The 144,179-nt window shown below is 43.2% G+C and overlaps 5 protein-coding genes, 1 non-coding gene and 1 pseudogene across 7 annotated transcripts; 4 read left to right on the plus strand and 3 right to left on the minus strand.

The window, feature by feature from the left end:
- The first annotated feature begins 15,253 nt into the window (after positions 1 to 15,253).
- On the plus strand, positions 15,254 to 29,231 carry LOC133905031 (DNA repair protein RAD51 homolog B-like; annotated as a pseudogene).
- Positions 24,311 to 27,789, minus strand: LOC133905030 (uncharacterized). Its single transcript, XM_062346722.1, has 5 exons — positions 27,321 to 27,789; positions 26,256 to 26,408; positions 26,037 to 26,178; positions 25,144 to 25,385; positions 24,311 to 24,778 (listed from the first exon to the last, which is right to left on the minus strand). Exons 1-5 carry the CDS (start codon positions 27,720 to 27,722, stop codon positions 24,572 to 24,574), a joined length of 1,146 nt encoding a protein of 381 aa, XP_062202706.1. The 5' UTR covers positions 27,723 to 27,789; the 3' UTR covers positions 24,311 to 24,571.
- Positions 29,232 to 47,439: 18,208 nt separating the features above from the next.
- Positions 47,440 to 47,511, plus strand: TRNAP-AGG (transfer RNA proline (anticodon AGG)). The gene has a single exon. It is a non-coding gene; the product is annotated as a tRNA-Pro (tRNA).
- Positions 47,512 to 59,716: 12,205 nt separating this feature from the next.
- On the plus strand, positions 59,717 to 63,781 carry LOC133905063 (uncharacterized). Its single transcript, XM_062346766.1, has 8 exons — positions 59,717 to 60,174; positions 61,521 to 61,668; positions 61,759 to 61,909; positions 62,141 to 62,266; positions 62,347 to 62,427; positions 62,511 to 62,703; positions 62,790 to 63,054; positions 63,354 to 63,781. The coding sequence occupies exons 1-8, from the start codon at positions 59,914 to 59,916 to the stop codon at positions 63,593 to 63,595; spliced, it is 1,467 nt and encodes a 488-aa protein (XP_062202750.1). The 5' UTR covers positions 59,717 to 59,913; the 3' UTR covers positions 63,596 to 63,781.
- Positions 63,782 to 64,331: 550 nt separating this feature from the next.
- Positions 64,332 to 67,022, minus strand: LOC133904806 (cell division topological specificity factor homolog, chloroplastic-like). Of its 2 annotated transcripts, none has more exons than XM_062346364.1 (2): positions 66,867 to 67,022; positions 64,332 to 65,188 (listed from the first exon to the last, which is right to left on the minus strand). In XM_062346364.1, the coding sequence occupies exons 1-2, from the start codon at positions 66,969 to 66,971 to the stop codon at positions 64,595 to 64,597; spliced, it is 699 nt and encodes a 232-aa protein (XP_062202348.1). In that variant the 5' UTR covers positions 66,972 to 67,022; the 3' UTR covers positions 64,332 to 64,594. The 2 variants fall into 2 exon arrangements, with proteins under 2 accessions (XP_062202348.1, XP_062202349.1); XM_062346365.1 differs by lacking the exon at positions 66,867 to 67,022 and adding an exon at positions 66,676 to 66,846.
- Positions 67,023 to 67,584: 562 nt separating this feature from the next.
- On the minus strand, positions 67,585 to 70,724 carry LOC133904807 (NAD(P)H-quinone oxidoreductase subunit U, chloroplastic-like). Its single transcript, XM_062346366.1, has 5 exons — positions 70,316 to 70,724; positions 69,608 to 69,669; positions 68,600 to 68,689; positions 68,379 to 68,513; positions 67,585 to 67,845 (listed from the first exon to the last, which is right to left on the minus strand). The coding sequence occupies exons 1-5, from the start codon at positions 70,638 to 70,640 to the stop codon at positions 67,750 to 67,752; spliced, it is 708 nt and encodes a 235-aa protein (XP_062202350.1). The 5' UTR covers positions 70,641 to 70,724; the 3' UTR covers positions 67,585 to 67,749.
- A 45,184-nt stretch (positions 70,725 to 115,908) lies between these two features.
- On the plus strand, positions 115,909 to 116,909 carry LOC133905225 (uncharacterized). Its single transcript, XM_062346960.1, has one exon. The coding sequence runs from the start codon at positions 116,120 to 116,122 to the stop codon at positions 116,720 to 116,722; it is 603 nt and encodes a 200-aa protein (XP_062202944.1). The 5' UTR covers positions 115,909 to 116,119; the 3' UTR covers positions 116,723 to 116,909.
- The last annotated feature ends 27,270 nt before the right edge of the window (positions 116,910 to 144,179 follow it).

The following is a 144,179-nucleotide window of genomic DNA, read 5'->3' on the forward strand; positions in this document are numbered from 1 at the left end:
ACCGCCAAGTGCTCCCACATAGTCAACTCCAGTAGGGATGGCAACGGGGCCAATCCTTGTCGGGAAATGCTTCCCCATCCACATTTAGCTATCGGGGGAAAGTTTTCTCGCATCCCCATCCCCGCGAGGAATTTTGCACGGATCGGGTCCCCAGTAGGGATGTAAAATTAAATCATAGTTGATTATTTCTATATATTAACAATGTGTACATAGTATAAATAAGTAATTTATTGATGCATATGAGGGTAATTAATACAAGATGGGTTAAATATCATAGGTTAGACAAAAATAAATATAAGAGTAATCTATTATTTCCCCTACATAATGTTATGTTTGTATATTTATATACTAAAAAAATATGTATATGTGTGATATCAAGAATATAGCAGGGAGCGGGGACGAGGAGTACCTTCCCATCCCCGCCCCATATAAGTTCTCAGGGATCAAATTTATCCATACGCATCCCCTAATAGAGAAATTCCCCATGGGTTACCGTGGAATGGAGCCCCATTGCCATCCCCAACCCCTACAACATTTTCAGCACCAGTAGACTTTTGAGGATCTCAAGAATATGAAGCCAAGAGTATTGATAAGAAGACCGAAGAACAACAAGTGCATCAAGAAGATGTCCATCAACCGAATGTGCAGCAAGACGATGTCAAGCAACAGGGTGTCCAATAGAAAGAGGTGGCCCAGAAAGAGCCTTGTGAGCTAGCCAAGGAATATTGTATGAACCACAAATTCATGTATGACCAACCAATCCTTACCTCTTATGAACTCTCAGAAGCAGGTACTTCATGTACTGATCTCCATAATTTTTACATCAACCAATGCAAGAATAAAAGGGTAGAAATCTTCATCAAAATTGACGGGAACCATTTCTACCATAGATAAGGCTACTTTCTTGTCGACTTCAATGATTTGTTTGACCTCTTTACCCATGATGCATTGGACATGTCACTCCTGAGGGCCTTCACATTGTAAGGACTTCCAAACGCACCTTTTAATCATTCATACTACTATATATATATGGCATATAACTTGTTTGTTATGTGTATATAGGCACATGATACAAGAAAGCAGGGTGAGGAAACAACCTATTTCATATCTTGACCCCAATATTCTCGCCATACAAAGCATTGACTCAGATGAAAAAATGGTCGATAAACACCTTGTACATTAATTATCACATTCCAAAGCCAAGGAATACTTAATGTTTCCCTATAACCAGGGTAATCATTGGGTTGTAGTGGTTATAATTTCTAAAGTCAACAAGGTGTGGTACATGGATTCCATAAAGGCGCATCCACGTAACTATGCTACACTGCAAAATGTTATCAACACGTTAGTTCTGTCAGACTATACTCAATTCATTTGAGATTCTTTTCTAATTATAGCACTTAAATTTATATTAGTGTTGCATGAATGTAGAGATTTTGATGCATACGCCCACCTCAAAGGAGGTGCACATATGAAAGGATTAACCAAACTGTACCATTTCTTCAAATTTTTGATATATTAAAATCTTTTAAATACATTCTTCTTGTTAATGTATCTCCGACCCACTTTATACAAATATATTTCTATGCTTTCCAATGCTACTAACACCCACTGGGCAACTCATGTGGCTTCTACGTTGCCCACAACATGCAATTCATCATAAAATGAGTAGCCGTGAAGATCCAAAGGTTGGTACAACATCACTTTTAGTTCAAACTTTATTTACACATGCTCATTACTTACATTTTTTTTCCTACCGATAGACTTTCAAACTGCCAACAACTCAACTGCCAACTGAAAAACTTAGTGAAATCCGAGGACGGCTCGATCTTTTCTTACTTTCTCAAGTAATATCCAAGAAAGGGGAGTTTCATTCAAATTGGTGATGCATGCCTCAGTTTGATCAATACTATATATGATGTGTATGCTACATTGTGTAACTTTGGTAATGAGTTATGTACATATGGTCATGTGTTGTTATATATTGTATGACTTTGATAATGAGTTCTGTTTAATTTTATGCTTTGTGATTGTCATATGTTCATGTGTGATATTAATTTCTTATATGTTTCATAATGTTCTAACATTCTAGTATGTCCAGATGGCTATATGAGAGCAAAATTGGTGCTCAGAGGGATTAGGAACACACAGACAATTTTTAAACAAATACGTCTGAAATATATACACACAGATAGTTCTTAAAGTAACACGTCTATGAAATTTGACCTGAAAGGCAGTCTATGTCACAAGACACGGACGGTTTCTTAAGAACTTCATCTGAAACCACCAGAAGGTCATATACAGTTTCTAAAATCTCCATCTGAAACCATCAAGAGGTATAGATGGTTTTGCACAAAAAAAAACCCATCTGTGACACTACATATACATAGATGGTTACTAAAATAAATCCATCTGTGAGACTTATGAAACTAACATTTGTGTAGCCATATTACATACACAATTGTTAATCAGACCCATCTATAATAAGTGTGAAAACACAGACACTTTTGCACAAACGGCAACCAAACCCGTCTGTCATAGGGTTTAACAATCGTATGTGATAACTCATTCTGAGGTAGTGTCCCCTTTTGCTGGCTTTGGTTTCTTGGGTGGGGTTTGGGCTTTTGGCGTGTTTGGAGGATTTGAGGATTAGGGGACTGGAGCTAGAATGAAGCGTGTGCTACCGACCTACCCCAAGCAAGTGAATTGCAAATCAGCTATCACACGGGGTGCCCCTAACTTTGCTGCAACTAAATTTAGGAAAAGTGTGACTGCCATAAAAGGTATGGTGAACAGAATGGCTACTGCACTTGTGGTAAAGTTTGGCAAGAAAACAAGTCTATGACATGTGTGGCAGAGGGCTAAGAAAGTCTGGCATGCCATAGTTGTAATGTTGAACCAAACACATGTCTCAGAATATGTGGCACGCCTAAGGTGTGTCTAGCAACCTAACAAGCCCTTAGGCTTGCAAATTTGAGCCTCAACTAATGACCAAAGTTTTGTTGTGACTGAAGTTAGTCAATAAGAAATATCAAATTGTTATAGTTGTGGATATGTCATGTGGACCTCATATAGGGATGGTAATTTTACCTGATTGCCCATCTACCCACGGATAATACCCTAATGGAGTCAGGTATGTTCCATGTTCTCTTCCCATAGGCATATTGTGGGTGAGCATGCCTGCCCGACAGACAGACGGACACATGTATGGGTAAGGCTTACCTGTGCCCATATCACCTGTTTATCTATCAATTCCTATGATATATGGGATCCACTTAACTCTAGTCTCAAAAACAAATCTGACTCCATAACCCATCGGACCACCCCTCTCCCCGCAGCCTCACCCTCAAACCTCAGTCACCCTGTCCGCCACCACCAACAGGGAAACACCACAACAAGCAAGTCTCTCAATATCTTTCACTCTCTCATATCTATGCCCTTGCCGTTGGCCCGCCACCCTTTAAATCGATCCGGGCCACCCTTATTCGTTTGATTCCAACATAAATACGTATCAGGGATGGCGCCAGGAACAAATGGGCCAAGGGCCACTACATCGAGGGTGTTGAACTCATCGAGATCAACACTACAGAGGCGGTGGGGGCGGAGCCTGAGATCTAAGGCGGAGGGTAAGATCTGAGGCCCTTGACTCCAATCATGTCATGGCATTCGACGCTTGCTGTCTTGAGGACAGGTACTGCTACTCTAGAGCTCACGCCTTGCTCCTCTCCTATTCCCTTAGTAGACAGTTCAACGCCACAAGGGCTGTGAGAGAAGAGATAGATGGTGAATTGAGGTAGGTGGTAGGGACTGGGTGTGGGGATGTTTGGGAGGCAATGAATCCCTTTGCTGCAGTGCCGGGATCGGATGGTTGATGCCAAGAGCATGGGAATTTTGTTGCCATCTTGTTATCAATAACTAGATAGATGGAGTATTACATTAGTTTGATTCAATCAGTTGTCATTAATTCTCAATTGTACATGCTAGACTTTGTTTTTCACATGTCTCACGTTTGATCTGGAACTTTATTGAGTTATTGACATGAGTTGCAAATCTCATTTAATTGCCCAACACTATAAGTCCAAAAATGAAAAGGAGAGAGTGCCAAGCTTTTGATAATTGTCCTACCACGCTTGATTGCCATCCCTAGCCTCATATGGTACCTAATCTTTTTTTTTGGAAAATTTAGGTTCATGCTATCATGTTGATTCCACTTTCGAAATCTGTTACTGATGTTTGAATTATTAAATTCATGCCACTAGTTCTAAATTTTATTAGGTTTATGCCACTCTGACAAACTAGAGCCCAAACGGTATTCGGTCAAACTGTTTGATCATGTCAAATGACCAAGGTGCCCTCTTGTTATCTCTCTTTCTCTCTCCCTTCATCTGAGCTCCCACCCCCACTTCTCTCTTTTCCTTTCCTTCTCTTCTTCCTTCCGCAGCACACGGCCAACTAGAAATCTCCCTGTTTATTAGATAGCAATAAATGCAATGGTTCAGACGGATTGTAGATTAGATTTACGGTTTATAAAATATAATTTGGAACTTACCAAACAAAAAAGTGAAAGAATCTAGTGCAACTAACAAATTTTGATACCTTACCAAAAAATTGGACAATAGTGCAGCCCAAACATTCCAACCTTGTTTCACCAATAAAATCTTATTATTGTATAGGCACTACAACCTGAGGCCCTTTGGTTCAGGCCACTCGCAAATTTGTTGTGCCTATACCTTTCACACCAATTAACTCCATGACATAGGCTACCTAACAATGGACCTAATCAATAAATGCATACAACACTCTTCCCTAGTGCATAAAGGATCTTTAATACGTAGTGAACCTCATAAATATGTAGTAGACACAACTCTTCTCTTGGTGGATCATATAAGTGTAACAGACACATCCTTTCTTAGTGAACCACATTCATTTGAATTACATGTGTGTGATGATATGATTAGGGCATGTATGGAAAACCTGATCAAACTTTAGCTGCCCACGAGATTTGGCCACCTAGGTCCATTTCTAATTTTTTGGCTTGCCCATGGAAATTTGGCGTTGCCAATGCACAGTGAACAGCCAAGGCTGGATGAGCCATGGGCAAGCAAAATGCTCGCCCCGATTTTGGTTGGGAAGCTCAACAGGATTTTAGCTTGGCAGTGCTGAGGTGGTGGCTGCACAATGGCTGCACGCAGTCCAAGTGTTTTAGATTAAGTATTTTTAATGACAATATATCTTAAACCATGTATCCAATTTGCAAACTGTTTGCACCAAAATATTACTTGCATTTAAATCTAAAAAACCTGATCTCAGTTAACTATATTTCAAAGAGAGACAAAACTAATGTTACATGAGCCCCACATGTCAAACTTACAGTTTTGGCGACCGTTAGCATGGCTGCAATCCAAACACCATTGTTAATAGGTAAGGCTGCAAACCAAACAACATTTTCTTGCCCCCATTTTGACATCGTCCGAGGTTTGGTCACACCAAAACTTGGCATGGCTCACAAAGACAAACCAAACAGCCCCTTAGTTCAAATTTGTGCTATTTATAGAATATTTTTGGGGATCTACATTCAAATAGTCAAAAGACAATTCATTATATGCTACTAAAAGGGTCCGTATTCAAATAGTTACGAGAGAATTTATCATATGCTACTAAATCTTAGGCTTCACACTATTGTTATATCTCTTTATCTCTCCCTTCACATCGGACCCCACCCACTTCTCTCTTGTCCCTTCATTCTCTTCTTCCTCCCGCAGCACACAGCGGCCCATAAACCTCCCGAACTGGTGCTTGGATCTAGGCCGTTAGTCCGCTAGGGAATGTCACAACCTTCGCACTCTGCATCACTGAATATAGTAAAAATAGGTCTTGTTTTGTTTATTAGATAACAATGAATAGAATGCTTCAAAGGGATCATAGATTAGATTTACGATTTAGAAAATACTAATTAAAACATGCCGCTCAAAAAGTGAAATATCTAGTGCAACTAACCAAGTGTTGATACCTCACCAAAAATATGGACAACATTGCAGCCCAAACATTCGAGAGTGTTTTGCTCACTATGTTTTGTCTATAAAATTTAATTATTGTATAGACACGACAACTAATGCATATGTAAAATGTCTATAGAAGTTTTGTTTTGCCATAGCCCTGAGCCCCTTTGGTTTAGGCCACTCGTAATACAAAAATATTTGCTATGCCTATACCTTTCACACCAATTAACTCTGTAGCATCTATACCCTCAAGTAAGTGGTAAGTGTTTCGGTGACTAATGACAACCGTATCATTGTGACTAATAAATTTGTTTTAAATGGTATAAAAAATTTAAATCACAATGATGATTGGGTATTCTTGATCCTTAAAATTGATTCTATGAATGATCAAAGGATATGAGCATCAAGATTAAGATTGTTCTAGTTTTAAGTGTCATAAGAAGATGAAGGACACTTAGAGTAGTATATGTCTCTTTTCTTAGGTTTTTGACCGTACTATAAAGAGGGGCTAAGAGTAATAGCTTAAACTGATTGAGTCTAGACTTGGTTGGATGCACACTTGTGAAATTCTAACACTAGGTAGCTTAGAGAATCCTATGAATAAGATGTCGAGAAGTTAGAGCTCAAGAAAGTTTGAATTGCATGAGCTCGAAGAAAATTGCTCTTACCGGATGGTCCGGTGATCAATAGAGAAAATACATCGGAGTGCTTTTTGACTAAGAGAGAAAGTTGATGACTAGACCGTATGGTCTAGTGTTATGGCCCGAGTGTACATCAGAGTATTTTATAGAACTTGTGCAAATTCTTAGAAGATGGAGTTTAATTCACCAGATGGTCCGGTGATCACTAGGCATGCGTCACCGGAGCATTTTTCAGAAGTTTTTCTTTCGACTCAGGGGAGATGTTACTCACCGGATGGTCTGGTGTGTAAACAGAAAACGTTGAAGCATTTTTCAGCAGCAACGGCTAATGACATCTGGTAGTGGGCAGTCGTTGGGAAAAGGTATACACCAGATGGTCCGGTGTGTATGAGAAGGTGTACACCGGATCATCCGGCGTTCACAGAAATCGTGGGTGGTTAGGCAACGACTAGATTTGGACCTTGAGCCTATATATATCCCCTCACTTTGTCTCACTTCTATCTCTTGCAAAACCAGAAGAGCATATATGATGTGTGTGTCATCAAGAAGTAAGAGAGTACAGTAGAGTGATTTGCAAAGTTCTTAATTGAAGATTAAGGACATCATTAGTGCATAGAGAGTAGCAAATATGCATCTACCTGTAGTTTAGACTTTATCTTGGTCAAGTGAAGCTATTGACTTGTTACTCTTGGTGCTTGGCAACACCTAGCCGGTCTTGGTGATTGGAGGTGTCCTGGTGAGCTCTTGGAGATCTTGTGGGAGCCCCAAAAGAAGCTTTGCACTTGGTTTGATGCCCACCAATCCGGAGATGAAGAAGTGGCAATCATGAGGGAGCACTTGAGTTTTGTAGGCTCAAGGGGGGTGGTATCCTTAGTAGATGCTCTAACAAGGACTAACGAGAGTGTCAACTCCTCGATATCTCAGGAAAAAAAATCGGTGTCTTCTTATCCATCTCTTTACTTTCTTGCATTACTAACAAAGATTTATGTTGATGATATAATATTTGGTTCAACTAACAAAGATTTTTTGCAAAGAATTTGGTGACATGATGTCTAGGGAGTTCGAGATGTCAATGATTGGCGAGCTCAACTACTTTCTTGGATTTCAAATCAAGCAATTGAATGAAGGACGTTCATCTATCAAGAGAAGTACACGAATGACACTCTTAAAAAATTCAAGATGGATGATAGCAAGCCAATCAAGACCCCCATACCTACCAATGGACATCTCTACATGGATGAAACTAATAAACCGGTTGACCAAAAGTTTTATCATTCTATGATTAGGTTACTTCTTTACCTTACTGCATCTAGGACCGATATTATATTTAGTGTATACATGTGCGCTAATTTTCAAGCTAATCCTAAGGAGTCACATCTTAGCATGGTTAAAAGAATCCTTAGATACTTAAAGAATACACCTAATATAGACTTGTGTCTTAGCGCGGTTAAAAGAATTCTTAGATACTTAAAGCATACACCTAGCATAGACTTGTGGTACCCCAAAGGTGCTAGTTTCTTACTCTTGGGATACTCAGATTCAGACTTGAACGGATTCCGTGTGGATCGTAAGAGTGCATCGGGTGGGTGCCACTTGCTAGGGCAGTCCAAGTTTCATGGTGTTCTAAGAAGCAAAACTCAGTAGCCATATCCACCACGGAAGCGAAATACATAGCCACCAGAGCATGTTGTGCTCAAATCCTTTATATGAAGTAAAACTTGTTAGACTTTGGTGTTTGTCTAGAGAAGGTTCCACTACTTTGTGACAACGAGAGTGCCGTAAAACTTCCAAACAATCCCTATCAATATTCTCGCACAAAGCACATTGATATCCATCATCACTTCCTTAGAGATCATGTGGTTAAAAATGATATTTCTCTTAGTAGTGTATGGTCAGAAGATCAATTGATGGATATCTACACAAAACCTCTAGATGAAGCCACTTTTTTAGATTATGAAGTGAGCTAAACGTGATAGATGCTTCAAATATCATGTGATGCCTTGTCATATAGATGCATTCATAATAGTTACTTTTCTAACCTTCTCAAGATAGTGATGAACATAGGTTTTGCTTAAGTTGGTAGCCCCCTAGTTTCACTTAAGGTATGTTGTTGGGTTCACTACGAAGAAGCTTGAGAAGGGAAGTAATATGACAAGATAGATTTATTTTATGCTATGCATTATATGTCATATAGCTTGCACTCAAAGGAGAATATCACTCTTTGAGATTGTTGTTCACTCTCAATGTGGACATGCACCTTTATAAGTGTGATTAAAAAGATGTTTGTGCTTAATGCCTATTGAGTCGTGTCCTAGTGAATTTAAAGTCTTGATCTTTAAGTTCATAGGAAATATGGCTCATACATTTTCTTGGAGTTTTCTCCCTCCTTTCTTTATTGGTTCTTATTGCGTATTGCAAAAATTATGTATGGTATAGCCTTGTTGGGCAAATATTTGCAAAATGAGTGTTTGAGAGGGTAAGATTTTCACTCAAAACTGGTCCAAACATGTGTTTTTGTTGTGTGCTTATTTGAAGTTTGGACTTAGTGAGAGATTTTAGTTCAGCAGAGAGTTTTTCTTCTCGCTGAATGGTCCAGTGTTCCTTTCTCTGTTTTCAACGGACCATCCGGTGTTCAGTCCTCTGTCAGCTCTGCAATTTCCATGGAAAAAGGTCTAGTGCATGCTGAGTGTTCTTCACTGGACCTTCCGGTGTTCAAGTCAGTGGCAGAATCTTAGAAGTTCTTGAATTATGTCCGATGCATACAATATTGTCATCACCAGACCTTCCGACGTTCAGAATTGAATTTTTCCTCAGAAAAGATCTGGTGATCTATGCTGTGTTCAGTGGATACTCTGGTGTTTGAAAATCGATTTCGGCTCAGTTTTGGCAAGTCTCCTAGAATTTGGTCTGATGCATCTATCCGGTGCTCAAGTATGTGTTTCACTGGACCTCCTGGTGTTCACGATTTTTGTGGGACCCACCTATCATATAAGCTTTTAGTTTTGGTCATTCCCTTCTCTTTCGCATATGTTCCACCACCGCCCAAGCTCGATCCGTTGACTCTCCATCGCCGTTGTGTTCCCGCGTCGCCTAGTCCACCAGAGCACCCTCTCCACCACTAGCCACCACTGCCAGTAGCCTTTGCTCCGCCCTAGCACCGCCCTGTGCCCAACACCATCACCGCTGCTCTCTATGTTGTCGCCAATGTCCCTCTGGCCATCATGTCATACTCTCCGCTAGTTTCACCACCTTGATTTGCTTCGTGGTGAGGATCTCTTGGTTGGATTGCAAATTTTTTATTCCCTAGATGATCGATTCAAGAATTTTCATGCAAATTTACCTCAAATTGATCAAAACTATGCTAAAATTGATCAATTGTTTCAAATTCGAGTAAAATCTCTTGCAATTGATCAATATCTAGTGTCGTGATCCTAAATCCGTAGCATGTTCATCTTAATTCATATCCAATTCATGCTTAGGGTTTGAATTTGAGTCAAATTCATATCTATTTCTTAAACCCGAAGCGCTTGCTCATCTTGTGTTATCTATTCTATCTATTAGATGGGCTGTGAGCACCGTGATAAGGGCAAAGCAGTTGAGCAACCAAAGAAGAAGAATACAAAGGGACAGAAAGAATGGGATAGATCCATAGCATCTGCAGATGCTCTAGTCACCCCGAGTGGACGCAGTCTTCATATCAAAGGCAACACTTCTCTGTTGTGTTGGTCCACCAGCACTCATTCTGCCACAGGGTTGGGCTCATAGCCTTCCAACCAGTCAGGCAGCCAAAAGAGGGCTCATCAGGAGCCAGAGCCAGAGGAGGAGGAGCAATCTGAGCAGCCTCCAGCACAGGCAGAGATTCGCTTGCTTGGCTTGACATCATTCAAGTCACCGAGGATTAAGAAGCTGAGGTACATGCCAGTTAGTGAGTGGTTTACCCCATAGAGAGATGAGGGGGGGGGGGGTAAATCACATGTTTTGGATGATACTGCAGGAGTAGCTTCCATGTTTCATATCTGAGGAGGAAGGTCAGCTTGAGCACGCATAAGACACTCAATTGGCATTATATGTAGTTGGCTGCAGGGGGAGTGGATATGAGACAAAATTTTGATGTCTTCCCAGGATTATCAGCTCTGCTCACAGATGTGAACAAATATGTCGAGAAGTGGGTCAGAGTGTTCCACGTCACAGTGTGGATTACACCAGAAAGGAACTATATTTAGTTTATGTTCCAGGGATAGCAGATTAGAATATATCGAAACAACATTCTTGGGGTGTTAGAGGTTCAGGCGAGTGCTAGGTACATTCACAAGGTTGTTCATTCGAATGCCACCCCCTCCCCCTCGCTGCCCTCTGGTTGTGATGTGAGTTTGCCCGATCTTCTAAAGTTAATATGATAAGTTGATTTGGTGAAATTTCGATGTTGATGATCCAAATACTCCGATCAGAATAGATCGAGAACCATTGTAACCACTACACCATTGAGCGAAAGACAATTACATTGGACCTTCCAGCTCAAGGCGTCGACAACAACATTCGCCTTGCCAGAGTGATAATGAATTTCTAACTCATAGTCTTAGATCAATTCAAGCCATCTTCTTTGCCTCATGTCGAGATCGGCTTGCGTAAAGATATATTTGAGACTTTTGTGGTTGGTGTAGATGTTGCAAGGACTTTCGAGGAGGTAGTGGCACTAAATTTTTAGAGCATGCACAACGGCTGCAAGCTCTAGATCATGAGTAGAATAATTCTCTTCATGACGCTTTAATTGACGGGAGGCATAGGCAACAACTCGGCCCTCTTTCATGAGAACACAATTGAGGCCTATGCGGGAAGCATCACAATAGACGTCAAAGCTATTATTCATTTCTGGTTGAGCAAGGACGGGAGCGGTAGTGAGAAGATTTTTTAAAGGTTTGGAAAGCTTGTTCACAATCCTCGGACCATTTAAATACCACACCCTTCTTCAAGAGTTCGGTCATGGGCTTAACAATTTTAGAGAAACTCTTAATGAACCGACGGTAGTATCCTGCAAGTCCAAGAAAACTCCAGATATCGGTGACGCTTCGAGGTTGCACCCAATTGAGCACGTCTTGCACCGTGCTTGGGTCAACTGTGACACCATTTTCGAAGAGGACATGACCAAGAAAAGCGACTTCTTTTAGCCAAAATTTGCATTTGCTAAATTTGGCATAGAGGCGATGTTCTCAGAGTCTTTCAAGAATGATCCGAAGATGTTGGGTATGCACATCTTTGGTCTTGGAATAAATGAGGATATCATCGATGAATATTACGATGAAGGAATAAATCTCTTCCATGAATATGGTGTTCATCAAATACATAAAGTAGACTGGTACATTGGTTAGGCCGAAAGACACGACGGTGTACTCATAGAGCCCATAGCGAGTAGAGAAAGTTGTTTTAGGAACGTCCTCCACTCGGATTCTTATTTAGTGATAGCCCAACCTTAGATCAATTTTGGAAAAGAAACGAGCATCGGTCAATTGGTCTTACAAGATATCGATGCGAGGAAGAGGATATTTATTTTTTATGGTGACCGCATTGAGAGGAGGATAATCTACACACATTCTCAAGGTGTCGTCCTTCTTCTTGACAAAGAGGACCGGGCATCCCCATGGTGAAAAGCTCAGCCGAATAAAACCCTTCTCAAGCAACTCCTTTAATTGCTTCTTCAACTCCACTAATTCATTTTAGAGGCATACGATAGGGTCGCTTAGATACTGGGGCCGTTCCGGGTAAGAGCTCGGTGACAAACTCAATGTCCCGGTCGGGAGGCATTCCCAGTAATTCCTCCGAAAAGACATCCATTCACTTGCTCAAATGCATACAAGTTATATAAATTGCAATATCACATAGCATATTGCCTAATACTTTGCAAACAATATCATGTGATAATCTTATAGATTTATTCACAAAGCCTTTACTAGTATATTTATTCCATTCCTGAAATTAGTATGAGATGACTTTAAAAGTTGTATAGTTCAAGAGAAGTAAACTCCTAAAATATAATCTATTAGCAACCATCATATCATAAATATTACACTTTTTTTCTTTATCGGTTTTTCCTATTAAGATTTCTCATATAAGATTTTTAATGAAACAATATCAATACAAGCACATATGTCATATCATTTTCTTCTAATTTTTTCTACTTGGTTTTAAAAGAGTTTTTATGACATATTACGAATATATATCTCCTGGTATTTTCCCCCATAGGATTTTTAGAGGAGTGTTTAACTTGATAAATATATATGATGACTTTGATTAAGGGGAAGTGTTACGAATCAGATGGTTGCACCCGTCAATTGAGAAGAGATGCTTCCCAACAAACAGGATGTCTATTCACTTTATATATATGTACATTAATATTAATGAATGAGAATGAGAATACAAGAGTTCACTCTCTACTGTCTCTGTTCCATTGTGATTACAATCTGTTATGCGATATTAGTAATTAGTCCAAGTTTTAGGTGGGGCATACAGTAGGCTTGGGCTGATGTAACTTGGTTTCTAAGTTGAGCGAGGCCTTTTTTATGTAGAGGCATTCCTGCCTAATCAAGTTTTTTTAGGCCCGTGGACAGCGGCGTTTGGTATCAGGCCTGCTTTGTTTTTGTTGCTACCCCGCTTTTAAATATCTGATAATTTTAACTGTAATTTTTTAACAAATACATATGCAAATAGTTTCAGACACACAATATTTATAGCACTTTTAATGATAAATCTAACATCATCATTTATATTTTACTTTACTACATGTTTTTTAAATGATTGTTAGTCAAAGTGTGAGTACAAAAGTCAAAATTGTCGTGGAGTTCAACATCTGTTTTGTTAAAAGGAAACAGACAGCCACCAGAATCTACGTCTGGCCTCTCTCCCTCTTCTCTGGTCCTATCAACGTCATTGAGTGTGAATCAGAGGATTCTCTAAAAGAAGGTTTGAGAACTCGATTTTTCTCAAAATTACAACGAACATATAGGTCACAGACTTACAGTCTCACAGAGATCTCACTATTTAGTATCCAACAAAATTCGGGCATCCTGTACAACAAGTTAGCAACAGGTTACAGGGACCACGGCAATACCGAGTCTACTACACGCCCACACCTGGCTTAATTTCAACAATATGATATCAAAAGTAGCAAACTATGTCAAGATTTTAATATTTCATGGTGATCATCCTATTGGAATTGGAGATAATTAGGGAGGATAGAAATGCCAATGAGTTTTGTGTGTTCCAACCACAAAGTAGTTTTGCCACCTTCATTGATTGCATGGTGAGCTAGCTACGTGTGACAATTACCAACAGCGATGGATCCAGGGCCGTGCCGAGGGTGCTGCAGCACGAGTCCAACCTAGAAAGCCCATGAGGAAGAAAGAGGAAATCCAAAAAAAGTATTATTTTAGCCTATAAAATATGAACTTAGTACATTAGCGAGAGGTCTAGCACCCCAGTATAGACCTAGATTCGCCCATTGTTACCAATTTAAAATTTCCTTATTTTGGTGGGTTCCGTTTGTTCGACGCAAGTGAAGCCACAATGACTTCTAGATAGATCGCCTCTTGAACCTTCCCATGAGGTTGTTTGTTTTCGTTTTATGAATTCATTAGGATTTTAGGCAATATTTGGTAGACCTAAGCATTGGCTGGGCTGGGCCAAAGAAAAGCCCGATTTGTTGTGGATTGGAAATGGCTACCTAGGCCTGGGTCCAAAAATCCACTTAAGCAGCAAAGTCAGGCCATAGTTGGCCCAGGTTCATATCGCCGGTGATTTTTTATGTAAAACTAATTAAAATTAATGTAAAAATAATTAAAAAATTCCAGCTCATAAACTGCTTCCTAGGCCCGCCCAGAGATGCCAACGGCCAGTCTGGGCGAGCCAAAATGAGGCCATGTTCGAGCTTTTATCAGGGCTGCTCGGGTTTACTCTATAGGCAGAGATAGGTTTAGCAGGAAAAACACCATTCATAGGGTAGGCTCAAGATTTCTACTTGTTTTCCTTTTTTTTATCTCTTTTGAGTGATACTTCTTTTCCGGTGGGAAAACGAATGCTGCGATGATTGAGCCCTGAAGAGGAAGCCCAATAAAGTTTGGCGCCATGACTGTCAAAGCAGCCTTCGTTTTATTTTTTACTAGCTAAGTATTCATATATTGTAAGAAAAATATAAATATTAAATATGGTAATTATATAAACTCAAAGTATGAAGATGTGGATGTGTTATAAGAGCGTCGTCAAACGAATATATTGAGAGTAATGTTGTAGTTTGATTTCATATGGTATCGAAAAAAGAAGAGATTATCTGCTAATTTTCTTTCTAATTTTTTTTATTTTCATTAGTAAAATAAGTCTCATATTCGTAGCTGATAACGAGACTAGGAGGCTGACGGTGGATGTTAAAAGTGAGTAAATTATTTAAATTTAGAAGGTTTTATTAGATAGAAGAAGAGTAAAAAAAGATGTGATACACAATTGACTAGTGTTTTACACCGTAGAGAAAAGAAAAAAAAACTGTCGGGAGAAAGGAATGTGCCCCTCGAGAGGAAGCAGAATAAATTTTGGCGCCTTCGCCCCTCTTTGAGCCCAAACCAACCCACCTCGTCGCTGCCAGTGGACCCATGTTGTCATCCGCGGCGCACCAGAAGGCGGCGGCCGAGGAGGAGGCGGCGGAGCACGAGCCCTTCCCCATCGAGCAGCTCCAGGTATGGCTCCCTCCGTGCCCCATCACCCCCGCTCCGAGGTCTTGGTACGCTCCCCTCCCCGCGTGTGGCGTCAAGAACGGCGTTTCTTGGATGGTTCCATCGTCTCTTCGTTGATGGATTCTTGGCCGTGAAACCCTAGATTCTTGATGCTTTTGCGCTCACCCAGACCGCGTGAATTCGATGGTTTAATCGATGATGTGGTCCCAATTTTGGGTGCACTGAAGCGGGTTTCTCCCAATTTCGCGGTTCCTTTTCTTGGGGAATTCTTGGCTCCACCCAATCCCCAAGTTCTTTATTATTTTCTGCTCACAAATTCCATAAATGGTAAGCGAATGTAGATTCTCCCCTCTGATTTTGGTGTCGACACCCCCACCAAATCCTAACTTCTTGGGCCTCTTCTCAAGTTGGTATGCGATTACGCAATTCGAGTTCTTTGTTTCTTTTTTTTCGCGGGTTCAGATCGAGATGTAGTGTAGCTATCACCAGTATGTGCTTCTGCTGGCTTAATTTCTCTCTGCAGATATATCATTCAGTAATCTGTTGCGTCAGTTCTTTGGAATCTGAGATGCTGCAGATATTGTTTTGCCTTGTATGAATTGAATGCAGAAAGGAGGTACCAGTACTACATTATTTGAACTGTTATGATCTGTTGACAACTAAATGTTATGCATTACAGATGCACATAGGCAAATCATGTCCATAGGCTCTGCAAATCTGCTTTCCATGATTCAATTGCTTAGCTTTATAATTTCTGTTATAAGCACATCAGCCAGAGCTGCAATCTCTTTTCGCCTCCTACCAAGGACTTCTTTATCTATATTAGCCAACTTGATGTCGGAAATTATAGTGTTAAACTGCTACTTCCCAGAGAAAAGTGACATTGTGACAGTGGGGTGCACTACCTTTCTTTGCAGAATGCCTTGAGTAGACTGTTGAACTGGATGTAATCTGTTATCTCAATGGGAATGGGGGATCTTCTTGTTAGGAAAAAAAGAGTTACTTATCTGAATTATCTCTAAAAGTATTGTGAAATATGCTGTGCAGGCATCTGGAAGTAGCTGCACTTGATGTGAAAAAGCTCAAAGATGCTGGTCTCTGCACAGTGGAATCTGTAGCGTACTCTCCAAGGAAAGATCTTTTGCAAATTAAAGGTATTAGTGAAGCCAAAGTCGATAAGATAATTGAAGCAGGCAAGCAATTGTGTGCTTCCATTATAGAGCACATTGTTGCATTTCTTTTTGTATAAAAACAAAATTTCTGCGTGTAAATCATAAATGTTCACTCATCTGACAGCTTCCAAGTTGGTTCCACTGGGATTTACTAGCGCTAGCCAACTTCATGCTCAGAGGCTTGAGATCATCCAAGTTACAACTTGATCAAAAGAGCTTGATCAAATTTTGGAGGGTAATGTATTGCTGCCTATTGTTATTTTATAAATGCCTTAAGGCCATAGTTGCGGTATAGGATATTAGGATGTATAGTAACAAAACAGTGTAATTATATTTTCATTCTTTAATAGGAGGAATAGAAACAGGGTCTATCACAGAGATTTATGGTGAATTTCGCTCTGGGAAGACTCAGCTGTGCCACACTCTCTGTATCACATGTCAGGTATTGCGTTGAAAGGTCAATTTTAATATACCACATTACCATGACCCTAATACTAGCATAATCTCTAGAATGATATGCTCAAGTAATCTCTTTGTTTGCAAATTGAAATAATGCCACAGTTTTTACTAAGGGTGTGCAGAAAATATCTCAGTCCGCCGTTCGCATTTGTTTTGTAACTGTTTTTAAGATTGGCAAATGTGGTAGTGATTTTGCAGCTCCCATTGGACCAAGGTGGCGGCGAAGGAAAGGCTCTGTATATTGATGCAGAGGGCACGTTCAGGCCACGAAGAGTCCTCCAGATAGCAGACAGGTGATATGGCAATTGAAACTATTATTTGTTTCTCTACTGTTTTATCCTCGAACTGTTACATAAGATTTTTTTATTATTTAGATTTGGCTTGAATGGTGCTAATGTACTGGAAAATGTAGCTTATGCCAGAGCATATAACACTGATCATCAATCAAAACTGTTGTTGGAAGCAGCTTCCATGATGGTGGAGACCAGGCAAGTTCATCCATTTACAATTTAGCGACCTTTATTTGACATATATGATCTAACAGTGAGAAACTAAGATTTGCTAAAAACATTGTACCTGATTTTAAGGAGTATGTAATTCCACTTGCTTCCTTTGGTTTTGCTTGGTGTTTGGGAGGTGGTAATAATAAGATAGGAATAATATTCAAAATGGTTACTGGATGCTTAGTTTTGTCATGTGGGGCTGCACCTACAGCCGCCAGCGCCACCAGAAAAGTGCGGCAACCCCTTGATCTCAGGGGATCGATTCCCATATTCAGCCCATGCAGAATTATCTATTTCCTTATGCTTAGAATATTAGTTTCCTTTCAAACAAATATATGTTTCCTTGCAGCAAGGCTATTATTTCCCCAATTAGAGTTTCCTTTCAAACACTTTCTTATTGTAAGGGGCCTCTCCTATTTAAAAGAAGCCAACCGATGAATACAGGCAAGCAAGAACAATTCTTATCTCTCTCTCTATTCTCTCTTTCTCCGATCCTTTACGCTCTGATCAACCACCACGGCTATTGGACGTCGGGCAGCCAGCCGCCCTCGGCCACCACTCCGCCATACCTATGCTCTCCGATCATCACCGGAGAACCCCCTGATTGAGGCCTGTGACATCCTGGTATCAGAGACCAAGTTCCTCCACCCTTCCCGCACCATGTCCACCTCAAACGAGCCTCAATCCGTCGAGGAGATGCTACGCGACCTACTGGCTAGCCAGCAGGTGCTTTGCTCCGCCATGGATCACATCGATCGACGCATCCACGACATCGACCAGCAGCAGCAAGCCCATACAACCGCCATCAACTGGCTGGAGCACACACACGTAGCCGATCGTTGGCGGAGATGACTGGTACTTCCCTCGACTCCAGTGCCTCGGGGGGGGGGGGGGGGGGCAACAACCACCGCTGCTGCCCCTACGCGCCCTTCCTGACATCAGGGGACCTTCGCGGGGCAGTGCGCCCCGCTTCAACATCTCAACTTTCCCACCTTCGATAGCGAGGGCGACTCATTGCCATGGCTAAACCGCTGCGAGCAGTTCTTCTACGGCCAACAAACATTGGAGAACGAGAAGGTCTGGTTTGCCTCCTACCACCTGACCGTCGGTGGCTAGCTATGGTTCCACCGCTATGAACGTGACAACAGCACTCCGACATGGTCACGTTTCGTTGAGCTCGTTGACAACCGCTTTGGACCTTCCATCTGCAGCAACCCCCTCGGCGAGTTGGCGCATATCCGGCGACTAGGATCGGTGGCGGATTACTGCACACAATTCATGGGTCTACTGTGCCACGCCGACCCCTCTCCGAATGGCAACAAGACCAGTTGTTCACGGCTGGACTATAGGAGCCCCCACACGGACTAACGTCGAGCTCTAGGGTGCCACTTCTCTGGAAGATGCCACGAATTTTGCTCGAGCATACGAGCATTGTGCTACCGTCCCTCCTCGTCCTGAGACCCGAGCGCCCACGTTCAGCCAGCCCGCGCCCACTCATGGCAGCCCAAGCGCGGGGGCTGAGCTGAGCACCACTTCCTGACCCCCCATCCTCCTGGAGCACTCTCACACCTGGCAAGATGCAGTCACAGCGCGATCAAGGCCTCTGCTTCAACTGCGATGAGAAGTTCGTTCCCGGCCACAACCACTAGTTCAAGTGCCTCTTCATCATGGAGCTCGCACCCTACGACCCTAACCCCGACGGTTCTAACAACAATGACACCAACAATCTCACTTGCGGCCCTGACCGGGATCAAGCCGCGTGTCGGACAGACCATGAAGGTCGCGTCACGATCAGCACAGAACGCTTCACCGCCCTCATCGACTCCGGTACCACGCACAACTTCATCGGGACGATGCCGTGTGGCGCACGGGCGTCACGCTCCATCACCGCTCAGGCTTGCGTGTCATCGTCGCCAACGGGGACAGGGTGTCGAGCATAGGGGTCTGTCGCGCCCTGCCCATCATCATCGACGCTGAGCATTTTGTCATTCCCTGCTACGCAATTCCGCTCGAGGGCTACGACTTCATCTTGGGTGTTCAATGGCTGGGCTCGTTGGGGCCGATTGTGTGGGACTTTAACGCCCTCACCATGATGTTCACCCGCGAAGCCCGCAACGTGTTGTGGCACGGCCTTTCTGGCCGGCCATCGCGTCTCCACACTATCGCTGATGTCGACACCGACTTGATGCTGACACTGCTAGACGACTATGCTGACTTGTCCCAGGAGCCAACCAGCCGGCCTCCTACCTGCACATGCAGCCACCGCATTTATCTCAAGGCAAGAATCGACACGGTGCCCGTCCGGCCCTACATTCACGCCTAGCTACAGAAGGATGAACTGGAACACCAGTGCCGTGACATGCTCCGCCAAGGCCTCATCTGCCGCAGCGAGTCGGCGTTTTCGGCCCTCATCCTCCTCGTCAAGAAACGGGATGGGACATGGCGTTTCTGCATTGACTACCGCGCCTTGAACGACGCCACGATCAAGGACAAGTTCCTGATCCCGGTGATGGACGAGCTGCTCGACAAACTCTGCGGCACCAAGTTCTTCACCAAGCTCGACCTCTGATCCGAGTACCACCAGGTGCTCATGCACGTCGCCGACATCAAGAAGACGGCATTTCGGACACACGAGGGGTTGTTTGAGTTCCTGGTGATGCCTTTCGGCTTAACCAATGCTCCAGCCACCTTCCAGGCCTTGATGAATGAGACGCTCGATGACTTCCTTCGTCGGTTCATCCTCGTCTTCTTCGACGGCATCCTCATCTACAACGCCTCCTGGTCCGAGCATCTCTGCCACGTTCGTCAAGTGTTCGCCGCTTTACGTCAGCATCACCTCTTCCTCAAGCGCTCCAAATGCTCTTTCGTGAGTAGTCAACTGGCTACCTAGGACACTTGACGAAAGAGGTGATGCTGACGTCATCTTAGCAGCCCGTGTAGCAATGGACGAGCAGAAGGTGCACGTGGTGCTAGACTAGCCAACCCCACGCTCCGCGCGCATTGTCCACGCCTTCCTCTGTTTGGCGGGCTACTACCACAGGTACATATGGAGCTTCAGCAAGCTCGCAGCGCCCCTCACTAGCCTACTCAAAAAGGAGGCCTTCGCGCAGTCACCGCGCCTTCAGCACCCTCAAGTGTACGTCACCCTTTCACGTGGTGTACGGGCGCGATCCCCCATCGCTGCGCGGCCGCCAAGAAGGCACGACCCAGCTCCCGACGGTCGACCAGCTCCTTCGGGACCGTGATGAATTCCTGGCCGAGATTCGAGACCAGCTGGAACAGGCTCAACAACACCACAAGCGCCACTACAACACCAACCACCGCGACGTGGTCTTCGATGTCGGGGATTGGGTGTGGCTGCGCCTTCTTCACCAAACATGCAACATCCATCTCTACCCACAGCCGCAGCAAGCTTGGTCCACGCTTTTACGGGCCATTCTAGATTACACAGCGCATCGGCCAAGTCGCCTACAAGTTGCAGCTTCCCCCCTCGGCGCGCATCCATGATGTCTTTCATGTCGGCCTTCTCAAGAAGTGCCACAGCTTGGCTCCTCGGACCAACATTCCACTCTTGCCACCCACCATTCACGTATCCCCGTGTATCCCTTATTTTCGATTTAAAATAAATACAAAATAAATGGGATACTTCGGGGATACTCCATGGATACTTCGGGGATACTCCGTCGGCTTCAGGAGATCATGGCGCAGCTCTCCGCAATGGGTGTAGAAGAGCTCTAGACGTGCTGTGCAATGGCACTGCCCTGTTCGTGCTCTCTGGCGACGAGCGGCCGCGGGGCTCAGTCAGAGGAGGGGCGGGGAAGATGCAGCACATCCCAGGGAACCGATTTGAGGTGGTCGTGGCAATAGTGGTGGATGGAGGAAGAGCCACCATGAGCAGCTATGCTCAGGCCGACAGCAAGAATGGGGAAGAAAGGAGCAGCTGCTGCTCCTTCATTCCTCCTTCTCGATCTTCTGAATTTGAGGAGGAGATATTAGGAGGGGAAAATTGAGTTCTTGTCACTTCTTGATGAGCTTAGCATGTTTCTTTATCCTATATTTCTATGATATTATTATGTTATATTGTTATGTAATGCACAATTCGGCTATGGTTATAGTATTGGATTTGGGGTTTACCGTATCCCTGTATTGCTGTTTTTTGAAAATGTCGTATCCTCGTATCCGTATCCCCGTATCCGTATCCCCGTACCGTGCAACATAGACGGCAGGGCCTGCCCCCAGCCGGCCAAGGTGCTCAAAGCCCATCGCGCTTGGGACGGCCTTCAACTCCTCGTCCAGTGGACCAACAGTCCAACACTACAGCCGCAGATGCATCCTGGATGGACCATGCCGACTTCATTCGTCGCTTTCTGGCCTTCCAGCTCGAGGACGAGCGGCTTTCAGAGTAGGGATGTCAACGGGACCCCGATCCCGTTCCCCTACGGAGAATTCCCCTATTAGGGGATGGGGATGGGGCCAATTTTCCCCCCGTGGGGGGTTTAATGGGAGAAAAGTCTCCCCTGTCGGGTATGGCGGGGGCGAGGACTGTTCCCTATCTCCCGTCCCTGTTTCCACGCGGGGCCTATTCCCCGAAATTCTTAAGCTCCCCATAGCCCATATATGCAAGAAACAGCCCAACTAAAGCCCAACCCAGCAAAGCCCGTCAGCCAGCGGGCCCTTCACCGTGCTAACGTAGCGGGGACGGGGAACCCATCGGGTATACATTCCCCGCGCGGGGACAGGGATGGGAGAATTTTCTCGCGGGGACAGAGACGGGGACGGGGACGAGGGAAATTCCCGCAATCGGGGCGGGGATGGTTACCCATTCCCCGCGGGAAATTTCTCCGTTGACATCCCTATTTCAGAGGCGGGAGAGATGTCATGTGGGGCCGCACCTACAGCCACCAATGCCACCAGGAAAGTGCGGCAACCCCCTGATCTCAAGGGATCGATTCCCATATTCAGCCCATGCAGAATTATCTATTTCCTTATGTTTAGAATATTAATTTCCTTTCAAACAGATATATGTTTCCTTGCAGCAAGGTTATTATTTCCCCAATTAGACTTTCCTTTCAAACACTCTCTTATTGTAAGGGGCCTCTCCTATTTAAAGGAAGCCAACCGATGAATAGAGGCAAGCAAGAACAATTCTTATCTCTCTCTATTCTCTCTTTCTCCTATCCTTTTCGCTCTGGTCAACCACCACGGCTACTGGACGCCAGGCAGCCAGCTGCCCTTGGCCACCACTCCGCCATACCTATGCTCTCCGATCATCACCGGAGAACCCCCTGATTGAGGCCCGTGACATCCTTGCTATCAATAAGCAGCTATCAACACTAAGTAAGATAACTAAGAAATTTGAGTAATGGTCCCAGTGAACACAAGAAAAAGGATGCTATTCAATTCGTGAACCACATTACCTTCAGGAGTTGACATGTTAGAGGCCGGCCATCCAAATTATCTTCACGTGTATTGGGTTATCTGTGCTTTGCTACTAATTTTAGTTGGGTATCAAATGATGTTTTCCTTACTAAAACCTTTTAACCTTCATGATGGCCAAGATACGACATAGGCACATTGGTTTTGTACTATTCAAATTTCTCTCTCTCAGAGCAAATTTTTTACATTTACTTTAGATAGGAGGATCCTGCTGGAGTAGCCCAATGAGTATTTTTGTATGATAATGCTAGAGTAGCAAGTACCAGGGCATGTATCAGGTTTCTACCTCCTGCCATAAAGCCACTTAGATCCTGATTTGCTTACACCTTGGTTATTTCTCAATCTCAAACATTGGGACTCCATTTGCCTTTTGCCTCAAAAGCATGATCATAATATTGGGTTATAATGTTTTCCATCTCCAGTGTTGCTAAATTGGATCTTACTTCTGCAGGTTTGCTCATATGGTTGTGGATAGTGCCACAGCCCTATACAGAACTGATTTCTCTGGTAGTGGGGAGTTATCAGCAAGACAGATGCATCTGGCTAAGTTTCGTAGGAGCCTCCAGAAGTTAGCGGATGAGGTAATCAGCTTTTTCCTTTGACCACTTATGAATTGTGAAATATTAGTTATTTTGTATTTCTTACATCTGGTCTTACAAACATTATTGCAACCAAATTACAGAAAAACTATTGATGCTTCTACTTTATTTTGCTGCATGCAGCTTGATTAGCCTACTATGTGTAGCAGCAACATATTGTTCTCATGCATATTCGGTACACACTGACAAACACTGAAAATGTTGCATGGATAAATAGAGCAGTATAAACTGGAAATATCTTTGGTTTGTAGGGCTTGGAAGATGCTTACTGTGTTATCTAAAGTGATATTGTTCTTGACATTAAAATGCTTATTGACAGTTAGCAATTTAATACACTCACTGCAGTTTTTTTTAAACCAAGAGCAGAACTTTCATTCATTAAGAGCAAACATTATCCAGGTTTGCTTGCTTGGTATAATGATGAGCAACAAAATTTGTGTATCTTCTTACATAGACTACCACTACTCAGCTCTTGGATTTCACCTAAGAGCACAATGTACGTGTTCCACAAGTGCATTCCACTTCCAGCATGCTGTGCATCATCTTTCTTGCCGCATTCAGCAGAAATATGTAGGTCGTATGCAGTATCAGGAGCCCACAATACTGCCCTCTTGCGTCAATTGCAGTCCCTTCATGCCTTCTACCATTTAGAGATAATGCCGCGATATCTCTAGGACAGATTGTATCATCAATAATGTCCTTGGACCAAGTACCTGGATGCATTATTGCATATTATGTAGAGATGCAATGTAAAAGCTAGTTTAGTGGGGAGGGGGGAGTCAGGATATACAAGGTTAGTTTAAACTCGTTCAAATCCATGACAGCAGGTAAGGACAAAACAAGTCGTCAATCTCACTACCTAGTTACTACCAGAATTATAGCTAACTACAAGGATGGTCCGAAAAAACTGTTATCTTCTCTTACATAGCTGTTATGAGAATTCTTCCAAACATTGGACGAGTACTGTAAAGGCAAAAATGACTGTAAAAACCCTGAATTCAACACGAGTACAATGTACCATCTGAGACAACAGTCTTGGTAGCAAAGATCATAGGTACAATTGGATGAGCTCATCGCTCACAACAGATGGTGTCAGAACACCAAGATCGGTCAGAAGAAGTGTGAGATATTGCGGAGGTGTGTAGTCTCTTGCCGATGTCTCAACTTCCACACCATCAGGTACTGGGACTCCAAAATCTATTGGTCGGTGAGCTGGTGTCATGTCCTTTTGGTCCAAGGGATATAGACGAGCAAACTACAAAAGTAACAAAGCCATAGGCAACACCATCAAAGATTGATTGCATGCAGCAACATCATGTTTGAATGCCGATCAAAATACACCATGGTATATATAAACTTGTCTGTGCATTCTGGAACTGATCACTTATGTGGTTATCAATTAGAATGTTTCAACATCAAGTCATCAACACAATATGTAACAGGCTAATTACTGAAATTATTCTCTAAACATTCTCTGGAAGATTCCATATATTAGGTTCTAGAACACATTTTGTATTTCACTACCAGTTTAATTATATTCCAAAAGTAATGAGGGAAGAGCTTGCAAATCAACATGAGCAAAGTAATATTATTGAAGTACATTATCATAGCACACAATACCTTGTAACTTTCAGCTGCCACGTAAACAGGTTTGTTCATACTATGTGCCACAAGAGCTATCTGATAAGTGCCCATCATATTAATTATTCCTCCGCTCTCAACAACCCCATCAGCACCAACAAATACCATGTCAATTTCATCCATGGAATAAGCAACAGCTGAATCAATTAGCACCTTAACAGGGATGCCTAATGCTGCAAGTTCATTTGACATTCGTAAACCAGTTCTGTCTGGCCTGCCCTCTGCAGTTGAATAAAATAACAAACACACATCAGAAATTACAAGAGTTAGAATTTGTGATTTGCAAAAGTACTAATGGAGTAATAGATGATTCATATTGATCCCAGAAGCAAGAACACCATTAGGCCAGATCATCAAAATAACCATAGCAATTCAAAAACTGATTATGGATGACACAAGTTTTTATTAATAGTTGCAATATAAAGGACTCTTCCTCTCCCCTCATACATGAATATTCAGTGTGGCATACGAGTTTGATCGTTATTCAAGTACCATGAAACTCCTATGAAGTCCAGCAGCAATACACAGGCATCTGCCTAGTGCCTATGTGTAATTGTTATAACTGGCCATGAGGGAAGCAAATAGCAAAACAAGGGCTACTGAAAAGGTTGGCACAAAATTGCAGAGTGCTATGCATCATGATGATTGCATTTCATGCAACTTTAAACTAATCGCATCTAATGATCAGAATAAGCATAAAGAAATAGAAAAGAAATTTGAGTTTGAACCCAATATGATGCACTTTCATGCAATGAATATACTACTTCCCATCACCACCACTATTGATTATTAACACATCATAGAGCACTTCCATGTGCGTCAAGCTATTTGTGTAGGAAAAGGTTATCGCATCTTGCAACTACATACTGTACCTGTGCATAGTACCCGGAAAAGCTTGTGATTTGATGCAGCTAGCTTTAGAACTTCCAATACCACTCTGGAATACCCATGTACCAGTATTGTACATCCATCTGAAATGAAATCCTGACTGAGCATTGCAATTGTCTTACGAGCCTACATAAACATCATCCCACAGCATTAGTAAAAGGCATAAATTTCATACATAAACAAGATGGTAAGTTCTGGATAACCTTTAAGGATATCTCTCCAAATTTTTCTCCTCGCTCTATCAGGCGTGATTTTGCTGCATCAAACTTCTCATGTTCCAAATGTGAGGTTCTTGTTACAAACCGCATGAACAAATCACAAGCAGCAGACAGAGAAATGGAAGTAGCATCCCAGGACTGAAAATAGCGATGTTCTCAGTGTTAGTTCCCTTAAAAACCACATAAGGTTTGCCCAGTCAATAAATCATGGCATGGCATCCACTCTGAATCAATCAAAGCTGAGTCAATATGACTTGAGAAAATATATTGCAGATTTGCAGCAGGAATCAACAAAGCACGAAAGTGAAAAATCCATGGTGAAGGCATGTTTGTGCATGTAACACAAATTAGAAATCAGTAAGGTTCGTGATTTGACAAAAGCACGTCATGCACTCCAAGGTTCAGGTAACCATGAGTAGCAAGAAGACATCACAAAAAAAAAAAAAAGCAGCATAAGAGCTTTTTGTATTGAAAATGATTTAAATATCAAATATTAGCTTTTTCGACACAACAAAGTCAGTGGAATAATTCAAAGCATAGTATCCATTGACACAGTAGAAACTGAATTCCAGCTGATATAAACAAGTATTGGCTTTTCTACACAACAAAGTGGAATAGTTCAGATCATGGAAGTTATTAAGAAACAGTAGAAATTGAAATTCCATAAGTTCCTAGTTCACCATCTAAATGTAAAATCCTATTTGCACATACTAATAGAACTGTAAACTTCCGTTTTAGTAACAGATTTAAGCCATCTAGAATACAGATTCATTTCTTACAAAAATCATGAGATTATGCTGCTAAAACAATACGGCCAGGAAAGCTAAAGCCTAAAGGTCTGAACCACCGGTAAACAGAATTCCAATCTACAGTCCTGCCTAATGACAACGCTAGTAGTTCATCAAGTGATGAGCTAATGGCGCCAAGAAGGAAAGAAATGCTCAAGGAATCATGTTGATCACAACAAATATACAGTTATACACTAGTACATCAATTGGGAGAAGAAACAGAATAGCATCATGGAGCAGGTGGAGTGGCTGGGTTATGGACCTTGAGCTTGTCGGAGGCCTTCTTGAGCTCGATCTCGAGCTCCATAATGGTGGTGGCCCTGCTGGAGCGGATGACGGCGGCGAGCGCCATGATGGCGGCCACCGCCTCAGCGGCCTCGGGCTTGCGGCGCCAGAAGTTGAACTCCTCGATCACGCCGCCGCTCCCGGGGGAGGGGGGAGGAGCTTCGGCGTCCGCCGCCGCTGCGGCAGCATCGGCACCGGGGGAGGCGGCGGCGGCGGCGGCGTGGGCGAGCCAGTCGCTGGACACGACGGCGTGGTGCTCAGCGCGCGTCTGGTAGTAGGCCGAGATGGGCGGCGGACATGGGTTAGAGTTAGGGTTTTGGGCGGCGTCGGACTCCATGGGGGACGAGAGGAGGGGAGGGGAGAGGTCAGAGGAGAGCATTGGAGGGAGAAGAAGTGGACTGTGGAACTCCGTCCGGGATTTGGATCAGTCATAGAACAACAGTAAAAATGTGTCTGGCGTTACATAAAAAACAGTTAAACACTGTACAAAGTTACTATTTATCATAATGCTGATCAGAATAAGCGTGTTTGAAGTCAGTTACAGTGCCCTAACTTCAACTGTGTGAAGTCAGAAAATCACACCAGAATTTCACTGATGAACCGGCGGTGCATTTTTTTATTGAGGCAGCGCCAGAATTTCTTTTACGCTATCACAATCACAAGCCAATAAATAAAACTGTTAAAACAATTGCTTACGTATAAATAATGGGTACCACGATTTTAACCATGAAAAATAAGTTATACCGTCATGCCTCTATCACTGCCTCAAAAGGTGATTCTCGGAGCAGCACTAGAATTTCTTCGGGCTCATTTGGTTGATGGTGGATCGTAACTCACGCCGGGAGTAAATACATGGCAGGTTCGGTTGCTATTTGGGATGAGGATGGAGAGACCGAGAAAATCCAGCCTGTCGAACAATTAAAAAATATCATAAAAAATACAGAAAATATAGAAAACAAAAACTAATTGGAGTAGTTATCTACTCATGTGTTATAACGGGGCTAAAAATTTCCATGAGGTATTGATTGAGTGCCGTAAAACAATAAACCGGTAGCAAGTTCAATCCATCACAAATGATATATGATTAAAAAATATATTCGTAAGTTTATAAATCAACATAATCTTATTATAAAAATTCAAATTCTAACTGAAGCTACAATTAAAAACCACCATATCTTTGCTCTTCCTTTCCAGGGAAACGGTGTCTCTCTTCATCCTGGTAGCAGCTGCTACACATGCTACCTCATTTCTTTGATTCTCTCCTTCCTAACCCGCAAGGAAACTAATTTGATTGAGACAGACTAATTAAAATCAGATAAGACATAGAAGCAACATGAAAAGAAAAGGAGAATAGAGTATACAGGAGAAAGATTGCTTACCGGACAAATAGTTTAGACAAGATCAAAGAAAAAAGACGAAAAACACACACCTCATCTCTACTCTTCCCTTGCAGGGAAATGGTGCCTGGTCATCTCAGCAGCTGCTACAAATGCTACCTCATTTCTCAGCTTGAATGTAGGGGGAAGGGTGAACCAAACCTTGATATTTTTGAATCCAGATATGCAGAAAGGAGTTATATGTTCTTAAAATTACTAAATCGTATGTATTTTTATATTGAAATATTTACATATACTGGATATATATTGGATGTACCTTGTTTAAGGTTCGACGGCGGAGTTGTAAGAACATGTGACTGCTACCATACATCAGTGGTATTAAAAAGAGAGACCCCCACCCCTGACAGTAGGACGTGCAGAATGGCTAATACCCCTAGCTGAATCAGATGCTGCGTACAATTCATACAAATGTAACGACAGCTTACATTAGCTAATTTATCCAAAGCAAACACATTAATTGAAAAGTCTGATGGATTGTACCATACGACAAATTAGAACTCTGCGATCATACATTTGTAATATCTCCTAAAGTGTGCCAAAGAGATTCAGAAGGCAAAGATGCTGCTCCAAATGAAGAGTGATGGGTAAACATTCAGATATATCACTTAATCAGTGGTAGATGTAGAAACATTAACCTCAGATAAAGAACGATGGATGTACCTTGCTTCAAATTAGATAACTGTGAGCTTGCATTTATAATATCTCCTAGAGTAGACAGAACGCGGTCTACAGGTTTTGGGACCAGTTTGGAAACTATATCAGACCTGATGAGCACAATGTAAAGCTTCTTCCCCTTATTTTCGTCAAACCGGACAGTGAGGTCATAGAAGTTCCTCTGGAACTTTTTCTTTGCAATTTCTACTGGTGCCAGCTCGCTGAGGGTGTCCCCCTTCTCGCCTTACAACAGGTCCTCTGCGAGGTCTCCAGTCGCTTCGCGGTGCACCTACTCCTGCTCCTTCCTCCGTGCGGACATCCTCTGGATGCCCTCCAGCTCCAGCTGCTCGCACCAAAAATTCAGAAGCATCAGCAAATGAAGAATTTCAACACAAACAAGCATAATTGTCTGTTCTCACCGGCAAAACCGTGACTTTGGCTAGATGCCTAGGTGCTGTCCAGTCCAATTCAAAAGGAAAAGGGAAAGCAAACTCAACGGCCACTTTTGACACCATGAGTAGATCGTAACTGTCATGGTGCAGGCTACCACGCTACAGAGATCATATTTTTTATATGAATAAAAGTAGACAGGGGAAACACAACTCAAATTTAAGGAAGACTTTTTTATATATATGTGACACCAGTTAAGTACACATTTCTGAATTTCTGAAAGCACAACACATCAATTAAGCAATGTTGTTCGTAGACAAGCGTTCATAAGCAATGATCAGAATCTCTTTCAGATAATTCATTTATGCAGGACGAACTTTAATTACACATGCATCTCCCTCCAGAGACAAGAATACTCCAAACTAAGGGCACAGAGAGGACCACCAAGGCACCAAACAACAGGAAATCAAAAGAGACGCGAGAAAAAAAGATACTTGTAAAGAGACAAAGATTGGGGAGAGAAATACAACAAATTCAGAGACGAGAACTTAAAAAAGCCGTGGTAACTGAGAAATAGTAATTCAGACCTGCTTCTTCGCGAGCGTTGCGGGTGGTGACGACCTTGATCCACGTCCGGTGTAGGTTGCTCTCGTGTTCGTGAACGCCATTCACCACCTCCTCCACGAAGTAGTGTGTCGGGTTGAAGTTCATGTGCGGGTCGTGGGGGCTCGTCGGTGCCTTCGGTGACGCCCCCCCCCCCCCCCACCGGCGACCTTGGGTCCCCGCCGCCCCTCCCCCTCCCCCTCCTCCTCCACCCGCGATCGTGCCATTGTCCAGGATCGCGTTCAGGTACCCATTGATCCCACTCGTCCCCCACCATCCCTGTCTGTTCCCTCTGGCTCTAGTGCTCTCAGATCAGAGGAGCATTAAATGGTTAGATCTGTGGCGGAGGAGTTGCAGTCGGAGACACCGACGGCGGGGAGAGTGGCAGGCCCTCCATCTCCTCTCTAGATGCGGCAACAGGCACTCCTTCTCTGCAAATGCAGCGACAAGCACCCCTTCCCCTCACCAGATGTGGGCATGTGGCGGCCTGAGCAGAACCTAAGAGCGTCATGGTCGAGGAGGCCGAGTGACGATATGGCAGAGAGCGCGGGCGCACGACGACGCGGTGGTCGGGGAACTGAGACAGCGGCGCGACGGCCAGGGAACCGGGACGATGGCACGGTGGTTGGTGAATGAGCGGCAGCGCGGTAGGTGATCTGGTAGCAGACGAAGGAGTAGGAGGTCTGGTGCTAGGGTTTGGGAGCATGCGGGAGTGCGGGAGGACGGACAGGCGATCGACGAATGGACGGATGCGCGATCGAGCGGATAAAGAGCGGGGGCAAAAAAAGCTGACTATACATGGATTAAAAAAAATTAAGTAGGAGAGATTAACTGATCAAGCCATTGATCCACGTTTCTGCTTTGGTGGCAGCAGCTTGTGGCATGGCGCCAAGCAGTAGGCGATCAGACGAGGGGAACGGTGGTCATGTTGACGGGCTCATGTTAAATCTTATCATGGGGTACCTAGTTCTATACAAGTACGAGAGGCTCCTCCTTCCGTAACTATGATAGAAAGAAAAAATATGTTGGTGCCTACATATTTTGTCTCTTGTGTTATTGTTTAAATGTAATATTGAGTGTTGTGATTGTGGGTCTCAGAGTTGAGAGGAGGGATTCAGGTCTGTTGGTTTTCGCTTCGAGGCTACTTCTAAAAAAAAAAGCGAACAGATGACCAAACGACCAGATTCTTAGCTTGTTATGGAAGCGTTTCTCTTTGTTTGTGTAACATCCCAATTTTGGCCAAATCAATTTCAAAATTTGATTCAAATATATTCTTCCAAAACAATTCAAAAACCATTAAGTCTTTCCTTTTTTTTTTCCAAAATCTCAAAACTCTTGTCACCTCTCTTGGGCTCAGACTCTCTCAGCCGGCCCATCACCCTTTTTCTTTCTTCTTTTCCTTTTCCACCTGGCCGGCCCGCTTCTCTTGGCCCGGCCTGCCCTTTTCCTCTTCCCTGGGCCGCCCCTCCTTCCCCGGCCCGTGTAACTCTCTTCTTCCTGGCGACCGCACGCCAGTACGCGCCGTGCTGGAGCTCGTCCGCTGAGCCGCACACTGGTGACCCCCCCCCCCTTCTCTCTGCCGCACAGCGCGCGCCCGCGCCGCCGTGCCGTCCTCTCGTCCCCCCCCCCTGCTCTAGCCCGTCACATCCCCGCGGTACGTTCGGCGACCGAGCCCAGGGAAGCCGGCCACCGGTACACCGCCGTGTCGACCTCTCGCCCTTGACCCCCTCTGCCTCCGCGACAGCGCGCCCGCGCACGCGTGTACGAAGTCTGCCGCGCCAAACCACTCACCTACGGCCGCCATTACGCTGCCTGTACCGAGCTCGGCTAAGCCATCCTTGCCCCGTGCTGTTGCCGGCGAAGCCCACCTCCCCTCTCGCCTATAAATGGCCGCCCGAGCTCCGCCTCTCTCCACCGCGACCTCCCAGGCACCTTGAGGCAAGCCTCTCTTCCTTCCTACCCTCCCTCACTCCCGCTAATCTCTGTCTCTCTCTCTCTCCCACCGAGCCAAGCCTCCTGTCGATCTCCTCGACCGAGCCCTCTACCATCGCCATTGTTGGCCGTCAAGCACCACGTGCCCTACCGCCGCCCTCTAACACACTTCCCTCCCCCTCCCATGCACTCATCGAGCCACCCACCGAGCTACCCGAGCCGCTCACATGGTGGCACGCCACCAACCGCCTCCACTCCTTTCCTCGCCCGGTTCAACGCAAAAATGGATTCCCCTTTCCCTCCTCTCTCTCCCGGTGTTCCCACCGCCGTGAGAGACGGCCGGGAAGGCCAATCCGGCCGTTCTCCGGCAAGACCGCCGCCGTGTCCTGGCAAATAGACGGCGGCGCCACCCGTGAATCACTCGGCCGGGGCGTCGATCGCCCCCAGGCCGGCATTAGGCTGCCATGGCCGAAAGGCCTGCCTCGGCCTGGTGTCACTTCGGCCCAATGGCCAGCCGAGCCAAGCCCAGCAAGCCAAAAGCTAAGCCCAGTAAACAATGCGGCACAGTAACTCTTCCAATTTTCCAGAATACCAGATTTCGGTGGAATATTCCAAGAATATTCCCCTTTTTCTCTTTTTCCCAAACTAAACTCCCGGTGAACTTCCAAAGCCCATAAATTTCTCGTTCCAACTCCGATTTCGACAATTCATCCACCAATATTCTCCTAAATTCGAGTTCTATCTATTCATACCATTTTCATATTTATCCAAAATTTATTTATATATCTTATTTATTTAATTGTGTGCTTGCCTTGTTGTATGTCGCGTTTAGAAGCCGGAGAGTTCGTCGAGGAGGAGGAGGAAGTGCCAGGAACCCAGGAGTTCGAGCAGGACCCCCTCGAGGACTTCAACGAAGGCAAGTCTCAATCCATTTCCCTTTGATCATATTGAACCCAGTTTTATCAATTCCTCCCGTAGCAGCCGTTTACTTCGATAAAATGCATGCAGTATTACTAGTTGGCATATTTTAAACTGTTGATCTAGCTATGACCTAAAGTAGCATAGCCAGCCATTTGTGTCTATCCTGTGAGATTAATCTTGGTAAACCTAGGATCTCGCCATGGATACTTTACTTATGCCTACACGATCACCTTGTAATAGCATGCTTAGGAACGATAACCTCTACCATGACTTCATACTTAATCACATCTAGCTTTTAAAGAGGTGTAAAACTTAGTGTTGGTGTTGTGTGGTTTATGGATGGGTAAAACCTTGTTAGATGATAATAATAAATGCCTGAGTTGGGGTTAGAATCGGGGCAAATCTGAGTTCCTTCGGGAATACCTAGGGAGTCGGAGTGCTGTCGGTATGATAGGCTTCGGGAGGAGTGCTGCCCGTGGAGCAGACTCCATGTGGAGGTGTTTGCCCTGGTTCGTTTAAGGACCGAGTTGATGTGACTTCCTACCTAGTCGATACAGTACAACCACTCGACCCTGTATGGGCAGGGCTTAGTCTAATTCCCCCAGCTAGTCTACTACCGTCTGGAGACAGTTGTGCAGCGGGGAACCATGGAGCAGGTGCAGGCGGTGCAGGCTTGGCGACCCGGTTGGAGGCCTAGCTTAAGGTCATGAACCCCTGGTTAGCTCCCGTAGGCGACTAGTTTGATAATGCTGTTATGGGTAATGGCTTTGTTGAGTCGCGCTTCCACAGCGGTGGATTGTTGTCGAGCTCAGCTTATGGGTAAAGTGTACAACTCTGCAGAGGTAAAACTATTCGAATAGCCGTGTCCGCAGTCATTGACGAACTATGGTTCGCTCACAGCAACTAGCGTGGGTTGCGTGCGTATTCCTTGTGAGTGAGTGGGCTGGGTATGCCCTGTTTTGGAATATAGGTCCGGCCCTGTGCCGTGGGTTGCCGAGGATGGGGTGTCCAGCAACAATAAAATTTGGACAACCATTTTTATTACCGATGTCGTTTACGTAAACTGTTTTACATAAATTGAACCATGCATGTGTACAACTTAGCTTTCTGCAAAATTTAACCATACAGCTTATTCCTTGTCATCTACTTATGCATGTATTCATAACCCTGTCGTAGGGCAAGGGTTAGGACTTGTTGAGTACTCTTGTACTCACCCTTGCGTGTGCTTTTAGAGGACGACCCGGACTTCACCGAGGCAGACGGTGAGGCCAACAAGTAGGCCCGGTCGCGTCCGCACCCGAGTTGCCTGTGGAGTGACGTGTTCGTCATGCTGTCTCTGCTGTGTACTCTGTTGTCATGGACCCTTTCTTTAATGCTCTTAAGCTTAGTATTGTACTTATTGCTGGGATGGTGGATTATGCTCACTGTCCCTCGTGTTGTATGGCATTGATAATACCTGTTGTAAGACTCTTATTTCCAGCGACTGACCCATGGACTGGTATAATAATGGTTTTAAGCATCGGAGATAACCTGGGGCGCTTCAGTTTGTTTGTTCTCGTTGCAATAAAGGTATGTTTAGTTCATATACTAACATTGTTATTATTTGTCATATTTTTTTACCACACTCGTTTAAAGTAGTCGATCAAAATCTTTACCACACTTTAACACTTCTAAGAGAATTTTATCATATTTTGTTGAGTCACTAACGCATGAGACCATAGCAGCAGTAAGAGAATCTTACCATAATTATAACTATGAACCAAACAGATATCTAAACTGTTCAAACCTAACTAACTTTAAGGATAATAAACCATGACAAGTTTTGACTATGAACAAAGACCTTAAAAGCAAAAATCACTCCCACCCACTTAGGGGCGAGCCATGGTTTTGCGGAGCTAAAATATAATAGTGCGCCCATAATTTGAAGTTATGTACCCGCAATTGTCACTGATATACCCCTTCGGTTGCCCCCTTCGTACTCGATCCTCCCGCGCCCCACACGCATAGAGTTCACCCGTCTCCTCTCTGCTGCGGCGGCGATTAGGTTTCACCCCTCGTCTCTCGCTCTGCCTCCTCACGGGAGAGAGGGGATTAGGGTGGCGATCGCTCCCCAAATCGATGGATCCCCCGACGACCTCGTCGATCACCGCTGTCGCGCCACTAACGTGCTCGTCGCCCCCAAGGAAACGAGATCTAGGGAGAGGAATCTTTGGGGAGCACCTGATTTGGATCTGCTGCTTATGGAGGATTAGAGATCTGGTGGCACAAGCTGCTCTAGTGCTCAGGCCCCACGATGTGGCCGCGTTTTCTTCCAGGTTGCCACTGTACCGGGTGGCCAGAGGGCCGGACGTGGCCATGCGGTCACTACAGGTGGCGCTGGGGAGCTACCCGTCGGCCGGAGAAAACCGCGGCCGTGACCAAGGTGAGGTCCATGCTGGACATCGCGTCCGCACAGCTGCACAAGCAGCAACACTAGGTGCAGCAGAGCAGGAAATGAGGTGCTGCTACTTCATCGCTCCAGGATTAGTTTCTTCTGTTTGGATTTCGTTAATTAAACATGTGTACTTGAACATGGAAAATCTCGAACAATCATTTGAGCAAATCTCATCGTCTCTTCTTTATATTCTGTCAGAATTACATATGACTTGTTTGAGCACTGAGATCGTATGGGGAAAAGAGCATCGCTACCAATATACCATATACTAATGTCTGCACATCAATTAAGATACACGGATAGCAAATCGGTAGTAATATGTTTTCAAATGCCAAACTGCGCCAGTTGCAAGACCTATTTTAGACCTAGGAGATGTGCAGAAGACATGTTGTCTGCTATTTTGATTTTTGACATGAATACCTGTTCTTTCACTTCAGAGAGAACTTCAACGACTTGTGGTAGCAAATGAATTTGTAGCAAATCAATGGTGAACATGAATGAACTGCAATTTTGTTCCTATGGCAGAAATAATGAGATGGTGAACATAATCCAAGGGAGATGTGTGACAGAGATACTGAAATTTTATGTTATCTGAATATTCATCGACAAATGTTTCTTGCCAGCACAAAGAAATAGAGGTGGTGTTCTTTTAGCCTGGCATCACAGCTATTTCTCTGTTTCAGACCTGAGGCTATCTTTGCACTCGGTTACAACCAAATTAACGATGAAATCTGATGCCAAATTATCTACACCCTCAAGTTCTCTCCATAGTTGTGTTCATTTGTTTCAATCTTATGTAAAAGAATATAGATTTTGATCTTATGAAGTTCCCTCTAGTATCATTGAAGTGCAATGCTCCTGTTTGTCAAGAACAAATGTCTTGTGTTACTGTCGAACGAAGTATCATGTCCAATTTTATTGAGTGATCATACTATTCAAGGGCATATTAGTCATTACACACTCAGAACAGACATCTCTCTTAAAAAAATCAGGATTACTAAACGACCAGTTTCTTCAGCCAGTGGATTCTTCAGACTGCTGCTTCTAAAAAAGCTCCTTAAAAAAGTTGTCCCAAACAGAGTTTTTTTTATATATTTTTTTAATTAAAATTTAAATAAATAGATTACGGGAAAAAATATTTACAGAACTAGGCACCCGCAGCCCTCTGAGAGGGCGGTAGGCCTACCCGCCCCCTCAGAGGGTGGCTGGGGCCTTCCCGCCCGGCCCTTGTGCTTACCGCCCCCTGAGGGGGCAGGAAGAGCTCCTTACCGCCCTCTCGGGGGGCGGAGGGGGCGGTAAGGGCTCCGCCCACCCCGCCGCGCCGCAGCAGCCCCCGCGCCCTCTCGGCTATAAATAGCCCAAAAAATGGAAAAAAAAACTCATAAAATTCGGAAAAAAATGAAATTTGAGAAGAGAGGGAAGTAGAGAGGAGAGGAGAGGAGAGGAGAGGGGAGGGGAGGAAGAGAGGTCGGCGAAGTCCTGCTGCATTTGGGCTGTGGATTTGAAGAAAAAGTTCAGGTAATTATTTTTTCCTTTTTATTTTTGTTAATTAGTTCAGTAGTAGTATATGACATAGATTTTAGACATTTATGACCTAGGATTTAGAAAATTGTCAAATTTAGTTAGAAAATGGTACGATAGCAGTTAAATATAGAATATTATTTTTAGTATATTATTTTTAGTATATTATTTTCCATATGTTATTTGTAGTATATAGTTTTTAGTATATTATTTGTACCTGTGGACGTATGAGGCAACATTTGATAATAATTTGCGAACAAAGGGTACCATTTAAAAACTATTTTATCCGATATTCAGAAATATAGTTTGTTATCTTAACATGGGTTATATTTGCGGGTGTTTCCAGGGATGGCAGACAAATTAATTTTTCAGATATATTATGGTGAGGGTGATATTAGGTACGGTCCCAACGGGGTAGATCTCTCTGGATTTTGTCATGTCATGAAGGGACTTAGTAAGGCTAATGAGAGGATTATTGTGGGTGTATGCAAATAGCTCATGCGGTTTTTCCAACTGGATCCGCAGCAATATGAGCTGAAGTTGAAATCTGTTTTGAGCCGTGCTAGTCAGGGATACATTGGTGAGCTTGTTCCCATCGAAGCCACATCAACTTGGAGGCAGTATGTAGATATATGCTGCGAACGTGGCCTGCCGCTTGTTTTATTAGCTGAGGCGTACTTGAAAGATCAAAATGAGGTGAACTCTGCAGAAGCAATAGCATGACCAAGTGAGGCAGTGGAAGATGAGTCAGAGGCGGCTAATGTAGGGTCCAGGGAGGAGGATGGTGATGTTCCAGAGCTGTAGCCGATGGGTGTAGCTGATGAAGGGGAGCACATCCCTAGCATCATTGAAGGTATGGATTTGGAGGCTGAAAAGTTGGAGGAAGGCCTTGCCGATGGGGATTCGTCTGATGAGGAGGCTAATGCTCCAGTTCCTGCAGAGTGGCGGGATCAAGAATTTTTGAAGTTGGTGGTTAGCGAGGCTGACCAGACACCGTAGCAGTACCATGAGAATGAGGTGTCACAGGGTACTATGTACCCTACAAAAGAGGCAGTTATTGATGCAGTGAAATTCTGGTCGTTGTCTTTTTGTAGGCAATTCAAGGTTGTTAAATCAAGTAAAAGAGAGTATGATGTGAAGTGCTTGGTTCCTCAGTGCCCTTGGCGGGTGCACGTATTCAGAGGGAAATGGGCAGACTACTGGCAATGCTCAATAGTAAAAGAACATAATTGTCATATTGAGGAAATAGAGTTCGCCCACCGAAACCTGTCTTCTGCTTTCATTGCAAATGTTATGTACGGAGAGATTGTGGGCAACCTAAGGTATGAGCCACGATCAATAATCCATGCTATTGAGCAAAGGTTCCAGTACACAATAAACTATGCGAAGGCATGGAGGGCGAAACAAAAGGCTATTGAGATGAGGTTCGGTACATATGAAGATTCGTATCACAACCTACCTCGTCAATTAGCCACAATTTGTGCAAGAAATCCAGGTAGCTACTATGATATTAAGCATTACCCCTCTACTGATGTGGAGTACAGCAGAAAAAGAGTGTTGCAGCGTGCTTTCTTTGCATTCGGTGCAACTATCAAAGCATTTAGATATTGCCGACCCATCATATGCCTAGATGGAACATTCCTGACTGGAAAGTACAAAGGGCAGATTTTGTCTGCAATAGGGGTCGACGGTAACAACCAAGTCCTGCCACTAGGGTTTGCGTTCGTGGAGAGTGAGAACGGGGACAGCTGGTATTGGTTCTAGAGCGGGTGAAGCATGCAATTGTTCTTGATAGACCAGATGTGTGTCTCATTCATGATAGACATACAGGATTGTTGCAGGCTTTGCTGGATATGCAACACGGTAGCGTGCGACGGGGTGTGCCAGTACAGTGGCCAGATCTCAAAAGCACATGGTGCATGCACCATATGGGTGCGAACTTCTACAAACAGTTTAAAAGCAAAGAATTAATGAAGCTCCTCAAGAAGTTGTGCAGTCAGAACCAGCAACGTAAGTTCAACGCATTATGGGCAAGACTTGATGAACTGACTCTTAAACAAACTGCGGAGGCTGCACCTAATGGTGAGGAACCAATAGCTCTCGGTCCTCTCCCAACCAATACTCCGCAGATTGTAAGGAGATCGGGCTCATCTATTAGTAGCTTTTCACAGTGGATACGCAATGAGCCGAATGAAAAATGGGCTCTGCTGTACGACAGTGTTGGTGCCAGGTATGGATTAATGACTACAAACCTTGCAGAGGTTTATAACTGGGTCATGCAAGGAATGGGGTCCCTACCACTGGTTGGAATTGTAGAAGGCATTTTGCATGGGACCTGCAAGTACTTCATTGATCGGTATGCAGCTGCTAAGGTTGTAATGGAGGACAATCGTATGCTTTCTGGATGTTGTGTGAGTACATGGAGAAGGCAAATAGGAAGGCCCACATGCATCGCGCAAATCAAGAGGGCACTACAGAGCACAGGTTCAGTGTCCTGTGTCGGGATAAGGGTCGCAGGGGGGGGTAGACGGGAGCGGCATGTTCAAGAGTGTGTGCTAAGGAGTGGGACATACATATGTAGTTGTCAAAAGCCACAATTACTCCACAAACCTTGTACACACGTCATAGCTGCGTGCGCGGAGCACCATATGCTTCCGAGGGAATATGTGTCACAATATTTCATGAAAGATCAAGTATTGAACACATGGAACCAGGAGCTGTATGGTTACGGCATTGTTGATACTTTTACAAGTAACTCAGGGGCTGCAAGAATATATGTGCCTGATTTGGGAAAGATGAAGAACGCACCGGGGCGAAGACAAACTCGTCGGATTCGTAACAATATGGATGAATCCGAGGCTGGCCCTAGGATCAAGCGATGCAGTCAGTGCAATGAAATAGGTCACACTTACAAATATTGTCGCAAAACTGCAGGCGGTGATGCACATGTTGTCTAGGTGAGCTTCGTGTGTGTTCAGCTAGTTTTGTACCATTTTAATATGTGCTAATTTCGCATATAGTTAATTTGCATTGAAAGTATATTGTTGTTGTATTTATTTATCAATGTATTAATGTACATGCCTTTCAAATGCAGAGATGGCTCACCCTTCGACCCCGGAGCTTTTGGACCCTATCGTGGACAAGAAGCATCGCAGCTTCTTATCCGTCGAGCACCAGATGGAGCTAGGTGTTTTTCGCCCACGAGGCCCCGGAGAGCTGCTAATGGTAGACGAGCGATGGACCCACATGTACTAACAAAATTTGATACGAAATTGTCATATCACTGCTGTTGTTACATATTATTGATGTACTGCAATACTTATAGGTTGGCAGCGGCCGGACTCCTACCGCTTTGCCGGTTGGTGGAGGCCCGATCGACGGAGAACCCCGAGGTTGCAGCCCGTCGTTTCTACTTCGATCGGTCGCTGATAGCAGCACTGGTCGACCGTTGGAGGCCGGAGACACATACGTTCCACCTACCGTGCGAGAGATGACCCCGACCCTGCAGGACGTGTCCTACCTCTTAGGCCTTCCTTGCGCGGGAGCGGCTGTTGGGGTCATCGATATGCAGTATGACTGGATCAACGACATGCATCAGCGATTTGGGCCGGTGGAGCGAAAGGCGGACGCACCCCCTACATGCCTGAGTTCTTATCCGATGCACGAGGGCCAACGAAGAAGTGGATCCTACAGTTCCAGGTACGGTAACATGGAACCTATGGAGTACTAACAAAGTATGTCATAATGATCCTTTCTGACACCAGTCATTTTTGCAGCCGGCGTACACCCACCCACACGCCAACGCATACGCGGTCTCCAGATATTTGGAGGCCTACCTCCTTTGATTGTTTGGATGGGTGATGTTCACTAGTGGCCAAGGCCACCTGTTTACGCGGACACTTGTCCTGTACGCCCGGTCGATAGCGGACGCTGATGCGGAGGACGTACCGCAGTTCAGCTGGGCATCCGCTGTTCTTGCAGCGACGTATCGGGCGCTCTGCGACGCATGCACAAAGAAGGAGGCACTTGCCACTTTCGTCGGGTGTCCACTTCTTCTTCAGCTGTGGTCATATGAGCATTTCGTCATAGGGAGGCCGGTGGTGGATCGCTCCCCGTACCCTGAGGAATGGTACGGCGAGACGGACGAGGACGCGCCCACAATGGCCTCACTGTGGTGTCATCAACGGGTACGTATTTTACATTAACAGTTCCGTTCGTACTATGTTAGTCGCTTAATATTTGTATTCATGTTTGTCACTCAGCCACACTGGGCCCACGAGCAGCCTCGCAGCGCGTACGAGCATTTTCGTACCCAATTCGACAGGCTACGTCCCAACGATGTGATATGAGAGCCATACAGCGTTCGGTCCGTGCATACACGGGCAGGGTTGGGTTTGTCACCCTTGTGCACCCGCGACGAGGAGTACTAGCTCACCAAGGCGCCACTTGTCTTCGACATCTACGTTGAAGAGTACTCACCGCACCGCGTCATGCGGTAGTTTGGCTGTCACCAGGCATTCCCGGTCATCCCCGTCCGTACCGTCCCCTTGCAAGTCCACAGGTACACTTGCGAAGTTACAGTTTGAGCAACCTTCTGTTCAGTTTCAGTTACATTTGCCGTGGTATGAATGCAGGTACACGCGAAAAGGCCAGCCAGCTGGTAAGCTCTGGGCGGACCGCTTGGCCCCTTACGTGGCAACATGGGCCCAAGCGCTACAGGACGTCGTTGATGAGGCGCGTCCCCACACCGAGGGGAACTTCAGGGAGTACCTACGGTGGTACATGCCACGTACTCGCACACGCATCACGTACACCCCTGAGAATGTCCGGCCCCACGTCGCATCAACAACGGAGACATACCCGGTGCATTGAGACGAGGACGCCGCTTTAGCAGTAAGTAACTTTTCTAAGTCCGTACTCCATATTGAATGAACATAATCGTATAATTCAATTGTTCACTTTTGTTCGTTTCCGCAGACAGATATCATTTATGACGTAAATAGGGATGCAGCTGCTGCCATGGAACGCGTCCGGCAAGGGCATCACCTAAGTGCGTCGGATGTTGCGAGCTTCATTAGACGGGTTTTCGACAAGACGACGCGCGCCTTGAAGCTCACCTCCTGCCGATCTAGCACAGAATTGTGCTCAGGTTACTTCGGTGACGAGGCCGGTCCGTCTTCGACAGCCCCACGCCCCACCCCCCCCCCCACCCCCGCAACGTACTACGGCACGTCAGCGTGGCCTTCTTCTGCTGCACCGTCGTACCACGCAGGTACAATGATACATTTTTTACTGCTTTCAAAACCTTATTGTTCGTATCTAACGTGATTATTTATTCACAGGCCCCTCCAGCCAGTACACATGTACGCCTGCCGAGCCTTCACAGTCCTCGTACCCTAGTCAGGAGGATGAGGCTGGCCCCGACACCGCATACGACATCGTCCGGGACTTCTTCGGGGGCACACCTGACTACGACGTCCTTCAGCGGTCCCAGGTTTCCAGTGCACCGCTTCGGACACAGCCCACGCACGACGAGCCCTCGACACGGGTGGTCCCTACTAGGCCTACCAGAAATGTCGGCCCACCCGACCCCCTCACCTACTCCAGGGGTCACGTGAGGGTTAACCAGCGGCATCGAGACCACGATGGGGCGCACAGGCGACGGCAACGAGGGAGGCATGAGTAGCATTTTACATGTAATGTAACTAACATATGCATATTCGCTTCGTGATGTACTTCTATGTATTAAGACACGTTCACTTTGTATGGTCGACTTAGCATTTCGTAAATGCATTTCATATTCAAACACGTTCAATGAAGAAGTGACCACAGCACTAAACTTTAACCATGACTTGACAACACATGCCTCCTGCAGCAGGCTTTAAACAAGATGTGACAACACTACCCAGCTTTTTACAATCAGTAAATGACAATACGGGTACCAATAAACGTGGAATCTCTGACCATGGGCAACGACAAAACTTTCCCATTCTTCAAGATGGAATCCGATGCTCGTCCCGGCAGCTACGCCCATGCCCTCACTCCTTTCTTCAAGACCGAATCCAATGCTCCTGCCTCCCCCAACTATAAATAGCCGAACCTCCTTACGGTGAAGCATCGCTCGTTTCTCCTATCTCTCAAGGGCAATGTCTTCCTCAGCTCCATCAAGCCTACCAAAGAAATATTGGGGGACTACCATACCTGAAGGTCTCGAACCACCAATGTGCTTCTGTGGTGACCTTTGTAAGCTCCGCGAGTCTCAGGATATCTCATACACCTATGGACTGCGCTTCTTCATGTGTGCCAACTACGAGTATGACAAGCCTCGCCATGCAACAACTGGTTATCGACCGGCACGGTAACAGATATCCGCCTCATCTCTTTCGATTACGCACCCTCTTTTACTAACCGCTCATCTTGTTCCATTTGTTCAGTCCCCTCCACCGCTCTCTGATTTTATTCAGTGGCTTGACAATGAGCAAAATGACTCACAGAAGCTGTGGGTCGACATGAACATGAGGTGGAGAAGGGAAGCCTACGCACGTCGCGAGTACGAACAACAGCAAGAGGAGTTTCGCCTCAAGCGGGAGGAAGAAGAGCGTATGAGGAAGGCGGCCCACGATCGTACCGTGGCTCAGGCTCGAGAAGCTGAGAGGGAAAGGAAGCGGGAGAGAGCCCGCCGTGCTAAGGCGGCAGGTCCCGATGCCCTCCGAAAGGGAAAGTATCCTAGATGCACGCAGTAGAGAGTACCTAATGTAACCGGACATACGTTCCTTCCCTAAGGCATGTTATGATTAGGATTGGCGCACTAATAAGTAGGTCTTAGTGCGAACCGTATATGCCACATTTGTTTCCTCATCGTATCGTCGCGGTTACAGTGTATTGATATGTTTTTACTATGTGTTTAATACTATGTTTGTCCTCGTTCCCACCCCATACCCACGTAAAATGCTGCAACTATTAATTATTGATTTTTTTCTCCCGTTATTACATAACCAACTCCAAATTTAATTTCTTAATTTCCTTAGATCCCTTCCTTTTTAATTTCTTTATTTACAAAAATAATACATTTTTAGAGGATAAAATGGGAAAAAAATTAATTTAACCCTCAGGGCCTAACCGGAGGGCGGTTAGCCCCTCTTGCCGCCCTCTGAGGGCTGCGGGCGCCTAGTTCTGTAAATATTTTCCCCCGTAATCTATTTATTTAAATTTTAACTAAAAAATATATAAAAATAAAAAAAAACTCTCCCAAACAGGGGCCCAATCGCTTGCAACTAGTGATGCCCAACTGGGCTGGGTGGGCTGGCCTTGCACCAGCACGAAAACAGTTTGGCCTGCCAGGCATGGCCCATCGAGCATAATGCTATTGGTGGGCCGACCCACATGAATGGCCATCACGGCCAGCTAAGTGAAAAATTAGAAAAAATTAAAAAAAATCAAAAAATAATAGAATAAAAATAGAAAGGTCTTACGTATGTAATTAATTTGTTTTATTGTTATTTTTCTACCGGTTAAAAACCTTCATAGGAAAAAAAGTACAGCATAGCTCCAAAAGTCAAAAAAGTTCAAGAAAAAAATAGATAAATCATGGGCACATAATTGGAATTAAATATTGAGCTTTATTGATATTTTGGTTGCCACATTAAAAACTTTTCTAGGTAAAAACTCAATATGAGAAAACCTTAGATAGGAAAAAAGAGTACGATCTAGCTCTGAAAATTACATATTTTCATCAACATCTAGAATCGTCGGGGTTGTATTGCAACATCGTCTGCCTCATGCTCACTCCATCTTTTTGTTTGCAAGTTGCAGCGTGCCTATTAAAGTGCACTGTTCCACATGTAGATCTTGTAGATAATTCATCTTTGCATATATTACACTTAGCATATCTTACCTTAACCCCGTTTCCTTCTTTGTAAACCTTTTTAAAATTTTGCCACGTTAGATCTTGAATTTTCAGATTTTTGGCAATAATTACAATGAATTTTGCTAAATTATTGTAAATTCGCAAGAACTTAAGTGAAGAATGAGATGGTCACACAAGAGAGCTAGCAAGATTTCTCGAGACAAAGTTTGGTGATTTTTTTATTTATAGCTCAAACGTTTAAAAAAACGGTTGCATTTTCAAAATAAATTGGCTAAACGGGCCTACCATTAGGCACGATTTCGTCCGGGCCGTTCGTGCCTTGTTAGGCTAGATCGTACCTTGTCGGGCCAGCTAGCTTATTCGTATTGTGCCATGTCGACCCATCATGCCCGGGTGATAGCCCAGGCATGGCTCTATTTCTTATTGTGCCTAGATTATGCCTATAGCGACAGCCTCCTGGCCAACCCAATAGAAATGGCCCAGTTGACCTGATACTTACACCAGCTTTACATCACATCATCGAGCATTTCCAGCATCACACGATCTGCACTGTATCAAGCCGATTTATGATAGCTATGCTACCAACATCCTTTAGAAACCACATATTCTAACTCGATTCAATTTGTGTTATGACAGGTTAGGAAGCATGAGTTTGCACTACACTGGAATTTGATCCATCTTTAAACTGATTCAACAGAAGCTAGCGCGGCACCTTTTGATGAGAAGCAAGAAAGGGAAAAAGAAAGCAATGCGGTCATTGCTCTTCTGCAAGCCATAACGGATGGGAATTCTCTTCAAAAGTTTTAAGACTTGTGCTGAAACAAAATATCTTGTGACTTCGAGGTGTTTGGAACCTCAAATCCATTTTTTTTACTGTAATGTTGAATATTTTGTGTGATTGTAGCCTTAAGTTCATCTTCTTTATCTATGAGATTAAACCTTTATATACTAGCAAATTTTGTATGTTCTATTGATTATGTTAATATTAATCATAAAAATATACTAACCTTAAGCTAAGGTTATTGATCTTTCAAACCTTGAGCAGCCGGTGCTATAACTGTTAGGAGAAGCACTCATAGCTATATCTCAGGAACGTAGACTTCAAGTTGAATTTCATCAACGAGCATCGTGTGTGTTGTCATATGTGATTCTGTATGATTGTCTCGGTAGATCCATATCACTCGCAGGCTAATTCTCTACTCATTCCGTCTTAAAATAGATGATATTTTAGAGTTGTGCATAAGTATTAAAGTGGACGATAAAATATTCATCTTACCCTCTTTTAATATCATTTATTATGTGAGAAATGAGACTGGTATTGAGAAGGAAGTTACTTAATGGAGAAGATAAAATTTAAAAAAATTGGACTAAAGCTAACTAAAAATCGTAGAATGTCATGTATTTAAATATTATAGGAGTGACTAAAATATTATCTATTTTAAAACAAAATAAGTAACAAATTTCCTTCACAACCTCGGTACATAAAGTTAGGCGCAGCCACACCACAAGTTGTCCGCCAGACCGCCACAACCTCGGCGCGCAGCCCACGAGAAATCCGGCGTGAAGCATGGGAAAAGAGAAGTGTCATTCGCAAAGAAATCGCGCGAAACAGCTCCAGCTTCTCGCACGCCTCTTTCAGAAAACCAACCCCCATCCTTTTTTCCGCTCCTCTCCTCTCCTGAAAAACTCTCTCGCTCTTCATCCGCTCCTCAATCTGGGCCAAATCCCTCTCAATCCCGTACCATTAACAAAGTGATCTTGGACTAATGGAACAGAGTAATAAGTTATTTGGTGCTGCTAAGGCTAAAATGTATTTGATGAAAAGGGTAGGTCTGATGTATCATCTTATGCGATTAATCTAGAAACCTAAAAATGAATGCTATAACCATGGCTTTGCTAACTCTTTGCATGATCTTTCATGCCTACCTACCATGCGTTGTTGAACTGCTTGACGAACGCGTTGCTGTTGAACTGCTCGACAAACGTGCTGAACTGCTCCCTGCCAGAGTTGGAGTGGATGACGGAGTGGGAGAACCACGTCCACCGCACCCACGAGTAATACACGTAGGCCCAATAGAATTAAGAGTATGAGAGGGGTTTCCTATTTCTATGTAAGATCAGGATGTGTTTAAAGGATTGTTAAAAATAGAGATCTTGTTTGAGAAGCTGTTGAAGAATGATTTTTAGCCAAAACCTATAGTGTATCTCTTTAAAAAAAAATGCTCTTATGCAATTAATCTAGAAACCTAAAAATGAATGCTATAGCCATTGGATCCCTAAACTTCTGATTCTTTCTTTCTTGGTGTGGTAACCAGGCCTGCGGGACTATTCATTATATGCTAATAAAATGTAAACTCTCTACGCTCCGAACAGAAGAGGGCATTTGGTCTAGTGGTATGATTCTCGCTTAGGGTGCGAGAGGTCCCGAGTTCAATTCTCGGAATGCCCCAAATTTTGCGATTTTTTTGCTCCTGCCTTTGCTTCTTTTGTTTCGAGCAGGTTCAAGAATCTTGTGTTGGATGATTAAACAGAATGCAGTCTGCAGATAACTCAAGTCGTTTCGTAGTAATTTCGAAACGTCAAATTCCTGTGTGAGACTTGGATTCCGCTCCATTTTGGTACTTCCATTCGTATGCTTGATTTTGCTGTGTTTAACGATGGCAATTGCACGGTGTTGAAAGTGAAAAAGGCACCTTTCATCACATACTACATAAGCAAAGTTGGTTTAGGTTGAAACAATGTTGCTTTCTCACACTTTTTTTAAACATAATCCTTTTTTACATCATAATTTTCTTCACACTTTTGGTATATATTGCTGATTGGTTTGTGCCCAAACCAACCGTGCCAGAAGAAAATTGACTACAAAGTAAAATTTGCTTTTGTCTAGCCAACAAGCCCACATATAGAGAGATATGAAAACTACTCTGTACTCCAGAGTGAATAGCTCCTAGTAATACCAGGTTATTATCCTTGCACCTTTCCAAAACAAAAATATTCCTAGGACATGTTTGGTAAAACTCCTCCGGATCCAAATTCTCTGAAGAGAGTAATTCTTTAGAGAAAATAATTATGTGGTCAAAAGTGACTCTCTAAGGTAAAAATTATGAAGGAAGTGTTTCTCTGGGGAAACTTGTTTTTTAGCTCCCAACGTATAGTTTATTTCGAGGAATCATTCCCACAGAATCACTTTAGGAGTTGAAAACTGACTCTCTGGTCAATATGATAATCAAGACAGATTAAAGGGCATAAGCATCGACACATTACTCTCGATCACACGCTCGAGAGCTCTACCTCTGAGCACACGGTTGTGACTATTCCATGGTCATCGAGTGAAGTCGAACCGGCAGGTAGGTGAACACTGAAAACCCACTCCCTCTCGTGCTCATTTTCACCACAACCCTTGATTTGACGTGTTATCACGAATATACACTCATATTTACGGAGATTAGACAAGTCATAATGCCGCAGTGATGCCTTAACGCCAGATGTGCCGTGTGACCGAGATGGCCTCACTATCACACCTAGCGATATCAGATCTTGACGGCTCCGTGTGTACAGTGCGACCTATTCCTGCCTCTATAAATAGAGGAGACTCATGGTCGTTTGTTTTTCACCTTGTCCTCCTCCTTTCTCCCTACACGCCTAGTAGAACTCGTAGAGCTTGAAGCCATGGCCTCCACCACTCCACCGTCATCTCCCAAGCCTGGTCCAGAAAGTGATGAGATAGGGTCTCTCACCCCAAGGCCCCTCCACATGGTTCCTCCAGGAGTCATCATTGTTTCTTCCAATGAGGAGGAATTGATCGAGAGGCCTAAGATGAGAAAGAGCAGAATGTCCTTCATAGGTCGCCGACCCTTCACCCACCACCTCTGGGTCTCCTTGACGTCGACACCACAGAACTATCGACCCAAGAGCTGACGACGCGAGTCGTGCAGGAGGGAGATGAAAATGGTGGTGATCTTGATGAGATCATCGATCATGTAACCAATGAGGTCTTCAGTGATGAAACCCCCAAACCTCCGGTGGTAGAGAGAATGTAGCCGCTTTCTCCGTCGACAACTGCTAGATCATCTTCACGTCCTGCGAAGGACTACTTGACATCGTTTGCGTCGATCAGCAGCTCCCACAGGGTCTTCGCCTCGCCCACTCTCGCTGGCCCTTATGCTGGCCGGCGCCTTGTCCCCGGCGCAATCAGCTACCGTCCGAGGGATGAGTATAGAAGATCCCTTGACTCGTTCAAGGGGAAGTAGAACCTACACTGTTTGCAAGAGCTAGGTGGATCCTTTTTGTCAACTTTGCACTAGCCACACAGGTTAGAAAAAAGTGTGCAGTCAAATCAAATGTAATTGATCTACATGTATTTTACCTTTTCTATGAATGAAACTGTCTGAGTTGGTTGATGTTCCACGAGTGCTCGAGTATCTCACCGTTTGGAGTAGATAATTGTACTGATCTTGCTTGAGTAACTTCTACTACTTTGTAGGGTCCTTCCCACTTAGGTGATAACTTATGGTGTCGGGCCTTTTTCTGTACCTTTCGCAGGACAAGATCCACAACAACGAGTTTTCTGGGCTGGATTTTCTGACTGAGGTATCGACGCAACGCTTGCTGATAATTAGCTATTCGAATAGATGCTCGATCATGATACTCCTCGAGTAAATTAATATCGTCCGCTCGTAACTTCTCTCATCCCTCCTCCGAGTAACTTTCCACTCGCGGTGATCCGAACTACAACTCAGTCAGGAGCACTGCCTCTGCTCAATAAACTAAGAAGATTGGAGTTTCACTGGTAGCCCTGTTAGTCAAAGTACAAACAACCCATAGTACCGAGAGAAGTTCTTTTACCCAGCATTTTGAGTAAGCCTTTATCCTATCAAAGACCCGAGTATTGATACTCTGCAAGACTATATTATTGACTCGCTCAACCTGGCCGTTACTTTGAGGGTGAGCTACTGAGGCGAAACAAGTTCTAATGCCAAATTCTTAGAAGAATGCAGTGAATGTCCCGCTTTTGAATTGGCTACCATTATCCGTAATTATCTGATGCGGAATACGGAATAGAGTAATTATACTCCTTATGAACTTTTTAGCCGTTTATGCGGTTATCTTTTCCATAGGTTCGGCCTCGATCCACTTAGTGAACATGTCGATAGCTAAGAATAAGAATTTATAACCACCTTGGGCCCTCGGAAATGGTCCCAGGATATCCAAGCCCCAGACGAAGAAATGTCAAGAAACAGGAATTATTTGCAGATATTGGGTTGGTCTAGTTGTTTGCCTTTTGAAAAATTGACAGCTCTCACACTCACACTTTTTGACCGGCTCAAAAGCATCCTAGAAGGCAATCAGCCAATAAAATCCTTGGCAAAAAGCTTTTCCGACCATTGTGTGGTAAGACGTGTGATTATCACACATGCCTCTATGGATATCAAGCAATATTTTATTATCCTCTTCCTGCATGATGCACTTCATCAAGATTTTGTTACTACTCTTTCGGTAGAGCTTGTCATTTACCAATACATCATCATCAGGGATGTCTTGACCTTTGAGATAGGCTTGGTATATAGTCATCTAAGTCAGTTCACGTTCGAGTAGTGTAGCATCCATGTCTGTGGGTTCTACCTCGCTGATTGGACCAGGCTGCCGGTCGAGTTGGGTAGCATCCATTCGCCAAACTATTGGGATAGATGGTTTGAGGAGTTTCTCAACGAAGACTCCTATGGGTACCAGAGCTCAGGAAGAAGCAAGTCTAGCAAATTTATCCGTACCAGAGTTTTCACTCCTCCTGATGTGCGTTACTTCTAGCCTTTCAAACTTTTCCTCGAGCTTTTGCACCTCGTTCAAGTAAGTAGTCATGTTGTCATCCGAGCACTAGTACTCTTTTTGAACTTGGTTTACAACTAGCTGTGAGTCCCCTTTCATGAGAAGTCACATGATTCTATGTGATGCAGCTTTATGGAGCCCCCGTTTACCAGTCCTTCGTATTATGCGACATTGTTCAAAGCTTTAAAATCTAATTGAACAACGTACCTGAGTTCATCGCCCGTTGGGGATTTGAGTACAATGACAGCTCCCGAGCCCTGAAGTGTGAGAGATCCATCGAATAAAAGCGTCTAGTGGTCCTCGACCACACATGACTTTGTTTCTTCAACGCTTGTCCATTCGGTGATGAATTGCGCTAGTACTCCCGACTTCACACTTTTGCGTTGCACATATCCGACATCAAATTCATTGAGCTCGACTGCCCATTGTGCGATTCATCTAGTGGCCTCCTTATTGCGTATGACATCCTTTAGTGGGTATGTCGTCATGACGGTGATCCTGTGTGCTTGAAAATAGTGTCGTAGCTTTCGGGAAGACATCAAGATTGCATATGACAACTTCTGCACTTATGGGTATCGTAGCTTGGCGTCGTGTAGGGCTTTGCTCATATAATAAACAAGTCTCTGGACCTTGGCCTTCTTCTCGGGACATTCCTGTTTGACAACCAAGTCCATGCTTACAACTTGTGGGGTAGTTGTAATATACAAAAAGAGCTCCTCTTTTTTCATTAGGCGGTGTAAGAATTAGTGGAAATGATAAATACCTTTTTTAAGTCCTGGAAGGCGCCCCCCGCTTCTTCCATCCACTCAAACCGGTCATGCTTCTTTAGCCACTTGAAGAAATGCATCCCTCGCTCGCCCATCCTGAAAATAAATCGACTAAGAGCTGCAATGCATCATGTTAATTTTTTAACCTCCTTCAGTGTTTGGGGTGACCACATCTGGTCAAGAGTCTTGATTTTGTGTGGATTGGCCTCAATGGCTTGACTCGACACTAGGAAGCCAAGAAGCTTACCGGACGGAACGCCGAACGTGCACTTCTCCAGATTGAGCATCATACGATACTTTCTAAGGCTGTCGAACGTTGCCTTGGGATCATCAATCAATGCATTCCCAGTTCTTGACTTGACCACAATATCATCGATATAAGCTTACATATTGCGCCCAATTTGGGGTGGTAGACAGTTTTGAATACATCGTTGATAAGTAGCACCAACATTGTTTAAACCGAAGGGTATCTTTCAATAGCAAAATACATCGAAAGAAGTAGTAAAAGCATTTTTCTCCTCATCCTCTATTCCCATGCTAATTTGGTGATACCCCAAATAGATATCTAGAAAACACAATAATGTAAAACCCACTATAGAGTCGACGATCTGGTCGATACGTGGAAGAGGACAATGATCTTTTGGACATCTTTTGTTGAGGTCGGCGAAGTTGACACATATTCTCCATCTACCATTAGCTTTCTTGATGAGGACGGGATTTGCGAGCAATGTGGGGTGATGAACTTCTCAAATAAAGCATGCCTTAAGGAGTTTGTCGACTTCCTCCTGGATGGCTTGCTTCCGATCCTTTGCAAATCTTCGCTGCGTCTGCACCACAGGTTTGAAGTCGGGCTTAACAGCTAGTCGATGCTCGATCATTTCCCTAGGGACTCCAAGCATATCGTACGGTTGCCACGTGAACACGTCTTGGTTTGCCTAGAGGAAAGTGATGAGCTTTAATTCCTATTTGGGGTTGAGGTTAACCCCAATCTTAACCGTCTTGGCCGGTTCATACAGGTCGAAGGGGATCGCCTTGACGCTATCATCAGTCTTTTTGTTGCTAGCGCTGTCGTTGGTCTCACCCTTGGTAGTATTGTTGGACTTGGAGGTGTCAGCAAGACGTACAAGCTTGAAGTCCTTGACCTCGACGGTGGCTTTATTTTTCTGACACTTGGAAATCATGCCTTTAGAAGTGGTTGCCGCTCGACTGAGGTGTTCGACCATATCTAGACTCTGCTTGTCACATTTGACCATTGCGTGTTGATCTCCCTTAACAGTTATGACCCCTTTGGGACCCGGGATCTTGAGCGTTTGGTATGCATAGTGCACCACTGCTATAAACTTGTTCAACATTGGGCGGTCCAGGATCACATTATACGTTGTCTTGAAGTCCGCAACATTGAAGGTAAGCTTCTCTATACGAAAGATGTCGGACGTGCCAAACGTGACCGATAACTTGATCTGGCCCAATGGCATGGTTGATGAGTTAGGGGGTTATGCCATGGAAAGGCTTGACTCCTGCCTTAAGCTTCGACCTCTGAACTCCCATCTTGTCCAGGGTCTTGGTAAAGATGAGATTAAGCGAACTATCCTCGTTGATCAAAGTTCGAGAGACTTTGATGTTGAGGATAGTCGGTTGGACCACAACCGGGTATCGACTAGGGTGTGGAACCGTGGCTGGGTGGTCAACTTGATTGAAGATGATCAAAACCTCCGACCACTTGAGGTATCGAGTAGGCCTAGTCAGAGCCAAATTTACCTCTCATTCGATCGCCATGTACTGCTTTTTAGATTCATACGTGGCGGATCCTCCGAAGATATGTGCTAGACTTTGGATGGCCACATGGAATTCGGGCTTGTCACCGTTAACGTTCGGCTTGGCCTGTTTGTTGTTATGCTTAGCAACATCGACCTTCTTTTTAATGACATGGCATTCGTCGAAGTCATGTTGGCTAGTTTGATGAACGGGACACCACTTCCCACCACCTCGACTCCGGCCTTTGTTGTCCCTAGTGTTGCATGACTTGCTCCTATCAACCGCAGCTATGGTCGTATTTGGACCCTTGCGCTTGTCACCGAGTTTGTTCTTCTTTGCCCCGTTCTTTGAGGACTCGGACTTGTCCTTGCTAAATTGAGGATTTTTGGTGCGTACCTGGGCTTTCTCTCGCTTTACACACTTGTCGGCCAACTCAAAGAGCTCTTTGATCGTGTGGATCTTCCGAGTAGCCATCTTTCCCAGCAAATCTGTGTCTCGGACGCCTCACTTGAAGGCGATGATGACTAACTCGTCAGAGATGTCTGGGATCGTGTTACGTCTGTCGCTGAATCGGCGTTTGAAATCTCGAAGTGACTCATCCTCACCCTGGTTCAAATGATGGAGATCGTTTCCATTCATGGGTGCTTGAATGTGCCTTGGAAGTTGGCTATGAGCTAAGCCTTCAACTCAGCCCACGATCGGATTGAGTTAAGAGGCAGGTTCAACAACCAGGACCTGGTAGGTCTGTTGAGCGTGGTCAGAAGATAATTGGCCATTACCTTGTTGTCACCGCCTGCAACTCGAATAATCATGGTATAGATCTGTAACCACTCATTGGGGTTAATCTTCCCATCATACTTCTTTATTGGGCCCACCTTGAACTTCTTAGCCCATCGTATCAACCGAAGCTCGTGTACGAAAACCTCGCAACCTCCATCGAATTCTTCAGGAGGAGGTGGGGGAGGACTATCATGCATGTTCATTCGAGCAGGGGAGTCATGTTGACCATCTTGTCCTGAAGATCTCTGATTATAATGACAGCGGTTTTCCTCTTGGTGTTCCTCACGGTCGTTGTCTATCACTATACGTAGATCATGCTAATTGTGGGGAGTGTGATGCCTCAGGTCTTCCTGGTTCCAGCGCTTATGGATAGGAAGTTATAGTTTGTCTTGTGAAGTAGTGCTCGGACTCAATCACTTGAGCTTCCCACCTGGGATCCCTCGACTTGGGGATACTCATGTCTGTGGCTCCTCGAGCCGACGCCTAGAATTGCTAGGATTGTTTGCTCGAGTGGCTTGGATTTGGGCCGCATCGAGTAAGGTCATGAGCTGGTTAACCATAGGGGTTAAAGGATTCACTGGATCTAACTCCGGAAGATATCTCATAATCAGATGGGCTTCCTGGACATAAGCATCTATAGTGCTGAAAATATTGCTGCCCAGACTTGGCTGGGGTCGAGATGATGCTGCTTCGCGGTTGTTATTCTGGGGGAGCTCGTCCTTTGATGCTGGTGGTGGAGGTGTGCCCACAGGAAGTCATCTTTGAAGACCAGGAGGTATCTGAACTCCTACAGTCCGTCGATGGAGAGTTCTGTCAAGGGCACGTAAGGCTCCAGTTTTAGATGTTTCTAACGGCATATCGCCGGCAATGCTGGTACCATGAGGGGCAGTTACCATTGTTGGATCCTTAGAGATTTCCGTGCCATTGTTTACCATGGCGTTTGGATCTATCATCATTGGGTCAGCAGGTGGGGTATCAACTCCTCTAGCCATGAACACGAATCGATATGTTCGGCTACTCTGGCTGGCGGTGGAGTCGTCGTCGCCACCCTCATCACTGTTGGTGTCCATGCATTGGACAACATTGGACTCATTGGGATCCCACTTGAGATGTCCCACATCGCAATATGCGTTCAATAGTCTAGACTCGATAATACCGGTGCGAATTAGTTCATCTTGATGTCCCAGCGGTAGATCATAGTTCCAAACGTGATCTTCGACCCGGCAAGGGGCGATTCGAGGGTGATCGTATTTGACCCAAAGTGGTCGTAGAAGCCGATGTCAGAGAATCCGATGCCGATGTGCACTGAAGACACAGTCGATCCTGAAAAGCAGAAGACCCCTACCTGGCATGCTAACTATCGAGGATTTGTTCCTAACAATGTGTTCGAAAAATAATGGGGTTACCTTCGTGGATCAGAATCGAACATGAAGTGAGGTACACGCAATGTATACAGATTCAAGCCTCCGGTTAGAGTAATACCCTATGTCCTATATGGATGATTATGTATATGTATTCACCTAAGTACAAACAATGTGGATAACTTATTATAAGGAGTAGATTAGATCTAATCTAACCTAGGGCTAAAGTCGCCGAGTTCCTCTTGCATCAAGGTCCTGATGGTTGTCTCGAGTAGCCGGAAAAAAGAGCCTCTCTTGGGATCTAGGTCTCCCCCTTATATAGGGGTGATGTACCGCTTCTTATCCATCCGTAGTCGATAGGTAGTCCTTGTCATCCAAGTAGATAAATCTACTATGGATACTAATCTTCTCGAGTTGGGTAAGCAATCTAGAACTCGTTAGTATACACCTTCTAGATTTCAGGAGTCTCAGATACCACAGATTCGGTTCATTAATATCAGGAGTTGTTAAGTATACACACGGTATACTCCGTCTGTATATGGTATATTCTCTATACGTATATACTTAGTTAGATATTGGACAAGATTTGTTTCACTGATCTATGAACACGTTCAATTCCTTATTTTTGTTTCATCAGCTGAAGTTACCATAGGTTCTCAAACATTCATAAAAATTTGTTCTATAACATATGTGTGTCAAAGTGCTGGAACGATCGAAGTGTTCAAGTTGTTGTAACGTGTGATTTGATTGTCTTGAAGGCATTGCAAGGTAACTTAATCATAAGAGGATAGGCTAGTTGTTAAGTTTATTGTCATCCTTTTTTTACTTTTGTAATCAAGGGAATGATCACAACGTTTACGATATATGGATGATCAGCTATATACAATACTTAGTTACCTATACATATATATTTTATATAAGGATCATCCTTATCTAGTCTAGCATCATACTTTGCTAATGCATATGCTATCAAATTACAATGACGGGTGCAGTAAAATACCGAATTACAGAAATAGCTTTTGAATCTCTACTGTGACTCCTGCACCAGACAGGATGTCCTGCCTTCACGTCCTGCAGACTACCTCTAAACTTCACAAAAATTACCCACCTCATACTACTCAATAAATACTCGATTCCCTTCCCTCTTCACCCGTTCGGCTTCTCCTCGACTTGGGCATCGCCCTTCTCTTCAGCCCGACCTGCGATTCTATGGTTAGGGATGCCAGTGCCTCCGCTCCTCGTGTTCCTCGCGTCTCACACGTTCCTCTCCCCGGCCTTTTGGCCCCAGTCCTTCGCCGCAACACCGTTCCTCTCCATGCTCCTCCCGCTCTTCGCCATGGCCCCCACCTCCTCGCCATGTCATCAGCGCTCCTCGCCACGCTCGACGTCACTGACCAGGCCTCCATGCAGCTCACCTGCACGTTCCTCTCTGCCGCCGTGGTGGCGGCGGCGTCCCTTCCTCTTCTCCCCGCGGATGCTACACCCATCGCTGTGCGGCTGCTCCTAGAGTTCCTGGGCTCCAAGGAGGCACCAACCAGGGCGAAGGGGAAGGGGAGGACACGGCGTGCGAGGAGAACAGAGGGGTTAGGGAGGTGGTGCAGAGGTTCGAGGAGGAGGTTGAGGTGCTGGAGTGGAAGGAGGTTGCATTTAGGCTGATCGTGCATATGATGAGGGCTAGGGCGGCCTAGAGGCCGAGCAGGTTGGAAAGGTTAGGAATGCCACTGCATGGCCGGTCCGGTCGCTCATGAATTTCCTCAAGGTGAGGTGGTGTCTTTCCTCTGCTTGTGCTTGAGCATGTTTCATTTGCAGATTGCCTTTTGTGTGCCCATATGAGAGTGTCTTCCCTCTGTTTGTACCTGTGAATATTGATGCTTGTTGTGGTTTATTCGTGATTGTGGTAATGGTTGGCAGATTATAAAACTAGACTGGAGGAAGCAGGGTGTGCAGCTGAGGGCTCTAGGAAGTTTTGTGCTCACGAAGTTCGGTCGTGATTAGATTGGGACTCAGGTAAACGTGAGCTCCACCGTCTAATCGTCTATCAATGACTGCTATTAGATCTCCCGTAACTGTTCGCTATGCCCAGTCAGCAATGTTATCATGTGCAAATTATTGGCTCCCGTTGTAACGCACGTGCATTCAACTAGTCAGGATAAAAAAAGAGATAGAACAACTTTTTGCAAACGAAGGAGCTAGCACCCGGACGTCCGGAGCTGGCACTCACTCTGGACGATTCTAGGCTGTCGGATCTAAATAGCTGGACAGTAGTTCTTCTGTTCGATGCAAACTGGAAAATTCTCACCGCAATATATCGTCGTGTTACATGCAAAAAAGGACACGAATATCTCTTCTCTGTTTCATTGTCTGCTAGAAAATTTTCACCGCAACATGCCATTATGTTGCACGCAACAAAAAGTAACTTACTGACGTTCGATTCTAGGAGAGAAAAATCCCACAACAATATCAGTGCCATATTTCATGTAACACGCCACAAGAAAATGATAAAACAATAATCTCAACATCGATAATTTTTTCCAACATTCCAAATCACCTGTTACAACATCCCAATCCTCCTGCTGCAACATCAGTAAAATGAGTTGATCCCACCAAATCACATGTTGCAACATCAAATAAGCTAATGCAACATCCCAAATCATCTGTCAACATCCAAAATCAGCTGCTGCAACGTAGAAAAAAGCTCTTCATCGCTTGATTCAATGCCTTACTGCTTCGTCTCACCCGCGTAGGAGTGGCAGTGAGCTGTGGCCCTCGCCAGGCCCGGCTTAGTGTGCTGCTAGCCATTGACCACGAGGCCACAACTACAGCACCATGGTGGAGACATCTACCAGGGCTCCAGGGGCAGCACCTGCAACACCGTGAGCATGCCCACGAGCGTCGATGACGGCAACAGCCTCTCGGTGTCCTCGAACTCTAGCGTCTTTGGCCGACGCCAACGCCCAACAGCAACTCGACCACCTCCAGGAGCTTGGCTATGACGACATCAGTGAAGGTGGATAGCGCACGCTTCGGAACATAAGAGGCGATCGATGGTCATGGAGTAGCAAGCCTGGACATGATTGGAGCAGGTTGGATGAGACAGAGAACGCAGGACAAAGAGCGGTGCTCTGTTGGAAACAAGAGACAGACACGCTTCTCTTCAAATTCGATTGAATACAATTTTTGGATCTAAGGTTACGCGTGGCGTCGAATGAAGCATCTGGGCGAAACGTAGCCTCAGACATCTTAGGATGAGCATTATCGATATATCAACCACCTTAAACAATTGCAACATTAAAAAATTGCTACTGCAACATCTCAAAACAAATATAGCAACATCTCAAATCACCTGATACAACATCTAAAGAAAATAATCCAATTGCAACATCGCAACACTTAATGTTGCAAAAGTTATTTTCGGTTGCTGCACATATTTAATCAAAATGTTGTAACATAAATTTTATACTGTAAATATTTTAATCGGTCTTGACCTTGATCATGAGAATAATATCAAAGAATAAATGAAAGTAACTCTAACATTTTAATCTTGCAGCAAACAAAAAGAATTATCACAATATCGAAACACACCTGTTGAATACATCTTGTTAAGAGACACACACGACAAACAGAGAAATGTCTGCAACAAATCGAATGAGACCTCATCGGACATGGAGAAAATATGACATAATCAGTAAAGAGGAAAGAGAGGAAACAAAACCGATGGACTCAATACATACTTAGAAGCAAAGTGGTCCATGCAATGCTCCAATTATGACGTAGCAATGCAGGTTGGTGGCTTCCCATGCTCCAATCGTGGTCTCTCAGGCTTCAATCGCAAGCTCGAACCAACCTCACATAGTTCTAATTGTGGCTGCTTACGGCAAGAGTGAGCAAGAGGGTGGGAGCTCGAGGAGCGCAAGATGCTAGCGAGCAAGAGGGTGATTGTGCGACCAACGCGTGCAGCGTGCGAGACTATAGGGAAGGAAGCTGAATGAAGCAAAAGAGAGTTACCAGAGTAAGTTGAGATCGAAATAGTTAGAGCTTGCGTGGAGGAAAACAACCACCTATCTAAAGAGAACGCTTCGCTGGGATGTATGGATCTTAGCATTTCCGTTGAGCAAAACGTGAGCCCAAACAAACATCCTGAATCCAAGGCAAAACCGTTCAAACCGCTGACTCGCTGCCCCTGGGCCCCATCAACGGGCGCGACATCTACGGGCAGCCCCTTTCCCTTCCTCCTCCCACCGATCCCAGCTGCGACTCGACTCGACCCGGTTCCGCTTCCCCAAACCCTAGCCCCACCACCGCCTGCCTCCTCCTCGTGAGACCCCCTAGATCCAGCGCGCGGAGGAGGAGGAGGAGGAAGGGGGGATGGACGGGCCCAAGCGGTCGCAGCTGCGGGTGCGGCTCCGCGTGACGGCGCGCCGGCGGGGCGGCGACGGCTCGGGCGGGGGCGGTTCGGGGGGTGCGGGCGGGGGCGGCGCGGGGGGACGGAAACGGCGGCTGGAGGCCCCTGTCCTCAACTCCGCGGCCAAGCTGCAGCGCCGCGAGATCGGGGGCCGCCAGCTCGCCGCGCGCGGCGGGGGGCCCGCGGCCGCCGTGCCCGAGCGGTTCCGGAACATGCAGCTCCAGGTGAACACCATCGCCGATGCCACATCCGCCTTTTTCCCCCTCTCGCTGTTCTTGGGCTTGGGGGAAGCTAGGGTTCTGGTTGTGGTCCGGTGCCGCGCGTTCTTGGCGCCTGCGAGGGAGGCGGTGAAGCTAGGGTTTTGGCCATCGTGCGTCGCTCGCGGGGAGAAATTAGTAGGGGAGCTTTGCGTAGAGTTATCCTTCTTGCGGGCTCCGTTTGTGCTAGGCGGGAAATTTTGTCCTTGAAAGGTAAAAGTTTCGGTTTTGAGGGATCCTGCAATTGTTAAGAGTTCTTGCGAAAGGTCGGTCTTTTAGGCTAATGATATGCCTCTTAGGGTTCTTTCTTGTGTGTGCAGGCTTGAGTTGTCTATTTTGGCATGTTTGATTGTCTAGACATTACTGTTTCTTTGATTGGCGCGTGCACCATTGCTGGGGTTGGGGCTGTTAGCTGCTGGAATTGAGTAGCAATAGCTGCTGTTCAGAATTGTGCTTCTGGTTATTCGATCATAGAGACCTCGTGGCCGTGGGTTCACATCATTTGAACTAGAGCTTTGGTGTGAAATGGAAAATATGTGAAATGAATTGCAATGTACATTTCTAGATTTTTCTTTTGTTGTTTACCCACGCATCATTTTTTCTATTTTGTCATGTATGATAGGGTAAATACCCCTTTCCACGAATTCTTAGGGTTCCTTGGATTAAGGTGCTCCATAGCCTTTCACTGTTGGGTGTGGGATTGTGGATATTCGAATCGAGTAAGATTGGATCTTGAGGTATAGCAAGGTTTGGACTGAACCTTTGAACTACTTGTAGAGAGTGGTGGTCGTAAATTTGTACTTCTAAGGTGTTTGAGCTATTCTCTCCTCCATTCCCTGTTTATCCTTCCTATTCCTCGGCACCATTTGAGAATTGATATGATTCATGTTGTCCTTTGATACACAATTCCAGTTTAAACTGTGGCGTTTCGGATGTGAGATGGTAAAGATACCTCAGTGGTCGGTGCTGGGTCCTGGTTCTTTGTTTTCATTGTTGCTCAAATTGTGGGCTTAGTAGAAGTGTTGAAGTGGGCGTATTGTTGCTGATATATCTACTGGAATCTCTAGTAGTGTCAAAATGTGTATATTGTTGCTGATATATCTACTTGAACTCTACTAGGTTTTGTGGGTGTAAAATGTGGGTCTGCGCAATGTTTTGACTTTTGATACAACGTACAAATATTTCCAGTATGTAGAATTACTTGAATTAGTGTATTGTGTTCCGAGTTAAATAATGGTGGGTTATTGTTACCTTTTGGCACGAACCATTTCAATATATTTATCATTGACATTATAATTCTTTGTCTGGTGCAGGAAGAGTTTGATACGTATGATGATAACGCACACCTATTTGTGAAGCTACAATTTCTTAAAAGAAGATCCAAAATTATTGAGATTGTTGCAGCAAAGGATATCATATTTGCTCTTGCTCACTCTGGGCTTTGTGCTGCTTTTAACCGAGGTAGGCATTCTGAAGATGAGATCTGTATATGACGATCTGATAAAATTTGGATGTTCTCTGACCTCTGCCACTTTATTTTTGTGTCTGCAGTAACGAACAAGCGCATAGCCTTCTTGAATTTAAGCCCAGATGAAGTGATTCGGAGCTTGTTCTACAACAAAAACAATGATTCGCTTATTACTGTGTCAGTTTATGCATCTGACAATTTCAGCACATTGAAGTGCAGAACAACCCCGATCGAGTAAGAATATATGCTCTAGAAAGTTCCTAATTTCTGTTTGATGCTATGTAACTTGTCAAGAAGCACTCTATGAATGTTAAGTGTTTTCTTTATGTAATTTACTGCTCTCTCTTAGTCCTATATATGAGCTATTCAACTGTTTTTTAATTTTTTTTTGTTGGACACTGCAACATACCAAAGTTCTTGGACTCAACTAATACTTATATTTGTCTTATTTAAATGTTCTTTCAGGTATATAAGAAGGAATCAGTTAGATGCCGGATTTCCTCTTTTTGAATCAGAATCTCTGAAGTGGCCTGGCTTTGTCGAGTTTGATGATGTAAATGGGAAAGTACTGACTTACTCAGCACAGGATGGGTATGCCTTAAACAGTTTATTGCACCACATGGTGCTTTTTTATAACAATATTGATCTAATGGTCATCCTTTTATCTGCAGTATCTATAAGGTCTTTGACTTGAAAAACTACTCCTTTCTATATTCGATACCAGATGAAAATGTGCAGGAGATAAAGATCAGGTTTGCACTCCTTTACCTTGGTTGTATCTATCTCCCTGTATTTTAGTGTGCCAAATGATGACTTATTAAATTTCTTCTTTCAGTCCAGGAATCATGCTCTTGATATATGATAGAACACCGAGTTATGTTCCTTTGAAGATATTATCAATTGAAGATGGAAAGCCACTGAAATCTTTTAAGCACTTGTTGCATCGCCACAAGAAAATTGATTTTATTGAGCAGTTCAATGAGAAGCTCCTTGTCAAGCAAGAGGACGAGAACTTTCAGATACTTGACGTATGAATAGTTCATGAGCTATATATTATTTTTTCCCTATAACACTTACTGCTTGCAGGCTTAATAATTTGATGATCTTTGTGAAGGTGCGGAGTTCTGAGCTAATTGAAGTCAGTGTCACCAAGTTTATGACCCCTTCAGCATTCATTTTTCTGTATGAGAACAATCTCTTCTTGACATTCCGAAACAGAACAGTTGCTGTATGGAACTTCCGAGGAGAGCTTGTGACTTCATTTGAAGACCATTTGCTTTGGCATCACGATTGTAGCACCAACAATATTTACATTACAAGCGACCAGGATCTGATTATCTCGTACTGCAAATCTGAGGCAGTGGCTGAGGATGGTACAGGTGCAGTACTCAAGCCCTGATCATTTCCTCAACAATTAATTTGCATCATTTATGTAGATGCAACTGCTTCCATGTCTCAAGTGGGATTTTTTTACTGGCCTGTTGTACCAGTACGCTAACATATAGACATGTTGTGTGGGTTCCGACATTGAATCTGTAGAGGCTCTGATATATTGACGCTTGCCACCTATACCATAATATCACTATTAATCATAAATGTTAAGCATAGTATAGACTTTCTCGTTTGGTTTTGTAGAACTTTTTGCGGTAATTTAGCTTGACATAAGTGTCATCTGCAGTTACTCCAATTGGATCCATCAACATGAGCGAGATTATGACCGGCAAGTGCATCGCAAAGATTGCTGCCAATGATCCCGTTCTCAATGCCACCCCTCGCAGAACTAGTTGCAGCAAGCGGTCCTCAGTCTGGAGCACCGTTCCAGAAGCTCTGGAGGACGTGACAGCGCTGTTCTATGATGAGGACAGGAACGAGATCTACACTGGCAACAAACACGGGCTGGTGCATGTGTGGTCTAACTAGATAGTAATATGTACATACGCGTCTCCCTTTTGATCTGACTCGAAGATTGGATTAGCTTTACTGCCATTCTGTATCATCCCCGGCTTGGGGCCTACCTAGCTCTTGTCTTTGGCAATAGTGTGTTTCTGATTCCTTGAGCAATTGTGAGAATGCAGTCTTGTAAATATCTTCTGTATTGTCCTGTCATCTACCCATGTTCCACTAGTAACATAGAAAGTATCCTCCCAGTCCAGCAGCCTCGGAGTTGGACTTGGCTGGATACTGCCTAAGCATCGTAAGTACTGACCTTTAAGAGCATTGTCTTCAGAACTTCCAATTCTAGATAGCTGTGGTTCTTTGCCTGTAAGTAGCCGGAATTTGCATGTTCCACTTCATCGAAGCGCAATATTTGATCACTTGCTAAACAAAGGTTTTGCCGTTGCTACTCGTATGTAAACAAGAACAAATTTGGAAGATGCGCATCCTAAATGCGCCATATCTTTTCATTAGCATGGATTCACCAGTACTTTGCTGCGGTACCCGATCTGAAAATCCTGAAACTCATACATTCCTCTCCGACCCAGTATTGCAGTTTCCATGAATTTACACAGTAATTTCGAAGGATCTGGTTCAGTATTAGGCGTAAACAATATTTCCAAACATTATTCTTGAATGCATTGATGACAGCATATATTCACTGATTGATATCTGTAATGCGGCAATGCTTCACCAAAGCACATCATGTATTTTAGTGCAGTTGGCGAAAATAGTGACAGGTTGTTATTATTTCTTCGTAAATGGAACAGATTTTGTTTTCTCAAAGAATCTGGATTTACAGATGTCTGCCAGCTCTACAACTAAATTCCAGAACCAAGTTACAAGACGTGGAATGAAAAGGAATCCTAGATATTTACATCACGCTGGAGAAAATTCTAGCTTTCTACGCAAAGGGTCCACAGATGCAGAAAAATAAAATAAAATGAAACATAGCAGAGCACTTTCTGGTCGAAATACAAGGAATTAGCAGTTTTGGTTGGGTACATAGAAGCCGAAGGTGACGTCAACGCTGCCTGATGACTCTCCAGTGTCCTTAAAGTCGACACCAACGATCTTCCCTCTGTACTGCTCTTCAGATTCCTGGTACTCGGGCTTCACACGGCGCACAGGAACTGTTACAGAGTACACAGTGCCAAGGCCAGCATCGGTTGAGATATCAACTTGGACATTATCCCGTGATTCTATCTCAACAAATTCAGATAGTGCCTCAACGATGTTCTCCACGATCTTTTTCTTCGCTTCATCACTGACTTCACACCTGTCGGAGAACAGAATCATCTTAAGCCTCTGTTTCGCGATGTTTGCATTGGAGTTCTCTTTAATGGTTGGTGCAGGAAAGATTATCTTCCATGCTAATTTCAGACGGTCAAGAAATCCCATGTTAACAACATTGTGAAGGAAGCCTTCCACATCTTGAGTTATCGGAGCAAATTCTTTCCTTGGAAGAGCATAAGTCTGGACAGAGCTCTGTGAAAAGATTTGACGTTCAATGCATAGCCGCCTAGGAGTAAGCAAGAGGTTGCTAGATGCTCCTTGAGGAAAAGTACAGAAGTGAGCCTGCAGTAAGATATGATTAAATCACAACAGATTGAAGCCAACATCTAATAGAATAGTAGACAGATGTTTAACCTATTATTAACAGTACATTAGTAACAATTCCAGTATATTCATTGCCAAAATGCTAGTAGCGCATCGCAATACAGAAGCTAGTGCCAGTCCCTGGCAGGATACCACTGCCAATCCTTATCCCGGCATAACGAAACTTGCAGGAATTTGCACAATAACAGAACCATCAGGGGTATACATAGTACTAGTGCACAATCACTAGTATGTATGACCCAGCAGTACATTAGTCTAATTGGTTAAATATACACATCATGTACATGCTTGAGTCACTACATAATTAAGCGAGCAAGCACACTTCGGGCCTACTGTAACAAATATATACTAAAGAATTGTGCATAGAAAAAAATGAATGCAAAGACCTAACCTAGCAGAGCAGGAATACATCAGGGTGGGAAGAACCACACTTGAATGAACCCATCATATTTGGAAAAGAATAACATCAGGAGTTTTCTTACTCCTAATGAAAAGAAAGGCCTACCCTCATATGCTATATCTCATTTCAGGACAGATAACAAAGTACACCTAGGTTGAGATTTACATAAAAGAAATTAAAAAAGTTCACACACCATGTCGCATATCATGGCGTTCTTCATTCCAACTTCCTTTACAATCAGACAAGCCACATATTATCCAGATCTACTACCAAGTACTGATGTACATTGAAGCACATTTCAAGGGAAACAAAAAATCAGGAACCAACCAGCTAGCGAGCTCCCAGCGCGGTCTGGGAACTACTGTAGTAGCTGGAAATGGGTCTTGCCAGAATATTAATATTAATGCTTACACAGGATGGAAAAAACATGACATGGTGAAAAAGAAAAAGGAAAAACATAAACCAGAAAAGAGCAATAAAACAGAAAAAAATTTGCAAAAAAATTTAGGTGTACATCTGTACACCTATGACCCTTCTTGGGCCCGCCCCTGACCATAACAAATGGGTCGCCATGATCTGATTTTCATATCCTAATGCTTAGCTTATGCATCCAGATATGTAGAACCTAAGAAAGAGCATTTAGAGTTACAAAGCAAAAACAAGAATCTGAATAACAGAATGACGCATCTAGGAGAAATGTAGCTCTCAAACATGAAAATGTATCTAATCATAAAGGTTATTTAGAAAGGCAAAGGGTACCAGTGAGCCTTCCTCACAGCACTCTAACCCAACCACCCTGCATTGTAGTTCGGCTACAACAACACACCACCCATCTCCACCCCAGAGCGTATCATCCCCTCTCAATCCAGATTTCTCAAACTAATTCCTCCACTATAATCACGCCTGTTGTTAACAGGGCGATGAGGAATGCAAGTATCTAGCATACCAATCAATTTGAAAACGTATGGTCACTGTCATCACCACAAACCTAAGGCAACCTCACCAATCGGAGGCACACAAAACCCAAGAGAGTAAAGTGCTCTACATGAGAAGATGTCATCAGGGGGTGGGACCACGAACGCCAGAGCACTAGAGCAGCGCATATCCTCAGCTGATTACCGAGGCATCACCCCGCGAAAATATTGGCATCCCCAGGCAATCGAGCGCTAGCACAAATAGGTAGTATAGAGATTAGGGTTTTGGAGAGGAATGGGGGGTGGGGAGCCGGAGAAGGACCTTGGAAGTGGCGGCGCGACGGAGCGGCGGGGGCAGCGAGGACGCGGACGGCGCGAGGAGCGCGCAGGCGTCGCCGCCGACGCGGCCGGAGATGGACATCGCCATGGGTGCGACTGTGCTAGGGTTCCCTGCTGGAGTGGACTCGATTGGAATTTGGAAGGTAGTTGTAAGACCTGGATGACTAGTGGACCCCACTGTCAGATCTGACAGTGGGGCCCACTGGTCATGGACTGACGAAGAGAGCCGCAGACCTACTTGCAGAGTGCACACTCCGTCTCTAAACATTTGAAAATTTGGACACCTTATACAAAAGTCCAATGGTTTGTCGCAGAAATCAGTTGAATTTATCACATTTTGGTTTGCTTCGTGAGTCCTGAGCAGTAATTTGTTTTTCAAACTCGGCTTGATTCTGAAATATTATTGGAGTTCGTTCTGTCACACTTCATCGATAATTTTTTTTCCTTGATATGCGTAGTTTGATAAAAGAAATAATGGTGCCAAATATTAAGAAGCAGAGGAAGTACATACTTCGAACTGTCACAAAATAAATTCCACCAGTCCACAAACTTCTCTTTTTGAGCATTTAACACCATTGCTTTAGTCAGAAATTAAAACCAGTAACAAGGTCGACAAAGGCTACAAGCGTATGCCCTTTAGAGGAGCCAGTTACTCTGTTAGTACATGAAACCAACATTCAAAATTTTATGAGAATCTAATCTATAAGTGACCGAAGAATTCAAGATTCATAAGTTTGATCTGTACAGAATGTGCAGTTATATACTTCAGCTAGTTACCAAATAACAGTATGCCTGTCATGTACAGCATTCATTCAGTAAAGCAAGATAGTATTGGTTACAATTCATCTTCTTTTCGGAGAAATTCCTCATCTGTTGAGGGTCACTGACAAAACAACAGAAAGTATGAACCACGCCAGGAAGAAGTAGCCGACAAGCTTCGTTGGAAACTCATCTTCTGGTTCCTGTTCCATCAACCATGCAACACCTTCTGGTTAGATTACGCATAAATAAGGGCAAAATGCACATGAATTTAACTTATGTTAGAAGTTGAAGGAAACAATTTCCTTGCAGGTACTCAAAGAAATTTCACGGTTTGAAAAATTCCATTGGATGTCTCACTATCACTAATATCTGGCACTGGGACCAATATGCTCTCCTCACAGCCAATCTTATTTCTCAAAACTGCATCATTTGGAGTGGCATTTATCCAATTTTTAAATCTGAAAACAGCAAATTCCTCTATTGATCTTTGTTATATGGCTGTGAGATACCTAATTCTCAATTTGGGATTTGTAAGCTCTACTAAATCTACTATATAAAACTCTGCTGCTGTTTCCCATATTTTGCTACGAACAGTTCCATTTGTAATACTTTTAGAAGTAACAATTTCAAATAATCATCTTGGAGCATGTTGATGAGTTAGTGTTGTCAAAGTTTTATAAATGACAATTCATCCTCATAAAAACCCTCTCTTTTGCTCTGCGCTGATGCAAACCTTTGGAGGATCTGGTGCCAACTCCAAGGGATCAACTTGAAAAGGCCAGACATATCGATCAGGCTGCCCACTTCTTGACAAGCTCCAATCGTACAATCGTCGCTCTTCCTCAGTTGATAGTATGGTAAACGATTCCTGCAGTGGTGCAGATACGATTGAGAACTACTGGAAATTCAAATGGGTGGAGAGAGGCATTCTGACTCCTAATTTAGGCTGCGTACCTTTAGGAGGTCATGTTCCTTGTTGATTTCCTCTTCTTCCAGTCCTTTGCTATTTAGTTCTTCACACTTTTTCTCGTAGCAAGCTTTAATCTGATTTCAAGGTTAGACTCAGTTATTCTAGGCTCGTAGTACTCCGCAAAAAGGTTGTTACCAATAAGTGATAAAATAAAGGAGGTAAACAAAATAATAAAGTGAAGTCGAGAGTAAAGCACACAGTAAAAGTAACCTAGAAAAATTCCAGCAAGGATCAAAGATACCAGATTGAGTTGAAGTCTAAGTTCCGGATCTGAGACTCTTGATTTTCTGGTCTCTCTGATGGAGCTTGTACGAATGATATTCCATGCACTCTAGTGGAATGGTCACACAAAACTTACTTTATGACAATGATATGTTAGGCTGTTTAACAGGCTACGGAACAAACTTCGTAAGAGGGTAGAATTTGGGCTCTGAAGTCTGAACTTGAATACTTCATTATAACTGTTAATACTGTAAGAGGTGTTTGTCTGCTTGATGGCACTATCAATATTAATTTCATTTCGAATTCAATGGGTCCAAAATACCAAATATCTATGACATAACGCAAAAAAATCTTTAGCACACGTTCTCCTTTATTAGGACTAGTATGCTCCACTAACTGGTTTTCCAAAACATAGTCACTGAGAGCATACCGCCATGGAGTGGCTATGCTAGTACCAACAGTAGCACGGTTGTGAAATGCAAGTACGGCAGCTGGCCGTAATTGAGGCAGTCATGGTTATTGTTAAGTAATGGTGAGGCTTTGCATAATCTTTGCATCTACCAGGTACTTCGCCAATGTCGTTGTAATGAGATGTATTCTATTTTGGGAACAGGCCAATGGCACAAGCGGTGTTGAGGTTGTTTGACCTCCTTGTTCACCTGGGTTCGTGTCCTTAGAACCAACTCAGGTGCCCATTTCTAGTGAAAACTATAGCTCCTGGGAAATTTTAAAAGGAAAAAGATGCATGCTATGTCGGAAACTCAATTCACCTCATCAGTAGAAGCTAGTTTGGTGACTCCAAGCCTCCCATAGTGATCAGCATCTGTAATTGCTGCAAGTATGGGAAAATATACTTCAATATAAAACAGCTTTTCAACCGACAATTTGGCATTTCAATCGGCAAATTGTACTGTTCTATGCTCAACTATCCTGTATAAAAGCAGTAACATCCTCCAGAACCAGATTATGTATCATTGTGGCTACATTGAACAAGCACTTCTTGCAAAGGGAAATTTTAGCAACATATGCCGTTATATATCGGTTCATTATCAGTTTATCAGTTATTAGCACACAGTTGTTCCCAATTAAAAGGGGGCGAAACAAGATATACATCCATGTCTAATCATCCAAAAATTCACAACATGCAAGCCTACAATTAGTGTGAAAGGGAGTTAAAATTACGTGGGTATAAACAAAAAGGAGCAATGCTTCGGCATGCTGGATCAACCAATAATGCAATTATCAGTAATTGTTACATTGACATTTTTCCCCTTTTCTTTTTCTTGAGACTACATTGAAATTTTCCTTGCGGCATAGCATAATTTTATGCATAAAAGCCCCCCCCCCACCCCACCCCAAAAAAACTCACAACTTTCTAAGCTGCTTCACTTCACCCATTTCACATTTCACAAGATACTGGAGATGAGCAATAAACAGTAGCATCAGCAAGACAACCAAATTAATCAAGAAACTCGCACCGAGGCCGCGCATTGCCTTCTGCACGTTGTCCGCGGAGATGAGCGAGTAGGGCGGCCGCGTGGAGGTCGCCGCGCCCCCGGCAACGTCGGTGCCCGAGTCGGGGTCTCCCTCCACCTCTGCCACCGCGGCTGTGCCCTCCGAGGCAGCAGCCCCGCCCTCGGCAGCGGCGGCGCAGCGTGCGCGGAACGACGCCGCGGCGGCGAACCGGACGGGGAGGCGGCGAAGGCGGAGGCCCGGTGTGGAGTATGAGAAGGAGGAGGAAAGAGATGTGGCGGGCGCGAAAGCAGGCGGCGCCGGCGGAGAGGCGATGCCGACGGCAGCCATGGCGAAGGCGATGGTGGGAGAGGAGCGCGGGAGATAAGGGAAGTGGGGACGGAAATAAACGAATTTCAGTTTTCTTTCCTCGCGAAAAAATTCTTCCAAAAAAAATTGACTTCTCTTTCTCTTATTTCACATTTATTTTTCAGAATTATCCTAAAACACGTGACAAGTTTTAAAGTCAAAATAGTGCAATTTTTTTTTTGAAAGGAAGGCACCGGTGATATCGATGTTATTAAAGAAGAAGAGAGTTAGTTCAGTTTACGAGAGAAATTGGGTTTAAATTTTTTAACAATTGCATGGTTGAATTATGGTGTGAGTAACCGTCCAAACAATATTCCAATTAGTTATTAAATGGATCATTTTCTTCATCACGACTCTCATGACAAATCGGAATAACATCCCGATAATCCTGACATGTGTTTTGTGTTCAAGATCAGAACATATGCCTTTTCAATATTTAACATCACAACATAACTTAATAAATAGCGAATAATTAACGTTAGATTATAAGTTCTTAGCATTTACTAAGTTATTACAATGTACAATAAAAAGAGTTAGGAAGAGATAAAAATTGACTCAACTCCTAACCAACAAAAAAAACTACTCAGTGAAAGACTAAAAACTATATAACAAAAGAAGAATGAAGCTATATGTCCTTAGACTCCATCACAAAAGCACGACCTCCGAATAGTTACCTACTCCTACCCGCCACCACTCTTGATAGGCGTGAAGTAGCTAAAAACAAACTCCTCCTCACCGGTAACATCTGAAATAGCAGCGTAAGTACGGAGGTACTCGCAAGACTTAATCCATAATAGACACTTATAAATAGCCCAACTCCAAATATTATGTATTTGGATGTTAGCAAGGATGCGGTCACATGGTTAAGTAAATTTCATATGCGGAAGCAAATTTGACATACATATATGTGAGCATTTATACTTGATCAAAACAACATACTAACCTATAAACATCAACTGAATATAATATAAAAGGAACCATATGACTAATGTCTATAAAGCACATATCAAACCATCAATCACATCAATTCACACTTGTAACTCTACGACTATTGCAAATAGACAAAAACATGCTCTTGACTGAGAGCGTGATATTTTAAAATATTTTTTACACCCTACAGGGGTACAACTTTACACACAAGATTTGAGGACCATATGGCTTGCACGACCACATATGTCCATATAAGGGGTACTTATATCAACCTTTCCCAATAAGCCCTAACCATTTGAATCGTGCATCGCTCGATACGAAGCCCACTTTGGTTAACTCCCAGAGCAATCACAAGTGTCTTTACAAGCCCGCCTGCTCACACCGTCGATGTTCAAACCTAAATAATCACAACTATAGAGGTATTTAGCTTGTCTTACCATTAGATTAATATGTGGTAAGTACGGTAAGTGCTAGAGCCAATTGCAACAACGATCGATGCTTAAGCGATGCAAGCGGTCTATGGTGTTTGGTTCCTCTCCTGACCTACCTAGGGAAACTCTACATCTGAGCAGGAGAAACACCGCTAACACCGTCCATATCTCGTCTCATCTTCACCACTCATCCAACCAACACCATGAACCCATCATTGTGCAGGCAATTAAAACCTATGCTCGCGAACGATGAAATATTTTACCTCTCGACTTCTACTGAGGACCTAAACACTTGCTAAGCATCACGAATAACAATTTAAGTTAGACAACATCATATTAAACCCAGGCTACAAGGATATGGATCAACTATTACTTATAACAGGAGAATTAGTGCATCAACATAGGCTCTACCCATCATAAACCCGACATAGACTCGAACATATGCATAACATATATAAAGCATATTTATCATATTAGACACATATGGTCCAAATGAATGGGAGAAGTATGCTTAGATGCTTCCCTTGCTACTCAGGTGACCACTTAATGCTACCAACGCAACACTCGCAGAATTCGGAGAGATTGGCTTCGTCTTCAACCATGCCTGCATCACCGTCGGTTCTTCGCTCACTAAAAAAGAACGACACAATGATGAGCATGAAAGAAGTGCAATAATGTATGCTACAATATGCATAACAACATGCTAAAAGTGTAAGACATGAGAAGAAATAACAAACTTCATGATCTAACAACGTCAAAAAAGTACAGGAGGTCGAAGACTCTAGACAATTCTTCAGACTCTCCGGTTTGTAGTCTCCAGATAATTATTCGGACTCTCCAAACTATGGAGTCTCCTATAATTCTCCGGACTCTCTGGGGTTCTACAGAGAACATGTTGTTTCGGAGTCTCCAGACTCTCTGGATTTTTGCGGAGAACGTGTTGGTGCCGTTTCGTCGATCGATGCAACTTGCATGTTAAATCTATGCTACATAAATATGCATATACACTATACAAAGGGTTCTAGACTCGAATTGCACCCTAAACCCCAACGATTTCCAAGTATAAAACAAGGGGTTTCCCGTGGGATGTTCGGACTATCCGGACTTCTATCCAGAGTATCCGGATTTCTGCAGAGAGCAATATGAGGGGAAAACTTGACCAATTTGATTTGCAAGCCTCTCCAAACCAAAGAGAAATATGTTTGAGATAGTTTATAGAGTTTAAAAATTCACTCACCAACCTAGCAACTCGATTTCTAACTCAAATCTCACCAAAATCCCTCTAATTCACTTCAAAGCTCAAGAACACGCCAACTTCACAACCTTAGCTCTAAATTCGAGATTCATTCAACAAAAATGTGCATCTATGCCATGGGAGCCTAGAAGACTCACCCAAGATGCTTTGCCGAGCTTGGGGACCATCGGGGAAATATGAAAAAGCTCGGGTAGAGGAAGAACGCTGGTGCTCCTTGTGCTTCACCCAAAGCACCAAAACAAGTCAAGAACGGTTCGAATCCTTCGGGAAAAACGAAGATGAATTGGATGGATGAGAAGCTTATGAGCTAGGGAATGTGTGAGTACCACATGCATACATCGATTTCTTCTCTTGAGGTGGGATTTCGGGGGAGAAGGAGAGAGTGCTTGAGAGAGGGAGAGGGGAGCTGCTGCTTGCCTTGGCCAGTTGGAGAGGGAGGAGCACGGGTGGGGGAGGGAGAGAAAGAGAGAGAGAGAGAGAGGGAGTGGACTGCTGCCCAAGTGGAGAGAAGGAGATAATGGTTGGCCCACTCTGGTTGGACCCACATTCTAGAGAAAGAAGTTCATTTTAACTGCGAATTCTATTCTTTTCTCTCCCGATTTTCTTTCTCTCATCCATTTGACTTAAAATGAAGTGCTTTCAAAAATGAAATTACACAAAATTAAGAATAATGCTTAAGAAGCATGATTATACTTAATTACGTGATTACGATTTGGGACGTGACAAACCTCCCCCCTTAAAAGAATCTTGTCCCGAGATTCGGTACGAGTCGGAGAAGAGTAGATGAATCTAGGAACCTCATTATTGGTGCAGTAACGAAAAGATTCCAAAAATATCAATATGCCACGCTGTGAGGAACAATACTAAAGTAGCACTCATAGGTGGGAGAAGAACTCAAGATAATCGGCACGAAGCCGATCTTCACGTCCCCACGTCACTTCATCTTCGGAGTGATTACTCCATTGAACCTTGAGGAACTTAATAGCTTGATGTCGCGTCTTCCGTTCTGCTTCACCAAGAATGCGAATTGGATGCTCGCAATAAGATAGATCTGGTTGCAATTCTTGAATCGTCACTTCAATGACTTCGGTGGGAAGTCAAAGGCATTTCTTCAATTGTGAGACATGGAAGACGTTGTATACAATGAAGAGGGATGAAGGTACCTCTAACTGATAAGCCACTTCACCATGCTGGCCAATAATCCGAAAAGGGCCCACATAACGGGGCGCTAATTTTCCCTTTATCTAGAAGCCCTGCATTCCTCAGAGAGGAGAAACCTTAAGATAGACAATATCTCTAATTTTGAACATAAGTTCACACCGATGGTGATCTGAGCCATGAGAAGACACTTGAGAATACACAAAACATGCTCTTCTACCTTTTTGAACAAATCTAGGCCTAGAAAAGCTCTTTCACCGGGTTCGAACCAATTCAACGGTGTTCGGCATCTTTGGCCATAGTGAGCCTCAAGTGGAGACAGTCCAAGGCTTGCTTGATGGCTATTGTTATACGAGAATTCCACAAATGGCAAGCAAATCTCTCACTTCTTCCCATACGTGAGAACACAAGCTCGGAGTATGTCCTCTAGAATTTGATTCACCCTCTCAGCATGACCGTCGGTCTAAGGATGATATGCGGTGCTATGGAAGAGCTCGATTCCCATGGCTTCATGAAGGCTCTTCCAAAAATGAGAGGTGAACTGAGTGCCTCTATCTGGAGAAAATCTTCTTCGAAATTCCACGAAAGCAAACAATTTGAGTGAGATACAACTCCGCATATTGCTTGACTGAGTATGTGATCTTGACGGGCAAGAAATGAGCTGACTTGATCAACCGGTCCACAATGATCCAAATTGAGTCATACCCGTGAGATGTTTTAGGCAATCCAGTAATGAAGTCCATACCGATCTCCTCCTACTTTCAGGAGGGAATGGGTAAAGGCTAGAGCATACCGGCTGGCTTAAGGTGCTCAACCTTCACCCTTCGGTAGACATCACACTCAGCAACATATCGAGCGATTTCTCACTTCATGCGAGTCCACTAGAACCTGGGCTTAAGGTCTTAGTACACTTTTGTGCTCCCATGATGAATGGATAGCAAGGAATCATAAGCTTCATCCAGAATCTTCTTCCTCAGCTTTGGAACTTTAGGGACCACTAGCCTCTTCTCGAACCACAAGACACCTTCATCGTCTAAGGTGAAGCATTTGGCTAGTCCCTCCTTGATCTTATCATGTATCTTCTCCATGCCTTTGTCTTGCTTCTGAGCTTCCTTGATTTCATCTAGGAGGGTGGATTTGATCTCCAAATTTGCAAGAAATCCCTCCGGACACATCTCAAGCCTAAGCCTTCTAAAATCATCACAAAGTGTGGCAGTTCCGAGTGAAACCTTAAGACAATTGCACTAAGCCTTCCGGCTCAAGGCATTGGTAACAACGTTTGCCTTGCCCAGGTGATAGTGGACCTCCAACTCATAGTCCTTGATCAACTCAAGCCATCTCGTTTGCCTTATATTGAGGTCAGCTTGGGTGAAAATATACCTGAGGCTCTTGTGGTTAGTATAAATGTTGCACACATTTCTGAGGAGACAGTGATGCTAAATCTTCAGGGCGTGCACTACTGCTGTAAGTTCTAGATCATATGTGGGATATTTTTGTCATGTGGGTTCAATTGGTGTGAATCATTGGCGACCACATGTCCTTTTTTCATGAGAATACAACCGAGTCCAAAGCAAGAGACATCACAATAGACACAAAGCTCTTGTGAACATCCGGTTGTGCTAGAACTAGCGCTGTGGTGATATGGGACTTCAAAGTCTAGAAAGCCGCTTCACACTCCTCAGACCATTCGAACTTGACATTCTTTGACAATTCGGTCATGGGCTTGGTGATCTTGGAGAAATTCTCGATGAACCGGCAGTAATAACCCACAAGTATGAGAAAACTTCGGAAGTCAGTGGCACTTCTAGGCTGCACCCAATTGAGCACATCATGTACCTTGCTTGGGTCAACTCCAACACCGTTCTCGGATAAAACATGCCCCAGAAAAGCAATTTCTTTGATCCATAACTAACACTCGCTGAACTTGGTGTAGAGTTGGTGATCTCGAAGGTGGCCAAGAATAACTCAAAGGTGCTTATAATGCTCTTCTTCGGTCTTAGAGTAGATGAGAATATCATCGATGAAAACCACGATAAACTTCTCAAGTTCCTCCATGAAGAACGTGTTCATCGGATACATGAAGAATGCCAGTGCATAGTCAAGCCGAAAGACATAACAATGAACTCATAAAACCCATAACAGGTAGAGAAAGCTGTCTTTGGAATATCCTTTGGCCGGACCTTCATTTGGTGATAGCCCAATCTCAAGTCAATCTTGGAAAAGACCTGGACACTAGTCAATTGATCAAACAGAATATCAATCCGAGGGAGTGGATACTTGTTCTTGATTGTGACCACATTCAACGGACGATAATCAACACACATCCGCAAAGTACAATGTTTCTTCTTGACAAAGAGCGCCGGGCATTCCCAAGGTGAGGAGCTTGGACGAATAAAACCCTTTGCAAGAAATTCTCAAATTTACTTCTTCGATTCCACTAACTCATTTGGCGGCATCCGATAAGACATCTTTGAGATCGGGGCCGTACCGGGCAATAACTCAATGGAGAACTCTAATGTTCGATCGTGTGGCATTCCTGGCAGTTCTTCTAGGAAGACGTTAGGTAATTCAAAGACAACTGGAATATCTAGGAGGTCCACGGTTGTGACAACCTTCAAGAAATAAAGGCAAGGATCGACGTGCTTAAGCTTCAAATGAATCTGGACATTGGATAGACCAACAAGTGTGATGATCTATTGAGCACAATCAATGACAATCTTATTCTTGGTGAGCCAATTTATTCCCAAAATGACATCTATCCCTTTAGAGTCCATTACCATTAGATTTGCACCGAAGGGTATCTCATTAATAGTAACCAAAGCTTTGGTCACACACTGATTAACAAGAATGTTGGCTCGGGGTGCGTCTATGAGATAAGGTGTAGAGGTGGCGCTAACTTTTCGCTTGTGACGACAAGTATTGCTCATAATTATGAATGAGTGAGAAGCTCCAAAATAAAAAAGGACGACTGTAGGAATGATGGCAGAATTAAAATTGACAAGCAACGTACCCATCAACAAATTTACACCCTCTTGAGCTTCTTCAACGGTGGTGTAGCACACTCGGCCACGCTTGGGACATGCGTAGCCTGGGAGGCTTGTGGAGCAGGTTGGGAGGACCGTGAGGTCCTTGGAGGGGTCACCACGGCTCTGGGCTTCAGGTAAAGGCAATCCCGCACATAATGCTCAATGCGCCCATAGTTGTAGCACGGGCCGCCGGGGCCACCCGTCACACTTCCTTGCGAACCGGCGGGTCTTGGAGGTTGTCCTTGTGGAGCGGAGAAGGATGGACGCCGCACCATCCCCATCGGCTATGGAGCAATCGAGGCTAACACTGAGATGGAGGATGTTGACTCTCCATCCGTTCATGTTGAGAACTCCCACCCATGGAAGGAGACGAGACCCTCTTGCGCTTCTTCTCCTCCTGACGGTTCTTCAACTTGAACTCCACGGTGAGAGAGGTGCTCACTAACTTGTTGAAATTGATGAACTCATGCGTCGATAGCCAGTCTTGCATCTTGGAGTTGAGGCCGTTCACAAAGAGGTATTGCTTCCGCTCATCGGTGTTGACCTCATCCTGAACATACTATGCAAGGTGATTGAACACCAGCACATACTCCATAACTGATCTGCCTCCTTGCTTGAGTTCTATAAACTCCCGCCTCTTGATCTCCATAAGGCCCTTAGGAATATGAAAGTCATAGAATGCCAGGCAGAACTCCGCCCAAGACACCCGGTGATTGGTGGGATGCATGGCCAGAAAGTTGGACCACCACACGTCCGTCGCACCCTGAAGCTGATGGGCGGTGAATAGTACCTTCTTATGGTCCTCACATCGAAGGAGAGAGAGCTTCTACTTGATAATTTGGAGCCAGTGGTCGGCATCTAGAGGATCCTCAGCCCGCGTGAAGGTGGGTAGCGAGTCCGTAGAAAGTCCGAGAAGTCATCTCGGAGCCCAGCCGCACCTCCTCCTTAAGGGGCCATGTTACGCACTAGAGCTTCAAGGAGAGTAGTCTGTGCTTGACAATTTTGCTCGATCTGCATGAGCATGTTCGCCATACTTGGTAGTGGAGGCGGCGGAGGGTTATTTTCGTTGGATCCCTCGGGAAAATCACCTAGGCTTTGATGGGTTCTCATCCTGTTGCAATGACAAGATGAAAAAGGCGCGAAAGGCCAACCTCCAACATGGCAAATTTGCACCAGTCGGATCCAAACATGTGATGCATACCAAGGCATCATATATCAAGGAATATGCATGTTCAAAGGTATGTGCAAAACAACAACAAATATGAAATCATGCTCGACCCTTTACCTACACGGTTCTTTCTTGAGTGCATCTCTCTCCCAAATCATCTCAATCACATACATCACCCTTAGCACGAAAAGAATAAGCATTCATGCAAATGGTGCTTGTGTAACTCGCCGCACAAGTGACGATTCATACTCAGTTACCCACGTATTCACTTCCCGTACCATCGCCTTACGGGACACCCCATGTAATCGCCACATGGGTAGACGACCATATCTACAATCGTACGGTGGATGTTCATACGTTATTACTAACGTATTCAATTCCCATACCATCACCGTACGGGACACACCGGACCTCTACCTCACACCGGTTGAGCCCCCAAAATTTGCCGCTATCGAGATGCATCAATGCAACATGATCAACAAATGCATCATACTAGGAAACAATACAATGCATTAATAAACAATCCAAGTGCATCAACCAAGCATACATTACACTTAGGGGCATAGTATAACAAGTTCATACATATTCATCATGAGGAGGCATAAAGAAAAGTTTAGTGGGTTATTTAGTGGGTTTGACACTCTTGCTAATCTACATCTTAAGCATGTTTAGGCTACTTCATTAAACCACGCTGTGAGGAACCGTCCAAACAGTATTACAATTAGTCATTAAGTCAATTATTTTCTTAATCATGACTCTCATGACTAATTGGAATACCATCCTGGTAGTCCTGACATGTGTTTTGTGTCCAAGATTGGAACACATGTCTTTCCAAAATTTAACATCACAACACAACTTAATAAAGAGCGAGTAATTAATATTAGATTATAAGTTCTTAAGCATTTATCAAATTATTACAATTTACAACAAAAGAGAGCTAGGAGGAGATAAAAACCGACTCAATTTCTAACCAACAAAATAAACTACGCAGTGGAAGACTGAAGAATATACAATAAAAGAAGGATGGAGCCATATGCCCTTAGAATCCATCACAAAAGCACGACCTCCGAGTAGTTGCCTACTCCTGCCCACCACCACTCTCGGCAGACGTGAAGTAACCAAAGACCAAGTCCTCCTCACCGGTAGCACCTGAAGTAGCATTGTGAGTACGAAGGTACTCGCAAGACTTAATCCATAATGGACACTTATAAATAGCTCGACTCCAAGGATAATGCATTTGGATGTTAGCAAGGATGCAACAACATGGTTAAGTAAATTTCATATGAGGAAGCAAATTTGACATACACATATGTGAGCATCTATACTTGACTAAAGTAACATACTAGCCCATAAACATCAACTGAACATAATGTAAAAGGAACCATAGGACTAATATCTGTAAAGCACATCTAAAACCATCAGCCACATCAATCAACACTCGTAACTATACGACTGCTACAAATGGACAAAAGCATGCTCATGATCAATAGCACGACATTTGAAATATTTTTACATCTTGCAGAGGGTACAACTTTACTCACAAGACTTGAGGACCATACAACTTGCACAACCACATAGGTCTATACAAGGGGTACTCATTTCAACATTTCCCAATAAGCCCCAACTATTTGAATCGTGCATCGCTCAGTGCGGAGCCCACTTTGGTTAACTCCCGGAGCAACCACAAGTGTCTCTACAAGTCCACCCGCTCACACCATCGATGTTCAAGCCCAAATGATCACAGCTACAGAGGTACTAGGCTTGTCTTACCATTAGATAAATATGTGGTAAGTACGGTAAGTACTAGAGCCAACTACAACAACGATCGTTGCTTCAGCGACGCAAGCGGTCTATGGTATTCGGTTCCTCTCCCGACCTACCTAGGGGAACTCTACATCTGGGTAGGAGAAAACCCCTAACACCGCCCACATCTCGTCTCATCCTCACCACTCATCCAACCAATACCATCAACTCATCATTGTGATCATTGTGCAAGTAATGAAAGTCTATGCTCGTGAACGATGAAACATTTTACCGCTCAACTTCTACTGAAGACCTAAGCACTTACTAAGCATCACAAATAACATTTTAAGTTAAACAACATCATATTAAACCCATGCTACAAGGATACATATCAACAATTATTCATGATAGGAGAATTAGTGCATCAACATAGGTTCTACCCATCATAAACCCGATGTTGACTCGAACTCATGCATAACGTATATAAAGCATATTTATCACATTAGACATATACGATCCAAATGAATGGGAGAAGTATGCTTAGATGCTTGCCTTACTACTCAGGTTACGGTCTAATGCTACCCGCGTAACACTTGTAGAATTCGGGGGAGATTGGCATCGTCTTCAACCGTGCCCATGTCACGCGCTGGTTCTTCGCTCACTAAAGAAGAATGCATGCAATGATGAGCTTGAAAGAAGTGCAACAATGTATGCTACAATATGTATAGCAACATGCTAAGAGTGTAAGACATACAAAAAATAACAAACTTTGTGATCTAACAGCGTCGAAAAAGTATAGGAGGCCGGAGACTTTGGGCAATTCTCTAAACTCTCCGGTTTGTGGAGTCTTCGGATAATTATCCGGACACTCCGAACTGCAAAGTCTTCGGATAAGTTTTTGGACTCTCCAGGGTTCTGCAGAGAAAATGTTGTTCCAGAGTCTCCGGACTTTTCTCCGAACTCTTCGGATTTTTACAGAGAACATGTTCATGTTGTTTCGTCAATCGATGTGACTTTCATGTTGAATATATGCTATATAGACTTGCATATACACTATACAAAGGGTTCTAGACTCAAATTGCACCCTAAACCCTAACGATTACCGAGTACAAAACAAGGGTTTTTTTCCCTGGGATGTCTGGACTGTCCGGACTTTTATCTGGAGTATCCGGATTTCTGCAAAGAGCAATCTGAGGGGAAAACTTGACCAATTTGATTTGCGAGTCTCTCCAAACCAAAGTGAAATATATTTGAGATAGTTTGTAGAGTTAAGAATTCACTCACCAACCTAGCAACTCGATTTCTAACTCAAATATCAACAAAATCCCTTTAATTCACTTCAAAGCTAAAGAACACGCCAACTTCACAACCTTAGCTCTAAATTCGGGATTCATTCAACCAAAATGTGCATCTATGCTATGGGAGCCTAGGAGACTCACGCAAGTTGCTTTGCCGAGCTTGGGGACTGTCGGGGAAAGGTGAAAAAGATTGGGAAGAGGGAGAACATTGGTGCTCCTTGTGCTTCACCAAGAACAACAAAACGAGTTAAGAATGGCTCAAATCCTTTGAGAAAAATGAAGATGAATTGGATGGATGAGAAGCTTATGAGCTAGGAAACGTGTGAGTAACACATGCATACCTCGATTCCTTCTCTTGAGGTGGGATTTTAGGGGAGAAGGAGAGAGTGCCTGAGAGAGGGAGAAGGGAGCTATTGCTTGCCTTGGCCGGTTGGAGAAAGAGGAGCATGGGTGAGGGAGGGAGGGAGAGAGAGAGGGAGTGGGCTGTTGCCCAAGTGGAGAGAAGGAGAGAGTGGTTGGACCACTCCGGTGGGGCCCACGTGCTAGAGAAAGAAGTCCGTTTTAACTGCGAATTCTATTCTTTTCTCTCCTGATTTTCTTTCTCTCATCCATTTGACTCAAAATGAAGTGCTCCAGCATTTAAAAATGAAATTACCCAAAATTAAGCATAATGCTTAAGAAGCATGATTATGCTTAATTACGTGAGTACAGATTTGGGATGTGACATAGGGCCAACCAGTGGAGCACCCAACGAGGAGAGCGTCTGAACAACAAAGGCCACACACTACTACACAAATGGAGTACGAAACCAAGTCATCAATGCTGAGCTTGTTGCACAAATGCGGCCAAATAGCTCTGACTTCCCAACACAGACCCTAGCCTCCGACTTCCCCACAAAAATGAGGCCACCCAAACCATAGGAAAGGGACTTCCAAACGACGCCACCAGAGAGGGCATGGCGTCAAAGACTCCGCCGTTGCTCATCTAAAAAGACTAGGATTTGGTTTTCATCCGGAGAACCTCTTTGACATGTAGGGAGCTTCATAGCACCATCTCCAAGAAGGTAATGCCGCCCGAGGGCGTTGCCAGCACCAGCATCAACACAAGGTTGAAAGAGCTTTCACCTGGTGCTCTCGACCAATCGGGGTCGTACCACAACCGTAATAGCTACCAGGGTTAAAAGAAGGGAGGCTGACATCCCACACACATGCCGACGACAAAGCCAACACCAAGCCGTGGTGGGGGATGGGGGGGGGGGAATAGATCGATCCGGCAAGGGGAGGAGCCGAGGCAGCCTTGAGAGAGCAGAACAGTGCAAGCATCATAGGCATTGGCCACCAGCATGAAGGCAGACCCTGCGCGGAACAATGGTGACCTTCACAAGACAAACAGGAGGTGCAGCACCACCAGAGCTTCATGTCAACAAGGATCCTTGTAGGGGCATAAGAACTGTCGTCGGACCGATGCAACACAGCACTACCAGGCCACTACGCCGCACCATCGCATCATCGGGTCGAGCCCCTGTGCCACCAGGCAACCAGAACAGGCCCCGAGCGACCGCACGTCATCGTACGGTGCATGCAGCTATAGTCACACAGATCCCTTGCCACCTCCAGGCTGTCGACCACCTCCATGCCGAGGACCGCACGGCTATCCTGGTCATGGACACATCCCACAAGCGCTGCCTCAGTGCGGTTTCCGCCAGTCGCACCCTGGCGTCGCTCCCGACGCATGCGCCTCGGGATTGGCCCGACAAGGTGTCCCCACGCTCCTCAATGCACATCGACGAGTCCCTCGCCACGTTGTCGGGCCACTGCCCGCTACCCAGATCTGCCTGCGAGCCATCATCTGCCACCCATATCTGGTTGCGAGGAAGGTGGAGGCAACCCGCAGAGGAGGAGAAAGCCCCGTCGTCACCGTCCTTGCTGCCGCACGGGCTTTCGGCAGTGCGCTCAGGCAGTGGCAAGGCGGGAGGAGTGGTGGGAGAGGGTGGTGGCCCGAGTCACCTCTCAGGAGCGATGCAGGGGCTAGAAAAGGCAGAACCAAAATATAGTTCATTTTTGAATTTTTGATAGACTAAATTGTAGAAAACCACGAGTTTCTTTTGTCCAAGCAAAGCAAAACAAAGCGTTTTATCAGCTTCCTCGCTGTACCATCACTGGGTTCAAAGAAAGTCTACTCTACAGCTGAGCTCGGGCTGCTAGTTTAATGGTTAATTGGAGAAGGAGAAAATTAATCTATTGCCACTCCAAACAAGTGGCTTCGGCAATTTTCCATTTTGGAGGTTAGCCACGCTAAAATGCCATTAAGACGAATGACACTTTGATATTATGTCATTTTGGCCCTTCTAAGTCCATTCACTACTGCAAAACACCACATATATAACACCCCATTAGTGCCGGTTCAATAGTAATCAGCACTGAAGATGTATCAGTGACCGGTTTTTAAAATCCCGTGCACGAACAACAGCTGAGGAGATATGAACCGGCATTGATAGTAACTATCAGTGCCGATTTTGACTGGAACTAACACTAATAGTGACTGTATCAGTGCCGGTTCTAACCACGAACCGGCACTGATAGTCATTTACAAAACGTCACTGATGATTGTTACTATCACAGCTTATTTTAAAAAATTCATAATTTTTTCACACGAAGTTGGATGGGAAAAATTTTATATGAAAATTATAGCTTTTGATGAGATCTACAACTTTGTAATTGAAAACTTTTTAATTTGAGGTCATTTAAATGTCCAAATAATTATAATAAAGTTGTAGTAGTGGTTGATGACAACTCACATTAAAAAATTCATAATTTTTTCACAGAAGTCGGAAGGGGAAAAACTTTATACGAAAATTGTAGCTCTCGATGAGATCTACAACTTTGTAGTTGATCACTTTTTTTATTTGAGATCATTTAGATATCCAAATAGCTATTCAAACGTTCGGTCAGAAGATGTTAAAAGAATTTATTTTGCTACTATACTCACGAACGGACGATAGCTGAGATGGTTAGAGGGGTCATGTGTGCGCATAGGCTATGAGGTCTTGAGTTTGAGTCTTGGTTGCCGCATGCGAGAGAATATCACGTGACTTTGCGAATATTGGGCGCGGTCGGGTGGGCAGTCTCTGGTCAAAAATTTTTTTTTGAAACTTTTTTCGGTCCAAAAAGTGTTGAATCGAGACTGACCATCAGTGTCGGTTGGTGGCTCCAATCAGCACTGATAGTCAGCACTGATAGTGATTTTTAGTACCGTTTTCATACCCAGCACTGATAATCAGTGACTATCAGTGCCGAGTAATCAGTGTTGATTCAAAACCTGTCACTGATAGTGATTTTGAACCGACCCTGATGAGGTGTTTTGATATAGTGATTTTATTTTCTTTTCGAGGATTTGACCACTTTAAAAAACCATGCTGCCTTCCAAGCTAGCTGAGGCACTCTAGGCTCCCATTTTTTCTTCGAACTGGTTGGGCTGGATTGACCTATATTTGCACGAACAACATACTGAGCCACTTCATACATTTCAACACTAGTGCAACACAAAATAAGAACACACAAATGCACCAGACATCACAAAATAACCAGAAGCACATGATTAAGGAATAATAAGTTCTTATCTCATCCAAATAGGTTGAATAGTTCAGAAACAACAAAGTCAACATCACACACCAAGTCATGACACTAAACACAAAAGTACAGAGCTTGGATAATCACTACTACAGAAATCACCAATAGAGCTTGTTCAGAACCACCATCAGTGCTAGTTTTTTAATCAGCACTACGCAATCGACAGTGATAATAGAATATCACTACCCATTTGAACCACAGACCGACAATGATATCTCCACCATCACTGTCGGTTTTAGTCATGAACCAAAAATAATAGTGGAGTAATTGTTAGTTGTGATCTCGGCTAACTCTAAATGATACCCACTTTTGGGGACATGAATGCGCCGTAATCGGTGGCCTAGCCGAATTTGTTGGTTGTAGTCTCGCCCACCAACGTTACATAAAAGGGGGAGTCGATGGCCTGAAATGTGGGCTCTGGCCCGTGCTCATCAAACCCCAAACACATCTTGATCAAATCAGTAGTCTTGAGGTGGTCAAAGACGACCAACCATCACTGGCTGACCTCATCGGCGATCTGCTACGACAACGGCAACGCTCAAGATCGTACCCTATTGTTGCTCTCCACTGCCCGTCAAGACTCACACCTAATGGCTTCTCTGAATCAAGGTTCACATTCCGCTACCTATTTTGTTTTGGTGCTTAGTGATTTAGGTTTTTGATCAGAGGTGTTTTTAAGGCTTTTAGAATCTAACATATATCACCACTGATTCATGATTTAAATCGGCAGTGATAATTACACACAAAAAATAACACATGGTTCGCATACAATTTATCATTTGATATCACATATGGTTCACATACAGGTAACCATCATTCACACATGGTTTTATCATTCATTTATATATAAATTGAAAAGTAGGTATTAATAAATAAAATTACATACATTGGTATTATTTAGGAGGACTATGTCTTCGTCATCGCAGAATTGTGCGTGTAGGTGAAATGAGCTCTCACTAAAAATATTTTGGTGTCGAATCCTATATTTGCCAGAGGAAATTTCATCAAGATAAAGGGGAAGGAGGGTGACTCCAATAGCCCAAGGATGAGCACCTAGAAAACCTAATGCACCTTCCACCCTACCCTGATCCACCCTACCCTGATGAAATATGTCCTTCTATAATCTCTCAAAGTTTGGTGGCAAATCCTGCATCAAATACAAGCAATTTAAGATACGACATCTCACTGGAAACTATAATCATGGGCAGAGAGCTAAATTGATTTGTTTTTGAGTTTTCATGGGCAAGAGACTGGTATACTTGTTTTACAAGGGCTATTGTTTAGCCCCTACTAAAAGTCACAAAGCTTACTTCGCTATCAGGCCTAGCAACTACTTCATAATATAGGTGTAATCCACTTAAATATAGTGCTAAATTTAGTAATAAGTTTTTTCTACCGGTACTCAACAATTCTCAACTAGCAAAACGGCACATATCGGTGCATAAGCTAAAATTCAGCATGCCATCACTAAGAATATATATATATATATATATATATATTTTACTACAAATCATCCATTTTTGCTCAATAATCCTCTTTTCAGTGACTATTTGTAGCAACACACATCCAAGTTCTTAGATTTGTAGGGAGGACTAGGAAACAATTGGGGATTACATTGGGGCGACGGCGAGGGGGAAGGAGCTGATGCATCAACGTGGAAGAGGCTGTGGAGGGAGTTAAGGTGTCAATGTGAAGGAGGTCTGGGAGAGAGCCGTGACATCACAGTGGAGGAGGCCGGCATTGAGGTGGATGAGGAGGCCACGTCAGCTCCAAGATATGAGGAGGTCGCGCGATGGAGATCGGAGAGGACGCGACATGGGGAGAGAGCTGAGGCGTCGGTGTGTGATTGCTTAGGAGCGGCTAAGTGTGATAGAGAAGGAAAATTATATAGGGCAATGATATTATCACTTCCAGTTGAAGTAACCAACTAAAAATTACAAATAACTAGTAGTCAGACTTAATATTAATTACAAACCACATATTAACATAATATATAAAAAGGTTTATTACATAAAAGTTCATATATAATACATATATAAAAGCACATTACAACAATTTAAATAACCTTCTTGATGATTAAACTACTCCCCATCGTACACACTGATGCAGATCACAATGTTGAAGAAGACATTACCTTCATCATTAGTGTAAAGATGATGATGCATATACTCAGCATCTGGAGGATCAAAGGCAATCCAGAAGGTGTTGTTGGATCCCAGGGCGTACCAGAGAGCAGTAGCTATGGTTATCAACCGGCTTTGGGTTGGATGAACCTGATGTCCCGAGACTATGAGCAATCACCCCTAAGGGTCTGGAATGATATCTAGGTAACGAGCCATCATCTGGATGGTGTTGTTGGATCCCAGGGCGTACCAGAGAGCAGTAGCTATGGTTATCAACCGGCTTTGGGTTGGATGAACCTGATGTCCCGAGACTATGAGCAATCGTCCCTAAGGGTCTGGAATGATATCTAGGTAACGAGTCATCATCTGGATGACACTAATCCTCCTTACAAAGTGAGCCATCAAAGTGATACAAAAGAGTGGATCTGCAAAAAATAACATAAACATTAAACAGAGCACTAGATGATGAATAGACAAGAAGAATAAAAATCTAAGTATGGAAAAATGGAGCACTAGATGATGAAAAGAAAACATCGTTTCTCCACATACCTCTCGGGATCAAAGTAAGAAAGAACAAAGAATTCTACTCTCACTAGTGTCAGAGTGAATTCTCACTTGTGGCATAGGGAAAATGACATCGGCAGAAGAATTAAATAGAGGTCATAGTTGTGCCGGTTGAATTTACAAACTGGCACTGATAGACCGACATGTCGATTCACATGCCCCGCATAATGATATAATTATTGGTTGTAGTTCCCAACCGGTAGTGATAGACTGACGCCTCAGTTCCTATGCCCCACACAATGATATGACACCGGCGCCCCCTATCACTACCGGTTGGTTACTACAACCGGAATGATATGTTAATGGCCCCTTTCATGCCATTAAAACTGTGACACCCTTTGTCTTCCATGAACGCCTGTTACAACTTCTCGTCCTCCCCGGCCTCCTCGTTACATCCATGAACCGTTGCTCCTCCTCCACCTCGCAAAGTTTCTAGCTACACCATCGTCGTCATGAACTCTCCTCCTCCACCTCTTTCTGTCAATGAGGGACAGTTGATGATGATGACGTCGTTAGCAACTCCCCCCGCTCGGTCTCTCCACTGTTGATCTCTCTCTAGACAGGACGGAACTGCTTGGTGCTCCCATCTCTTCCTCCCTCCTTGGTATCCCTCTAGGCTCTCAGATCCAGCGATGGCTGGGATCAAAGGAAGTGCCGTGGAGAGCACCTCCAGATCTGGTGGAGGTGACTTCCGATTTGGGTGTGGATTTTTTGTTGGATGCATCTGCTTTTAGTTGGAAAATCCATCTTGTATTTCTTTCGTTGCCTATGTTAGTCTGTGAGCTGAAGAACACGTGAAGGTTAAAACTGAAAACTGAAATAACCAAACTGAATTAGTAAGGTTCAATTTTTTATTTTTCTATTGCTTAATTGGTTTCCAATTTTCACAAACCGAAATTGAAACTGAACAGAACTAACTGTACTAACCAAATGCCCACTCCTACCTACCCTCCATGGGGACTTCGCGCGATCACCGCCGCGATCCCTATTTTTTTAATGAAGGAATAAAACTTATTCCGACATCTGCACAAAGTTATGCATATAGTCGTTCATTATTATAAAGTTTGACATAACATCTGGCAATCCAGATAAATTATGAAAAAACATAAATGACCTCAACATTAGCCAAAAGAGATCAAACATACAGTCTATTACTAAACCGTCAACCATATCTGGCAAAAATCTCCATCATTGTTGTTTCCAATCTTTGATATGCATCCTTTATAAGAGACTGCTCTTCTGACTTCTGTAGTAAAGACCAACATCAAATCCAGTGTGTGCCCCTAAAAAGAACCTGCGTGGAAGAATAAACTTTTGTCTTGTCAAAAACTACATTATTTCAACTTAACCAAATAACCCAACAAAGGGCACTAGCTCCAACCAAAGCGTGGTTTTAAGCTTTTGACTCATCCCATTAAGCTAGCTACCAAACATGTTGTAGACACTTGTTGGTGGATGAATGCCAAATGTAACTTGAACCACCCATCAAATAAATTTAGCAAACTGACAATCAAAAAATAGATGTTGTATTGTTTCCTCATGAAAGCAGTAACAACATGTGGTACTACCTTCCTAACATCGTTTTGCTAGAGTATCTTTGGTTAGAGTCTTTCCATTAAAAAAGAATCATAAAAACACTTTAATCTTTAATGAAACTTTTAGCTTCCAAAGATTCACGGTAGCTGGAATGATCAATTCACTCATGAAAGCTCTATACATTGATCTGATTGTGAATCTTCCATGTTGATGGAGAGACCATTGAAACATATCATGATTATTGTTAAGTTGAATAAACACTAACTTAAGAATCAAGTCATTCCAAGCCACCAAGTTATTTCCCACTAGTGTCCCTCTAAAGGCCAAACTTAGGGGTTGTGTCCTAAACACATCTGCAACAGTGGCATGCTTTTTGTATGCAATATGAAATAAAGAAGAGTATTGCTGCTTCAGAGTTGTTTGTCCCATCCAAATATCCTCCCAAATTCTTATATAAGACCCATTATTCAAGATAAAGGAGCATAATTTAAGGAAGTCCTGTTTAACTACCATAAGGCCAGTTCAAAATTGAGAATTTGCAGACTTATGCTCCAAGAAGCTGCTGATGATAATGCCGGACGAACAGACCAATGGCTGATGGTTTACGACGGAGACAACAAAACAATATTGAGGTTTGACCTTCGATAACAATAAAGGTAGTATTTCTTCAACTTGTGAATTTTTATGCTTTCTTTTGTCTTGGAAACAAAAGCCGCGAGTTGATGAGATGGAGGCTAATCTTTCTGAAGAGAACCTTGTGACCAGGGACGGATCCAGTATTATAGGAGTGGGGGCATGGACCTCACTTATTTTTGTTGGTTTAGTAGAATGTAGACAGTGTTACTGTAGCTCTAGTGTTTACTGTAGCTAGCAGGCCTCCGCTCGATTTCTGGACTGGGTCCGCCCCTACTTATGACAGACAACATTCTGTAACAGGATTAATTTATATTTTAAAACAAAATGGCACTTATAAAATCTTAGACAAAATACTCTCTCTCTAACAAAATAGTCAGTAGGTTTGCTGGCACACTAAAGAACATCTCTCTGGAGGATCTTACAGCCTGTTACTACCCCAGTGGAGGCCCAAAAACAGCTACTTCTTGTAGCCCAAATTATGGCCTACGTTGCCCACAAGAGAGGCAGCCTAGTGCCCAAAATGAAGCCAACTTAAGCAGACACAACCAACAGCACAAGCACAACACACCTGAACGAAACGTCATCCTCTAAAGAAAAGACACGAGGAAAAGGGGAAGAGAAGAGTGCTAGAAGACGGGCCATGGAATCTTGGCATAAATTGATAGTGTTGCGGGAGTTAGATGCGAGAGTATCCTTAGAAGACATACATTTTCATCACATTCCAATTTGGATCCATGTCCGTCAGCTTCCACTTGGCATGATGAATAAAGAAATTGCGGAAATTATTGGCAATGAAGTGGGTAAGTTACTTGATGTTGGTGTGGAGGAGGATGATTGTAGCGAACATGGTTTTTTTAGGCATGCATGTGATTTGTTGATTAATAACAATATAGTCAATGGGACTAACATATTTGTCAAGTATATGCTTTAGTAAGTCTCATAGATGCAATACATGAAGAAGCCATTGAAGCGGGACAAATATTGATTGAATTGGATAAGTCCCAGGAAAATTGTACACGTCAAATGGTTTGGCGCATAGGTGTTTGTACACACAGGAGAATTCTTCCCGGCTGTATTATACACGCCGGATGGTCCAACGCTCAGAGGTTTGTGCACACTGGAGCATTATCAGAACAAGGTTCAAAGACTGTACACGTCGGATGGTTTGACGATGAAGAGTTGTCTTCGCCGGAGCATTTTTCAGTGGAAGAAGGAGTTTTTACATGCTGGATGGTCCGATGTATACACCAGAAGCTTCAACGGAGTATTTTCTAGAAGGTTTCCTTAGGTTCACTGGAAGATGGTGTTTCTACATGCTGGATAGTCTGCCGTATGGACCGGAGGCTTTACTGGAGCAATTTTGTGGAGTTCCAATGACTAGTTTGTACAAAGTACATGTCTGATGGTCTGACGTTTGTAATTTTGCACACACCAGATCTTCCGGTGAGTACAACAAAATGTGACCATTGGAGCAATGGTTATTTCACGGGGTTGAGGCTATAAATACCCCCCAATCGGCTATTTGAGTGTGTTGGAGTCCAAAGAAGCTGATATACACTTGAGAATACATTCAAGCCACCAAAGTGCTAAAAGTGATCATCCAAGGAAATTAGCACAAGATTAGGGAGTGATTAGTGCTATTAGGCCTAGAGAGAGTTGTTACTGCCTAGAGAGGGGGCTCAAAGAGTGATCCTACCTTGTACCAAGTGATACGCCAATGCCTTGGGGTCTTGGTGGCTCAAGCTTGTTGACCCTCCGACTTGGTGTGGAGCGGCGACAAGAAGCTTGTACAGGGACACGAAGACCCTTGCCTTAGTGGTTCAAGCTCCAAAGTAAAGACGACGACAAGTGATTAGAAGAGAGGTTTGTGGTGAGCATTACCTTAGTGGCTTGGTGGCTCAACCTACTTGAGACCTAGGTGTCTCAAGGGTCATGATAGGGTGCCGTTTGAGAGCAATAGCCTAGGTGGCTGCTCTAATGTGGACTAGAGCTAGGGCTTATGCCATCGATACCACGGGATACAAATCTTTTGTGCCAAGTTTGCTCTCTGTACCTTCTTTATGTTTCCGTATTTACATACTTGCAACTTACCTTTGCGTGTTTACCTTCCTAGAGTAGTTTGCTAGGACTGGATATATGTCGCAAATCCTTTTGAGCTGTAGAGTAGACACACTAGATAAACCTAGAGCACATTTAGATAGAAATTGATATAGATTTATCTTGTGAAGTTTTTGAATCCGATTAGTTTTAAGTGTCCTAATTCACCCCCCTCTTAGGACGTCACCGATCCTTACAATGGTACAGGACTAGGGTTCTATCTGCGGGTGAAGGTTCACATTGGCATACGCATTCCGATCCTGTGGGGTGTGATATTGGAGGTGAATGAAGAGGGTGATACTGTATGGTGCCTGTTTGAATATGAGTTCATGCCTGATTTCTGTCACTTATGTGGTACCATCGGACACATTGATAAGGACTGTAGAAATGGCGACTAGCAGGAAAAGGAATGTCCATATGGGAACAAACTAAGGGTGATGCCACTTGAGTATTGGTTTTTTGATGAACAAAGAAGTCAGCCTTTTGGAGGTAGGTGCTTAGGTGGATCAGGGTAGTCAGGGAGCGTTAGAGATTGGAGAAAGACAAAGAACACAAATGATAAAGAGATGATGTTGGGAGATGGGAGGGAGAAAGGCTCAGAGGAGAAGGCTACAGATAACAAGAACAGAACACTAGATAGTAGCAGAGAAAAGAAGGGAGATGAAAACGAGGAGAAAAACAAGAGGAATGGCATGAAATCTGATGAGACTAATGTGGCCATTGTTGAAGGAGGGATAGCAGCAAGAGCTGAGGCCACAATAAAGGTAGTGGAGGGTTAGGTGGAGGAAGAGATGACAGTCGATGTAGACAACTCTAGTGAAATGGGGAAGGATGGAGCCTTAGATGTAGGAAGGTAGGAGATTGGGAGTGAGGAGAAAGGCAGAGAAGAGAAGAAGGAGGCCAGAGTGGATGAGAAGGAGAATGGGAAGCAGACACCCATAATTTCAAGAGAGAAAATACCTGGCACCTTCAAACAACTCAAACATGACAAGAGAGGGGGCGAGAACAGTGGTAACACACCTATTGTCAAGAAGCGTGCAGCAGAACTATCATGAGATGGGGAGGAAACTGCAGCAAAGAGGGCATGTGATGATATTGGCGATGCAATGATAATAGAGGAGATGAATACTTATATGAAATCGGGACTGTCGGGACTATCCAACTTTGAGCAATGAAGCTCATCGCTTGGAACTGTCGGGGGCTTGGGAACCCACTGGTAGTTCATGGGCTTTGGGACTTCCAGAAGCAAGAAGATCCTGATAACCTCCTCTTGTCCAAAACAAAAATGGACAAAGACAGAATTGAACACTTTCGGTGGACATTGGGCACGACGAACCTAGTGGTAAAGAAGTGCGAGGGGAAAAGTGGTGAACTCGCTCTTTTTTGGAAGAATGGCATCAATTTGAATGTATATCCAATTGATATATCAATGTGGACATAACTAAGATGGATGGGTTTTAGTGGAGATTCTCAGGGATTTATGGTGAGCCTCGTATGGACAAGAAGGAAATTACTTGGCGTGCTTTACGAACGCTGAGGAATCAGGCAAATAAATGCTGAGGAATCATCCAAGATCAATTTAATGGGATCTTGTTTTTAGTTTTGCCCCGGGCCACCAAAATCTCAGCATCGGCCCTACTCGTGTAGTCGTGTCTAATGCCTGCGATAAGATCGCCAATCCAATCTTGGCATGCAAGATCATCCTCAATACAAAGCCAAAGGCCATACACTGATGCACGATCCAACAAAGATGCTTCTTTTGTGCCGGCTAAAGTTCATAGCCCATGGATTGATGCACGATGGGAGGGGCCCTGAGTTTTGGGGGCCTGAGGTGGCCACCCCGATTGCCCCTTGGCTGGCCCTGCATGAGTTAAATTGACATTATATTTCAACATTTGTTTATATGAGGGCAGTGGGCAGTGTCTGACCGGTAAACAAGTTTTTATTTACAACCAAATACTTAAAACAAGGTTGTTTGCTATCAAAATTTTGTTGTGCATGATCAACCAAGTAAATAATTCATGTGTTTGGTTAGGTTGAGGTCCAAATAAGAATGTGCATGTTGGTATCGAGACCTTCTAAAATTGGTTGCCACTACTGTAGAACCCCACATTATTGCCTGCTAACAACTACTTTACTACTGGTTTTTTAACCACTGCCAGCTCCAGAACCAACAGTGGCAATGATAATCCCCCCCTCCTCAAATCTGGTTATTGTCGACAATAGGACATGTCACATATTCAGAAAAAGCACATATACACAAGTATATATACATACACAATTCATCATAGATCTTTCTAACTCGACACATTTCATTCACAAATCACATATACATACATAATTCATCACAAATCTTTCTAACTCGATACATTTCATTCACAAATCACATATACATGCACAATCCACATGAATCTAGCGATGAGGCAAAGACCCTTTTTTATCAAGGAAAGGAAGCAGGACGTATGACTCCCTCAACCCGAACTCGATGGTGACTCTTTGAGGAACCTACCCCAGAACGCCCACGACTAGGCACCCGGGGTATGAAGTTATACTTTGATGTATTTTTTAATTCTGAAAAGCTCGAGAGCTATGGCAACCCTCCTCTCCCCGAACGGAGAATGCCTGTTATATGTTTTGCATATTAACTTTCCAATTACAAATAATACGACTGAGTTCAAAGGCTTGCTCATCAGTCTTCAAGTAGATCTTGCACTCGGCATCCATTGCCTCTTCATGAATTGAGATTCATAGCTGGTGGTGAAGTGAGTTGACAAGGAGTATTAAACCTCATATCAAACCATGGTAGCTTTCCTTGTGGAGGTGAGGAAGCTAGAAAAGAAATTCATCGAACTGCCTCGCCGATAGTCGTGCCCGACTAGCCTCCTCACAATCTCTAGGATAAACTTGGATCTTCATAAAAAAACTCTCAAAGTTATACATGAAATCTACAGATGGCACGACTGAAGGAGTGGTTGTCTACGAGACCTATAACAAACTCGAGGGTCACCAGGAATCGAAGCTCCAAAAGGATTCACGAGGGAACTCATAGCTCCGCTTGACTATGAGGATGCGTTTATGATTCCAATCTGCAAGTTTCTTCAAGATTGAGTTATTCCTGAGGACGATGCACTATTCGACTAGATTCCTTGTTGATCCAGGTTGTATACCTTAGTGAACCGTGTTCTCTACCATAGAGGTGCCCATGGAGTGCGCATGATGCGCATCTCGAAAGCAAGGTAGCAAACTACTCGAAGAAATCCATAAAAGTGTGTGCGAACCTCACGCTTCCTTCTGAACCCTGGTCAGAAAGGCTTTTAGACAAGGTTTCTACTGGTCTATGGTTCTCCATGTTGCGAGCGAGATGGGAAAAAAATGCACCAAGTGCCAGTTCCACAGCAGGCGCGTCCATCGACCAGCTCAAGCTCTATAGATGATTCTCTTATCATGGCCTTTCGCAACTTGGGGTCTAGATATTATTGGATCCCTTCCCAGTAGTGTTCGGGGGCTTCAAGTTCCTTTTCATCTCGTTTGGTATCTCTACCAAGAAATGACTCAAGTACTGTCAAATCCCTCTGTAGCTACTATGACCAAGATGTCCGACAATGAATCCTCTAAGTCGAGAACCTAGTTCTATGACTTGTTCAGAGCCAACATAACAACAACAATCTATCCCCGGAGTTGGTGGGTCTATATGCAGTGGTCGAGTCTACTCACGCTGGATCTCTTAGCAATGGAAGATGGATGAGTCTTCAATAATTCTTGGAACATTGACTAACTCCAAAAGTTTTATGTGTAAGTACTAAGAGTAAGTTTACACTAGTAACGGTTCATATTCCCTCTAAGATCACTTGAATATTTTTATGTTCTTTTTTGTCTTCCATAAACTAAATGGCTGGCACTCATAAGATGGGTACATTAGTGGTATGCCGTAATCCTGGTACCTTTACCTATCGTGCGCACCTAAATAAGCCCAGACAAGGTCACACGAGAATTGAGTTTAGGAAACAAGAGTTTCTATGACCAAAGGGAAAGTATGATCATTCAATTCTTTTCTATTAACTCGGTCTATTAACTCGGTTGACTAATTCATAATGGTTGGTCGGCAGTTTTATCTTATTATTTTTGGTTACCTATCTGAGTTTTCCTCCCAGATAACCAGTCGGGTCTAGATGAATACAATATATCAAGAGCTAACGACAACATATTATGTGCGTGCCAAAGCGGCTTCCTTCTAATGGAGACGATGCTCTAAGTTATGAGCTTGCAGGATGTGACAAATGTTTCTTATCGTGTCCTCGAGTACCCTAAAGCATATAGGCCCCTCATTTGTGTTTTGGTAATTAAATGACAATATGAATTATGGACTAACATGTTTCAAATTAAGATATAAAAAAGGTTAGTCCCAAGAATGTTGCAAAGCTGGAAGAAGCATGTGTGAAAGTTATGCAAATGGCTAGCTCAAGGCAAGGGTATAAAATGTAGGACATTTTCTTTTTACCGGTCAATGGTGATTAGAGAAGATAAATGACTTGATTGATAGGATAAGTGTCATACTATTAAGAAGGGTCCATGTGCATTTACTTGAGATATCTAAAGTGTCATAACTACTCAAACTTGCATTTCATTTAAAATGTGGAACTCAATTTCAGAAAAACCAAAAAAACTGCTTTTAGGAGGGTTCGGAATCGTGGCGGTCTAACCGCCAAATGTGGCCGGTCTGACCGCTGTATAAACAAGGTAGAAGTTTTCCAAGGATCTCAGTCAGGGTCTGATCGAGGGGTGTCATGGTTTGATCGATGGGTGTCCTGGTCTGATCGCCAAGGAACAGAGAGTTTGGGCTCTCTGCTCTGGTTGGCGGTTTGACCGCCAGGGCTTGCCGGTTTGACTGCTAGATAACAGAGATTTTTAGTGCTTTGATTCGAGGCTCGCAGTCTGACCGAAATCAATGGCGGTCTGACTGCTAGGTCATTTATTTACTGATATCAAATTCATCATTACACCTTTTGTAGCTGTTGGATTACTGATGGTCTGACCACTAGATGAACTACGATCTGATCGCCAGATGAACTGTGATCTGGCCGCTAGATGCGCAGAGTTTTCAAACCTTGGGCAATGATTACATTTTGAGTTGTGGCTATAAATAGATCCCTTACTAGTTCAAAGGGGCAAGCTAGCACCTCATTTCTAAACTCTTGAGCGTTTGACTTCCTCATCTTCCTCTTTTGGCTTTGGTTGCACATTTGAGAGTCTGAGAGCATCTAGTACATTGCATTGTAGCGGTTGAGCTTTGTGGCACTAGTGGTCCTTCAAGCAAGCATCATTAACTTGTTACTCTTGAAGATTGTCGCCTCCTAGATGACTTGGAGGTGGTTGCATTATTGAGCCCTTGAAAGAAGTTTGTGACGGAGCCACGGTGGTGATTGTCAGAGGTTTTGAGCATGCCTAACTAGAGCGATTAAGTTTTACTTTAGTGGAATCGAGGTATTGAGTAGTTCATTATTCTATTTCGGTTTAAGATCAAGTTGTGTGGTGTGAGCCTTTTTCTCGAGGTGAGAATTAAATACTTGATAGATGAGCGGTTAGAAGCTTGGGTAGCTCGGCCCAAAGGTAGCATGGATCATTTCCGGGAAGCTTTTGATGATTGCAACTTAATGGATCTTGGATATTCAGGTGATACTTTTACATGGAGGAATCATGACCATAGTCGTCATAACTACATCAAAGAGTGTTTGGATCGGGCAATCGCAAATGATCGGTGGTGTATGCGATTCCCACTGGGCCAAGTGATCAATGGTGTACCTCAGCATTCTGATCACCGTCTAGTGATAGTCGTACTGGGGGAAGAAGCTTCATCACCTGAAAATCATGGGCATGTCTCATCTTGCAATTTTGAAACTAGTTGGTTACAAGATGACCAATGGGTGGAGATTGTGCAGAATGCGTGGAACACAACTTTTGATGTGGGGTGTCACACTGTAAGTGCTAGACTGGGGATGGTCGCTATTGAACTATCGGATTGGAACCAGAGCATACCACGCGATCTTGAAAAACACATAAAGAAGATTAAAAGAGATTTGGATAAATGCCTGGGAAGCACACTCACTGATGCATGTGTACGAGAGGAGCACATTCTGGGATGTCGTTTGGGAAAGCTTGAAGAACAACTGGACATATATTGGAAGCAGGGAGCATACATTGACTGGCTGAAAAAAGGAGATAGAAATACTAGCTATTATCATACATGCGTCAAGGAAAGAAGAAGAATCAATCGGTTACATAAGCTAAAGAAGGAAGATGGTACATGGGCGCAGGGTGATCAACAGCTTTGTAGTCATATTACTACTTATTATCAGACACTGTTCAAGTCAACTAAAACAACACGTATCAATGAATTGCTAGACAAAGTGGTTCCGAAAGTCAGTACAGAGGTGAACGATTCTCTCATGGCTCCTTACACTGAGGAGGAGATCAAAGCTGCACTTGATGGTATAGGAGACTTAAAAGCGCCAGGCCTAGACGACATGTTGACTATCTTTTATAAGAGATTATGGGACGTAATAGGGAGCCGAGTTAAAGAGGAGGTGCTACAAGTTTTAAATGGTGGAGAAATGCTAGCTAGATGGAATGTTTCGACCATTGTGATGGTACCAAAGGTTAAGAATCCATCTACTTTGATTTGAAAGAGCTCAGACCAATTAGCCTTTGCAATATGTTGTATAAGATTGTCTCAAAAGTATTGACTAACAGGCTCAAAGTGTTTTTGGACTATATCATTTCCCCAAACCAAAGTGCTTTTGTTCCATGCCAGTTAATTATGGACAATGCATTGCTAGCCTATTAAGTGACTCATTTCCTTTAGAGCAAGAGACATGCAAGAGATGGTTTTGTTGCTCTTAAGTTAGATATCAGTAAATCTTATGATTGAGACCATTCCACACAATGAGGGTAGAGGAAGGATGACACTCCTTGTCTCCCCTCGCCTTCTCCCCTCCCTACTCTTTCCTCTCCCTATGTATCCCACCTCCTCAGCCCCACGCCGACATCCCATCTGGCTCCGACGGCCACCTCCTAGGATTTGCGCACTCCTTTGCGGCAGGCAGGCCTCCCCTCCTTCCCCTGCACCGAGATCGTCCTCTTTATCCCCTTTCGCGCAACCATTCCTTCCGGGTGGTCGCCCAAAAGCTCTTCGTTGGTGTGATGTGAGTCCGACCTCATCCAAGTCTAGTAGCCGTGGCTCGAAGCTTCGTGTTCCTGGTTCATATCATGACGCAATGTGTGGTGAGTCAACATTTGAGGTGGAAACGGTTCTCCCAGCTGCCTTGTCCTCAATGGTGCCTGCTCCTCCTATGGGGCTGGTTGAGGTTCGTCATCCCCTCATCACTCATTGGTCTTTCATCACGTCATCTCAACCACGCTCATGCGCTCCTGTCTGCCATGGTGCTGACCTTTGCGACTTGGTTGGAGGCTTGCAGGCTGGCAGCTCGCAGTTTGTTGAGGGCCAATGTGCTAGGCGGCAACGTCTTTGTCCTTTATGTTTGCCTTGCAGGCCGGTTCATGTGGATCTTCTTGACAAGTGTTTCAATTGTTTCTCGGCGGATCATTGTGCTATGGTGTACCAACATCTCACGCGTTGTTTTCATTGTTGGTCTCTGGGACACCATGCTTCTAGTTGTTCATGCCCTCTGTAGTTGAAGCCTTCCGTCATGGGTGGCCACCTTCCTTCTTTGGAGGTGCGTTGTCCCGTCTGGCGCCGTCTCTTACCATCGCGGTCTCCCGTGTAGGTTGGTTCTGGTTCTTCATTTTTGCCCAACAGGGTGTCTACGGCATCTGGTTCTGTCCCTAGAGATGGACATGGTGTCCAGGGTGGTCGTCGTCCTTGGAGAAGGCCGCACTGGCGCCGTCCTTCTTCGGGTGCTAGCGGCGGTGCTCCTTCCTCTTCTTCTTTGGGTGAGGCACCTAGGTCCCCCTCCCTCATTCGGAGGGACACTTTGCGCCATGTTTTGGCCTCCTCTGGCACTCCTCAGGGGTTTTGTGTCATTGATCGTTCTCAAAGCATTGTGAGAGCTGAGGAAGATCTATGTCATGTGGTGTTTGTTTCGGTCACTGGCACAAGGCCTGCGGTCTCTCGGATGGAAGTTTTGGATGCCATTGTAGAAAAATTCAGTTTGGAGTATGGTTCTTTGTCCATCCACTCTTCTGAGCCTGAGGATTTCCTCCTTCTTCCTGATGAGGCTATGGTGAAGTTGGTTATCAATGGTGGTTAGCCTGTCCGTGCTTCTGGTTTCACATTGCTCATCAAGCGTTGGACTCAACAAGCTCATGCTGAGGAGAGACTTTTGCCTTTCCAGATAGAGCTGGTTCTCAATGGAACTCCAGCACATGCTTGGGATTTAGTAACAGCGGAATGTCTGTTAAGTCCATTCTGTTGGATCTCATAGCTTCATCCCTATAGTACAGATTGTTTGGATTTATCTTCCTTCCGCCTGACGGTCTGGTCTGTCCATCCTGACTTGCTTCCTTCCTCCTTGGACATGCTCATCTCGGAGCCGGTGGAGACTAATGCTTGGGATGTCCTCTAGTGAAAAGGTTGCTGGCGTATAAGATTGTTATTGCACTTGCTTCGGTTCATGAGTCCTCCCCTCCATCTTCATCCAGGGAAGTTCATTCTGAGGATAGCGATGATAATGACAGGCGGTGTCGCTGGCGCTTCAATCCCTCACCGTCGGTTGTATCTAGCTAGCCTGCTACTATTGATGATTGTGCTGCTTGGGTCTCAGTTCAGTCTAGGTTTGGCCCACGCTTTGTTGGGAAGAGTCATGCTGCTTCTAATCCTGCACATGACTTTATTGTGTTGCCGATTGCTACCTCGGTTGCTTTCGCCTAACCTTCAATTGCCGTTGATTGTGGGGGGGGGGGTTTGAGGTTAGCATGGGACACAATGCATATCTGCCTAATTCTTCCAGTAAACCTTTGGGGGATATATGCACATCTATCTCATTGAGCCTAGCGGGAGTTGCTACCTCTTCCTTAGTAGGCGGCGAGGGGGATTCTTCAATTGGTGCCAGCCTGAACACTCTTGTGGTTGTTCTAGTCTCTAGGCCTTCCTTGCCTCCTGGGCTAACATCGGACCTGGGCCCCCTGGTGTCCTCGACTGTTGCTGTTAAGCCTTCGAAACCATTGCTTGTTTACTCGAGATGATGGTGCCAGTCTGGAGGCAAGGGAGCTCCAGTCTATAGATTATAAAGATAATATTTGATGCATTAAAAGAACGTGGAGGCGAGCCAAGTTCACTACTATTGTTGTGTGGCCACAAGAACCTAGCCACCAAAAATAACGGTTTCTCCATGTCCGACACTGGCACCATGCGAAAGAAAAGAAAATCTACCTCCGTGCGGCTCACGGGGTCGGACAGCCTACACCGGATAGCGAGGATGCGGTCCGCCATGAGGCATCCGAGACTGAAAGGAGGCGAGGGCTGCGACCGAGGGCACGCTAAGGAAGTCGAGCAACTGCTCCAGGGAGGCGGCGCAGGAGGTGGATCAGGATTGCACGAGAGAAAGCGATCTCATTGACTTCTGTGTGCATGAGAGGATTTCTAATTTAGGCTAATGCTAACCTGCTGTGAAAGAACCAAAGGAACAAAGCTGTTTCTTTTGGGCCAGTAAAAAAGCCAAAGCTCATGCAAGATCATATAACTGAGGCTACCAATCGATTGAAATTTAAACTACTGTACTTTATTATGTCATAAATAATATACATGTATATCTATATAAGAGAAGCCCTTAATTTTAAGATCTAGTGTGACCGTCCCGCTTGCCCCCTCCAAAGCTAACCCTATACATGAGGACCTCGACTCCTCATCCCCTCAAGTGGTGGGACTCCAATGCTCACTAACTGCGACGTCTCCAAGGCCATGCTAACCTCCGAGGAAAGGGTAAAGCTTCTTAGTCCTGTAATTCATGTCTGTCCAAAGTTCGATGCATGTCACTTGTCCCAACAGGTTTCAGAATTCAGAATAGTTCAGAAGACCAGAGTTCCTTTAAGATGCAGAGGATCAGAGTTGATGTCACTGTCCTTGCTGCTTCGAGGCCCAAGGTGCTGGACTATTTTCTGAAGATGACTCATGCTTTTGGTACTTCGAGGACAGAAAGCGGAGTGCTAGAGTTGAAGCGGTTCTGGTGGCCCAAGGCATCGAGCTTCTCCTGTAGGTCGTGCTTTGCCACGATATTGTCCGCGTGGTGACTCGACGACTCGGCAACTTGGCTATCGGCGTTTGTCGTTTGTAGCAAGCCATTAATTGATGTGTTAGGATGCAAATTCTTATAAATTTTACGTGATAATTGATAAGATTTTTTTAAATTGATCTATGCTTTCATAGCTTTGCACTAGTTTTTAACTGCTAAAGTACTTTTTTTAATTTTTAGCATGTTCTTAATATCATATCTTCTAGAAATTGTTTAAGATGATCTCTAAAAAGTATTTGAGGTGAGCGTTATTTTTTATATACTTTAAGTGTTTATCAAAAATAATTATTTAATACATCAAATATTATCTTTATAATTTATATATTAATTATTTTTTTAATGTTTCGATTTAATGGGGTCCTTTTTATTTCACCACGGGCCACCAAAATCTGAACAGCCCTGAACTGGTGCATGATCTTCTCACTCAAAATGTAAGTGCACATAGACCTTCGTGATTAGACTTTCAAATCTTGTTTCATATGGTAGACCAATTTATATGTTTATCCTTATAAATAATAATGCTGCTTGATTTTTTTCTCCTTAGTTATAAGAAATCAAAATATAGATCTCTTGAATCTGATTGCTCGGATGGAGAATTTTTATTCTTTCCATGAGAAAACTCTAAAACTACAAACAACTATGCCAAGGCTCTCTCGTATATTAACTTTGCAATATTTGGGTGCATTGACAAGGCTATCCTCGAGATTCCCAACAGCAAGAGTAGTGTTAGGCGGCGTTTGGCTGAGAGAAACTGAAACGTTTTCTCGGGTGTTTCTGCAAAATCTGTACCAAACGGGTGTGGGCGTCGCGGATTTCTCCGTGAATTGCCTGGAAGGTTTCTCGGTTGTGCCTAGCGTGCTGAAACGGTTGGAGAGTGGTTTCGCAGGAGAATCGGTCGCCCGTTCCCAACATGCCCCCGGCCGTCGCCTGAGTTCCGCCGCATACAATACATACATAGATGCATTCGATTGATCGGTATCATCTTATCTGCTAGCCGCATGTTCAGATAGCCAGATACATGGACACATTGTTTTGTATTGCTTTGCCCTTTGTTGGAAAAATCCATGATTTATTGCCAACTAGTTTGATTGGCACGTCTACATCGTGTCCGTTTTTATTTTGCTATGTAAAATATGATAAAAAAGATTAAAAAAATTACATTTCAATATTTATTTATAAAATTATTAATGTTAAACACATTAAATTAATTATAGAGAAAATAATAGTACTTTTATGCATGCACATAGTTTTAACATGTAGGTAAAAGTAATACTAACCTAAAAAAATTTGTTTCATATTTTTTTTGAGTTTTGGATATATTTTTTTGCATTTTAGATTTTTTGAGCCGATTTATTAATGCAACTAATATTCATTTTGACATTTTTCTACAATTTTCCAAAAAAAGAAATTACATATATATATACACGTGTATATATATATGTATATACATATACATATATACCTATATATGTACATGTATACCTATATGTATATGCGTATATATACATGTACATACATATGACCCACTGCTACAGTAGCAGAGCCCGAGAGCTTGCCAATTCTGCCACCGTTAGTAGAGAGGATCGATTACCGATCAGGGCCGTGAGGTCGTCCGAAAGTTTATAGAATATGGTTCAAATTTTGTTACCACTCATTATTCTAATGATGTCATCGCAAATAAAAACAAACAAACATCATATCACTACAAGGGCAAAATGATCGATTACACCACCATCTTATTTTTAAAGAAACTGAATTCAGTTAGCTAGCCAAATAGTTTTTAGAGGTGATTCTGATTCACTAGATAAACATTTCTTGAAAAAAATCTGAAACTAAAATATTTTTAGAAGAACCTAGATCTCTAACAAACGAGCCCTGAGTAATGTCATACGAGTATATTATAGGTCTTGTTGGGCTTTCTAATTAAATCTGTTGCAGGTGAGGGCTGGTGGCAAAATTTGCATACTATTATTTATTTCCCAATATGTAGATCAAGACAATAATTCAAATTTTGTGGCATTAGTTTAATTTATGCAACGTGACAATTTTTTCAAAAGTTTTCATGACTATCTGCACAAAATTTTAGCACCGTAGAAATAGATATATTATCACATCTCATTTTAGGATCATAACACAATCCTGATGAATGATACCAACCTATTCTGTGGTCCATACTACTCTTCTCTTTAATCCCTTCTACATGTAGGAGCAGTACTGTTGCACGAACTACTAAGCAGAAATGATAAATGGTCACACACCATTCTTTCACATAGAAACATGCCAATAAATATTCCCTCCCTTCCTTTTTTATGGCTTTCTCAAATCCATGCCATCAAACCTGATCTTTATATGTTTAAAAACACCAAAGAAGTATATGAAAATTATATGATTAGATATCTCATAAAAATGTTTTCACGAAAAAGAAAATTTATTTAGTAACAATTGATGTAAAGTTATGAAAAGTAGTTGTCCAAGTCGCATCTCGAAGACTGTTAAAAGTTGAAAAAACATCATACATAAAAGAACATAAAGAGTATTAAGAATGGGTATACTTATAAAAATCTTTATATATAGATCAATTAGTGCTAATCACCTAGGTCAATGCATCAAGATCTCAACACTAAAAGGCATTGCCTCTTTAGATGGGGATGTCGCACCACAACACTACATGGCACACCTTGGGAACACAATCTCCATGGTCAAATGACACTAAGGTAGCATTCTTTAAGGTTCATACTACTAGGCTCTTGTCTGGTCCCTTGAGCATACCGTATGTATCTTTCTTGAGAACATACATATAGTGTATACCTATGAGAAATAAGATAACAGACCTGCTTTGATTGCTGGCTAACTTGAATAGCAAGCTCACGAAGAACAAGAACCAGGTTTGCAGGCTACCTTGGTGGTCAAGCTCATCCTAGTACCCTATGCAATTGGAGCTCGAGTATGTATCCGTTTGTTAATTACACAATAACACAAGTGGAAGTTGAGTCCAGCATTTTTAGTCTGATACGCCTAGTTCTATGCTATATAGGTTGCACGAATCATAATGGATTTCTAGATAAAGGGAGTTCTATTTCATCAAAACAATGAAAATGTTCTAACCTCTACATGTTTAGATGTATATGGTAGATACTTATTACATGGTTCAACCAAACATGAAATAATAATTGGTTCAACAAAAGACCTAAAAGTGCCATCACACATGGGCGGAAAATTATTAAGCACAAATGCGATTACTAAACCTTCATCCACTTCTGGTGAAGATCTCTATTGTTATGGTCTCCAATAGACTGCATGCAGCTCTCGTACTCTGTAATCTTTCCACCTTTTAAAACAAAGCCCAAGAATGGATCTAGTACATTCCCCTGAAGATCACTGCAAATAAGATTTAACATTTGCATTATTAAAAATTACATCATTCTGATGAAACCAAATTGCCCAACACATGGCAGCAGTCCCACCCAGAATTTCTCTCCTAAGCTCCATATTGACCCTATGCAACCATGACCAGAAAATATTGGTTACACTAGTTGGAGGCCTTAAGCCAATTTCTTTTTATAGGGTTATCCTTTGTAAGAGTGGTTCCCTGATGTAAGAACCACAAAAGATCTTGATCTTTAGGGAAAGTTTAAGCTTCCAGAAATAGTGATTGTTACGAATAAGATCAGTATCTATAACAGCTAGATACATTGATTGTGCTAAAAAGAGTCATGTCTTATGTAATGTCCGTGAGAATGTGCCCGGTTGATTTGTGAGTTGTACCATAGCTACCTTAACAAGAAAATCCATCTGCTCCTCTTGTTTGTTTCGCACTAGCGCTCAGCGAAAACATACATTGAGAGGGTTATATGCAATAACATCCACTACTATAGCATGTTTTTGTTGAACAATGTTATACAAAGTTGGATATTGATCTCTAAATGATCTATTTTCCAACCATTTGTCCTCTCAGAATCTAACCAGAGGGAGAAACAAAGGTTTGACACTCATTAGTCCTGACCAGAACTGTGAGTCATCGTGTTTTCTTTTGACTTGTGCAACTGTTTTACAACCAAGGTATTTTTTTCTTAGTAATTTTTTGTCAAACATCATCTTCGTTTATTAGTTTGAACAACCACTTGCTTAGTAAACATTTATTCTAGATTTCAAGGTCCAGAATGCCCAAATCTCCTTGGTCTTTGGGTCTACAAATAATATTCCATTTAGCAAGCCTATACTTATTTTTATGTTCATCTCCTTACCAGAAAAATCTAGACCTATAAAAATCTAGCTTCTTGAGAATTCCTTTTGGAACTTCAAAGGAAGAAAGCATGAACATTGATAAGCTACTAAGAACTGAGTTGATGAGCACTAGCTTGCCCCCATAAGATAAGTGTTTACACTTCCAGGTGCTAAGCCTTTTTTTTCAAATCTATCCTCAATCATTTTTCAGTCTTTGTTTCTTATCCTCTTATGGTGCATTGGTATTCCAAGATAACGGAACGGATATTCACCCATTTCATATCCAAACAATTGCGAGCAGAGGTGTTCAAATTCTTTTGCTTCCACATAACAAAATAATTTATTCTTATAAAAATTGATTTTAAGGCCAAATATATGCTTAATAGCACAAAATAAGAGCTTCATATTCTTAGTTTGTTCAAAATCATGATCCATAAAGAGAATAGTATCATCTGCTTATTGTAAGATGGAAAGACCATCATCTATCAAGATGGAAACACATGGAACTTGTCCATCTTCTTTCGCCCTTGCTACTAGTATGGCTAACATATCTACAACCATATTAAAGTGAATAGGCGATAATGGACTACCTTGTCGCAAACCTTTCTTTGTTTGGAAGTATCGACCAATATCATCATTAACCTTTACTCATACACTGCCCCTCGTGACAAACTATTCTATATAGCTGCACCGCTTGGGGGAGAAACCGTTGATGCGATGGCCCTATTGGAGAAAAGGCCATTTGACTTTGTTGTAAGCCTTTTCAAAGTCTAGTTTTAGAATGACACCATTTAACTTTTTGCGATGCATTTCATAGATGGTTTCATATAGTATCACAACACCTTCCATTATGTATCTACCAGGCATGAATAAAGTTTGGGTTGGTCTGATCTCCTTTTGTGTTACCTCAGTGATTCTATTAACAGCAACTTTAGAAAAGATTTTGAAGCTAACATTCAGTAGACAAATTGGTCTATACTGAGTAATTTGTGTTGCTTCTGACTTTTTTCGGTAGGAATGTTATTATTATGAAATTTAGACTATAAGGGTAAGGTTCCTTTGTGAAATTCATAAAACAGTACCATTAGGTCTGCTTTTATAACTTCCAAAAAAACTAGTAGAATTCTGTAGGGAAACCATCAGGACTAGGTTCCTTGTTATGTTCCATTTGGAATATTGCCTCTCTTACCTCTCTATGTGAATTCTTGTGTTAACCTCTCATTTTCATCATTAGATACCTGTGGTATGTCCCCCCTTTGATCCTCAAGTAATGAGAAAGTACTCTTCTCTGCGGGGCCAAAAAGGTTCTTATAATACTGAGTTATATATTTTTTGAGTTCATTATCTCCTTTAATTATTTGATCTCCATTTTCAAGTTGGAAAATTTTAGTTTTCCTATGTTTGCCGTTTGCTACCAACTGGAAGTACGTTGTATTCGCATCCCCTTCCAGTAACTTTATGGTTTTACACCGCTGGAACCATTTGATCTCTTCCTCTCTAAGTAGCTGTAATATCCTTTCCTTGAGATATTGTTTGAGATCATGCTCATGTGGCTAGAGCAGCATAGTTTCTGCCTTTTTATCAAGGTCTCCTATTTTTTGAAAAAGGTCATTTTTTTCTTTTTATAAGCTCCACTAAGATTATTAGCCCATCCCCTAAGATACTAGCGTAGTCTCCTTTTTTGTTTTGCCACTTTTCCACTGGAGTAGTACCACATATTTCTTTATGCCAAACCTAAGCCACTATATTAAAGAATCCATCTTGTGTTAACCAACTTAATTCAAATTTGAACAATTATTGATTACCACACTGGTCATTATTCCCCAAGTTTAGTAAGAGAGGTGTGTGATATGATATTTCTCTTGTAATTCAAATCCTATCAAGCTTTTCAAACGTTGGTACCTCTCGAGTATTGACCCATGTGAATTTACGACCCGATAACTCTAGCTCTCGCAAGTTCAAACTTATATTATAGCATTGAACAAAGAGGGCCAACAGTCATCATATCTATCATTGTTCTTTTCAACATGACTCCTTAAGATAATAAAATCTCCGCCTATCATGATTGGTACTATCTCATTACAACAAAAATGTACTAATTTAGTAAAAAATAATTCCTCATTCTCTGGTTGTGCTGCATCGTACATTGCTATGAGACACCACTAAAAACCATGGATAGACAAAAAAACTGCAGAGTGAGGAATTTGTAGATGATACATGTACTTTAGAGTCTTAAAGTATTCAAATTTGTAATTGGCATTTGTGTACTCAACAAGATCATTCATGTGCTTGGAAACGGTAGATTATCATTACCTCTTGGATAATATAGCTTGTCAATTATTCCCTCTAATCTTAAACGTGCTCCCTAGCATGGTCCAACATGTACTTTGTCATTTACCTAAATAGTTTTTTAGTAAAATCTAACCCTAGTAAATGTTCATTACTTCATTAATAAAAAATATTCTGTATTTTTATTCACAAATAAGCTAAAATGTTTATGCACTTATATACACTACTAATTCTAAATTAGAGAAAGAACCACATTTTAGTGTGGTGTGGAGATGTGAGGGTACAACTATTCAGATCCTGGTGCTCATGATTTACACATGTATGTGCTTTCAATATACTATTTGTAGATGTGTGATAGGGGTACACTTATGGATTTATGAGTATTGTGTATGTGTGTGGTGGTGTGTGCGCATGTGTCAACCTTATAATCAGAAAAAAAAAGGTTGCATCGGAGTAGTGTTGTAATGCATACTTGTGAAGCACATAAATGAACACTACTAAAAAATAAAACCTTCCATAACAGTCTTTGGAGCTTGCTTTTTTATTTTATGCTGGTTGTTCTTGACAACTCAGAAAAAAGGTAATAAAACATCTGAGTTCTATAAATGAATAGGATTATCTGAATATTGTGCTATCTATTATTTGCAATAGTTAGTTGAAAAGTAGCTATGCAACACGGTCTCTCATTCTTCAATTAAAAGAGAGCACATTTTTTAAGTTTGAAGTTCAAATGTACAAATGCTAATATTCCTAATCCAAATGTACAATTGGAATGCAAAGTAGATGACACTAAAAAGTTGGTTTTGTTAAGGAATGGGTGCTACAAAGAATGCCTCATAAAAATTGCCCACTTTGCGGTGCTAAGGATGAAAGTTTGGAATCCTCGGTGCAACAGTACTTCAACATTAAATTCAACAAGTTTGCCAAGTTTTTACAATTTCTTAAGGTAAAATCTCTATGTCCAAAACAAATTAGCGTCTAAGATATTTAGTTAATAGATTTGTTTTAGTTGAAGTACCCACTCTTATGCCATGTGATGTATTCATCATAGTACAAAAGTGCAATGCTATCATTCCCATCTTGGAAGAAAAGATGAAAGGAAGACCGACTACCTTGAATTATTTACTCTTCCAGCTTTTGCAATGAGTAGCTTTCAAAGGGAAAAGCTAATGAAATAAAAATATCATAAATTCTTTTACAAAAGCATGCAACACTTATCTGCTGTAGCTTTTGAATGTGAACCTGAATTTTGTTTCTGCATCAACATGACATCATGTCAATAGTATTCAAAGAAGCTCAAAAAAATCTGCCGATGTGGTTTCTAGGGAGTGGCTTTTCTCTTGTATGGACTGAAAACCAGGTATTCGAAAGCTCTGAGTCCTCCAAATATTCCTTGAGATTTGTTTATACCAGCTTCTCAAATAGATTTCAAAAAGCAAACCACCACTCCTCTTCTTCTTCTTTGTTTTTTGCAAAAGGGGGAAGGATTTCATTAATCTAGAAGCACAGTATATCCCCATTTTACAACAAACACCTCGAGAAAGAAACATATAGCAAACAAAGACAACAAAGTCTTTTTTGGAATTTTCTTACACATCAAGGTCATTCGCCAGTCTTCTCGTCCCCGTGCCAAAACCAAGAAGCACGACTCAACATGGCCTCCTACTGATCTGGACAAAGAGCCCAAACCTCCTCCGGGGCCACATCTGTCCCATTGAACGAACATCGGTAGCATACTTGCCGGAATTGGTAGAGGCAAGTCAGAAGTAGCACCACCACCCTCGACTACACCAAATATGGAGGCCCATATCACAACCCTGTAGTCTGCAGTTGCCAGAATCAATTATGATAACACAGAACCACACAGATAGATGAACACAAGAGAGGATCAGTAACATCCCACCCAAACGCAACATAGACACATAGACATGCCTCTCAAGGATCACACCGGAGGCAACACCGACAAGGAGGACACCGCTAGAGGAAGCCTTGAGGACCAAAAATTGGCATGGTGCTGCCGCCGCTGACTCCACCAGGGAATAACAATGCATGCCTAGGAGCTCAGTAGTAGAAGAAGCCCTCCAACAGGAGCATCCCTACCGTACCAACACCAGAGCCATGGAGAAGTGGCAGAAAAGGGGAGAGAACCAACCACCGGGGAGGACTCTGGTGAGGAGAGCAAAAGCCATCATGGCTATTAACAGGCAAATCTTACGGGCACCGCCGAAGAGACAAATTGCCACCGCGAAGACAACGGCAATTCGGCAAAAACTAGAGCAAAATGGATTTAACACTAAAGGAAACAGAGTAAACCTAGGTAATATTGTACAGGGGTGGGTCCCTCACCCTATTCCACGCTGATGGCGAGCCGGAGGCGGAAGGGGAGGCGCTAGATCTGGCCAGATTCGCCGGGCTCTACTTTTTTGCCTCTCTGATACTGTTGCGTGGGGAAAGCTATCTTTGAGACTGTTACCACCACTCCTCTTCGAAGGAACCGTTTCGAGAACAATGAGAAATCAGGGGATTTTTTCCCAAACGTTGAAAAAACGGGACAAATCCAATCATTGGAGCATCTTTGCACAAATCTAAAGGCACTTTTGAGGGCTATGATAGTGGGTGTACAAATGCTTTTGCATTTGTTTGGTTTCTACTATCAAATACCCCCCCCCCCCCACAAACTCTTGGATTAGGTGATAACCAATATATAATTTGAGTACTGAAAAGACAGTACCTAAGACGAAGAAAATTTATACAGAATAATTGGAGCACTAAAAGACAATACCTACAATAACAAGGATGAATTAAGTCTAGAAAACATCAAGATGTCCACTTCAAGAATGTGTCTAAAAAGCCTATTAGTTTTGTAATGCCTTAGAAGTCAAAAATTCATTTTCCCGTTTTTCCAGCGAATCATGGAAAGTGAAAATACCTTGATACAATACTTAAAATAGGAATAAATAATGTTTATGCTGGCTTTGGGAGCTAGCTGACCTCTTTTTCCTACTTGGATCCAACCTAGGCCTAGGCCGCCACCCCACTTTGGGCCAAAGGCCCAAACTGACCTCTTCTTCCCTAGGGTTGGCTGTCTCTCCCTCCCTCCCCCACTAACCGAGGCGCTGCTATAGTAGGCATGCTACAGTGTGCATGTGCTATAGTACCTAGCATGAAGAGAGAAGGAGAGGGAGGGATGAAGAAGGAGGAAGGGGGAAGAAGAGGGAAGAATGAATTCTTTGTGTGGATGACCGAGGTAACACATCCATGACTTTCCCCCCTATTTTGGATGCGTTTTAGTGCATAACACGTCGTTAGGGGATGGTTTAATTAGGGGAAACCATGAATTGCATGTAATCGGTGTTCTGAATGCAGTCTTATCGGGCAGTGCTGTTGTTTTGATGGTTTAGGAAATAAAGATGATTTCTCCTACATGACCAATGAATAGGAGAGTTGTAGAGGCTCAGATACCTAGTTTCTGTGTTTTTTCGACAATGTTGGGCCTAGTGGATTGGGTGAAATAGAGGTTGGAAGTCTGTTGTGTAGCAGAGTTGGATTTAGAATTCAGTTTCTCTTTGTGGGTAGATTCAATGGCTTTAATGATTTTCATGAATTTTCTAATAATAACAAAAGTCATATATAATGTTCTAATGTATCTATTGGTAAAATTTATAATTTTTGGAGCAACATACTGTCAGTGGTGATTTGTAGAAGTGTGCTGGTCAGAACTCAGAGAGATTATGTCCTCTGTTTTTCATTACAATTTACACCAACAACAGAATAAAATTGTGGTCTCTTCATGAAAGGTGTAGGCCTCATTATGTAGTTAGCAGAAATATATTTGTTTGTTATCATAGCTTCTGTAGATTAAAAGATATGAAAAAGACAAGTAGTGCTTCTGCTGTTAAACGAACAAGGTATTTGCTATTTTGTTTGTTTGATGGGTTGCCTGGCCTAGGATTGTGTTCCTTGTTGCTTGTATGTTGTGCTAGTGTATAGTGGTGCTAATGTATGAGTGCTTGAGCAGGTGGTGCTGCGCTAAGGCATGGATGGCTTGTCTTCGTCTTCGGTAGAAGCAAGTGAATGTAGCGGTTGTTGCTACAACTTTAACATGTTATTTTTACTACCTCCACTCATAAATACAGTTCACATGTTTAGACTTAATAATATGAAAGATGACTTTAAGTGTTGTTTTAATTATATTAAGATGGTTGAGTATGTTGTACATGGTTATTTTCTATATAAGGTTTTTTCAGTTCAACTCGTGGTTCATTTTATAATACACATACGTGGCATATGTATATATAGATTTTTTTATATGGTCTACTTTTGTTATATTTATGAAGATGACATAATAATCCTTATTGGTTACATAGATGGTGTAATTTAATATAGTGGTGATAATACTTATTTGTGGGTTTTAGTCATTTTTTAGCACATCCACATATTATATCTTTCAATGGCTAGAATACATGAGAATAATGATGTGGGTTATGTAGAAACTTACAGAAACAGTCATACTATGACCTTTGATGGGAGTAGTGAAGTAGGTTGAAAAATCACACTAAATATAAGATAAAATAGACATGTTATCTCACTCATATCTAAATGAAGGTTGTACCTATATCCTTATAACATGAAGGTAGGGGTTTAAGTGAAGTTCATAACTTGAACTATTTTATATAGTCATAAGTAGTATTGATAATGCAGTCTTGTTGTTTTATACATGATGTAAAAGGTGAAAGTGGTGAATCAAGAGTTAGCATATGTGTGGTACTTATTTTGTCTATATTTTGCATATAAACAATTTTTTTTATGAGACCTTACAGTGGAGTAGTCTATTTGTCATTTTGAAGTGCGCTTATGCACTGTGGATCAGCAGCTAGACAGTAGGATTATGCCTAGTGTGCTTATGCACTGTGGAAATGATTGGCTTATTCATCGAGATTTGTGGCTCGGCATCTTTCGCTCGAGTTCATGGACCGCAAAATGACAGATGCCTGTATGAGATGCCCCTTTCTATTTGTACGGAAGGCCAAGCATTAGGGAGTGAGAAAATAAATGTCCTTTTTGTTATCTACAGAAGGTTTAGTAATCATGAGAGCTTGTATGACCTTACTTTCATGGTTCTTGGCTTTTCATGCATCATGGTCCCAGCTGCGCATTGTCACCCAATGCTGAAAAGAAATGGTCCGTTCAGTTGATACAAGTGGATAGAAGGCTATTGATTATTAGAGAGTAATACCACCAAAGTAGGTTTTAATTGATCATCCAAGCACGGTCTTTGCAAGTTAAGGGCTATTTTATGCATGATTACAAGTGCCTACAACTTGCACTTTCAAGAATGAATATAAATATTAGCAAATAATTGCAAACCTGTGTCATTGTTATGCATGTGCATAAGAGATTCAAAAGACACAAATTCCTCTCTCAAATTTTCAGTGGAACATACTAGAGCTCAAATTAAAATTTCATGATTATTATTAGCAAAATAATTATTTGGTGGGCAGATAAAAGCATTACTTCCATGAGTCCACTATTCCGTACTTTGTGGCTTCTTGTATATGAGCAACAAGCCAAGAGCTGATGGTAGACAGACACGACACAGTACTTGCATTCAGGTGGTTAGACATTTCGAATTTCACTTAATATCCTCCATTACTCAAATAAAATATAATAAAGGATATTTCAAATTAATGTTTCATAGCATCCAGCACTTCTTCTGCTCTTTAGAACAAAAAAGAACCTTGTTTCAGTAGCAAATACTAGTACTATATATGGTTCAAAGTGTGTGAAGGCTACATTCTATCTTGTTATGTATATTTGCATATAATGTATTAGCATTGAGGAACTGAGTCTTTCCGAGATCTGATTAAAAAAAAAAAACAGATAGGTTTGAGAGTAGCCTAGACCTGGGGAATCTACTGGATGCTTAGTGTTTAATTCAAAGATTATACCGTCGTTGGCTATTTTAACTTGCATACTTGTCAGATATGCTACTTTGCAACCCTGCTCTGTCACTGTAGATATAATACTTCTAGGACTTCATAAAAAAAGATTACATTGAGGTAATTTAGGAGGAGCATTCCGAAGTAGATCTATTTGACTCAAGTGCATTGATGTGTTGGCTAAACTTGTTACTTTGCCTCATCCACAGGCCTATTACCAACTAAAGAAGGGTCAGAGTTTTGTTTGTGATCATCATAGGATTCCAAGTTTACAATATCATACCGCAATATCAGGACATCCAACTCTGTCAGCAAAAAAAAAGTGCGGTAATCACTCACTATGAAAATATTAGTGTGTTGGAAATTGGCAATTTACTGTACTCATAAGTATTCAGAGAAAGAACGTTTTGCAGAGAAAAGGAAGGATGCAGCAAATCATGAACATTGGGTGCCTCCCACTGCAGAGGGAAAGAGTGCTGGAAAAGGGGACAAATCTCATTACAGTTTCACCTTTCACGAACAAAGTAAAATCCTGCTTTTGATAAGGGTGAGAAGAGGGGTAAGTGAAAGGGATGAGCATGTAGGCCCATGTGGTTAACTTTTAATTTAACTCAGTGCACATGGCACCCTGTTAGTCCTAAGCTCATTGGAGCCCAAAAATCCTGCCTTACATGTTGTCATCCCATAGGCAGAGTGCAAGGGACCACACCTTAAATATTGCTGTCATGCAGGACTTAACAACTCTGACCATGATGCAAAGTCTGCAGTTACCTTGTTAACCTAGTGCTTCAAAGGACAGGGGTGGTGGGCACTGGTAACAGTTCTCCAAAAAGTTTCAGTTTTTCTGAGCATTTACTGTTGCAGTTACCTTTGCATCCATCCATCCGTTTCAGATAAAAATAGGACGGCAGATGCATTCTCCATCCATGGTGAGCTCTACCTGCTACTCCTCTCCTTCTCTTTGTGTCAATTCAAAAATCCATTTGATAGTAAAACACAGAACCTTTGCTTGCTTTCCTTGTGCAGGTTTGTTAATTGTAAAGGGAGAGAGGGAGGGAGGAGCGGGACTAGCTTCCCTCTTTCATGCTTGCCTCATCATGGCTTCTTTCTCCTTTAGCATCACTGCATCATTTGTGCCACTAAAGCTCCTTCCCTTGTGACCAATTTCTTGATGCCTCCCAGCTCCCAAATGGCAATACAACTCACACTCATACTCATTTCATGTAGCCTTTACAGTATGTATTCTTCTTCTTTCACGGCATCCTCATCGCTCGCATTGCTGGTTCTTGTCATCTCCACCTGCCTCTCCTTGCTCTTCTCCAACCTCAGACAGCTGCTCAAAGCCAACACCCACAAAGGTCAGACTCCCCCTTCCATGGAGGAGGCTGTGCATCAGGAGAAGAACATTGTGCCACAACATGAGGTGCCTGATGATGGGCCAGAGGATTTGACGGGAAGCTTATCGGATTCTTCAGATTGCACTGTGAACGACGAAGAGCGCACCGAGGAGGGCTCGATGTCAGACGACGTCGATGACGACGATGAGAGTCTCATTGAGATCTCTCTTGTTGATGGGCACTATGCGGGCGTGGGGCAAGGTGAGAAATATGCATTCAAGGAGAAGGACCTCCTCACTGAATTCTTGCCTGATTTGGTGCTTGACAAGAGAGACTTCATCGACATCTTGTCGGAGATCAGCGAGGAGGACAGCCTGATTGAGATTGACATTGCAAGAGGCTCCATCAAGTGCTCGAACTTCGGTATCAAGGCGTGAACTTACCAAAGGTTTGGAGAAGCTGAAATCGTCCTCGGCATTGCTTCATAGCTTTGATCAGGGAAAGGTAGTAGGTTGTACTTGGCCTACATGTAATGCTTTAAGGTGTTTGTTCACAAGAACTTATAATTTTCTTTTGTGATTCTTGGGTGAAAGCCTTGTTGCATCTTTTGATTGCGCTTTAATTTTTAATACTATAGTGGAAATAAGGCGCATGCACATATTCTCATATCTGTCAAGAGTCTCAGTAGGTGCTAATGATGCTGTCAGTGCTTTGCATTTGTGTCTGTATCTGTCCCACTGCTACCATCGTCTATTTCAAAGTCTAGTATAACTGGTTAATTTTTCCATGTAAAGAAAATAATTTTGAACGCTTAATGTGATAATAAAAAACATTCAGTTGAACATATCAATGAGACACTAAAACTACCTTGAGGCAAATAAAGCTTAAGGTCAGCTTTTGTCCTTTTGAATGAAAAGTTCGACATTCATTCACTAAAAGGTACTGGCATATGGCCACAAAATCACTTGTTCAGCTTGTACATGTTTGTCCTATTAACAACCTGGTGTTTCATATGGAAAAAGGCTATAACCTACAAGGTCTTCATGATTTGGGCCTCTAATCTAAGCTTTAGCACATAAGTATCAGTATCCTAAACTAGTGCATTAATGTTTGCTTATTGAGAAATACTGTAGGCTCGAAGATCCATCATTAGATAATAAGACCCATCTTTCTCTGCATTGATTCTTCAGTGGAAACCTTGTTCGATCAGGGAAATTTAGGCAGTAGGTTGTACCTGGCCTACATGTAATAATTCAAGGTTTTGGTTACAAGGATTTATGATTTTTCTTTGTGATTCTTCAGTGGAAGTCTTGTTTCATTGTGCTTTGTTTTAAAATATTATAGGAGAAATAACGTGGTTGCACATATTTTGATCAAAATGAAATATATGTGTGCACGGCCTTTTGTTTCATTTACACGTAGAGTTTCAGTACATGCTGATGGTGTCAGTGCTGTGCATTTGTAGGTATGTATGTACGTTCATCTATCCCAGAGTGTGGTTAACTGGATATTTTTCTCATATAAATAGTTACTTTTGACTGCTCGATACCATAACACTAAACATTCAGTTAAACATCTGAATGAAACTACCTGATGTGATTCAGAGATGGGGTCAACTTTTGTCCTTCCGAATCCAAAGCGCAATGTTTACTTAGTAAAGGGTACAGGCATATGGCTCAAAAATCAGTTGTTTGGCTTGTGTGGCTGGGTCCTTTTAGCAACTTTTTTTTATTGGAAAAAGGCTATACGATCTTTGTGATTTGGGCTTCTATTACTACCTCCGTTCTTAAATAGATATTGTCCTAAAATACGTCCAGTCAAATTTTAAAAACATTAACCACTAATATGCACAAAACTATTAAGGTTTGGCACATGAAAATGATAGTAATGAATTTATCATAAAAATACTTTAACATCATCTAATTTTTATTAACTTTTATCAAAAGATAGTTGTCAAAAGTAATAATTAAATATATTTATTAGAGATTATGTTGATGTCCTAAACGACAAATAAAAGCGACAGAGGTAGTATTAACTTCAGCACTCGAGTACCAGTGTCCTCTACTAGTGCTAGTACTAGATCAATGTATGGTTGTTAGAGAAGTAATGCAGGCTTAAATGACCACTTATCATTGAGTAGTACTTAGACATGGAAAGATTTGACATTGAGCTCTTTTCGGGTATGACAACACGTACTCAGGTAGATTGCATACTGATTAAATGTACTTAGGAATTGAGCCTATCTTAGTTGGTTGGGGGTATAAATATATGTCTAAACAACATAAGTTTGAGTCCTTCTGAACACGAATTTAAATGCATATTTTAAAAAATGGTTGTATGCATTTTGGACTTCTTGATGTCTTGCTGATGCAGATGCCAGAAGTTATACTTCTATTATCTCAAAAAATACGTGTTGCCATACAAAAACGCGGTTTTCCAACTTGTGCGCGACCACTTGTGCTTTTCTTGCTTATGGTAAAATACTGACATAACCAGAAGTGTGGTTTCACTCTTTTTTTTTTCTGGCATATCGTTCGGCTTATTTTGAGAAGAAAGGACAGATTAGCAATGAGAACATTCCCAATTTGTCACGGACTTAGCACAAATCAATGTAAACAAAGCACTTAGCACAAATCAATGTAAACAAAGCACAAGTCATCTTCCACTGCTCATCCAGGTTTAAATCTGCTCGATCCCATTCAGCAACCTGCAGCAAAGCCGCCACAGCAGCTGCCTCCTCCACATCCCTCTACACTCCCTTGTGCACACCGCCTCCATTGCCGTCGCAAGTGAAGCCACCAAACCGTCCTGTAGGTGTAGCTGTGGTCACCGGTGTGTTTTTATAAATTTCCATTTGAATTCAAAAATCTGTTTGAACGTTTTGAGCGGTATTTTACTGAAATTTCGGTTATCAACGATAACAAAAAAAGTCTCTATACGTTGGGTCCAGCGCTCGTTCATAGTTAGCGCAGAAGCACCGGCTTGTCTCACTGCAAGCAGCAGCGATTCACACTCTAGGATCCAGTGTCACAACTCAGGTCCAACATCACTACCGGCCCAGGAATTCACTCCTGGGGTAAGTGTCACCTCCAGAACCAATGCACCATTACCTTGTTCTTCACCACCGGCCACCGTGCCCTGTGATTTAGAGCAACTCGCTTACACATGCGCCAATGCTTTTCAAGAGAACTTATTATGCAATGAACATAATTGACCTTATTGCAAAATCAATGTCTTACTTTATAAATTCGAGAGAATAGGAGAACAGTAGCTGGACAAACTGTCGGTTCAATCCGATTGAGATGCCAATTCAGGTGCCTAATCAAATAGAACCCCTGTAGCCACTGGGACCCATTGTGTCGACAGGGCCCATTCTGCAGTCGGCAAGACCCGTTTCACGTTTGTAGTAGTTTGTCAACCCTGGTTCGGTGCTTCATCCTATTACTGTTAATCATAAGCTACCTGTCAACTTTGACTAATAACATTTAAAAAATATTTAGTTAAGTAAGCTGAACATCATTATGTAAAAAAAGTAAACTGAACATAGTTCTTCACAAAAAAATAGACATAGTATTGTTAGATTTGTCACTAAAGGTACTCTAATATTATTGTTATATACTCATAAATGTTTGCATCTGTATTTGTACACAATTGGCAGCCAAAGTGCGAACAATAAAGTCAAAGTTGACAAGAATTTGAAAACTTAGTCCCATTTCTTTTTGAGCGAGTAAACTATTTTCATAGATTTGACATGTGCCAGCAAGCTTCCAGAGACAAAGCTCCTTAAGCAAAACTAACGTAAGTTCTAGGCCATTTTTATTTTCCATTGAAATCTTTCTGATGCTTGATTTTGCAATTTTCCATATAATCATGAATGTTATAGTTAGGCCACTTTTGTCCATGAGGTTGGTCATTGGTGCGTTGTGGGAGAGGTTCATAACCCACTACAAGAGGTTTGTATTGTACTCCCATTGTTCATGATGCAGCAAGATTAGTTGTATCATGTTGCAGCATTTTTTACAGAGCTCACAAGCCCGTGGACACTCAAGAAGAGGTGCCTTACTATTTCAAGTTGCAAAGACACATTGCACAAAGCCGGTGAGCCATGCTCTTTCTTGCAATCTATTTGTCATGTTGAACCAGCTGCTAAACAAAGAACCTAAATTTCAGGCGAGTTCATGTCCTCCAGATGCGCTCTTTGAAATTTAAACAAATTGATCCAAGGATTTTGATGCCTATGATGAGGCTTCTGTGTACTATCCATGTGGAGTAAAATGCAAGTGATGGACTCGGAATTAAGTTCAGAAAATTGTAAAGCACGACAATGTAAGCTAAGGAATTCATGCAACATGTCATTCTATATATTTTGGTTTTATGGACTAACTGTTCATCGAAGTCATATCCAATTTCGTTTTTCCTTAGCTTCTTGTGATCCTAACAAAGAAAAATAAATCTTGAAATAAATGCAATGGACACAAATTTGATATAAAGTAAAAGTAAAAGTAAAAAACAAATGAGATGAGAAATAAGGAGCAAAATCGTTTTGTTTTAGCTCAAAAATAGATCATTGACATATCAAAAAGTTGGTCCTGATTATTAGGTATTGATCCCATCATGAACATGCTCCCAACTTCAATTATACAACATATTCTTGCCAAAAATCTCCCCAGACTTGCAAACCTTATTCAAATTGGTGAAGACATGGAGTTGGGAAACGGAGTACATTATCTCACATTCCAACTGGAATAAGAAGATATCATCATCTCTAATGACTCAATGCACTACTAAATTATGCAAGTGGCGGTGTTGGCCAAGAGTTTAGGCAGTAGAGCTGGTACTCCTTTTGGGCAATAGAGACGCTCATGTAAAAGCAGAGCACAAAATTTAAATACTTCAAAACAGTAATTGGGTGACTAACGGTGAACGCTACATTAAAAAACACGACATTGTAACACGAGAGAACATGCATATTTAGGTGGCTATGCTGGTCCTCACTCTTCTCAATTATCTCCTCTTAGACAATCTTGCTCTATATGTATTTCTACTACCATGCTCGTTTTACCTCTCTTGCCACAGTGCCATGGCAAGTGATTGACCTCTGTTTACAGGAGTTAGCTAGGGGCTATAGGATCTTCAACATTTTTCAAGATCATGGCTCGTGACTTAAATATCTAAAATTTAGTAGATTTCTAAGTAATGAACGTCACTTTAATTTATGGCTAACTTTTATTTTTGGCTAAAGAAATAAATTCCATTTTGAGCTAAATTTCCTTTTTTTTTTGGCTAAAAGTTGTTGACAGTTTTCACAAATTTTTTACAAGTTTTAGAAATTCTTAAACTAGGTCTACAAAATTGTTGATAGGTATATCTATAATAAGTATCCACAACGCATGTATCCCTTACTCGTTCCGGTGAGTGTCTTAACCTCCATGGAGTAAATAAGGCACGTGCTAATATTTTTGGTACATAATTGTATCCGAGCAGAGTTCTTAGGTTGAATTTTTACAAATGGACCCTCCAGAAAACATTGTCCAAAAATGCACCCTTCGCACGGCACCATGACCTTTGGCGCTATTGGTCCACTGCACGGCGCCACCAGATTTGGCACCATGCACTTGCCATGTAAGATGTGCACTGGAAGTCCTCGCTAACGTGGCCTAGCACGGTGTCAAAGGATATGGCATCGTAGGTCAATGGCACAATGCCACAACCGTTGGCGTCATGCTATGGGACATAGCAGCAGGCTCGCTTCTTTCTCTGCTCTCTCCCTCTCACTTTCCCCACCAGACTCAAGAAAAGACGCAAGTGTTGATGCCTCTCCTCTCTCCTCCCTCTCCTTCCCTCATTCAAATCAATCAATTCTGCAAGGATTGAAGCCTTTATTTTTGGTGGAATAGGATTATCAAGGTAATCACCCTCCCTTCCCTTAATTTTTTCCAATAGAAACTCTTTGTGGTGAGACTGGGAGGGAGAGCTAGAATCTAGGGTTTGTTGTAATGTTGGATTGGTAGCTCATTTTTTTTTCAATTAGAACTTTGAATTGAATGAACTAGAATCGGATTAGCACTTTGATGTATGAAATGTATTTAGTAGACTCCATGTGTGGCATGTTTGAAGTGATATATGGCATGTTGAAGTAATATATGTATTTTTTCATATAGTTTGATATATGCCTATCAATTATTCACTCAATGCACTTTTAAGAGAAATATGTAGTTTTTCATTTAGTTTGATATATTCCTATCAATTACCTCTTGAAAGATTTGGGTTCACTTTGTAGCGTTGAGATGTCATTGAACTCGAGAGTGTCTCAGAGGAGGGACAATAAAAAGTATCCCACCGTAAAAGAGTGTGATGCCCCGGTGCCTCCCGCTCTTCCCATTCCAAACAGTTAGTGTAGAGTGGCTATTGAGGTCAAACAGTCAAGGCATCCTTTCACGGTTGCCTGAGCTTACTACACTTGTGTGTATTATCAGTAAGTGCATACTAGCCATTTGATACTAATCATGGTACTATATGGTTGTTGATTTCTTTTTCACAATTTGACAGGAGGACATGAAATACTTCTATAGGATCAATTACACTATAATATGGCAATCACAAGGGAGTGAATGATAGTGGAAACCAAATTCAAAGATTAATTTACCCAAATCGAAAATAGACGTAAACTCGGTATTCCACTCGAGACAGATTGCACACACTCTACTAAAATTGATGTAGAGTAAGATCAGGCGATCTGATTGCCCTCAAAATTAGTCAGAAGAAACTAGATTCAAATAAGAAATTATTCCGATAAGAATCAGGTCAATCAGATATGTGGATCAAGAAATATGCCTAATAAAAGTTGGTTGTACCACACAAAATCGAATAGATCGAAACCTTGTCGATAACAAACAAAAAACTACTCGAGATCAAATCAAAGCCACTTGAAATTTTCTTGGATCAACTAGTGGATATTCTAGCAAGGTTTTGGATGGATTAAGCCAAGATGAAACTCTACAAAAACACAAAATTAATTGAAAATCAAAACCAAGCATGCAGAATATAGAACATAGAGAAAATTCTGAATCAACAACTCATCAACTTACGAAACTTGATTTTCATTGCATAGATGAGTTTACAAGATGCATCTCCAAAGCATCCAATAAGGATTCCATGAAATCCCAAAACCTTAGACAAATTACATCTGCTCTCATTTGCTTGCAACACCCTTGCCTTACTTTGAGAGGCTGAGACCCTTCTCAATATATAGCCTCCCAAACCGACCTTGGTTTGAAAACAAATCTTATACGGTCACGTATGCAACACATGCAACATGCAGCCGTATCTACAATAACATCCTTGTTGTATCCTACTTGGACACAAACCATACCAAAACACGTCCACTCATAACTAAATCCAACTCGTGCCCAAGTCCTACTCTGACTCGCACTTGACTCCTTATGGGACTGGACTCTTCGACTAGTCAGATCACAGTCCGACCTTGCCGTGTACTCGAACAACTCCATCATCCGAACACACCATCTAGTTTCCGACGACCTTGCCTACGTCTTCCCTTCCCGCAACACACCTAGTTGCACACCTACAACCTTGCCTTCACGTACATTGTTCTCTAGCCCAAACGTCCCGCATGACATACTTGATCACTAAAATCTTGGTTCCTCCCTGAACCTAGTTTTGATCTCGTCATCGACCACGTTCTCCATCAAAGCAACACCTATAAATGAATCAAACAACAAATAAGTATGAGCACAAGTCCTTTCTAACTTGACTCAAGATCAGTTCATGCAACACTACTCACATGAGTATATTGCATCATCTCTACGCTAACACTAGCATATAAGCACATCTAAACAACATCTTAGCAACTCACGAACATTATCCTAATGTCATTATGCTAAATCACTTTGCCTTACCAATTTTTTATCACATGATCTCACAATCTCCCCCTTCATGAAAACATTGGTAACCCTCATGTGAACATTGGCATCCTCTTAACAGAAATGATTTGATTTTAAAATCAAACGCAAAGTGAAATCAAAAGATCAACAAAAAACCAAAAATTGTTGATACGGAAAATCTCTCCCTCTATGAGAAAAAAAGGGGAAACAATTCTCCCAAAATGAGCAACTCTCCTATCAATGCATATTTCTTTGATCTTTCACATATTAACTATTTTTTAGCATTTAGCACATAACTTTGATACTTTCACATTTATCATTTTTATTAAAGATTAAAGCAATCAAGAGAATTTAACCATGACAAGATTTAATTCAAGTTGTCATTCAATTTAGAAAGTCATGACATCCTACATATATAGATATGAAGGTGCAAAAACTCCCATGTAGCAAAAGCATTGGCTTTTAAAAGTCACATATGTATCAGATATGACACTCATCATATTTAATTGTTTTCTCATTTTTAAATTCTAACAAACTCCAAGGTATCAGAACTCCCCCTCAAAACAATCCCATAGAACGAATAACACCAAGTTTTCCTCGAAGAAAAGCAAAGCGAGAAGAATCCAAAGGTTTTGAAAATGTCTGCCAATTGGTGTCCAGTATTCATATGGAGAAGTTCAATGTTCCTTTTTTCCACATTGTTTCTAATAAAATGAAATATGATATCAATGTGTTTAGTCTGAGAATATTGCATAGTGTTTTTTGCAATACTTGTAGTAGTGTTATCATAAAAAAGTGGAACACTCTCTAAATTAACCCCATAATCTTTAAGTGTAGCAACTATCCAAAGAGTTTGTGGACAACTAGCAATAGCTATATATTCAGATTCAGAAGTAGATTATGCAACAGAGGACTGTTTCCTAGATGACTATGCAACAAGAGAATTACCCAGAAAATGACATGTACCAGATATACTTTTTCTATCAATTCTACAATCTCCAAAATCAGCATCAGAAAAAAAGTCTTAAGATAATAGATGAAGAAGCAGTCTTAAGCTAATAGATGAAGAAAGAGGAGGACAAATGTCAAAATCTTGAGTACCATAAAGATACCCGAGAATCTGTTTGACAGCTTGTCGATGTGAAGCATATGGGGAAGCTTGAAATCGTGCACACAACCATACAACAAATTGTATGTCTTCCCTTGAAGCGGTGAGATACAAAAGTGATCCAATCATACTTCTATACTCTGTTTTGATCAATCAGCTCACAATTTTCATTAGGATCAAGTGCCATTGCCGCTCCAATGGGTCTCATGATTGGCTTGCTATTTTCCATCTCAAAACGTCGTAGCAGGTCTCGTGGATACTTACTTTGATGAACAAAAGTACCTTCCTTTTTTTGTTTGACTTGAAGACCCAAAAAGTATGTAAGTTCACCAATCATACTCATGTCAAATTCCCTGCTCATTGTTTCAGAAAACTATGACACTAAAGCATGATAAGAACAACCAAAGATGATATTATCTACATAAATCTGAACAAATAGTTGATCATTGTCATGCTTGAGCACAAACAATGTCTTGTCCACTTTTCCCATTACAAAACTCTTTTCAAGTAAGAAAGTTTTTAATGTATCGTACCATGCTCTAGGGGCTTATTTTAAACCATACAAAGCTTTAGACAACTTGTATACATGATCTGAATATTTAGGATTTTCAAAACCTGGTGGTTGCTTAATATAAACCTCTTCATTAATGTAGCCATTCAGAAAAGCACTTTTGACATCCATTTGATATAATCTAAAGCCTTTAAATGCAGCAAAAGCTAAAATAATTCTAATGGCTTCTAGTCTAGCAATCGGAGTAAAAATTTCATCAAAATCTAGACCTTCCACATGTGTAAAACCCTAAGCTACAAGTCTAGCTTTGTTTCTAATAACAACACCATCCTCACTTTGTTTATTTTTGAAAACCCATCTAGTACCGATAAGGGTATGACCCAGAGGATGTGCGACTAGCTTTCAGACTTTGTTGCATTCAAAATTTTCAAGTTCCTTATGCATGGCATTGATCCAATATTCACTAGTTAATGCATGTGAAACATCTTTGAGTTCAAAAGAAGCAACAAAAGCTGAATGAGCATGAGAATTATAATAAATAAACCTGGATCATGTGACTCGATCATGCAAATCTCTAATCATCTGCTTAGGTGGATGACTCCGCTGAATGTGCAAAGGTGCTGTCACCCGAAAAGTAATCTCTTCTTATCCTTCAACATGTACAGATGCTGTAGTAATTTGTGGATGTCCAACTATAGCCGAAGTAGTTGAAGGTGCCAAGGGATCTACAACTTATTGCGTCATAGTAATTAACATCTCATCCTCATTCTCATCACCATCATCTACAAATATGCTCTCAGACTCCCCCCGAATATGTGTACCTATAGCTGTATAATTTGGTCCAGTTACAGTACTAGCCTCATCAAAAGTCACCTCATAGGTTTCAACAATTTTGTTAGTCTCCAAAACTAGCATATGATAGCCATGAGTATGAGCAAGATATCCAAGAAAAATACCATCGGTTGATCTGGACTCAAATTTATCCAAATTTCTAGATTTCAACACAAAGCATTTACAGCCAAAAACTCTAAAGTGAGATACACTAGTCCTATGTCCAAACTGCAGCTTATATGAAGTTTTATCCAATTTAGATATCAAGAAAACACAGTTTGTAACATAACAAGCAGTAGATATAGCTTTAACCCAAAATTTTCGAGGTATAGAAAATACATCTAACATGGTTCTAGCCATCTCAACCAGAGTTCTATTCTTCTTTCAACTACACCATTTTATTGAGGTACTCTAGGTGATAAAAATTGATGTTCAATACCTTTTTCAGCACAAAAGAGATCAAAAGAAGAATTCTTAAATTCAGTTCCATTATCACTTCTAATCGCTCTCAAGGATCCTAGGAGATCAACAGACAATCTAAGAACTAAACTTCTAAAATAACCAAAAGCTACATCCTTATATGCCATAAAGTAAACCCAAGAATATCTAGAGTAGGCATCAACAATAATAAGCACGTACCATTTACCTCCAAAAGATTGAACTTTAGAAGGTCCAAAAGTATTAAGGTGTAAAAGTTGACCTGACATATTTGTCATAATCATAGTAATAGGTGGATGTGAACCTGAAAGCATTTTACCATGTCTACAAAAAGAGAATACTAACTAACTATCATCCTTAAGCTTAGGCACGCCACAAATAAGATCTAAACCACTAACTCGAGTGAGATGATCGAGATGAATATGACCAAGTCTTCGATGCCAAAAGAATAGATCTTTAGAAACATTAGAAATAATACATCTAAGCTTAGAAGAAGGTGATGCATCAAAGCCAGCTTTAAAAACTCTTCCAAATCATGAGATTCTAAAAACCAGAACCTGAAGCATCTAATACTTTGCATTCATTTTTCTTAAAAGCACACCTCAAGATCTTCATCAATCATTTGTGAGATAGAAAGCAAATTAAATTCCAAGTTCTTGACTAAAGCAATATCCTTAAACATAAACTTGTTATCTGCACTGTACCTTTTACAACAACTAATGTAAAAGAAGCATATTCAAAAGTAACACTTTCAGCACGAGATGCACGTACAAGGGAGGAGAACCAATTCTTATCACCAGACATGTGGCATGAGCATCCAGAATTGACTAACCATATGTTCTTCTTCCTTGCTCATGAAGCCTACAAAGCAACATAAGATGTTGAGATGTCAATACTGGGGTTAGTAATAAAGCATTTATGAATCTAGTACTGAGTCACTTGAGTAGAAAAGCGAGTAGGAAAAATACAAGTAACCCGAGTAGACTCAACTCAAGAGGCATGAGTAGGTTCAACTCGAGAAACACGAGTAGCCCGAGTAATCTCAACTCGAGAAGCACTAGCAGCCTGAGTAATCTCAATTCGAGAAGCCCGAGTAGGCTCATGAGGAGTTACACAAGTAGCAAAAGGTAATAACACGTGCCTTTCTCAAATTAGACATGACTTGAAACCTATCTTTCCTTTGTTGTTTAGCTAGTCTAAAGAAAAAATCTACCAAATATCCACCTCTACCACAATGAGTGCAAATGTACTTAACATGATGTGTAAGTTTAGAAGAAAAAACAACATTTGTATTCATTGAAGAAGATAGAAATCCAGCAGACTTAAAAATAATTTTCTTAGGTTCAGATTTAGCAAGTGTTTCAAATTTACCACTACCAAGAGTCCTGACAACTGTGGGTGCATTTGTCTTAGAATGAGCATATGGATCAAAATCTAAACCTTGTTTACATATGCTTGACTTAGATGAATCTAAAATCAAGTTCAGATTTTTCTTTCCATTAGAAAAATGTTCTAAAATTCTTTTCAAGTAATCAACCTGCTTAGAGAGAGCTAAGCACTTATCACAAGCAACGCTTAAGATTTTTTTTTGTTTACAACAATTAGAGTATGAAAGAACCTCATGAGTAATCATATCATTAGCTATTTGAGAAACTCTAACATTAGTATCATGCAACTTAAATTTAAGAATTGAACAATTAGAACAGGAAGTTGAATCAAGCAAATAAGACATTGAACAACTAGCATTTTTAACATGTTTGCAATTCAACATAGCAAGTTTCTTATTCTTCTCAATTTCTTCTCTGAGTTTCTCAAGAGTAGAAGCATAAACACCTCTAAGAGAAGTGAGCTCAGAATAAATTAAGTCACATGACTTGCAAGAATCATCATTATGAATTAAAGTCTTAAGTCTTGCAATTTCATAATTAAGAGATTCAATTAAAACATCATGTTTCTTAAAAAAAATATATATTTCTCTAAGAGTGTACCAAGATGAACAACAACATTAGATAGATCATCATAAGTTGGCAATACCTCGTTACCGTCACTATCAAGTGCATCATCGATTGAGTTTTCCTTGTTGCTTGCCATGAGACACAATCCAGCCAAGTCATGCATCATCTTCTCCTTGGATGTTGTGTCATCTTCGCTGCTCTCCAAATCAACATCACTCAAGTTGACTTGTTCAAGCACCGAAAGAACTCGATTCACAACCTTACGGTTGAGAAAACTCTTCTTCTTCTTTCATTGAACGAGCGCTTCTTTTTCTCCTTCTCCTCTTTTGATGCCTTCTCTGCAAGATTAGGACAATTGGAACGAATATGGTTGAGATCACCACATTCATAGCATGTTTGAGGACCTTCACTTCCTCTCTTCCTCATATGCACATTTTGCAATGCTTTAGAGAAACGAGTAGAAAGTAGTGCTAAATCTTCTTCAAGAATCAACTCAAGCTAATCATCGGTTAATGAAGATATCGAAGATAATGAAAAGCTTGATGAAAAAGATTCAATATGAGACATGCTGGGTTGAGAGACCAAAGTAATTGATTTATTAGCGTTCTTCCTAGAAAAAACATCTAGCTCATGAGTTTTTAGTTTAGAATAAAGAACATCTAATGTAAGTATACTCATAATAGTATATTCTCTAATAGATATCACTTTCATCTCCTATACTGATATGTCTAAAGCTCCTAGCATCTGTCGTGCATTGAATGATTGTGGAAACCAAATTTAAAGATTAATTCACCCTAATCAAAAACAGACTTAAACTCGGTATTCCACTCGAGACAGATTGCACACATTCTACTAAAATTGATGTAGAGTAAGATCAGGCGATCTGATTGCCCTCAAAATTGGTCACTAGAAACTAGGTTCAAATAAGAAACTATGCCAATAAGAATCAGGTCAATCAGATATGTATCAAGAAATATGCCTAGTAAAAGTTGTCTGTACCACACAAAATCGAATAGATCAAAACCTCATCGATAATGAACAAAAAACTACTCGAGATCAAATCAAAGCCACTTGAAATTTTCTCAAATCAACCACTAGATATTCTAGCAAGGTTTTGGATAGATTAAGCCAAGATGAAACTCAATAAAAACATGAAATTAATTGAAAACTAAAACCAAGCATGCAGAATATAGAACATAGAGGAAAATCTGAATCAGCAACTCATCAATTTACAAAACTTAATTTTCATTGCATATATGAGTTTACAAGATGCATCTCCAAAGTATCCAACAAGGATTCCACAAAATCCCAAAACCTTAGACAAATTAGATCTGCTCTCATTTGCTTGCAACACCCTTGCCTTACTCCGAGAGGCCGAGACCCTTCTCAATATATAGCCCCCCAAACCGACCTTGGTTTGGAAAAAAATCTTATACGGTCACGTATGTAACACATGCAACATGTAGCCGTATCTACAATAATGTCCATGTTGTATCCTACCTGGACACAAACCATATCGAAACACATCCACCCATAACCGAATCCATCTCGTGCCCAACTCCTACTCCGACTCGCACTCGACTCCTGATAGGACTAGACTCTTTGACTAGTCAAACCGTAGCCACCTCACCATGTACTCAAACGACTCCATCATCCGAACACACCATCTAGTTGCCGACGACCTCGCATACGTTTGCCCTTCCCGCAACGCACCTAGTCGCACACATGCAACCTTGTCTTCACATACACTGTTCTCTAACCCGAATGTCCCGTATGACATCCTTGATCACTAGAACCTCAGTTCCTCCCTAAACCTAGTTCCTATCCTATCATCAACAACGTTCGCCATCGAGCAACACCTGTACATGAATCAAACAACAAACGAGTACGAGCACAAGTCCTTCCTGACTTGACTCAAGATCAGTTCGCGAAACACTACTCACATGAGTATATTGCGTCATCTCTACGCTAACACCAGCATATAATCATATCTAAGCAGCATCTTAGCAACTCATGAATATTATCCTAATGTCATTATGCTAAATCACTTTTATTTGCCAGTTTCATCATTCAACCAATTTTTCATCATATGATCTCACATCTTGTTCTTCCAGTGGATTGATGGCCCGAAGAAGTATGACTTGAGGATCTGTCTATTCCCATATTGGGATCATCACACTAGTTTGTACCACAGTTCAAGCGTTGGGTGTCTCCTCCACCAAACCCACCAAAAATGATGGAGAAGGAAAAGGAGGAAGCTAATGGTAGGTGTGTATCTAACCCCCCTTGTGCCATTGTGGTGTCCGTGCTGAGGTCCAGCATCAGCTAGAGGGGTTGACCTCTACTCCTTTCTTCCGTTTCTCGAGATGGGACCATGTAAGTGGTGAAGCATGGTTCTTGAAATGACGATATTATGCTCTTTGTATGCTAATTTCAGTATGGGTGCAAGATGGATGGGTTGTGTGCAACATTGAAGAGTTCATATATGGACCAGTGTCTTACTGGCTGAAGGAGGGGAAATAGGCAGAATACAAGTCATATGACAAGTAGATGCCATGCGATGAGAACCCACCGATAATGTGCTAGTGTGGGATCCCAACTCGGGAGGGTGTACTGCCATCTGAGCTCAAACATATATACTTTTATGGTAACATGATCAACGATGACTGGGTGAGTAAGTGAATATTGATAGCATTGGTGATGGTTTTTTGAAATTCTAACTTGTAGATACTAAGTTACAGGAGACACGGAGGTGCAATTGGGAGTGTTTCATTAGTCGGAGTGAACTGTTGGAATATATATGCCTGCTCGCACACTCATCTAAGAAAAGGAGAATTCAAAAGATTAAGAACGAGATGAGGAGTGGGTATGGTGTGCCATCTCCATCGTGGGATATTCTAAGAGAAATATTAGGGAGAAGAAAGTAGTTATGGAGGAGGCATTGCTGTTGTGGAGGAAGAATCGTAATGAGTACCCACAATCATCTAAAAGGTATGAGAGTCGGAGGATGGAGAGAGATGAAAATAACATGAAGTTTAAGTCATACAAGGAGGTTATGGATTGGTATGATAGGAGGTGCAAGGCTCAAGAGGAGGCGACTAAATAGGTAAAAATGGAGATGATGAAGGGACTTATTATGGTTAATTTGCCCATAGTTGTACACGAAGATGATGATGATGATGATGATGATGATGATAAGTTGCTATTTGATGGCAATGAGCATTAGCATGTAGCTCATTTGGCGATGATGATGATGACCATGGGACTTGTGGCTAACTTTTGATCAATGATGAAGTTTATGCGTTATATGATGCTTGACGTGTTATTTCAATTTATGTAACTTGCTGATGTAACTTGTGGCTAACATGTTTGTAATTTCCTCGAATCCTTTAATTACAGTTGCTGAAGTATGTCAATTATGAAGCTTGATGTGTTATTTCATTTCGTGTTTTCTGAGTTGGATATGTGTACATCATAAAGTTTGATGTGTTCTGAAGGAAATATTTTGCCTTGTTTCAGAAGATCCTTTTGTTTCTTTGCTTCCAAATCTTCCACCGATCGTAGACAATAGCCCCTCTAAAATCTTCTTTGGAATTGTATTTTGTTCCTATGAACTAGCAATCTTGTAGTATGAAGAACTCTGACTATGTAGTTGGTACAAGCCAAGCCAACTCGCTGTCAAGTTCTGAACTTTTGTCGTGAACACAGTCATAGGGGATCATGAGCTCATCCCATGATCATAAGACTACCCGCAGTTAGGATCCCCATAATTTTATTAGATAAACCGATCTTGCTATGTATTGGTTGTTCCATGTCTAGCTCCACCAAATACATGTTTGTTGATATTGTTAAAATACCATGTCTAATTTCTCTCCAGCATGAGGTGTATACTATGTTTAATTTTCATTTAGTTTGATATATGCCTATCAATTACATCTTAAAAGATTTGGGTTCAATTTGCAGCGTTGAGATGGCATTGAGCTTGAAAGTGCCTCATTGTACTTCTACACTACCTCATTAGTGAAAATTATGACTTGCAACTGTCAATTATTTGAAAACTTATGGAGTATAATTTTAGAGTAGAAACTACTCTTAAGGGGTAGACAATTAGAAGAGGAACATTTCCTTTCTTCTTCCTTTATCTTTTAAAAAAATCGGCATTCATACTATGACGCCATAGGTTTTGCCACCGTACCCCTTCTGGATGATGCCATGGGTCCCTTCTTCATAGAAGATTTGGGCACGTGTATTGGGCACGACACCATAACCTAGGGCTCTGTACCTATATATTATGATGCCATAACATATGGCATCATTCCCCTTTAGTATGACACCACAGGTCCCTTCTGCATAGAAGGGCTAAAATGTAAAATTTCCACCACGGAGATCATCCCCGTATTTGGAAAGGAACTCCTAAATATTTGGAAGAAGTACAATTCAGAAATACTACACTCGGAGGAGTCTGAGTAGGACAGAGCTACCTCACCACGACTATATAAGGTGAGGAAGGGGTACATCCAAAGCAAGTGAATCAACACACAATACATCGCAAGCCAACTTGCGCCTTCAGGAGCTATAAAGTCATGAAACCCCAGAGTAATCCTAGTTGGGTAAGAATCAGAGACACCCAAGAATCAAGATGATTGCTCCAGCAATTAGGGTTTCCAACAATCATATGAATTGGAGTTGGAAGATCTGATCATAGCAGCATTCTCAACTTCTAATGGTCTCCACTACGGAAGGATCACAATTTTGGAGGGAAAAATCCGCAAGGATAAACCTCGATTTATAGAGTTTGATGCTTCCTTCGATGATACCGATGAGGAACATTATGAAGTTGATGTGCTTTTGGCTGGCCGCACTATGGATCCCGCAGCATTAGATGGTGACATCACCACTTGGTACCCCTTGCTCCAACTCCTTGTCACGGTCAAGGTCGTGGCCATCACATGCCACAGCTTGATCAAGTGCTCTTTGGCTTGATATGCAATGGCCAACAGTTTCTAGAGAATCCAAAGGTACTCATCATCAATCCCTTGGGGGTGGGGGGTGTTAGAATCTCCACTTGGTGCACACTGGTTACAAGAGACGATATGATACATTACTGGGGCACCACAATAGGCTAAGGCCTCAATCGCCTATGTTCATGAGGCCAACTCAGTCAGTAACATGGACCAAGACTAGGTTCTAGGAGTAACTAATGTCAAGGTGGTCAGGAGGTCATGCAAAACATTTAGGCTAGTCAACGGTGCATGTGAAGATGATCACACTATGAGACATACATAGGAGGTGTACGGTCTATGGTGTAGAGGATAGTCTCATGTTGTGCAAGCCGTGAAGGTGTATTCCATAGAGCATGCAATCCATAGAGCATGTAATGGATTGCATGCTATGGAATAAAGAAAAAAGAATAAAAATAGAGGGATGCATGCAGGTTGGCGTGTGTTAGAGCAGGAGTTTGTCTTGCCCCAGCAAGTACGGTGAGAGTTTCTTCTAAGGAGGAGACTCATGCTTAGAGACGAAGATTGAGAGGAAGAAACACCACGAATATATTGATGGTAGAAAAATGTATCACTCTGGAAGGAGTATCACAGCGTGACTTGGTGTGCTTTCACCTTTGTATTTTTTTTTGTTGTGTTTTCCCCAGAGGACCATGGCCTCCTATTTATAGGGCCGTGCGTAGCTTGGCATACAAGTTACCATAATGTACAAATATCCGAGATCTGACCGAATTACTAGGCCTTATCCCGGATAATTACCTTCTATCCTATCGGGAAGATAAATATCCACCGTGGTAATTATCATAGTGCTTGCCCCCTGAAGGGGGCGAGCCGGTCGCCAACTGTGGCCCAGCGCCGCACTGTTAGGGGTGTCAGGGCAGGCACCATCATGTGGGGTGTCAAAGCGGCGTCCACTAGCCTAGGTATTTAATGCCGGTCACCTCCTCACCGGCAAAGTATGACTGGTGCTTCCCTTTTGGTAGATCTTTCCTGAGGCCTGATGACTCACCCAGTAACCTCCGGGAAGCTGGCCCGGGCAGCGGGAGGCCAAGGCCTCGGGAGGCCGAGCCTTTGGGAGGCTGAGCCTCCGGGAGGCAGGACTTCAGAAGGCCGGGGCTTCGAGAGGTCGAGGCCTTGGAGACCGAGCCTTCGGGAGGTTGAGCTCCGAAAGGCCGGGGCTTCAGAAGGTGGAGGCTTCGAGAGGCCGAGCCTTTTAGAGGTAGGGCTCCGGAAGGCCAGGGCTTCGGAAGGCGGAAGCTTCGAGAGGCCGAGCCTTTGGGAGACCAGGCTGATTAAGCCAAGGGGCCGTCAGGGGTCCTTGATAATGACCCCCAACAGTAGCCCCTCGTGAGGGTGGCCAGCGGAGCTGTCGGACCCGTGGTTCCTTCAGAGTAGGGCCCCTGACGGTCCCTGGCTTATGGTTGATGGCTTGTGGTTCAAGAATTGCTTGTCTTGTCTGGGACGGTTTGAGCCGGGTGACAAAACGGCATGTTGGATGATGTTGGCGACAGGGGGCATTGAATGCACCCTGGGGAGAGGTGCAGTCCTGCCCTGTCAGGCGGGGCGTGGGACGCGTGTCGTCTTGTCATTGGGGGGGGGGTCAAGGGAGTCAGTTTCGCTCCCTCATGATTTCGGCCTGGCAGGCAAAAGGACGGCGCATGTGCCCACCGCTTGGAGGGGGCAAGTTGCTCCCTATTTGTGGCAGGAAGGGGATTGCCCAGAGCGACCATTTTGCCAACTCCTCGTTCTCATCTGCCTTTGTCTTCGACGCCTTTTGCTTTGTGCGAGTTGTCCTTTGATCCCTACTCTTCTCTCTCTCATAATCCAGCGCCTTTCGCCATCCTCTTGTGGTTCGTATGGCTGGCTTCAGTACCCTGAATGAAGCCGAAACTCGGGCGGCGGGGGAGATGGCTGGAGTAGCCACCACGGGGGACCCTCAGGTGGCGCCGATTTTCCCGTCATTGATGGGGCCACCGCCAGGAGTGGAGCTCTGGAATTCCGGCAAAAGGCACTCCCGGCAAACCACTGCACTGGGGGCGTCTGTCATTGGTGACAAGGAGCTCGACCGGATAGTTAGGGAGGGGAAGATTCCCTCCCGAGATGTTGCTCGGCCTTTGCTGGGCGAGGAGGTCCTGAAGCCCCTGGCCCATGAGGTTGTGGTGTTTGAGGCCTTCTTCGAGGTGGGCCTGGGTTTTCCCTCGGTGTCGTTGCTTGAAGAGGTGCTCCGCCACTTCTACGTGGAGCTTCTGCAGCTCCACACCGATGCCATTGACCGCCTGGCCACCTTTGAGTGGGCCATGTGGGTGGAGGGGTGCGAAGGGAGGGCGGATTTCTTCGTGGCCCTCCACTTTGCCAGCTGCCAGCTGAAGTTGATCAAGGTTGAGGGGACGAAGAGGCCCCTTAGCTTCGGGAGTGTCAACTTCCAAATATGATCGCAGTATCACGATGCCTTTCCCGTGAAGGCCATTAACGGCCGGTGGTATACTAGCTGGTTGCAACGGTTGTTTTACTACAGTGTCGACCCTGCATCACCCCTTCACTCCACGAACTGGGATATCACGTATGTTTCAGAGCCGGAGACGGGGATTACGGACGACCAGTTCGCCTCATGGTTGGCCCTTCTCCGGAGGGTGGACGAAAAGATGAGCATGTGTGACCTCGTGGAGGAGTTCACCATGTTGCGCGTTCGGCCCCTTCAAACGGGCTGGAACTGCGTCTTTGAGCAAGGTGTGAAAGAGTGGCCGAAGGTGTATTCCAGCCCGCCCGTCAGTGCTGGTGAGTTCCCTTTGTAGTTTGGTTTTTGATCTGGTGATGTGAGGTGTCTTTTTTCTTCCAGAGAGCTACCTCCAGCTGGAGTGCGTGGTGGAGATCGCGGAGGTGATCCTGGGCCCCTCTACTCTCATGGAGCAGGAGTGGCGGGTGGCCCTGGCACGGAGCTAGGAGCTGTACAATTGTGTCTGCTTTTACCTCGGTGGCGGTGATGACCGGGGGAAGGGTCGGGCCTCCCCGAATATTGCGGGTCACGCCAGAGCCAACAGAGAGGCGTGGCCTCCATGGACCATGACTTCGGTATTGTTGGCTCAGATGTTGAGGACGCTACGGGCCCTCCTGTAAGAGGTTCAGAGGAACTAGGTGTGATTTGTTTCGTTAGTCATATCCTGCTTTTGGTCGTGCACTGGGATCTTGATTTATGTTTCTTTTTTGTAGCGACCTTTGAGGTGGATGTGTCCTTGACTCCACCCCCTGAGGCCTCGGAGGCCCAGCAGAGATCGGGGACTCCTCCGGAGGGGTCTCCGAGGGCCGTCCCGGGGGACGTGGCTTCGTTCCAGTGGGGCCCCGAGCCAGCTGGTGACCTACCCGTGGTGGCTGGTGCCAGAGGCGTCGTGCCCTCCGCTGAGGGTCCCTTTGGAGCGGTTGAGGGGAGCCCTGGCCTCGGGGTCTTGACCCCGGATGACTTTGTGTTGCGCCCGGAGGCGTCAAGGGCCTTCGTTGCGGCCTCCTCTCTTCTCCGGAGTGGAGAGGTCGAGCGATCATTGGCCCAGCGTCCTCTGGAGGAGCTGGAGGTGCGGTTGGTAGCGGTGGCCCTTCAGGTCGGTAGTATTGGTTATGATTTGCTGTGTCCGGTGTTGGGTTCTGAGTAGCTCATTCTGTCGTTTTCCATCTTTTGTGGTGCCTTGTAGCAAGTAATTTTGACGAGGGCGCTGTTAGGTGGAGGGTGCCAGGCTTTTACTGCGGCCCTTGACGAGGTTGAGGGTCATCGCCAAGCCTTGGAAGACGCTCGAAAGCGGGCGGAGTCCGCGGAGGGTCGTCTTCGGGAGGAGATGGCACTTCGCGAGCGTGCGGAGGCTGAGGCGCGGAAGGATGCCGAAGACCTCCGGGAGGCGAGGGAGGTTGCCGATGCGGCCAACGCAGCCTGTGTGTCCGCCGAGAGTAATGTTGACACCCTTCTGGCGGCGGCGGTACGGCGAGAACTAGAGGAGGTTCGGGCATTAGAGGGGGCACTGCGTTCGAAGTGGCAGCAGTTAACGGTACTTGCATCGGAGGTGGCCCTGATTACCTTTGATGCCTTGAGCAGCCTAGGGGCTTGGTGACCGCCACTGCCCTCTGACTCGGAGGCATCGGTCATGCCACTTTTCTGGCTTCGGTCCGCCGCGAATGTCTTGGTTAGGGCCTCAGAGGTCTATACAAGGTCCACCGCTCATGTGGCCGCTGCGCTTCAGCTGACCCTACTGCACTAGGCGGGGGTTGGTCCCTTCGAAGCACTGGAGCAGCAAGTGCCAGACTCTATGGTCGAGGCCTTCCAGCCAGAGGCACCTTCGGCGGAGATTTGCGCAGCCCTGGAGAGCTTCTGTCGCGGCGTATGGGCGAAGCATGGCCGGAGCGTGATGTTGCGCTTCATGGCCGGTCAGGGGACTCCAGGTGCCTCACGGGGCCTTCGCCCGAGTTCTTCTTTGGGAGGTCCGGTCCTTCACCTGGAGTCTACGGGCGCTTTGCGGCCCTCTGGGGGAGCTTCTTCTGGCGTTGTTGCCCCGCTGGAGCCGAGCGTGGATGCCCCAGAGGTGTAGCTCTACCGCAGGCTGTCTTTGTTTTCTTTTCTTTCCTTGGGAGGGGGGTCGAGTTCTAGCATGTTGACTGCCTCCTTCTACTTTATGTATATAATCTTTCCTTTATTTGATGGAAACCTCGCCTGTCTTCCTATGGTTTACCTGTGTTGTTTCTGGAATGTTTGTGCCTTTGAATTTTAACAGGAGTCCGATCTGCGTGTATAGGTATTGCGGCCCAAGGCCGGAGGAGGCCTCGCCTATACCTTGGATAGTGCCTCTGGGGAGGGATCGAGTGTGTCCGGAGCATTGGGGTCTACTCCGTTCGTTTGTCAACAGAGTCATTTTGTTATGCCCCGCGATTTCGAGGGGCGTATTGATCCGCAGGTGGCCGCCGACGTCTTGGTTAAGGTCGAGCCAGAGGATCCCCGGGTGTTTGCTTCAGATGTGTTTTTTGCTGCAATAGATGACTGGTGTGCGGCCCGAACATCCCGGGAGGTTGCCGGCTCACGCTTCTTACGACGCTTCGTCCTTCCCCGGGATTCTGACGGAAGGGTGCCATCGGAAATTCTCAAGTCTATCTTGGGTGAGGTGAAGGTGGAGGAGGTACAGGCCGCGGAGGCCTCGCTGGCGGGGCAGGAGGAGGAATAGCTGGACTTCTCGGCCTTTGACTCGTATCCTTTCCCAGCGGATCCTTCGTCTTCCTGAGGCTGAGTCTCTGTTTTGGGCAGTAGCCCTTCTTGCAGAGGGGGCTCACGTCGGTCTCCCATGCGCAACTGTCAGGGACGACTCTCTAGGTCCCACGGTGTGTCTAGGAGGTGTGGCAATCAGGCACCCTCGTCTTCCCGTAGTGGTACAGGGGGGCGTAGTAGGCTAGCCAGTTTGCTGGGCATAGATTCGATGTACAACAGTTAACTATATAAAAAGGTTCTTTGTATGTTATGTGTGTACAACTTGCGTTGTGTTAGCTTGTTGTTTTTGTTTCTTTTTCTCTCCTTTTTTTAAGATTGATCGCACAGATGCTTCGCTTGTGCCCCCTGTTCCAGCCCCTTCGCATCCTGTGGCTGATCAGCGGCCACGGGGTGCGAGACTTCGAGGGGCATCGGAAGGGTCGGGTGATGGAGACTTTTAGTTGTGCTGGTTGTGGGGTGTTTATCCCTTCGCCATGTTAGGCCGGCCTGGCCTTAGAAATGACAGAGGGTGTTGTGCCTGTCTGGTATGAAGGCGCTACCTTCAAGATGCTGGAGCGGTCTTTGCCTATCCTCCATTTTAGGTTTGCTAGGCCCAAAGGATGACACACGGAATGACTGTCCAACATGGAGACTTACGTCTTCAAGATGCTAGAGCGGTATTTGCCTATCCGCCACATAGGTTAGCTAGACCTTAAAGATGGCGGACGGAATGCCTATCCAGCATGGAGGCTTATGCCTTCAAGATGCTGGAGCGGTCTTTGCCTATCCGCCATGTAGGTTAGCGAGACCTTAAAGATGGCGGACAGAATGCCTGTCCAGCACGGAGGCTTATGCCTTCAAGATGCTGGAGCAGTCTTTGCCTATCTGCCAAGTAGGTTGGCGAGACCTTAAAGATGGCGGATGGAATGCCTGTCCAGCACGGAGGCTTGTGCCTTCAAGATGCTGAGGGGTCTTTTTTTGGTATCTTCAGAGAGAACTGAGCCTAGGGTTCTCTATACATAGTACTTGTGGAGGGTCTCCGCATTCCAACTGTGTTCGAGGGGGGTCCCCTTTGTATTGGCCAGGCGGTAGGAACCTGGTCTGTTTGACTTGAGGACTAGGTATGGGCCTTCCCATTTGTTGCGTAGCTTTCCTGGGGCTAGGGCGCATCGAAGCACTAGTTCACCAGGTTTGAAGTTTCATGGCGCAACCCTTGGATCGTACCAGGCCTTAGTTTTCTTAATGTAGTGATCTAGGTTCTGAATGGCATGGAGCCGCGTGCCTTTGGTAAGGTCAGGGGAGAGCTCCCTTTCTCCATCAGTTTGCGGAAGTTGTACCCTGAGTGAGTAGGCCTTGACCTCGGTGGGGGTCATGGCTTCGTCTCTGTACAGGAGGCGGAAGGTTGTGAACCTGGTGGCCCGCGTGACAGTGGTGCGGAGGGACCATAAGACCTTGGGAAGTTCATCGACCCATAGGCCTCGAGCTAAGCCAACAAGGTGGCAATTTAGGCCGAAGAGGATGTTGCCATTGGCCCTTTCGACGGCTCCATTGGACTGAGGGTGTCGAACTGCTGCAAAGCATAATTCGATGCCGAGGTCGTCCCAGAACTGTCTAAAAGGCCCGGAGTAGAATTGTGTGCCGTTGTCCACCGTGAGCTATCGTGGGACGCTGAAGTGGCATATTATGTTCTTCCAGAAGAATTTCTGGACATTTTTTGACGTGATTGTAGTGAGGGGTTTGGCCTCAACCCATTTGGAGAAGTACTCCAATGCTACCACTTCGTACTGAAGGTTTCCTTCGGCACGGGGAAATGGACCGATGAGGTCCATACCCCAACGAGCCAGGGGCCAGACAAGGGTGATTGGTTGCAAGGGAGTTGGAGGTCGGTGGCTTCGGTGTCCCATCCATTAGCATCCTTGGTAGGTGCGGATGAGTTCTTCCCCATCAGACATGATCCTAGGCCAATGGAGCCCCTGGCGAAGTGCCTTACCGGCTAGTGCATGAGGCGTCAGATGATTGCCGCAAAGGCCTTCATGTATTTCCCGAAGGAGGTCGGCTCCTTCTTGTTTAGTAATGTATCGAAGGAGGGGAGCGTAGACACCTGTCTTGTAAAGGGTGCCATTTATGAGATGGTAGCCCCTGACACAGGGTGGATGCAGCGGAGTGTAATTGGGTCGTCCGGTTCTTCTGTTCCTCTTAGGAAGGATAGGAGGGGGGCCCTCCAGCCCGCAGCTTCGATGGAGAGGATGGCGACGGCCGTCTCATCAAGAGCTCTGGCGGTCGGCTGGTGTAGGGTCTCGAGGAAGGTGCCTATTGGTGGGTCTTTACCCGTGGCTGCAGCCTTTGCTAAGGCATCTGCCTGACTATTGTTCGCCTGCGGTATCCTTTGTATTGATATGCCGCGGAAGTGTGCCTCAGCCTTGCGAATGGCCTCGAGGTATGTTGTCATGTCTGGATGCCGGACTTGGAAGTCCTTGTTGACGTGACTGGCAACGATCTGAGAGTCAGTACGGATGATGACTTTGGCTGCTCCCAAGGCTCAGACCTTTCGGAGGCCTAAGAGGACGGCCTCGTGTTTGGCTATATTGTTGGTCTTCTTCAAATCCAGGCTAGCAGCGTATTGGACCTACTGGCCTGTGGGAGAGATGAGGACCGCTCCAGCTCCAGCGCCCATGGAGTAGTATGCTCCGTCAGTGTAGATCGTCCAGATGTCTTGGGTGGGTGTAGTGGTGGGTTTGGTGGGTGCTGGGGTCAATTCGGCGATGAAGTCTGCCAAGATTTGGGATTTGATGGTAGTGCGGGCCACAAACCTTACCACGAAGGGGGCTAACTCTACCGTCCACTTGCCGATGCATCCCGTCGCCTCCCGATTGCGAAACATGTCACCAAGCGGATACGAGGTTGGTACAGTGATGTCGTAGGCAAGGAAGTAGTGCCAAAGCTTGTGTGAGGCCATCAGGGCGTAGTGTAACATCCTGATTTTCAGAATTTACAACTTTTAAAATTTTCCAAGATTATTGAATAGCTTCAACAGTAGTATAGGTTTAAAACCTATTTTCTTAATCAATCAATCAATATAGGTTATTATTTTATGTGCATTGCATGCTGAGTTTTGTTAGGAGCCAAGTAAATGCATTAGAGTTCTTTTTCTTTTCTTTCTCTTTGGTGTTTTGAGTGAAAATGATTTTAAAAAGGTTTTTCCAAAACTCAGTAGTGAATAAGTTAAGGATCTTAATGGTTGGAATTCAAAATCTTTGAATTTATCATTTATTCAATCCTTGATCATATCTGATTCTTCTCAAATTCAATTCAAATCTTATCCAAATCCTTATTTAAATCCAATCTCTCCTCTTTCTCAAATTCTACCCAAATCCAAATTCACATTCCTTATCTACTCCTATTCTTGTTCAACCTCATTTTTCATTTCTCTTAAATTCACTCCAAACTCAATTCAAATTCAAACCCTATTCAAATTTCTCTGCAAAAGTTTTTTTTCTAAACCCTAGATATACCCAAAGTGTTTTTGGGCTCAATCTTGCTCAAGTCTAAACCCTTAGCCAAGTCTTCTAGATGGCCCAACAAAGGATCCACGAAATCTGCAAATTTTCGCGGAGTCCTAGACAGCCTTATTTTTTCATGAAGTTTTGGAGTTTAAAAAGCCTCAAATGCAAATCTTGACAATACCAAAGTTGTAGGTCTCATCGAGAGCTTCGATTTGAACCTATGGAAGTCCTCTTTTGGATAATAGAGCTAGGAGTTATGGCCCCCGAAATCAGTGCTGCGCAGATAAGTCCGAGTTCAAACAGTTTATCTTGTGGTGTATTTTTGGAAATCAAGATGTCATTTTCAGAAGTTACAATGACTACCAAAGTTGTATATCTTTTCAAGTAATACAATTTAGAATCAAGAAACATCCAATTTGGAGTCCGGACGAGGAAGATATCATCCTTGAAATAGAGAGCTGCGAAAAAGTAAATTGTAACCGACTCGAACTCGAATCCGATTCCTATTCGGCTTGGACTCCACCTCAACCAACTGCCCCTAGCCCTATAAATATGAGTTGCACGACCTCTCCTACCCCTATTCCACGTCCCCAATCCCTAAAAGTCGCTGCTGCTATGTCCGTGCGTCGCCGGAGCGCCGCCGTTCGCCGGAGCCGCCACACGTGATGCGCTACGTCGTCTTCTCCGTGAATCCTCCATCCTCGACCATCAAAGCAAGGTGAGGGCCACTTCTTCTCCTCTCTTACTACTATTTTAGCATCATACTAAGTCCCTAGCCAAGCCCTAGCTCCGGCCAAAGCCCGATCTACGCCGCCACGGTCGTCACCGTCGCGGACAGCCGCGGGACAACCGCGCTATAGTTGATTGGCATCGATGTTCCCGACCGACCAGAGGTCAAATCACCAAGCCCTTTCACCGGTGCGTGTCCCATGATGTTCCCCACGCCCTCACCAACCAGGTCGGCCAGTAGAGCAGCCAAACCACCGCAATCAAGGTCGACATACCCATTGTCCGGTTTTTGGATGCGTTCTACGTGCGCACCGGATTTGCATTCGTGTTCCCCGTCAATCCGAAAGCCGTATGGATGCTCCAACTGCATCACGGCGTGTCCCATGGACTCTTCTATGTGACCCTAGGAGCCCATCCCTGTTTTTGCAGCGACACGACCAGGACGCTATTGCCAACCACAGCATGTCGCAGCCATCACCCGTCTCATCTCCGTTGATCGTTCTTCCTCTCAGTGGATGATCTACCCAAAACCATACCGTAGCATTGTGTTTCCGAAATGTATGAACATCTCTATTCAAACTGTTTCTCAAATTTCATAGCCAATCTCCTAGAACGCGAGCGTCTTCGTTCCTGCATATGTTCGCGGTCACCACCAAACCTAGAAGCAGTCATCGCTGTTTTGCCGCTACCTCAGATGACCCCTTCC

The sequence above is a fragment of the Phragmites australis genome, chromosome 22, assembly GCF_958298935.1.
Source record: "Phragmites australis chromosome 22, lpPhrAust1.1, whole genome shotgun sequence".
Taxonomy (NCBI): domain Eukaryota; kingdom Viridiplantae; phylum Streptophyta; class Magnoliopsida; order Poales; family Poaceae; genus Phragmites; species Phragmites australis.

Coding starts and splice junctions, on each gene's coding strand:
- LOC133905030 (XM_062346722.1), bottom strand. CDS start 27,722: ATGCTCTCCTCTGACCTCTCCCCTCCCCTCCTCTCGTCCCCCATGGAG. Junction 26,409..27,320: donor AGGCCTCCGACAAGCTCAAG/GTCCATAACCCA, acceptor CGCTATTTTCAG/TCCTGGGATGCTACTTCCAT. Junction 24,779..25,143: donor TGGCAGCTGAAAGTTACAAG/GTATTGTGTGCT, acceptor TTACTTTTGTAG/TTTGCTCGTCTATATCCCTT.
- LOC133905063 (XM_062346766.1), top strand. CDS start 59,914: ATGGACGGGCCCAAGCGGTCGCAGCTGCGGGTGCGGCTCCGCGTGACG. Junction 61,910..62,140: donor TGCAGAACAACCCCGATCGA/GTAAGAATATAT, acceptor ATGTTCTTTCAG/GTATATAAGAAGGAATCAGT. Junction 62,428..62,510: donor GTGCAGGAGATAAAGATCAG/GTTTGCACTCCT, acceptor TTCTTCTTTCAG/TCCAGGAATCATGCTCTTGA.
- LOC133904806 (XM_062346364.1), bottom strand. CDS start 66,971: ATGGCGATGTCCATCTCCGGCCGCGTCGGCGGCGACGCCTGCGCGCTC. Junction 65,189..66,866: donor GTCGCGCCGCCACTTCCAAG/GTCCTTCTCCGG, acceptor ATCTTACTGCAG/GCTCACTTCTGTACTTTTCC.
- LOC133904807 (XM_062346366.1), bottom strand. CDS start 70,640: ATGGCTGCCGTCGGCATCGCCTCTCCGCCGGCGCCGCCTGCTTTCGCG. Junction 69,670..70,315: donor GAAGGCAATGCGCGGCCTCG/GTGCGAGTTTCT, acceptor CCATACTTGCAG/CAATTACAGATGCTGATCAC. Junction 68,690..69,607: donor AACTAGCTTCTACTGATGAG/GTGAATTGAGTT, acceptor CCTTGAAATCAG/ATTAAAGCTTGCTACGAGAA.
- LOC133905225 (XM_062346960.1), top strand. CDS start 116,120: ATGCCTCCCAGCTCCCAAATGGCAATACAACTCACACTCATACTCATT.